We start from the raw sequence: 144,179 nt of genomic DNA on the forward strand, positions 1-144,179 counted from the left end.
TTAGCCCGGCTCATTGGCCCGTCCGTGGGTCTTATTTTCAAGCAACACTCGAGCGAGAGAGAGGAGCGAACTCGAAAAAATGAATTTTATTTGCAAACTCACGGTATTAAACATCCCGCATGCGTAAAACATTTTAAATTAAGTGGGGTATCGTTTGCGCGAACCTTGCTCTCACCGAAACTGCCACTGAAGCCGGTCTCCTTAGAGATAGAAACTGTAATTCCACAAATTTTCGCTAGCTAAGGTAATTCGCACATGCGGATCATTTCGTGTCTATCTCTCACAGTCCGTCAGTTTCTGGAAGGACACAACAGCCCACCTGTTACCTGTGACCTTTCTATCTGTATCTTTTGATCATCTTCCAACTTTTCTATCCACTTTCTATTATTAACAAGAGGGTCGTCTTCGTCTCTCTTTTAAGTTGTCAGTTTCTGGACACAGCCGCCTGCAACCTTTCTGTATCTCTTATCTTTCTGGTCATCTACCAACTTCTCCCCCCTTTCCTACGGATTTCTGGGCTTTCTGCTCCTCCTCTCCTTCCAAATTTCACTTCACTTGGAAATCTGAAGCTTCAGTCAAAGTTTATTTTTCTTCCTACTGGTTTTCAGATTTTGTTCGAACTTCATCGATGGGGTCTTTGAAGAACGAAGAGGATTTAAGCTTGGAAGAGTCCAATGAAGCTATCTTATATGTTAATGGTGTCCGGCGAGTACTGCCGGACGGATTGGCTCACCTAACGCTTCTTGAGTATCTTAAAGGTAATTTGGAAGGACTGGATTGATGCCAATGTTTAGTTCGGGTTTTCCAGTAATAGGATTTGATTGGAAACTTTGAAACTTCTCGTTTACATTTTAGAGTGCAAGTGCACTAATTAACGGACCACTTCGCGGCTGATACATGCTAAAAATATTGGAATTGGATCATTTCCAATGTTTCAAGAGATGAAATCACTTTCCAATTTCCTCCATACCAACTTGAAATGTATCCATTCTAGATGACGAAGTGTGGATTGAAGTTCTATGGAATATGTTTTCCTTTCCTTTCCTTTTCTTTTCTTTTCTTTCTTTAAGTAGAACCGATTCATTTGTGATTTTGTTGCAGCATTTGCTATCCAGATACAATGGTTCATTTAAATAGATAATCCCTGAGACTATTAATGATTGAACTCTTTTCTTTGCAGAATTTGATTGAGGTGACTCAATTGAGTCAACCATGATTATTAGGCAAGTAGGGCGTTGAGGCGGTTGTTACTTCTTTGCAACAAAAACATAAAAATATAAAAAAAAAGAAACAACACCAAAGTAGACTCGATGAATGACCCGTGAACATTGCTAATGAGTGCTGCCATTATGGGATGTCATAATTCTATCAAGTAGATGATAATTTCCTCTATTACTAAAAGATGATGCTTCAACACGCTGAACTCCTCCTTAAACGTTCAGTCTCCCCTTCAGCTTTATAATTTACAGATTTGATAACCAAATTTTGATTAATTTTCTCTGTTTTTCTTTAAATGTTCCGGACTTTATTGTTGCTCTGTTCTTCTATAAACCGTCTGATTATATTTACTTCTAAATTAGTTGCCCCTATAAATTGCATTTCATTGTCAAGCAGTATCTAATGTTGTTTCTGAATGCAGATATAGGCTTGACAGGAACAAAGTTGGGCTGTGGTGAAGGTGGTTGTGGGGCTTGTACAGTAATGGTTTCTTATTATGATCAAGTGTCAAAAAGATCAATGTGAGTCTCACAGTTTGTTGTTTTTGAATATAACATATATCAAACATTTACAGAATATCCAAGCTACTTCAATAGAATGGTTAACCTGGTGGGAGCCCTCCCTCTCTCTCATTCTTATATCAAAGAACATATATACAAAATGTGTACGAAATTACTGAATCAATGTGAGCCCTTTGTGGATTAATCTGATTGTGTTCACCATTGGAGGGGTCCAAGAATGTATGCATTCTTCAAGGGACTGGAAGATTAGTTGTTGTTTAGTTATTATACGGGACCAAGTTGTAAACCATGGAAACAAGTTGGTTCTTCCAAATTTTATTGGATTACAAGAGTTACTTGTTGTTTAGTTATTATAGGGACTTATGGTTTGTTTCAGTTGGCAAGCCAGTGAAGTTCTATAAATCCACTTTTTTGTCATTTTATGTGATGCATTTTATGTTACACACACACACAATCACTTATTGTATGATTTATTTGAAGCACGTATTCTTCTATGTCTTACTTACAATTCTGTTTCATAAGTTGTTAATATTTGTTTTGTTGGAAAGCTTAAGCCCTTACATAATCATCAACTATGGAACTCTCCGACTGTATTATGAATTTAATTATGAAAACATATTACAGGCATCATGCAGTCAATGCATGTTTGGCTCCTTTATATTCTTTAGAAGGGATGCATGTAATTACAGTGGAAGGAATTGGGAATCGTCAGAATGGTTTGCATCCAGTCCAGGTGACATATGATTATCTTGTATTTGTTCCTTGTACAATGCTTTTAAAATGATTTTCCCATTTCATTGAAGTATTTCCAGTAATTCTTGTCAATAGTTTCAGTCAAAAGACCAAAAAACTGATCTCTATTAATGTTTGAAGTTAGGCACTTATTGCTATAAGCTTCTCTTCAGTGAGATACTTTTCTTATCTTCTTGGTGTTTTAGGATTTTAAGTGCAGCCCTCATTGTATATCAAAATCTTATCGTAGCACCAAGTTTGAAGTTTTGATATTGCTAGAAGTATAGCCCATGCACAATGTATTGTGTATTTCTCAAAATGTTATAGGATATGGGAAAATGATAAAATTGCCTAGGCCATTGTTATTTTTGGAGTATTCAGACTGTTATGCATATGTGGAATGTAAGTACTTTAGGAAGGAAGTTTATATTCAAGGACTTCAATGTAACATTAGTTTTTTTTTTTTTTTTTTTTTGTAATTTTGGATAGTTCTAGTATTAATATAAATTGTGAGAGAAACATAGGCATGTGATATTATTAGACCAAGTATCATTGATAATGGAGAAAGTGCACGGAGGAAGGTGATGAGTAATCACCTGAAGAAAAAAGAGGGAAAAAAACAAAGAAAACGTACATCAACCCCCCCTTCCAATAGGGGTGTAAATGTGTAATTTCGATGAGTTGAGTTGGGTTGAAGGTCAACCTAGGCCTAACCCTAAAGGTGAAAACCTTGGGCTCAGGCCTAGCCCAACTTGAGGTTTGGCCCAAGTTTATCGACCCAGGCCCAACTTAAGCTTAACCCGACACAACTTGGGCTGGGTTGGGCTTGGGATGGGCCTAGCTTAGTTGGACTTAGGTGAGTAGGTAGGGTTTGGAAGAATTTATGAATATATTTTTATATAGCCATCTTTTATTGGGCTTTTTTGCCCAATTATGAGTAGAATTGATTGAAAATATGTACAAATTTCATCTACAAATGTACATATACATATTTTATACATATCTACATGTATATATTATTAGAAAAAAAGATAATTTTATATAAATATAATGCTTGTATGTATGTATTTGTTCCAGATGTCTTAGGTTAGGTTTTGGGCTACGGGCTACCTGAGGCCTTGACCCAACCCAACCCCACCCAAGTTTAGGTTAAACTCAAGTTTTCTAGCTGAGGCCTGGCCCACAGCTTGAAAACATAGGGCCCAACCCATGTGAAAACTTGGGTTGGGTCAGGCTCAGGTTGAGCCCACCCAAATTGGACCCCTACTTTTGAGACCCAAAAATGATCAGAATTCTGATCCAAAATACTTATCAAATTGTCAACTTGCTGAGAACTATTTCAGATTAAGAGGAAAAACTGGAATAGAAAAATTGACAAGAAAGATTAAGTAGAAGAAGGGAGCAGGATAGAATGCTCTGCCGCTCCAAGTAATTGTATTTATATATGAGAGGTTTAAAAACTGTACAAAGACCAAAATACCTTGCCACCCTAAGAGAAAAATAAAAACAAATATAAAACAATATAAACAGGCCCATAATTAATCTATTACAACTCTAGACTCCCCCTCAAGTTGGAAATAAATATTCGCTATTCCCAACACGCTGAAATCAATTCACCAAAAAAAAAAAGAAGAAATCAGTTTCCAGTTTAGTTCTAGTAACTGCTTTGGTGAAGACACCTGCAAGCTGTAGATCAGATGCGATATATGGCAAACAGGTCTCTCCTGAGATGCAATGAATGTTCAGAGAATATTCTTGAATGTGGTGGATAGATGATACGTTTCTTAATTTTTAAAGCTGTATATATATTGCAGTTGTATAAATATTATATATAATATATTATACAAAATTGTATCATTCTTGAATGTGGTGGATAGATGGCAAATTTCTTAATTTTTAAAGCAAATGACCAGGGTTCAAGTCTCTTAATTCACATTTTCTACAAAGTATGTGTGTAATAAAGTAATATATATATATATGTATATAATAAAGAGTCATTAATTAACACAAATAAAGGAATTGATCAATGGTAATTGAGCAATACACATAAATAAGAGGTTATGGGTAAGATTCAAAATTTGGATATGATGCATCGAGCATATTGAATCGTATCGGGGGCTCACTGAAATGCCTTTTCTAAGAATTTTCTATAAACTCTCTTTTTTAATTGTTAAATAATAGTTAAGCAAGCCCCTTGTAAAAATCTGAAGTTAAAATTTTTTTTTGACAAGGTCAAAACACCTGATATGCATGTTTGTGCATATAGAGAGTATTGGTACCTTAAAGTTTAAACCTTAGTCATGGGTTCAAGTCTTGTCATTGTCATTTTGAAATTTCATTTTAGTTAGTAACCCAGGTGGCTTTATGAATTGGAATCAATTCGCCAATTCTTCGGTTAAATTGGCTAGTCATCTGGTTTGGTCTAGTTTTCTATTAAGTCCGGTTTCTAGGGTATGATTGAACCAGCTAGTGTCCCAGGTTACGGTTCAACCTGTTCGATCGGTCAATTTGGTCTGGTTTTCTAAACATTGGCTGCAAATCTCTCCTCGATAAAGTGGTAACCACCTCAGTGTGTTTAGTATGGCCATGCTATATTGGTTTGTGGACAATATTGATAGCTTCTTGGTTATATATGAAAACAGAATGTTGACCCCACCCCAGAGAGTGAGAATATATATATGAAATATGTATATTTATAAAAGGCCCTTGTGGGGCAAAGAAGAGAAAATAAGAAAGAAAGAAATCCCAAGTTACCTCAGCCTACAACTGTTGGTTTCTCTCCTTGTCGGATTGACTGGATCCCCTTGTTCACCTATGTATGGTGTAAGGCTCCTCAAGCTGGACTATAGATGCCATGCGTATTGAGGTTGCTAAAATATTCCCTTTTTGGTGTTCGTAAAGGGATTGAATCTCAATTTACCTCAGCCTACAGCTGTTGGTTACTCCTTTCTGAATTGACTGGATTCCCCTGTTCACCTTTGTATAGTGTAAGACCCTCCCTTAATCTGGACCATAAATGTCATGTATATTAAGTCGTTAAAATATTCCTTTTTTGGGAATTGGCAACAAAAAATAGTAAAAGGTTGTTTTTCAGTGCATGCAAAGTGATATTAAATGAATGATTTCCATAGAAAATCCTATTTTTCAGTCTTGGGTTGACATCAAAAACAAGTGTTTTTGGAAAGTTAGAACTAGTTTTAAGAAAATAATGTTACTTCAGTTTTCCATAAGTTATTTTCCAAAGAGAGGGTTCCTCTTGATACAATTCTCTTTGATTTCCATTTATTTCTGACCACTCAGGTTTATTTCCCAAGCTAAACCATAGACCAGTAAAATTAGGAAGAATAAGGAGAAAGTCGTTATATTTAGTTTTCATCCTTCTTAGCCTAGGTGTCTTGCCTGTATAGAGTTGTATTTCTCTTTCTTTTTTTTTTTGTTTTTATTTCTTGTAGGCTACCTAGGGCTAGTGCACAAGGCTCCTGCCAATGTGGGGTCTGGTGAGAGACAGATGTACATAGCCTTACCCCCCCTACAGATACAGAGAGAAGCTGTTTCCAAGATTTGAACCCTGGTCACCCATGTAACAATGTAGCAACCCAGCCATTGTGCCATTTTATTTTTTGATCAGCAACCCAACCATTGGCTTATCTGTTCTGATCTGGGTGTTCTATCAGGGCTTGGGAGGTGTTTTTTCCTTTCAAAAAGGGAAAAAACTAACCTGTCCATGTGATGTACCGGAAATTAGCATCTAAGAATCCATTGATAAATAAGTGGCTAGCTAGACAGTTCCATAGCCCTTTATGGAGAGCATCTTTCAAATATCTTAGGATTCCTGTAAATATCATCCTGATATGGTTGGGAAGGGGAATGCTTGAGAAAATTTATAAAACCTTCTGGAAAGGCAATATCTGGGTGCCATAGTCAAAATGATTAGCTTCATGATCAATCTCTTCATCCTTGATCATCAAAGTAGTCAACTTGCTCTGCTTCAGTCCTCATACTGGGATCCATTGGAATGTAGAATGGCATAAACCTAACATATTCCTTCCCATTAAGAGACACTATACTTTTCTCAGGTTGTGCCACTTATGGCTCAGAATGTACTTCATTAGCCCATTTTTTTTCATAAAATGCTTGATCAAATGAATTTACAAATTTAATGATCCTATTGTGATGATTTCCTTTGACAATTATATCATCCAAATACATGTCAAGAATGACCACACTAGATTTTGTACGACACAAAACACAGAATACCACTTAACTGGATTTGTAAAATCAGCCTCTAGGAGATTGTTTGAACCATAGCCTTCTTAATCCAGGAGTTATGATATCATATCTGAAGCCGCCTCATCGATATGGGCTTCAAAAGGTTCTTTTCTGGTTTGAAATGATTCATGCAATGAGATCTTGTCTTTCATTTTTTTTCCTGATATACAGATTTTGCTGGTTGAGATATTGAGAAAACTCTTTTTATGCTCTGTATAATATCTGATTTCAAGATGGTTTGGTTTCTGACAAGATATGCTAATTTATAAATGAATAGGATGCAACTATTTCATGTTGTTTTGGGTCACCTTGGAAATTCATACATAGCTTAGGATGGAGCTGTGTCCCCTAGTGAATTGCAGTATATGTATAACTCCTGTTTGAATTTGTTGACTTTTATTTCATGATTTATGGTGTTTCATTTCTTGTAAATTTAACTGCTATGAGCAAACAAGAACTCATGATTTTTCTTTAAATAACAGTGACATGAATACATTCTATCTGATTTCAGCAGCATTTCAATGAATAACTTCTGTAAACAGCAGTTTGCAGTTATACAATTATCAACTATATTTTTGAACTTCTAATTGATTTGCAGGAGTCATTAGCACGTGCTCATGGCTCACAGTGTGGATATTGTACTCCTGGTTTTGTTATGTCCATGTATGCATTATTGAGGTCCAGTAAAACACCTCCAAGTGAAGAACAGATTGAAGAATGCCTTGGTGGAAATTTGTGTCGCTGCACTGGTTACAGACCAATTATTGATGCTTTTCGGGTTTTTGCCAAAACTGATAATTCCTTGTACAATAACCACTCCTCTGAAAGGCTTCTAGAAGATCAGTTTGTTTGCCCTTCAACTGGGAAACCTTGCTCCTGTGGATCTAATGTTGTAAGTGTTAATAAAGATTTTGTAAATTGTCACAACAGATATAGTCCTCTCTCTTATACTGAAATAGATGGAAGCTCATATTGTGAAAAAGAGCTTATATTTCCTCCAGAGCTTCTGTTGCGGAAGATAAAACCTTTGCATTTGAATGGATTTGGTGGACTTAAGTGGTATCGACCCTTAAAACTTAGACAAGTATTGGATTTGAAGTCTAGGTACCCAGATGCTAAATTGATCGTTGGTAATACTGAAGTAGGTATTGAGATGAAGTTGAAGAGAATCCAGTACCAGGTATTGATTTCTGTTGGTCATGTACCTGAACTTAATACTTTAAGAATGCGAGATGATGGGTTGGAGATAGGTGCAGCTGTAAGATTGACAGAACTGGTAGAATTTTTAAAAATGGCAGTAACTCAGCGTGCTGCTTATGAAACTTCATCTTGCAAAGCCTTAATTGGACAGATAAAATGGTTTGCTGGGAAACAGATACGAAATGTTGCTTCTGTTGGTGGGAATATCTGTACTGCCAGTCCAATATCAGACTTGAACCCACTCTGGATGGCTGCAGGAACAAAGTTCCAAATAATTGATAGTGAAGGTAATATCAGAACAGCCCTAGCCAAAGAATTCTTCCTGGGTTACCGTAAGGTAGATCTGAAAAGAAATGAGATTTTACTTGGTATCTTTTTACCTTGGACTCGGCCTTTTGAGTATGTTAAAGAATTCAAGCAGGCACACCGAAGGGATGATGATATTGCAATTGTAAATGCTGGAATGCGTGTTCTTCTTGAAGAGAATAGTGGCCAATGGTCTGTTGCAGATGCATCAATTGTTTATGGTGGAGTTGCTCCTCTTTCTATTTCTGCATCAAAAACCCAACTTTTTCTTTCTGGAAAAACATGGAATCAGGAACTTATGCAGGGTGCATTGGGAGTATTAGAAAATGATATTGTTCTCATGCAAGATGCACCAGGTGGAATGGTGGAGTTCCGCAAATCTTTGATGTTAAGTTTCTTCTTCAAATTTTTCCTTTGGGTTTCTTATCAGATAGATGGAGAACAGTCTTCTAGAATGGGTCTAACACATTCCCACCTATCCGCAATTCAACCCTTCTGCAGACTGCCATCTACTGGAAGACAGATTTATGAAATTAAGAAACATGGAACATCTGTTGGGTTACCTGAGGTTCATCTCTCATCCAGACTTCAGGTATGTGCAACTTCTTCTCTTATCTAAAGAAAGATTAAGAAAAGGAATGGAAGTACATCATAATGTTTATAAATTATAATCTTCTGTGAGTTGTTTGTTGGTAATTGTGGGTTTGGGTGTTGATCTATATTTGTGACAAACTGACATATTGCAAAAAGGTACTAACGGATAGGTTTCCATAATCTGTAACTTTTCATATTATAAAATATTCAGTCTTTAATTATGTTAGCATTCCCTACCATGCAACTAGAGGAATGGTGTGAAAAAGTGCTTGAATAACTATTAAACCCTAGATTTCTTAAGGGAACAATAGAAAAACTTCTCGCAAGGTGTAGTGGCAAGCAGCTTAATATTTATTGAGAACTAACATAAAAAGAATATGTCATCTTCTGGTTACATTTTGATATTGTAGATATGCCAGTATTCTTCCCTTAATAAATATGAATATCAAAACAAGAATCCTAGAATCCTGGTCAAGTGAAAGAGCCAGAACCAATCAAAGGGAACATGCTGGCTACCTACAAAATATGGAGAAGACCCTAATTTTTGTTGAAAGAACACTATCACAAGTTGCTATTTATGTCACCATTTGCAGGTCCATATGAAAGTAAAATTTAACTCAATTGAAAACCCAGTAGAGCATTTGTTGAATCCCTTCTTTGCTGAAAAGATTGTTGAAAGCCTAAGGACATTTATGTCCTTTTATGCATATTTGTATTTGGGCACCTATTCAAGGGCCACTTTGTAATTTTGCTCAGGAGGTTAAATGAAGAGTCTCTTGCTGTGAACAATAACACACCAAGCATTCTCGACACAACCCTTCTAACTTTTTCATCACTAATACTTCTAACTTGGTATCAGAGCATCTCATCGCTAAAACTTCTGACTTGGTATCAGAGCATCGTACGATCAAGGAAACCATCTGCTGCTGGTCGCGACAGACCTGCTGACGTCAACACATCGCCGACTGACGTCAGCAGTATGTACAATCGGCAACATTCTTATGGGTTTTTGATGTTCGTTGATTTGCCCTGATTTTAGGGGATTTTTGGTATAGGTTTCATGGTGGTTTGAAGCTGTTTTAGATTTTTCTTGGATTTTTCATATGAAAATTAGCAAAAAATCCAGATCTAGAGTTTAGGGTTTGCATGCTTGTATGGTGGGTTGGTTGCTGATGAAACCTCTTGTGTTTGAGTCGCGGTAAACCCCTGGGACTGTAGGAAGTAGATCTGGATTTTGCGGAGTCCTAAAACATTTTTGGGAAATTTTTATCTTCCCCTGTTGCCGCTAGTACATATTTTTCCTGGTTTTACTATTGTAGCTCATGTCTAACCTTGTGAGAAAGGTGTTTAGGAGTTCGGATGGTGTTGGGATACTGTAGTGCTGGTGAGAAGGTGTTTCTGGAGGGGTTGTGATCGATGGACTCACACAAAGATGCTCATGTACCGTCCTTATAAGAAGTAATGACAATGCCAGAGGGTAGATTACTACTGCAAAACTTGATTTTACAATTTTTCTTGAATGGTCTCAATTAGTGGAATAGGTAAGCTTGGATTTGTTACCGGTAAGGAAGCTAAGCCAAAGCCTAAGGATCCAAACCATTCCAAATCAGTGGGAACAAGATAATCTACTGGCTATGTCATGGCTTGTGTGCTCTACGCAGCCACATGTCGCCCGGAACCATATGTTCCAACCGCTAAAGATATTTGGGACAAACTAATTGCAACTTATTCTCAAGCGAAAACCACTGCTAGAATCTATTAGTTGTGAAGAGAAGCATGTAATATGCGATATGGGGAGAAATCGGTGGCCATGTATCTCTCCTCCTTACAATCAATTTGGGAAGAAATTAATCATTTAGAGGTTTTGGAGTGGAAGGATCCTATTGATGCTGAACAGTATAGGAAGTATATTGAAAAAAACCCAGCTTTTGATTTTCTTGCTGGGATGAATGTTGATTACGATTTCACCAAGCAACACATCCTTAGTGCTGATATTTTGTCACACCACAACATATTCTCTTATGTAGAGTAGAAGATCAAGACTGTAATCAGTCTTGAATCCTAATAGGTTTTAGGTTTACAAAATAGAAGAAAAGTGAGAGAAAGGAGAGAGAATAGAAGAGAAACAGGAGAACACAAGTGGTTGAGTTTAGTACATAATGGAAAGGACACATAATGGAAGAGAAACAGGAGAAACATAATAGAAGAGAATCTGTTAGAAGGGACAGATTCTAACAGATCTGCCGCCGCTACTTTCTTATTATTTATAGGTTATGTTTAGTACATAATGGAAAGGACACATCTGCCCTTAGTACTTGCATAATAAATAAAGTAAATAAAAGCTGAAATAAATAACAACTGAATTAACAAACTGACTCAAACTGACACTATAACTGAAACAAATAACTACACATGCTGTCCTACGAACACAGTGGGGACCACTGCAGTGGGGCCCACATCAGTGTTCTCTACACTCCCCCTCAAGTTGGGAGTAGATATCTATCATTCTCAACTTGGATAGGTCTGTCTCTAACTTCTTCCTTGGTACAACCTTGGTGAGGATATCCGCGAGCTGCATATTAGATGTGATGTACGGAAGACACTTCTTTTGATGTGACCCTTTCTCACACAAAATGTCGATCAACTTCGATATGTTTAGTTCTGTCATGCTGCACTGGGTTGTGGGCTATATTAATAGCTGCTTGATTATCACAATACAACATTAAGGGCTTTTCATAATCAATACCCAACTCTTCAAGTAGTGACCTCAGCCATAAGATTTCAACCACTTCATTAGCCATTGACCTGTATTCCGCTTCAGCACTGGAGCGGGAAACAACACTTTGCTTCTTACTCCTCCAAGAGACAAGGTTACCTCCCACAATGGCACAATATCCAGAGGTAGACCTTCTATCATCAACACTCCCAACCCAATTGGCATCTGTGTAGACTTCCACCCTCATGTGATTATTGTTCTTGAGCAGTATACCTCTACCCGGGCATCTCTTCAAGTATGCTAATATTCTCTCTGTCGCAAGAAGATGAGAAGTTCTAGGGGAGTGCATGTACTGGCTAACGACACTAACTGCACAGCTGATATCTGGCCGAGTGAGGTAGAGATATAGGAGCTTTCCAACCAACCGTTGGAACATAACTTTGTCTTCAAGAGGGTCCCCTCCCTCTGCACTAATCTTGTGATTTTGTTCGATGTGTGTATCAGCCGGCTTAACACCCAACTTTCCAGTTTCCGCCAACAGATCTAGAACATATTTTCTCTGAGAGATAAAAATCCCCTGCTTGGATCTAACAACCTCAATACCCAAAAAGTACCGTAGTGCACCAAGATCTTTCACTTCAAACTCTTGATGGAGTTGTTTGAGGGACTCAATTTCATGACTGTCATTTCCTGTCACCACAATATCATCAACATATACTGCAAGTAGTGTCAGAGAGGACTCCACCCTCTTGATGAATAGTGTATGATCTGACTGGGCCTGTACATAACCAAACTTTCCAAGGGCTAATCTGAACCTATCAAACCAGGCTCTAGGTGACTGCTTCAAACCATACAATGCCTTGTTCAGTTGGCAAACCTTCTTACCTGTCTCTGTATCATAGAATCCAGGAGGCAACTGCATATAAACCTCTTCCTGTAAGTCTCCATTCAAAAAGGCATTTTTAACATCCATCCGAAACAGGGGCCAAGAATGATTTGCTGCAAGGAATAACAGAACTCAGATGGTGGTCATCTTGGCTATTGGGGCAAAGGTCTCCAAGTAGTCTATACCATAAGTCTGAGTGAACCCCTTTGCAACCAGCCGGGCTTTGTACCTTTCAATAGAGCCATCAGCATTATGCTTCACAGTGAACACCCATCTACATCCCACCGGTTTCTTTCCTTTTGGTGGGTCAACCAATGCCCAAGTATTATTCTTCAACAGGGCATCCATTTCGACTTGCATTGCATCTTTCCATTTTGGAACTGATAAGGCTTCTTGCACTGTTCTTGGAATAGGGACATCGGCAATGGAAGTGAGATAGGACCGGTAAGATGGAGACAGACGATCATAGGATAAGAACTGTGAGATGCTGTGAGCTGTAGAAGTGGTGCAATGTCGTTTCCCTTTGCGAATGGCAATAGGGTGATCAAGGTCATCCATAAGAGGGGAAGTGGCAGTAGTGAGAGGTATCTCAGTAGGCTCTGGATCTGGAGCCGCAGAAGAAACTGGAGATGGCCGGGACTGCCGATGACTAGGATCAACCTGCCTGCATCGCTTGTGATAGACTCTCAACTCTGGCTCCCTCTTACCACCCTCACCACTACAACCTTCATTATCCAGTGGAATAGGTAAAGGAACAGCCCCACTCAAAACAGCCCCACTTCTACCAGCCCCACTTCCACTCTCACTGCTCTCCCCCTGAGGAGAAACCCTAGGATAATAGGGTGTCTCCTCAAAGAAGGTGACATCCATGGAGACAAACCGTTTCCCTAAAACCGGATCATAGCAGCAATAACCCTTTTGAGTTTGTGCATAACCAAGGAATGCATTTGGAGGCCTTAGGTTCAAACTTGGAATGATGAGGCCCGAGAAGCTGAACGAAACAGGTACAACCAATGGTTTTAAGGGGAACAATGAACAACTCCTCGTCTGGGTATAGAAGGGAAAAGGGGGTTCTCATATCAAGAACCCGGGAAGGAACTCGATTAATGAGATAAACTGCCGTGAGGATAGCATCACCCCAGAAGCGAATAGGTACATTGGAGGTAAACATAATGCTTCTAGCCACCTCCAAGATATGCCTATTCTTCCTTTCGGCAACGCCGTTCTGCTGTGGTGTATAAGGGCAAGTGCTCTGGTGAATAACTCCATGGCTAAGAAGGTAGGAGGTCAATGGCTAAGCAAAGTATTCCTTTGCATTATCAGATCTAAGGACTTTGGTTTTGGTCCCAAACTGAGTGAGAACCATCTGATGGAAGTTTTGGGTCAGAGCAGGAACCTCATCCCGAGAATGCATAAGATAGACCCAAGAAAAACGGGTATGGTCATCAACAAACAATAGAAAATATCTGTACCCACCCATAGAAGAGATATGATATGGCCTCCAAACATCAGTATGCACAATATCAAAAGAGGAATTACTCCTTTTATTACTTAAAGAATAAGAGGTTCTACAATGTTTGGCAAACTCACAACTCTCACACCTCAACTTTGATAACTCAACAGACTCAAATAAAGCAGGAAACATACTCTTTAAAGACTTAAAAGACAAATGACCTAATCGGTTATGCCAAAGCATAACTGAACTCACAGACCGGGAAACAAAAGACTTCTTATCCACTGACTCCTCCCGCCGAGAACTCTCTCCAAGCAGATAGATCCCGTTCGTCTCACGGCCAGTCCCAATCACCTTCCTCGTCTCCAAATCCTGAAAAACACATCGGTTAGGGAAAAAGGTTACTGAACAGTTCATGTGTTTGGTAATACTACTAACTGAAAGCAGGTTAGTATCAGGCTTAGGAACATGCAAGACAGAAGATAAAGAGATAGTATCTGATAGCTTGATGTCCCCCTTGCCCGAAATGGGAACAAGAGAGCCATCAGCAATGGATACTCTATCTTGGCCAGAGGACAAGTGATAAGAAGTGAACAAAATGGCAAGTTAGTCATATGGTCAGATGCACCTGAATCTATTACCCAGCAGTGGTCAGTATTACCTGGAACTGAAGCATGGTAAGATGAGGCTCGAGTACCTGAATGTGCAAATGCAGATGTGGCCGGAGCTGATGGTGACTGAGATGGCTGAGCTGAACTCCCAACTTCCTTTTCCAACTATATGAGGGCAGCCCGAACAGCAGCTAAACTCTCTTGGGATGTGCTTGATGAGGATGCTGAATCAGTGTTCACGACCACATGAGCATTACCCTTCTTATTTCTTAGTTTTGCTGGGACCAAGTGAGGATGTAGCTTCCAACAAGTATCTTTTGTGTGCTTGGGTTTCTTGCAATGTTCACATACCAGATCCCGTTTATCTTCCTTCTTCCGGTCCCTTTTTGAGTCACCCCCTGGCTTAGGTTTAGTAGCTGTCAAGGCTGGGAAAGAGGGCTGAGGCTGCATCATGACTTTCCTCCTGGTCTCTTTACTATGCACCAGGGAGTATGCTTGAGAAAGGGTCACACTATCTCTTGTCAATATCTGTTGTCGCACAATGTCATATTCTGAATTCAAACCTGCCAGAAACTCAAATACCCTATTCGTCTCGACTTGCTTTCTGTGAGTCTGTGCATCTTTGGGACTCTCCCACTCAAGGGTCTCTAGATGGTCAATCTCATGCTACAAGGATTTCAAGGTAGAGAAGTAGACAGAAACTGACTTCTCTCATTGTTTAAGGCTGTTCACCTCACACTTCAGTTCATAGGCTCTGGCAACATTAAGGGGTTGGGAATTGGTTTCTTTCACAACATCCCATATCTCTTTGGCTGTCTTTGCCCACAAGTAATTTCGGCTGATATGTGGCTGCATAGAATTACACAGCCATGCCATAACCAAATAGTTCTCTTGAATCCACTTGGTGTATGTTGGGTCCTCTTTGGAAGGTACTTTCACATCTCCCAAGAGGTAACCCAGTTTTCCCCTTCCTCCAATAGCCATCATGGCTGATTGAACCCACTCCAAATAATTTGACCCATCAAATCTCATAGTTGTAATCTGAAGCCTGGTTTCAGATACACTACCATAACTGTGGTTTCCAAAACTACTTTCTCCCTGACCCTTAAACTCCATCTTTGATCAAGATTCAGTGGCTACAAACAAGCAGGTCTGAAATCTGATCTGAAACCAACACAAATCTGATCTAATCCGAAATCTGATCTGAAACCAACTCAAATCTGATCTGAAATCAATCGCCTATCACAGTATATGCAAGGAATCAACTCAAATCTGATCTGAATCAATTGGCATGCATAGTACCAGGCAGCCTGTCAATCTGAGATGCTATTTTATGAAATCACTACTGTGGGGCCCACTGTTGTGAGAGCAAAATTAGGGTTTCAACTGTAGGTCTGGAATAAGTGCTCAGCTGCACTCTCCAAGCAGTCCGCACAAGTGGGACTTGTCGTAGGGCAATATGAACCCTAAAAACTAATCACCTTTGAGAGGGGGGGGGGGTTCGGCCCAACAGTCAAACCCTAGAAACAAACTTAAACACAGTTCGGCAAGTCAAAACCTAGAAACAAACTTGAACACAGTTCGGCCCCTCCTTCTAGATAGGTCCAACCTATCTCGACTGATTGCAGTCTCTGAAACTCAATAAAAAAAAACTTACTTATGTACTTCGGTTTACTGTCTTCTAGGGTTACCTGAACCCTAACCTTCGTTGCTTCTTCCTGATTACCAACTCTCTGCAAGCCGCGGCAAGTCTTCAACTGCTGCGAACCTCTCCTGGTAATTTCCAAGATTCAGCCACCGAATACTTCTTCAAAGCTTCCAGCCCTAGCTAGTCCTCATGTGGTCGGCTGGACTAGACACACATGAGAAGCCCTAGATAGGATCTGATACCAAGTAAAGATCAAGACTGATTGACTGTAATCAGTCTTGAATCCTAATAGGTTTTAGGCTTACAAAACAGAAGAAAAGTGAGAGAAAGGAGAGTGAATAGAAGAGAAACAGGAGAACACAAGTGGTTGAAAGGAGGGACAGATTCTAACAGATCTGCCGCCGCCACTTTCTTATTATTTATAGATGTTTAGTACATAATGGAAAGGACACATCTGCCCTTAGTACTTACATAATAATTAAAGTAAATAAAAGCTGAAATAAATAACAACTGAATTAACAAATTGACTCAAACTGACACTACTATAACTGAAACAAATAACTACACATGCTGTCCTACGAACACAGTGGGGACCACTGCAGTGGGGCCCACATCAGTGTTCTCTACATGCAGAATGAAGAGAGTAGGAGGAATGCTATGATGCAAGTTTCAGTAGGTGAGCACACTGCTCATGTGTCCACAAAGCCTAAGCAGAGTTTTGATAAATCTGAAGAGGTATTTTGTGAATATTGTATGAAACCAAATCACAATAAGGATAGATGCTGAAAACTAAATCCCCACTTTAAGTCTAAGAAGCTTAAAGCTGAAAAGAAAGAAAATCCTCCTGCTTTGGAATCTACGCTTGAAACCTCTAATGTGATGGAAAATTGAGAGGCATCTTACTCCATCTTGAAAAGAGCAGGTTGCCTACATCTACTGGTTCACACGCTTCTTCTAGTGCCTTTGCAAAATCAGGTATTGCACTTGTGTGTCATGCCCCACCTTCTATCTCATGGATATTTGACACAAGAGCCAATGATCATATGACTGGTATGCCTTCCTACTTTACTACTTATAGACTATTTTCAGGGAAAGATAAGATTACCGTTTCCGATGGATCTCATACCCAAATCTCGGGTTTGGGTGAAGTTAAACTTACTAATGACCTTTCTTTGAACTCTGTACTCCATGTTCCACAATTGCATAGAAACCTCTTATTTGTTAGTTCTCTTACAAAGTCTAATAATTGCTCTATAACCTTCTTTCCATCTCATTATGTCTTTCAGGACTTGAGTATGGGGAGGACGATTGGTAGTGGATATGAAGTCAATGGAGTTTATCTTCTTGATTAGTCTCCAAAGTTAGGGTTGATGTGTCGGTTTGAGTCCTGTCATGATGAGAAATTGAGTCCATTGAAATTGTGGCATCACTGTCTTGGGTATGCTTTTTTGATTCTTTGAAGTTTTAGTTTCCTAGTCTGTTTGAGTCCTTGTCTAATTCTGGTTTACAGTGTGATGTCTATCAACTATTAAAGCAAGGTAGAACCACATTTTTTGCAAGTAACAAAAGAAATAATGTTGCTTTTCATTTAATACATACTGATGTTTGAGGACCTTATTCTATTCCATGTATAGGTGGCTATAAATATTTCATTCTCTTTGTTGATGACTACTTGCGGTATACTTGGTTGTATTTGATGAAGAGTTTAGATGAAGTTCCTTCAATTGTAAAAGTCTTCTTCATTATGGTGGAGACGTGGTTTGAGAAGAAGATCAAGATTATTAGATCTGGTAATGCCAAGGCGTATTTTGGGAAGCACTTACAAACTTTCCTTGAATAGAAGGGAGTGATTCACTAGAGTTCAGTTGAAAAACAGTTCACTTGATGTATGGAACTGTTTGAGATTAGATGCAAAACAGCAAAACAGCAAACAAGAGAGGAAGAGAAGAGAGAGAGCTGCTGCAATGAGTGTTAGAGAATGAGAGGTTCGAACATTACCTCTCTCTAACACTCTAAACATCTTATTAATAAGTTAATCTTTGACAAATTACAGAGAGGCCCTTGAGTGAGCAGGAAAATACAAAAAACAGAATATTACAGAGTATGGGCCCAGAATAAGGCCCACAACAGAGAGAAACATAACATAACATAAAATGACAGTCTATGGGCCATTCGGCCCATCTTCTCTACACTCCCCCTCAAGCTGAGCATAGATGTTAATCATGCCCAGCTTGCCAGTGTCATGTTGAAGCCTTGCCTTGGAAATGCCCTTGGTGAGAAAATCTGCCAATTGTCCTTCAGAAGTAATGAATGGAAGACACACTTCACCGGAGGAGACTCTTTCACGAATAAAGTGTCTATCAACCTCAATATGTTTGGTTCTATCATGTTGTACCGGGTTGTGAGCAATGTTGATGGCAGCCTGATTATCACAGTACAACATCATGGGTTTGTCATGATCTACCCCAAGTTCTTCCATTAAGGACCTTAGCCACAACAATTCCGAGACTCCATGTGCCATGGCTCTATATTCTGCTTCTGCGGAGGATCGAGCCACAACTGTTTGTTTCTTACTCCTCCAAGAGACAACATTACCAGCCACCAGACTGCAATACCCTGAAGTAGATCTTCTATCATCAATATTTCCAGCCCAATCAGCATCAGTATAGGCTTCAAGTTTCAGATGACCATGTTTGGCAAATAGAAGTCCTTTTCCTGGAGAGCCTTTCAGATAGCACAAAATCCGTTCTGCTGCTGCCATATGGGTATCTCTAGGAGCATGCATGAACTGGCTAATGCAACTGACAGCATACGCAATATCTGGCCTAGTCATGCACAGGTACAAAAGCTTCCCAAGAAGTCTCTGGAAGACCCCTTTGTCTTCTAACAAAGTTCTATCCGAAACTGAAAGTTTGTGACTCATATCAATAGGAGTTGTATCTGGTCTTGCACCCAATTTGCCAGTTTCAGACAACAAATCAAGGACATATTTCCTCTGGGAAATAAGAATCCCATCCCTGGATCTGGCAACTTCTATGTCAAGGAAATATCTCAACTCCCCCAGATCCTTAATCTCAAATTCTGTACGGAGGAAAGACTTAAGGCCCAGAATGCCTGAGGCATCATCGCCAGTCACTATAATGTCATCAACATACACAATGAGATACACTGCTAGAGACCCACTTTTCTTCACAAAAAGAGTATGATCTGACTGTGTCTGAACATAGCCGAATTTAACAAGTGCAGCTCTAAATCTCTCAAACCAGGCTCTAGGAGATTGTTTGAGGCCATAAAGAGATTTCTTCAGTTTACATACCTTTCCTTGCATATCTTTCCCATACATTCCTGGAGGAAGACACATGTAGACCTCCTCATGTAAGTCACCATTCAGAAATGCATTCTTTACATCTAACTGATAGAGAGGCCAATCAAAGTGAGCTGCCAGAGATAAAAGAACCCTCACAGATGTCATCTTAGCAACAGGGGCAAAAGTTTCCAGATAGTCAATCCCATATGTCTGTGTGTAGCCCTTTGCAACAAGTCTGGCCTTGTATCTCTCAATAGTCCCATCTGCCCTGTATTTAATGGTAAAAACCCACTTGCATCCAACTGGATCCTTCCCTTCAGGCAAATCCACCACCTCCCAAGTACCATTTTCATGTAGAGCATCCATTTCAGCCTGCATGGCATCTCTCCATTCTGGAATCCCAAGAGCTTCTGATACAGACCTAGGAATGGGGTTAGAAGCAACTGAAGAGAGGTAGGCACAATATGAAGGGGAAAGTAGGTCGTAAGAAAGGTGTTTGGAAATGCAGTGTGCAGTACACTTCCGCTTTCCTTTCCTAACAGCAATGGGGACATCAAGATCTGGGAAGGAGGATTCCAAGGGAGCTGAAGCAATACCTGTTATCTCATCTGTGATTGGGAGGGTATGAGCCTCATCTGTTGTAAGGGAAACCACTTGCTCATTCCTGGGTCTCTGCCTTTGATACACTTTGGGATTATTGGTAGGACGAGGAGGTAAAGAGATAGGAGCACTAGGACAAGAAGAATGAAGTGGCTGATCCTCCTTTGATTCATTTTGTGAGGATACAGATTTGTCAAGAGACTGAACTGGGACAGGAAGGGGAAGAGCAAAAACTCGTGACAGACTCTCCCCCTGTTGACAATGTCCTTCCTGAGAGGAACCATAAAAAGGAGAAAGTTCATCAAAGGTAACATCCATAGAGACATGTCTGATGCCAGTCTTTGGATCAAAACAACAATAACCCTTTTGTGTGGGGGAGTAACCAAGGAAGATGCATTTGTGGGCTTTTGGTTCAAACTTGTGTCTCTGCACACTTGGAATGTGAACATAACAGGTACAACCAAACACACGAAGAGAAATTGGGAAGAGATCCTTATCTGGATGAAGAAGACTGAAGGGGGATTTAAACCCTAAAACCCTGGATGGGTACGGTTTATTAGATAGGTAGCAGTAAGTACAGCATCACCCCAAAATCTTGTGGGAACATGCGAGGCAAATAAAAGGCTCCTTGCAACCTCAACAATATGTCTATTTTTCCTCTCAGCAACTCCATTTTGTTCAGGGGTTCTAACACAGGAGCTTTGGTGAATAACCCCCATGTCAGAGAGATACAAGGATAAGCTCTTCTCAAAATACTCTTTTGCATTGTCAGATCACCTTAATTCTGGTACCAAATTGAGTTAAAACAAGCTCATGAAATTGCCTCACAAGTCTCGGGACTTCGTCACGGGATTTCATTAAGTATATCCAAGTGAATCTAGAAAAGTCATCAATAAACAGGATAAAGTATTTGTAGCCCCCCATAGAGGGTAAGTGGTAAGGCCCCCACGCATGTGTACAATATGAAAAAGAAAAGAGGATCTTTTATTGCTCACAGGGTAATTTTTTCTACAATGCTTTGACAACTGACATGACTCACAATTGAGACTGGACACACTGACTCCCTTAAACAGTTTGGGAAACAAATGACTTAAAGCAGAAAAAGGTAAATGACCCAACCGACAATGACTCAACATAATTTGACTGATAGACTCTGAAGAAGTAGAACCAAAAGCAACATTCTTGGGATGATCAAAGCATTGGCCAGGGGTGTCAAGCAAGTACATTCCATTCGCTTCATGGCCACTCCCAATCACCTTCCGAGACTTCAGGTCCTGAAACACACAGTGAGAAGGGAAAAAGGTTACACAACAATCCAATGACTTGGTCAAGCTACTTACAAATAACAAGTTGGTATTTAACTTGGGTACATGAAGAGTGGAAGATAAAAGTAAAGAGTCTGTAGGCTTGACAGTTCCCTTGCCAGAAATGGGGGCAAGAGAACCATCAGCTAAGGTGATTTTGTCACGACCAGGAAGCAAATCATATGACACAAACAAAGTGGAAAGGTTGGTCATGTGATCAGAAGCACCTGAGTCAATGATCCAAGGGGTCTTGGGATTACCTGAGGTAGATGCATGGTTAGCAGAAGCCCTTATACCTGAGTGAGCAAATGCAGTGGTGATTGGACTTCCAGAAGGGTTGGATGATGAGGTTACACCTTCAAGCTGGCTGATCATCCTTCCAAACTTCTCATATTCAGCTTTCATGGCTGCCAATTGTGCACTTGCAGATTCAAACTCTGTATCTGTACTTGTGGCAGTATGTGCACTTCCTGTCTTTCTATTGTCATTCTTCTTCTGGAATCGGATAGGAACAAGACTGGGATGCAATTTCCAGCACTTGTCCTTAGTGTGTTTCGGCTTCTTGCAATATTCACACACCACCTCCTTCTTTCCTGTGCCACTGGGAGCTCCTGTAACCCCTTTGGGTTTGATTCCCATATTTGCAAAATGATCATTGATACTGACCCCTTGAACCTGCACTTTCCTCCTACTTTCCTCACTGCTGACCAAAGCATATGCTTGAGACAATGAAACATCTTCCTTGGACAAGATGTTTTGCTTTGTAATGTCATATTCAGAATTGAGCCTTGTTAAGAACTCAAAGACCCTATTCCTTTCAACCAATTTCCTATATGTTTCAGCATCCTTAGGGGTATCCCATGTCACGGCCTCTATCAAATCAATTTCTTGCCATATAGATTTTAGGGCTGAGAAGTATGCTGCAAGTGACTTCTCCCCCTGTCTTAGAATCTTCACATCACTTCTCAATTTGTAAGCTCTGGCAACATTCAACTTCTGGGAGTAAGTTTCTGCAACACTATCCCAGATTTCTTTAGCCGAGTTCATCCACAAGTAATGTTGGCTAATCTGTGGCTGCATTGAGTTCACAAGCCACCCAATCACTGTGTAATTCTCCTGCACCCATTTCTCATAAGAGGGATCCTCCTCTGGGGGAGCTTTCTTGCTCCCAGAGATAAACCCCCACTTTCCTCTACTGCAAATATGAATTTTTACGGATTGTGACCAGGCCAAATAATTGGTTCCATCCAATTTAACTGTAGTTACAGCCAACAAAGAATCAGTTGTAGTTCCCAAATTATGTCCATATTCAGCAGTGTTCTTGTTCTCAATTTCTGAGAAGTCCATTATGTAACAGCTTCAATTTGGGTTTCGGTAGGCCTTTAAAAGTGATTTGATTTCAAAGAACTCAGATTGAGTTGAAACAGTAGCAAACACAGCAGCACACAAACTCAGTTCAGAACTGACAGCCGTGAGAACCAAGTTCGGTGGCAGCACTTTCAAAGAGAAGAAACCCTGATTCAGCCTTCAAGGAACAATCAGCAGGCCTCCAAACAATATGTATTCTTGGTTCCCAACAGTAATTTTCCAAGGAGAACAAAGAAAACAGTCCACAGTACCTAAGAGGACTTTTTACAAACAATATGTATGCAACAGTCAACACTTCACTGTTAACAAGCAGAAATCACTTCAAGAACACTTTGTCTAGGTCCAAGAAGCAGCTGAACTAAAGTAGAGGCTTGTACCACTTAATTTAGATCAGTTTTCAGCAGTTTGGAAGCCCAATAACAGCCGAACCACACTTCTAGAATAACCCAGAAATCAGTCCAGCAACAGTGGGCCGAATGGAGGTGTGCTTTGAATGCTTTAACAGTCCTCCCAAATAACAAAAATAACTCAGCAAAGAACTGAGAAAACAACTTACAGTATCTCTGGTTTGAACTTCAAACCAGGTTGAACACTTTGCTCTCTGAGCTAGCTTCGAAATCCCTTTTCTCTGATTTCAAATCAGGCTAAAAAAAACTTGCTCTCTGATTCCTCCTGGTCACCGAACCCTTCTCCAAGTGTATAGAAACTTGGGCACCCTCCAATGACCTTCAAGAACCAGGCGAATGACTGTAAACATTCAGCCCTAGAACCTCCTCATGCAGTTGGCTGAACTAGAACCACATGAGGGACACGCCAAGCAACGACCCGCTCTGATACCAAGTTGAAAAACAGTTCACTTGATGTATGGAACTGTTTGAGATTAGATGCAAAACAGCAAAACAGCAAACAAGAGAGGAAGAGAAGAGAGAGAGCTGCTGCAATGAGTGTTAGAGAATGAGAGGTTCGAACATTACCTCTCTCTAACACTCTAAACATCTTATTAATAAGTTAATCTTTGACAAATTACAGAGAGGCCCTTGAGTGAGCAGGAAAATACAAAAAACAGAATATTACAGAGTATGGGCCCAGAATAAGGCCCACAACAGAGAGAAACATAACATAACATAAAATGACAGTCTATGGGCCATTCGGCCCATCTTCTCTACGAGTTCCTGCCTTCATACTGCCCAATAAAATGGGGTATTGGAGAGGAAAAACATACATGTGATTGAAGTTGCTAGGGGCTTGTTATTCTAGATGCATGTCCCAACTTGGTTTTGGGGGGATGTTGCTCAAACAATTGTATATCTTATTAACAGACTTCCCTCGAGGACTCTTCGTCTCTAGTCTCCTCATCAACTTCTTTTCCCTAATGACGATACCTTCCATCTAATTCGTCCATGACATGAGTCCTAGGTTAAAATTTGATCCAAAGTCTATCAAGTTTGTCTTCTTGGGATATTCTTTAGTCCAAAAAGGGTATCATTGTTATAATCATTGTTTTGCAAAATGTAATTTGTCCAAAGATGTCACATTCTTTGAGTCTACTCCCTTCTTCTCCATCTCTTGTCCTTTTCTTTTGGGGGAGAATGTTAGTAAAGATCAAATTCCTTTTTTGTATGCCAATTCCTATAACTAATGCTATCAATCCTTTTTTTCCTATGCCACTTCCTTTGCCTCCTCCTATCCCTTGGTCTTGGCACCAGTGGTTCGTCAGACAGAAAAAGAGGATGACTCCAAAGATTGAATGTCCATTACAATCTGACTTCCCAGACTCGGGTAATTTGGATTTTTAACATCTTCCTATTTCTGATGCCTGTGTTAAATATGTTGTTGAGCCTCTTAGTGTAGATTCTGACCTTAACGTCCTATTGCATCGTAAAGAAAAACAGACGTATGTCAAATATCCTATCTCAAACTATGTCTCTTATGATACCTTATCACCCTCTTATTGTACATATATCTTTTCTATTGCTTTTGTTTTTATCCCTTACAATGTTATTGAGGTAGTGCAGTTCCCTCATTGGAAGGATGCATGAACCAGGAAGTGGAGGCACTTGAAGAAAACCAAACATGGAAAATTGTTTCTCTTTCAGACGGCAAAGTTCTTGTTGGTTGCAAGTGTAGTTCCCTCTTATTATGCCTATATCTCATCTATTGCTTTTGTTTTTATCCCTTACAATGTTATTGAGGCAGTGCAGTTCCCTCGTTGGAAGGATGCGATGAACTAGGAAATGGAGGCACTTGAAAAAAACTAGACATGGGAAATTGTTTCTCTTTTAGAGGGCAAAGTTCTTGTTGGATGCAAGTGGATTTACATAGTGAAGTATAAACTTGATGCATCAATTGAAAGGTATAAAGCTTGACTTGTGGTAAAAGGGTACACTTAGTCTTACAACATTGATTACTAGGAAATGTTTGCTCCAGTATCCAAGAAGAATTCAATCCGAGTTATCATGCTTCTTGCTGCCCATTATTCTTGGCCCTTGTATAAAATGGATGATAAGAATGCGTTCCCTAATAGAGAACTTCAGGAAGTTTATATGGAATTTCCTTTAGGAGTGAACATCCCTGGGAGTGAAGGAAAGGTTTGCTGTTTGAAGAAATCTTTTTATGGCTTTAAACAATCCCCTAGAGCTTGGTTTGACAGATCCAGGAAAGCTATCTTGAAAATTGGCTTTTTACAATCTTAAGCTGATCATACCTTGTTTATCAGGCGAGCAAATGAAAAAGTGACTATGTTGATGGTATATGTCGACGATATTGTTATCACAGGCAATGATATCTCTGGGATTGCTGAATTGAAGTCTTTCCTTGCTACTGAATTCGAAATCAAGGATCTTGGAAATCTCTAGTATTTCCTAGGGATTGAGGTTGCAAGGTCAAAGAGGGGCATTTATCTTCCTTAAAGGAAATATGTCCTTGATCTGCTTTAGGAGATAGGAAAATTGGATTGTAAACTAGCTGAAACTCTAATTGATCCCAACCATAAGTTGGGAATTGATGATGGAGATGTCATTCCTGACAAAGGTGTGTATCAAAGATTTGCCGATTGCGTTCTCTACTTGTGTCTGACTAGACTAGATATATCATATGCAATGAGTGTGGTCAACCAATACATGCACAAGCCCAGATCATCTCATATGCAAGTAGAGCAACAAATAAAATACTTGCCTATTTGAAGGGATGTCCAGGAAAGGGGATATTGTATTCTAGTCATGGTCATCTAAAGGTAGAGGCCTATTCTGATGCTGACTGGGCAGATTCTATTGATGATAGGCGGTCTACTTATGGCTATTGTACCTTGGTGGGTTGTAATATTGTATCTTGGAGATGTAAGAAGCAATCAGTTGTGGCTCGATCTAGTGCAGAGGCAGAGTATAGAGCTATGGCACATGGAGTCTTAGAATTGTTGTGGCTGAAGAACTTGTTGACAGAAATGGGAATGTGATACTCCAATGATATTATATTATGACAATCAAGTTGCTATAAACATAGTTCACAATCCTGTTCAACATGATCGTACAAAGCATATAGAGGTTAATTGACATTTCATTACAGAACGTTGCCAGTGGAGAGATTTGTTTACCTTTTGTGAGTGTTTGAATACACAATTCAGGGGTATTTTGGTCATTTGGGTTTATCTATTTGAGAGTGAAAGGTCTATTTTATTTATGTGTCCCATCACTTATGAGAGACAATATGGTCTTTCTTGTAACCATATTATTTGAGATAAGTACAAGTGGGTCGGCTAGAGGTGGACTGATTTTTCCTAATCTGGCCGAACCCTTCTCCTTCTTCTTCTTCTTCTTCTTTTTCTTTCTCTTATTCTTCTCTACTTTAACCTAGAATTGTATAGGGATTTTACATGGTATCAGAGCAATAAAACCTAGTTCTCTTTTCACTCTTTCTTCTTTCCTTACTATTTGTCTTCTTCCTGAGTTTGCCGCCAACCATTTCAGCCTTCTTCGATTTTCTGCTAGCCTAAGTGGAAGCTCGACAAGGGACCAAAAAGGAGTAGTTGTTTTGTGGTTTTGGAGGTGAGTATGCCTCCAGTTACTGTGGTGGTGGTCGTTGAGGTCGTGTACTAGATGCCCTCTATTCTGTGATACGAAGAGGGCTGTTTGTGGACAGGTATGAACAATTCTGTTTTTTGCCCAAATAGTGGACTGTAAATGCTGTGTTTTGGTTCAAAATATTTTTTTGTGGAGGTTTGGAGTGACTAGTATGCATATCAGCCTTGTTCTCTGTTTTTATCTCATATGTGTGCTGAAAGTAGGGTGTTTCGACTGCTGAAGTTCACGACAGCAGTGGTGTGGTGGTAGTTGTATTGTGTTGAATGGTGTGTGGATGATTCTGAATAGTTGAAAGTGAACCCTTGTATCTGGTGTGTGAATGGTTCTGCAGTGTGTAGTACAAGTGTTTGATTTAATGACTGAGTGACTTCAGCCCTTGTATTTGGTGTGTGAATGGTTTTGCAGTGTGCAGTACAGGTGTTTGATTTAATGACTGAGTGATTTCAGCTTTTGTGTTTGATGTGCAATGTGTATTTGAAGAAGTTGGTGGTGCTGAAAGTGAGATAAATTTGTGGAAGTGTGCAAGTGTGCTGAATATTTGAAGGTGAATTAGTTAAGATGACATCGTTTGGAGATGGAATGACAATAAAACAGGCGTTATGATTTCTCCAGATTACCTAAATGTTCAAATGACATCTATTAAGTTGAATGGTGAGAATTATGTGCCGTGGGCAAAATCTGTGGAAGTATTTTTAAAGGCCAAGAAAAAGGTAAAACTTGTGAGAGAGGAGAAACCTTCCTCTGATTCTCAGGGGTTTAGTGACTGGGAACAGGAAGATGCACAAATAATGACATGGCTGTGGAATAACATGGAACCAAAAATTAGTGTGAACTTTATGTTCCTAGATACAGCTAAAGAAATCTGGGATCATGCTAAGAAACTGTACTCCAGACAAGACAATACAACTAGGGTGTATCAGTTGTACCAAGAGTACTTTAATCTGAAGCAAGGCAGTTAAAGCTTGGAGGAATACTATGCAAGTCTGAGGAATATCCGAAATGAGCTCAATGTGTATCATCCTCTGACACAGGATGTACAGATTCAACAACAACAGCATGAGCAACTTGATGTGACAAGGTTTCTGGTGGGTTTGAAGGCTGAATATGAGCTTGTCCGAGCACAAATACTAGGGGGTCTGCTCTTCCCTCACTTGAAGAAGTTTTTGCCCGTCTCAGGAGGACATCTATTGAGTCTATAGAGCATTCTTCTCTTTTGTACATATCTGGTTTTGTGGTGACTAGAGGGGGAGGCTATGGAAATAGAGGTGGTGGTGGTCGTGGACTTCCAGGTAATTGTGGTGGTCCCATGTTTAACCGTGCTGGTGGTCGGAGTGGAGGTCGGGACTCAGGGGGAGGTCGTGGTAAAGGAAGAAGTAATGTCCCTAGGAAGTGTACCACTGTGGATTAGAGGGGCACATGGTTAATTTCTACTATGATTTACATGGTCCACCCAACACTTGGGCTAACCATGCTGTGACTAAGGGTAGTGGTACAATTACTGAAAGTCAGCAAACTGACACGATCCCCTCCACATCTACTGGTGCTTCTGGGAAGGAGATGGTGAGTGTACCCCGTGCAGTATATGAGTAGTTCCTTCAGACATCTCAACAGAACACCGCTACCCTTGCCCATTTAGGTATGGCTTGCTTGGCTTCCAAGCCTTCTCCTTGGATCATTGACTCTGGAGCATCGGACCATATGTCTGGGACTCCTAATGTATTCTCTTCTCTTTCTCGGTCCTCCACATCTCAAACAATTACTCTTGCTAATGGTTCTACATCTCCTATCTGTGGTGTTGGTGATGTTGATCTCTCCTCCTTGTCTTTATCATCTGTTTTATATGTTCCCAAGTTCCTTTTTAACCTTATGTTTGTTAGTAGATTAACCAAGTCACTTAATTGTTCCATAACTTTTTATCCCTCTTCTTGTGTGTTTCAGGATCTCAAGACGGGGATGAAGATTGGTGGAGGGCATGAGGTAGGTGGATTGTATTACCTTGATGGTGGTGGCCCTTCAATAGCTTTTCAGTCGTCTCTTACTCCTCTTCAATGGCACTACAGACTTGGTCATCCTTCTCTCAAGGCTCTGAATTTGCTGGTTCCTTCCTTGAGTCATCTTTCATCTTTGGATTGTGAGTCATGTCAGCTTGGGAAACATCATAGAGTCTCTTTTAGTCCAAGAGTTGAGAGTTGTGTCTCGAGTCCTTTTTCTTTAGTTCATTCTGATGTCTGGGGTCTGATCAAAGTGATGTCATACAATGGCTATAAGTATTTTGTAATTTTTGTTGATGACTTTTCAAGGATGACATGGATTTATCTTATGTAAGATCGCAGTGAATTGTTTTCTATTTTTCAAAAAATTTATGCTGAAATACGTACCCAATTTGGTGTTCATATTAAGATTCTTCGCTCCGATAATGCCAAAGAGTATACCTCAATACCATTTCAGCAATACTTAGAGCACCATGGGATAATTCATCAAACTTCTTGTGCCTACACCCCTCAATAGAACGGTGTAGCTAAACGGAAAAGTCGACATCTCCTTGAAACTGCTCGGTCCTTGATGGTTAATATGAATGTTCCAAAACATTTTTGAAGTGATGCCGTCCTCACATCCTATTTTCTCATCAATCGGATGCCCATATCCATCTTTGGAAGTCAATCCCCCTTCTCAGTGTTGTTTCCCACCTTGTCTCTGTTCCCTCTCACCCCAAGAGTCTTTGGATGTGTTTGTTTTGTTCAAAACTTGGGGCCTGGTTTAGACAAGTTAGATGCACGAGCTACTAAGTGTATCTTCCTTGGCTACTCGAGGACTCAGAAAGGGTATAAGTGCTATAACCCTAAATTCTATAAGTCGCTTGTGAGCTCCGATGTCACTTTCTTTGAATCAGTTCCTTTTTTCTCAGATTCTATGGTTTCTTCTCCTTCCTCCGTAGTTCCTCTTCCCGTCCCTGTTGCGGATCCCATTCCTGTGGCTCCCATTCCAATTGCAGATTCACTTCCCATGCCAGTTACTACTGAGAGGCCACCAATCACACAAGTGTATACTCACAAAAGAGTACCGGCCCCTCCTCCAATTCAGCCCTCGTCGACACATCCTGTCATTGCTTCTTCTCCCTAGGTCTTGATCTTTCTATTGCCCTGTGGAAGGGTAAATGCACTTGTATCTCTCATCCTATTTCACACTATGTTTCTGCTGCTCACCTTTCTGCTTCTCATCGCAACTTTATATCATTGCTATCATCTGTTTCCATTCCCAAGACTGTCTAGGAAGCCCTTACCTCCCCAGGGTGGCGGCAAGCCATGGAAGAGTAACTCTCTGCTCTACAACACAATCACACGTGGGAACTCACTGCTCTTCCTCCTGGTAAGCATGTTGTTGAGTGTAAGTGGGTCTACATAGTGAAGTATCTTCCAGATGGCAGTGTGGTGTGTTTGAAGGCCAGGTTAGTGGCCAAGGGCTATTCTCAGCTGTATGGTGTGGACTATATGGAGACATTTTCTCCTATGGCTAAAATTGGTTCAGTTCGGGTGTTGATTTCCTTAGCTGTTATGTATGATTGGCCTCTTTTGCAACTTGACATAAAAAATGTTTTCCTACATGGTGATCTCATTGAAGAAGTGTATATGGAGCAACCCCTAGGGTTTGTTGCTCAGGGGGAGGATGGTCAGGTTTGTAGACTCAAAAAGGCAACTTATGGACTGAAACAATCTCCACGTGCTTGGTTTGGCATGTTCAGTGAAGTAGTGAAAGACTTTGGGATGAAACAATGTCAGGTAGACCATTCGGTGTTCAACCATGATTCAAGAGATGGGAAAATCTTGCTAGTGGTGTATGTGGATGATATTGTCATAACTGAGAGTGACAGTAACGGGATTGACAGGTTGAAGAAATTCCTACAGGACTACTTCAATATGAAAGATTTGGGTAAGCTGAAGTACTTCTTGGGAATAGAAGTTGCAAGGTCAAGGCGTGGAATTAACTTATGTCAAAGAAAATATGTTCTTGACCTACTTAAAGAAATATGATTGTTAGCTGCTAAACCTGCAGAGACTCCTATGGAACTTAATGTCAAGTTGAGTGTTGATGCAGGTGAAGAGTTTGATGATCCTGGAAGATACAGGAGGTTGGTGGGAAAGTTGAATTATCTAACTATTACCCGACCAGATATATCGTTTGCTGTGAGTATGGTGAGTTGGTTTATGCAACATCATCGGGTTCTTCATTGGGAAGCAGTTCTAAGGATTGTTAGGTACCTAAAGGGTGCTCCAGGTCGTGGTTTGCTATACCGAAGTGGAGGGACCTTTGAAATAGTAGGGTATACAGATGCTGATTGGGCTGGTTCTATATCTAACAGGAGATCAATTATAGGGTATTGTACCTTCCTTGGTGGCAATCTTGTAACTTGGAAGAGCAAGAAACAAATAGTGGTGGCAAGGAGTAGTGCAGAAGCTGAGTACAGAGCTATGGCTCATACCACATGTGAACTAGTATGGTTGAAGAACTTGCTACAAGAGATGGGGTTCTTGGTTGACAAACCAATGAGGCTATACTGTGATAACTAGGCTGCTGTTCACATCTCTTCCAACCTAGTCTTCCATGAGAGAACCAAGCATATTGAGGTCGATTGTCACTTTGTGAGAGAGAAAATGATAAGTGGTGTGATAACCACATCTCATGTGAGCTCAGGAAATCAGTGGGTAGATCTCTTTACAAAGGGATTGTCTCGGGGCGGAGTAGATTATATTTGTGGCAAGCTGGGACTATATGAGATATACTTTCAAGCTTGAGGGGGAGTGTCAGAATACACAATTCAGGGGTATTTTGGTCATTTGGGTTTATCTATTTGAGAGTGAAAGGTCTATTTTATTTAAGTTTAAGTTATGTGTCCCATCACTTATGAGAGACAATATGGTCTTTCTTGTAACCATATTATTTGAGATAAATACAAGTGGGTCAGCTAGAGGTGGACTGATTTTTCCTAATCTGGCCGAACTCTTCTTCTCCTTCTTCTTCTTCTTCTTTCTCTTCTTCTCTACTTTAACCTAGAATCGTATAGGGATTTTACAGTGAGGTCTGAAGATTAGTTGGCTGATTGTCTTATTAAAGGTGTCACCCAATCAAAGTGTAAGGGCATTTGTCCTTACTGTTGAAAGTATTGGCTGATTGTCTTATTTGAGATTCTCTTCTTCTCCTTACTGTTGAAAGTGTAAGGGCATTTGTCCTTTTATGTATTTATTTGGGTGCCTATTCAAGGGCCCCTTTGTAATTTTGCTCAGGAGGTTAAATGAAAAGTCTCTTGGTGTGAACAGTAACACACCAAGCATTCTCGACACATCCCTTCTTCTTCTTCTTCTTCTTCTTCTTCTTCTTTCTCATCACTAAAACTTTGAACTAAGATCAAGAAAGAATTTATTACTTAAAAGTGAAAAAATGTAATGGAACAAGAATAGGAAAGAAACCACCACAAAACCCCTATGTTGTGCCAAAGAAGCCTCCTCACACATGTACATCCCATATGGACTGAAAGTTGCCTTTATTAAGGCAGGGCTGAACCCCTATACAACTCCTTCCTACTCCACTTCTAGTCAAAGAATTGCCTAGCTCATTGACTGATCTCTCAATCCAGTTGGACAAGATATTACCTGTGGCCTCTAATGATTTAGATTCTGTGGTACAATACCACTGCGACATGGCAGTCCCCCTCTACCTCTAATAGGGAATGATCTGGGGCATACATTAGATGTAATTCACTTGGAAGTGACAGCTTTTCTCATATAAAATATTACTTCCACAGTTCCACTGGTTCAAAGAGTAACTCTCAAGAACCTCCTCCATGTGGCTTCAGAGTAACCTGCAATGGTAGAGTGCCCCTGTTTTCCCACAACAATATCAAACTTCAGCTTCATTGTTCCATGGGGAAGGGATTCCAAAGCTGACAAGGAATCTCTATAGTAGAATTCTAAGAGATTTGATGAGATATATTTGTGTACTCTTTTCATCTTTCAATTTTCTCTAATATATTCTTGTTGTTGGTCACCTGTTCAAAAAAGTTAAATTGGTTGGAAATGAGTATATTATTACTTGTTGCTTCTAGCTTAGAAAGAGGAGTGACCTGATTGTCTGTTTGTGTCATACTGTTCAGGTTACAGGGGAGGCGGAATATGTTGCTGACTTGCCCTTGCCTCCAAATGGTTTATATGCTGCTTTGGTTTTGAGTAGTAAGCCTCATGCTCGTATACTCTCTATAGATGATTCAGGGACCAAATCTTTACCTGGATTTGAAGGTTTGTTTCTTTCTAAAGATGTACCTGGTGGTAATAATATTGGAGCAGTTATTGATGATGAAGAACTTTTTGCTTCAGAATTTGTAACTTGTGTAGGTCAGGTATGGGATTTCCATATAGTAGCTATGTGATTCTTACTGTTGCTTTAGTTATTTCAGTAGAAGCTTTTGTTTGTTTTGTGCAGGCTATAGGGGTGGTTGTGGCCGATACACATGAAACTGCGAAATTAGCTGCAAGAAATGTCCACATCCAGTATGAAGAACTCCCTGCAATTTTATCCATAAAGGATGCCCTCAAAGCTAATAGTTTCCATCCTAATTGTGAGAAAAACTTAGAAAAAGGGGATGTGGAAGATTGTTTCCAGTCAGGTTCTTGTTACAATATTATAGAGGGAGAGGTTCAAGTAGGAGGTCAGGAGCACTTCTACTTTGAGACACAAAGTACTCTGATTTGGACTATGGATGGTGGCAATGAAGTTCATATGATTTCATCAACACAAGTAGGGTAACATCTTCAAAATTCACATGTAGTTGTTCTCATAGTTTTTCCAATGCACAGGATTTGTTTGCATAAATCTTGAGATATCCTGTCAGTGGTTTATTCCTGTTTTATTTTTTACATAGTAAAACAAAATATTTATTAATAGAAAATAAAAATGGCTAGTACATTTGAGAGAAAGGTGTTAAGGCAACATCTTGATACAACTTGGTTTTATATACACAAAGGTGCAACATTTGAAGCTTAGTGGTCTCCAAACTCTGGTCTATATATCTGATGAAAATCTGGAAGAATGAACGTCCAATCTATAATCAAAGGTGCCAGCTAGCCTGCTGGTAAATTCTCTAGCTGGTTGTAGTGGAGACCTAGGATCGAGTCCTGCCTTCACCCAGGTTGGGGGGGTCTAGGGGTTTGGGGGAGGCTACCCCTATTGTGTAGCCCATTACCAAAAAAAAAAAAAAGAAAAAGCTCCCAATGAATAATCATTTTACCAATATTAGCCACAATTCTTTCATTTCTACAATATTTCTTTTTTAAACAATCTCCTATCTCTCCTTCCAAATTCCCCAATAAAATGCAAAAGGAAAGCAGCTCCAAAAGATTTTGGATTTCATAATTCATACTGCCTGGGATTTTTGGCCATTTGCCAAAATCTCTTCCAGAGTGTTAGGCTGAAAACACCTCAATTTGAAAAGAGATGACTAAAACCTTCATACAAAATCTGTCACCTTGCAAGAAAGAAAAAAGATGTCTTACATTCTCCTCTTCTTTAAGGCACATATAGCAAATACTGTTCATGCCAATTCCTCTATTCTTTAAATGATTTGCTGTCTCAAAATACTGTCCCTCACAACTATCCAAGCAAAAGCCTCTATCCTTGGAGGGATAAAGTTACCCCACATAGCCTTAATACTGTAAGGCTCTATCTAATTTTTAGTAGCACCCAAGGGATTTAACTGTAATCTGCCATTTTTTTTACATTCCTTCCACCAAAGCTCATCTCCTGCTTAACTAGAAACTTTTACCTTCTCTATAACCTTGTCAGCCACATGAAACCCTTTTCCACTTCCTTATCTAGTAAAGGTTACTTAAGCTTTGGACACTATATTGATTGCTCTCCATTCAACTCATAGGATTGATTAATCCAAAATTCCAAATATCATGTGGACTAAGTCTATATAGCCTTGGACAAAGATCATGAAGCTTTCCAACTTCTACCACTCATCTTCTCAAAATCTGATACTTGGTGAACCTCCACTGAAAACCTTGTAAGATTGACACGTCCCTAGGATCCCACTCAAATCTATCTACCTCCCTATATTTACCAAGAATCACCTTTCTTCTCTCTCCTTAATCCAAAGCTCAAACCGTTTTCCTAATAATGCTTTGTTGTAAATTCTCACTTAACTTCGAACCTCAACATTTCTTTGGTATACATAACCTTACCATAATTAACGAAATGAAATTTCTTCCCCTCTTTATTCTAAATAGAAAACTGAATTTATTATGTCCTGAGTCGGTTAAGCAAGCTAAGGCTGTTGTCTATAACCCTGTTCTAGTTAATGGTTTAACGCGACTTGTATTAAACCAAAGTGTAACCCTGTTCTAACATTTAGATTTGTTTTTAGACTAAATATACCTTTCTTGTATATTTCTAAGGGTGCAATTTTTGGGATGGTCCAGTTATGCAAAGATTTTTCTATATTATCTGTTAGACAGTTGTATGCCCTTAGATCCAATCAGAATGATGTACATTATGACATTTATTGTAAATGAATAAAGACTCGTGTGGTGTGTTTCTGTTTCTGTGGTGTGTTTCTGTGTAATACCCTTAAACTGGACACTTATAAGACTCGTGTTAGTTTAGAATGTTTACAGTCGTTGGATAAGCCTGGGGAGATTTATCCTGGCAAGGCTGACACTGGTGTGCTGCCAAATGTTGTGGTCGCCTGTCTCAGCCGCCAGGGTGAGACCCAAGGCGCATGCAGTGTAGGATTAGTTGAATCTTTGAACCGGACCAGATTTCCAGTATTGCCCTGGACCTTAGAGATTGATGGGCAAAACTGGAAAGTTACACCTGACCCCAAGACTCGATTACGATACTGCACTAAGTGTCGGATTGGGCTGTCTTTGATATGCCAATCAGTGAGATCCTTAGTGGGGGTCAAAACCTGGGTATGTTGGGACAGTCCGAGAATTCATCTGAGTGGGTGATCATAGTGACAGGATCAGCCCCTTTGTCGGACAAAGGTAATGATCGGGGATGCACTCTCTCTGATGGAAACCAAACTGCTGGCAGTTGATTTCAATCGTTGAAATTTTGTTTTGCAAAATATATTTATATATTGATATATATATATATATATATATGTATATATATTACAGTTTCTAAATGTTTGCAAAAGGTTTTAATTCCCAGGATCCATGTGAGTAGAGTGCAGCACTGTTCCTTGCAGCCGAGGGAGAGGTCCTCTCTTGTCGGGCAGTGTTTGATCATTATGGGCTGAGAGGTTAAGTGTAAGACCGTTGAGGGTAATACCTGATGGGCTAATCTTGCATCTGCCCACAGTCCCTGGGTGTTACAAGCTGGTTTGGCCCAGGGACCACTTAGGGTAAGTGTTGGGCCCATTAGGAGTCCATTGATGGGCTTCAGGGGGTGCACTGTCCATAACAGTGTATTCGGCCAAGCCTTGTAATTAAGGCTGGGCTGAACGCATGTGGCTGATGTGTAGATCAATGTTTGGGTCCCACGCCATACAAGGAAGCCCAACTGGGCAGCAGTTTGGAAGGCTAAGTGAGCACATACCTTTATTGGGCGTAAAGCCCATTTCGAATTGGGCTGATTTGATCAGTTTAATGAGGGGCGAAATCTGAGATTGGATTAGCATATTTAGAAATCTCCTAATGAGATTAGGAGAGGGCTGATCTAATCTGTAGATAAGGTAAGGGTTTACCCTTATCACTTAAAGGGAATTCTGATCCAAATATGATTTGGATCAGCAACTCCTAATAGGATTAGGAGCTGATCCCTTTAGGGTTATAAAAGGAGGAAGGGGGCGACAACCTTTAGAGATTAACAGAATTTCACATTCTCTTCAGCGTTGAAATCACAGAAGAAAGAATTCAGCACCTCTGCGAAAATTCTTTCTTGCCGCCTCCTTCCTGCCGCCGCCATATCTGCCAGTTCGATCTCCTATTCTTAGTAGGAGTGATCAAGATTGGATCACGATATCAGTTCTTTGTGAAAGGACTGATTGGAAGCTGTGCTCACGTGCCATCCTGCTGATTCTTGCGAAGGATCTGGTTCTTTGGAAGAACACTACTGATTCTGCTCCATCCTGCACTGCGCCATTTTCAGTGGGAGCCGTTTTTGGTTCCTTGGGCGTGAACACCTCCATTGGGAGATACTGCTTCTCCGTATCAGGTATATCCCTCTCCTACTGTTTTGTTCAGATCTGGTTCGATTCATGGTTCAAGAATGATCCTTGAAATATATGATTTTTCTAAAATAGGGAGTGCGATTCCAGTGGGAATGGGAGAAATTTTTGAAATTCGCCCATTCTATTCCGCAAGATTCGGGCGTCCATACGATGGATCTCTCATCCCTTCATTATCATAGTTCATTGCTTCTGTATTTTTTATAGACATGAACTTAGGGAGGTGCTACTGCTAGGCTCACCAGATTCTTTTGAGTACTAGAGGGGGACCTAAATAACTTCTTCATCTTATCCTTTTACATTACCAAATACGGTCAGTCAACTTTCACGACATTCACTCTCTTCGGCCTTCAATTCGACTTCGACTTTGGCTCAAGGGTTATAGCCTTGGGAAAACTGGCAGGTGTCTAGGCTGTCCGACTGGGGTTCTAGCCCAGTCATATCTTCGAAGAAGCTATAGTCTTTGGGTTCTAGCCAATGGTTCTAGGTTGCCTACTAGCAACTAGAGGTTTCGGCAAGGTATTAGCAGGTGATGGTGAAGTGGGGGGAAGCAAGTAAGGGATCGAACTAGAAAGAATGGAGAAGAACAGTTCTGGATTTGAACAAAGGGGTTAGGATCATGGCTCTGATACCAAATGGATGAGAGAGGTAATGAACAGTGTGGTGCGAGGGTGATGAATGGTGATTTGTTCTGTTAATCACTGTTTTTAAATCTGATATTAGAGGACTGATTTACATCTAATTTAAAAAAACAAAAAACTAGTGTATTGAATCAATGGTTAATCGATCGGCTTCAGTTTGGTTTCAGTTGTTGGTTTTCCAATAATTGGTAATCCCTGTTCTGTTTCAAAAGTAGGCCTACAGTTCGATTAACCGAACCATGAGAACCCCTAACATTTGGTAGCAATATATAGGGTTTTGTTAAGAGAGCAAAAAGAAGAAGAGAAGAGAGGGGAGAAGAGAAAATAATGATTGGAGGGGAGAGTGTTTTTTATTCACTCTCAAATTTGAAGTTTATATTTTGAGAGAGAAATTACATAAAATCTCTCATATGGGAACCCAAATACAAAAGGAAGGAAGTTACCAAAAAGGACCTTACCTCATACAATCTTAACAATCCTCCTCAAGTTGAGCATATATGTTAATCATGCCGAACTTGTCTAGGTTCTTAGCAAACTTTGGATGATGAAGGCCTTTAGTGAGACAGTTAGCAAGTTGGTCTTCTGACCTTACAAAAGGTAGGCAAATCTCACCACTAGCTATCCTCTCTCTAGTAAAATGTCTATCCACTTCTATATGTTTTGTATGATCATGTTGAATAGGATTGTGGACAATGCTTATGGAATGGTTCAAACTTTCGCAATGTATCAGCCATATTGGCCGGTACATATCATTTATTTAAGGGCTTGGCACAGGAAACCAGTGATTTAAAAGGCGTGCTTAGGCGCACAGGTGAGGTGCATTTTAGGGTAGGCGCCTCACCCAGGTCCTAGGTGCAGCCTGTTCAGAAGGTGCACACTTGGTGTGCCTAGGTGTGCGCTTGGTGTGCCTTGCGCCTCAGGCCAGGCACTTCGCCTTTGAGAACCCCCTATTTGGTAGTATTGTTCATTCATTCATCCTAATAAAATATATTCTTAAAAAGCAATTAAAACTATAAAATCATTATTTTTTTTTGTGTGAGAACTAAGAATTTAAGACCTAACATGGACTTGTTTGGGCTTGCCTCGAGGGGTGTGGCACAAAGGCAGCTCGTAGAATTAGGAATGTAATATGTTTTACATCACATTATGTACTTGAAGTAATGCAATTTGGAAAAAAAGAGATAGTGGGTTTTATATGCTTGAAAATGTTTTATATATATGATTTTATTCTTAAATCTCTTTTGAATATGCTTTACATGTTATATTTATGTATTTTAATTTTTTGTAATAGGTTATTGGCATTTTTTGATTTTTTGACATTTTTCTTGATTTTTTAGTTTTTTTTTTTTAATTTTTGCACCTTGCTTAAAAAGGCATGCGCCTCACCTTGCACCTTGTGCCTCAGGCACAAATCGACCCCTGCGCTTTTTTTGTGCCTTGTGCTTTTAAAACAATGCAAAATCCTCTGTGTCATGTCTTTTTGTCGTGTTGGTTCCATATTGTGACTGTATCAAGGCGTATTGAGACCGTAGTGGGGTGTATTAATGCCATATTGGGGTGTATCATGCCTGAATTGGGGTAAGTTGGCCAATACAATATGACTTTCTCATAGGCGAAAAACAAATTAAAAATCTTTGAGAAAAAAGGCTTGAACTCCAAAAGCCTTTTTTTCCTCCCAAACTCGCCTAATCATCCCTGCACATTCATGGGTTGCAAGATCTTTATAAAACCCCCCAAAACAATCTCTAGAACTTATGATTTTTGAAGTTTTTTCAACATTTTTCAAAAATTACAAAAATAGGTATTTTTTTTTTCAATTTATTTGATAATATGCCATAATATTGTGTCTTTTTTGTTTTGATGCTTGGAAATGCTTCTATGTACATTGATATATTCTCCTTGTGTTGAAAATCCTATAATGTTTTGTGTTTCAAATAGATTTATGTAATTTTTTGAAGAAAATGCAGAAAAATATAAAATAACAAAGAAAAGAAAATTTTATATTTTTGTGTAAGATGATCATGAAGAATAATTGTGTCATAGATCCATGGATGATCTACCATATCCATAGATCTATTGAAATTTCTTGTAAAATATTCTTTTTTATTTTTTTGTAATTTTTGGAACAAGCATTTATTTTTTTTTTCAATTTTAGTATGAAAAAGGTATTTATTTTTTTGTGAAATATTTTTTAAATATTTTTATAATTTTATAATAGAAAATATTTATTTGTTTTCTAATTTTTAATTCATAGATCTATTGATTTTTCTTGTGAATTATTTATTTTTAATTCTTTGCAATTTTGAGAATAAAAATATTGATTTATATTTCTAATTTTTGATGTGGTCTAACCATAATGTTTACCATGTTGTAAAATTCTATGGATGATTTATCACATCCATAGAGTTAGTTTTTTTACATTTTAATTTTTTTAATTTTTGTTAGAATTTTTTGGAATAAAAAATAAAATAATTGTTTGTATAAGAAGTAAACAATTGTTAAAATTACAGAAAATGTTTTATTGTATAATTATTAGGCTTGTATTTTGTAGTTATAACCTTATTAGGGAATACCCTTATGTTCTCGTATGTTGATTATAATATATTTTTTTCATAAAAATCACAAAGGATGTGACTTTTATGTATATATTAGCTCATTTAGGACTTATATTTAATGTTATTGATGTATTTTTATGATTTATTGATGTATCTATAATGATTCCATGCATATCTTACTTTTTTTGTCTGTATCTATGCGTATCCAAGGTGTATCGTAACATGTCTCTTAAGTTGTCTTTTTGATAAACTTACTGTTTTCAGTAGTTTGGACCTTGGTTTATGGGTGCTTGGTTGTCACAATAGAGTCTCATTGCTTTGTATTGTATCTTTGCATTAGATTGAGCAACAAATGATTGTTTCTTGCTTCTCCATGAAACCATGTTGCCTTCAACTAAGACACAATAAGCTAATCGATTTTCTATCATCAACAAATCCTACCCAGTCTTTATCCGTGTAGGTCTCAAATTTTAGATATCTGTGGTTGGAGTACAACATTTTTAGCATGGTATCCCTTCAAATAGGCCAGGATCCTACTAATAGCTTGCATATGAGAGGTTTTAGGCTCATGCATATATTGGCTAACAACTCCAACTGCATATGATATATCAGGTTTAGTTAAACAGAGATAAAGAAGGCGACCAATCACTCTCTAAAACAACCCCTTTGTCCAGAAGAACATCCCCTTCAGTACTCATGACTCAACTTGTGGTTGGGATCAATTGGAGTTTTTGCAGGCTTGCATCCCAATTTCCTAACTTCATGGAGCAAATCAAGAACATATTTTTTTTTGAGAGATGAAGATTCCCTTCTTGGATCTTGCAACTTCAATTCCAAGAAAGTATGTGAGATCACTGAGATCCTTAATCTCAAATTCAAAAGCAGGAAGGATTTTAATTGAGATTCTTGTGATGTCATCCCTAGTCACATAAATGCCATCAGCATATACTATCAACACAACCGACCATCAAATTTCCTTATGAACAAGGTGCGATCAACCTGAGACTGAGAGAATTTAATCTTAAAAACAACAGTTCTAAACCTATCAAACAAGCTCTAGGAGACTAGTTTGGCCCATAAAAAGACTTCTTCGGACAACAAACTTTCCCTTCATTGTTAGGAAAGCTTACTCCAGGAGGTAAGTCCATATACACTTTATTTATTTATTTATTATTTGGTAAATCTCCATTAAGAAAGACATTCTTCACATCCATATGATATAAAGGCCAAGAAAAGTGGGCAGCAAGAGACAAAATCACACGAGTAGAATTCATCTTAGCAGCTAGAGCATAGGTTTCCAGATGGCCAATGCCATAGGTTTGGGTATATCCTTTGGCTACAAGCTGAGCCTTATACCTCTCAATTGAACTATTGGCCTTGAGTTTAATAGTGTATACCAATTTATACCCAATAGGAACCTTATCCTTGGGACAAGGCACATTCTCCCAGGTTTGGTTCTTTACCAAGGCCTCCATTTCTTGGTTAATAGCTTCCTTCCAATGAGGAGACTACATTGTTTCTGTTACACTGCAAGGAATAGAAATAGAGGAAATGGCAGGAATGTAGACACAATAAAAGAGTGAGAGAGCATTATATGACACATAATAAGTAATGGGATACTTGGTCCATGTTCTCTTTCCCTTTTGGATAGAAATAAGAAGATCTTGGTTAGAATCAATAATAGAAGTACTGGGGAGTTTGGGATTACTTGAGTCTAGAGGATAAGATTGTGTTGGGCATTCAGCTTTAGGAGCCACTCTCTCACTACGCTGAATGGAAACCTCCTCCGGAAGGAATGGTTAAACTGAACTTTGACGGGAGTAGTCAAGGTAATCCAGGGCCTTCAGGCATAGGAGGGGTTTTGAGAAATAATGATAGCAACATATTATCCCTATACTCTGGATCATTGGGTGTTGGTGACTCTACAAGGGCTGAGATATTTGCTACAGTACAAGGAATACAAGTTGCAAACCAACTTGGAGTGGAACACCTTATAGTTGAGGGGGACTCTAAGGTGGTAGTAGGTTGGTTGTCAGATCCAGACACTGTTTTTTGGGGTTATAGGGACCTTCTCAAGAAAGTTAAGTGGCTGACAAGAAACATGACTGTAAGCTTTCAGTGGGTTAGCAGATCAGCAAATGCTATGGCTGATTCCTTGGCTAAACAAGAGGCTTTGAGGGGTGGTTTGTTCTGGTCTACTCTATAAGTGTATTTCTGTTAGGAATGTGTTTATATTCTTTTTCCTAAGGGGAAAACGTCTCGTGCCTTCTCCTAGGATGTCGGTACACCTTTTTCATCTAATTAATAAAATCATCTTTCATTTATCAAAAAAATGTTTTAATAACTTGTCGATGATGACACAAAGCTTAAGGTAAACAAAAAAGCTGTATGGAAAAAAAAGCAAAAGAATCACTTAAATAATATATTTAATAGTCATTAATGTATAACTGCATGTTATGCATATTTGTTGACAATTTTGTGTATTACCATGTATTTTCTTTCAAGTATATGAATTTTCTTCAAATTATCTATGATATTCAGAAAATTCTATATTTTATTGAAATATTCTGCATTTTTCAACAAATTCTATACAAATGTTTATCATAACTATCATTTATCTTAAGTAATTATTAGTAATTTTCATTAATTATTAACTCAAAATTATTTCTATAAGCATTGACTAATAATCATTTCTGTAATTATCACTAATGATAAATAAATAATTAATGATAATTATTTTAGTAATAATTTTCAATGATAATCTCAGTAAATAAATAAATTTATTTTAATAAACTAATTTTTAGAAGTTTGTGTATTTAAAAATTAAGTATAATATTACTGCAGTTAATTTTAAAAATTATTATTGTTAAAATTAAAAAACAACAAATTATTTTGAATTTTCTATTATTGTCTTATTTATTTTTTTCTCTTATTAGTATTTTAGATATTTTTACACATGTTATTTCAGTATTTGAGTTTTAACTGAAACTGTTCTTTTAAATAAGGTTTGGCTTAAAGGGAGGAAGAGAGAGAGAGAGAGAGAGAAAGAGAGAGTTAGGTTCTAGTTGGATCCCTAGATTGGGGAGAATTCCCTTAATTTGTTATTTCCCACCCTATTTAATTTGGCAGAAAATAAAGAGGCAATGATAGCTGATACCTTTGTGATGAGGGACAATGCTATCTATTGGGTTCCATCCTTTAGAAGGGATTTCAATGACTGGGAGATTCAACAGGTAGGAAATATCCTAGCAATGCTTCATTCTTAGGTGTTGAATTTGCAATTCGAGGATTCTTTAGTGTGGAAATGGAAAGTTCTCAGTAAAATCCTTCTACATCTCCATAGTGGGAGGATTTGAAGCCCTCTTCCCTAGCTGAGCCATTTGGGGGATAGTGGCACCCTAAAACGTTAAATTTTTAGTATGGGACCTATGGGTGGCAGCATTAGAGAAGTGCCTTTTCTAAGAGCTATTGGTGAAAAAGGTTACAATTGTAGTGACCTTAGGTGTGAAACTTAAACCACATGGCTACCTCTTCCTTTGAGCAATCCCACTTTGTTGTTTGGAGTATGAATGCATTAGCTTTGGAGAATAATTCTCCGTTCTTCAAGAAACATAAAAGACTCTTTAGCATTGTCAGATCTTATTATCTTATCTCTTATCTCAAATTATGTTTCCACCATATTCATGAAATTTTGAACAACCATAGGAACTTCATCCCAAATTTTCATCAAGTAGAGCCAATGAGCCATGTATGCCGAGTATATTCATCAATGAAAAGAATGAAGTATTTATACCTACTCATGCAAGGAATGGTATATGGTCCCCAAACATCAGCATGGATCAAATGAAAAGTAACGTTGCTTCTTCAATTACTTGCAAAATATGTGGTTTTACATTGTTTGGATAAATGCCAAACTTCACATTGAGGATCCAAGTTAGATGCTAAACAAAACAAATTTGGAAACAAAAATTTTACAGAATTAAAGGACATATGACCAAGATGACAGTGCCACAATTGCAAAGACTCAATTTCTCATTGGAAAATAACTCATCCTGGCTTAGCAATTCATATTTTAAAGATTGATAAAAAAGTTAGATTTCATTGACTTCATGCTTAGTTCCAATCATCTTCCATGTGTTCAAATCTTGAAAAACATAATGTGTAGGAGAAAATGCTATAGAGCAATTGGACTTGGTAAGAGAACTAATAAACAAGTTTTTGTGTAATTGAGGTATATGAAGAACATATCCAAGGGAAAGGTTGTGGGTAAGTTTGACTTCTCCTTGACCCGAGATAGGAGTCTGAGATCCATCTGCAATAGTAATCTTACCCTTCCATCTGGAGTAAAATATGAAGGCATACCTAGTCATATGGGCGTTAGCCCCAGAGTCGACAATTACGTGTAACACTTGTTTTAGCTAATGTACTGGATGGATTACTAGAACTAGATGAGGAGGATGCCCCATTCTTTTCCAAGTGAAATAGGAGACCGCTAAAGTTTATCCGTCATATTGGAGGAGTCACGAGAGGGGTGGACACACCAGAAGATTGATCATTACCAATTGTAACCAAATGAGCATTTCCTTTCTTTCAGTTTTAAACTTTTCAAGTTTCAAGTGAGGATTGAGTTTCCAACATCTTTCTTTTGTATTCCTTGGCTTCTTGCAGTATTCACAGATGACATCTTCAGTCTTCTTAGTAATAAGCAATGTTTTAAAACACAGAAGCGTGAGCATTCCACTACCTATAGGTGTGAGGCGTAGTTCAGAATGTAAGAGGCATAAGCCTCCGGAATACAAAGTGGCGTAATCCTCCTTAAGAGGATAGGGATGAGGAGGGAGGAGGAGGAAGGGGAGGGGGAAGAAGAGGAAGGAGGATTTCCTTTAAGATTATTTTAATAAAAATCTTTTATATTAAGAAGAATTAAGATGTGTAGAACTAGTTGAAAGGGGGTGTCTTGTCGAAGGAGGCTGTATCATTGCTGCCCTTGTACTTTCTTCCCATTGCACAAGAGAGTAAGCAGCAGCTACAGAGACAATACCGACACTAAGAATATGCTGCCTAGTGAAATCAAAACTCTAGATTCGGGATCCTTCCATTCTAGAGCCTTCAAGTGGTCTATCTCTTCCAAAGAGAATGTAGAGAGGAGAAATACATGGTCATTGTTCTTTCCCCCTAATGGATGCTACAAACTTCCGTCCGAAGTTGATATACTTTAACAATATTGTTAATCTGTGAGTAAGTGGTGACAACCCTATCACAAATATCTTTGGCAGTTGAGAGGAAAATGTTGTTACGATCAATGTGAGGTTGCATTGAATAGACCACCAAAACATTACTAGTTACCACTTTGCAAACTTAGGATCATCAATTTTCGGCTTCACATCCTTGCCTATAATGAATTCCAACTTATCTCCCTATGATGGCAAGATTAGCCAATTGGGACCATTCCAAAAAGTTGGTCCCATCAAGTTTTACAATGGTTATCACCACTGGGAGCATTAACATTTCCTAGAAACACATTGGAACTCATCTATACATCGTTTGATGATTCCATACTTTAACTTTCTTGATAGCCAAGGGGAACCCCAACACCCAACCGAAACACAAACAACCCCAAAAAGTGGGTCAAACTTAGTTGGAGGCCAAAATAGGGGCCAAAAAGCTAGCTGGCAACAAAATAGAGGGATAAAAAGCTCTCAAAAATATTTTAGGGTTCAAAATACGGGATTACTTCTCGTCATTCCCAAGATATAAAACGACCTAAGAGAATCAGGTTTTGTAGAATAAGAACCTATCAAACAAGAGAAACAAGCCTAAACCAGATCTAGAATTTCTGCAATTTTCCACTTGGAAAATCCACAATAAATCATAGAGGCATCCAATAGAAATGAGACATATACCAAAAATTCATATAAAATCAGAAAAAATCGAACCATATAAATTTTAGGGATTGCTGCCATCACCTGTATGGACTGCTAATGTCATCCGATGGTGGTCTGACATCAGCAGTTCATCCTTCGAGCAAAGATCAACATAAGATGGTTTTCCCAATAACTTTTTGTTTTTTTGATACCAAGTTGCAATATCTAGGATTTTGTTGGGAGAGCAGAAAGAAGAGAAGATAAGAGAAGATAAGAGAAGAAGAGAAAGCAACGAATGGAGGAGAGTGTTTTTTGTTCACTCTCTCAAACATGAAATTTATATTATGACAGAGAAATTACATGAAAGCCCTGATATGGGTGCCCAAATACAAAAGGCATGAAATGACCAAAAAGGACCTTGCCTCATACAAGCTCAACACATTTGTACAGTGATGTGCAGTATTTAAATTCTTACTGCATGCTTGCTAAATTTTCTGCATATGAATTCCTCTTATTGCTGATGATACGAGTGATGAATCCTTGCATTCATGGGATTTCTGTTCAGGTGATTGACTATGTTCATAGAAGTCTTCGTGTTTATTAGTCATGATCATCTGTTTGTTAACTATACCATCTCAATTTTCCTTGAATTTACTGTTCTTTCCTGAACTTTTCTTTTCATGTTTTTTATCTTTTTACATGCAGGCCCCTCAAAAGCATCAGAAATATGTGTCTCATGTTCTTGGTCTTCCACAGTCAAAAGTTGTTTGCAAGACAAAGCGAATAGGTGGTGGATTTGGAGGAAAGGAAACAAGGTCAGCCTTTATTGCTGCTGCAGCTTCTGTGCCGTCATATCTTCTAAATCGACCTGTAAAGATCACATTAGACAGAGATGTAGACATGATGATAACTGGGCAACGGCATAGCTTTCTTGGAAAGTACAAGGTACTATTTGTCTTGATGTATCCAAATTGTGGTACAGGATTTATTTGTAATATTTCCGATAAATATGGCGTGGAATTTCCAGCTCCTATTTTTGTGCTATCTTATCCCTGCAACTACTTAATGTTTAATATATTTTAAATGTCTTTTTTCCCAACTTATCAAAAGAAAGTCTTTCTTTCCCATCCTGAGAAATAGATGGCTAACTTACCAATCTATTTCCTTTTCAGCTTTCATATACTGGTAAATGTGGCAACTGGCATGGAAACTAGAGAAGTACATGAGGGATTTCTTATAGGAATTGGGGGAGAAGAAGGACCATTTGGTGAAGTGGGACTTGGTTTGTATGTCTAGGGAACAAGGCAATTTGAGGATTAGAAATTTTATTCTTAGGAATATAACTTTGCTTGGTAAGAGGTTGTGGTACCTACCACTAAAAAGGGATAGATTATGGCACAAAGTTATTCTGAGTATTCATAGTGGACAAAGTTAGGATATAAAGGTGGCTTCTCACTCTCCTTGAAATTCTCACTGGAAATCTATACAAGGTGCTGTCTTCTTTCATGAGCTTTGTCAGGTATATTGTGGGTTTGTAAATAGAGTTCTTTTTAGGGAAAATCTTTTTTAGGTTAATTCCCTCCCCTCTCAAGGAACAATTCTCATTGCTTTATTCTCTTTCTACTTACAGGAACGATTCCTTTTCTAAATTCTGGTCTGCTTTTTTCTTTGTTTTTTTTTTCTAGGTTGGATTGGGATTTTGGGTTTAGAAGCGGTCTAAGAGAAAGGAAATGTGAATTTGACCTCTTGACCAAACTTGGTACTGTATTCTTGGACACACACACTAATGACAATAGAATTTGGTTAGTCTCTCTAACAAGGTTCTTCTATTGTGCTTCCTTCTTTAGCATCTTAATTCAACCAAATGTTTTGGGGGATGATTTCTGAATGAAAGAAATTTGTAGTAGACCTATTGTAGGATTAAGGCCTTTCGTTGGGAGGTAGACTTTGGCAAGATTAACAACTGTGATGTTCTCCAAAGGAGAAGGCCTGACAAGTGCCTTTCTCCTCATATTTGCTTTTTTTGTACAGCAAGCAATGAGATTATTCCCAACTTGCTTGGATGTGATTTTGTTATATTTTTGGTTACAAGTGGGATGCACCTCAAGATGTGGCTAGCTTTTTTAGTCCAAGCTTCCTAAGATTGCCTAAAAAGAGAGGTAGAATCATATGGATGGCAACTAGAATAGTAGTTATTTGGGCTATATGGAGTACAGAAGAAAGGATAAGGAAATGATCAAATCTATAAAGGAGATGGTACACAATATAAAAGTAAAGGTTGCACATTGGGTAAAAATTATGGAGGCCTTTAGAAGTTTCTCGGTGGATGATATAGCAAGAGCATGGAGATAAGTGGTAAATTGTTCTTCTGTGAATGGTAAGGCTGTCATGGAGCGGAAACCACTAGTAAATAATAGAGGAAGTTGAATTTTGATGGGAGTTAGGCAATCCAGGCTTGACAGGAATTGGGAGATTATTTAGGGACGCATAAGGTATCATTGTGGCAATATATCCAGGTCCCATAGTGTTGGAGATTCCTTAAAATCTGAAGTAATGGTGTTGCTACATGGGCCAAAGACCCAGAGATAGGTAAGAAACTTGGGTTTCAACAGGGGCACAGGGCATTCTAAATTAGTCATTTGTTGGCTAAGTAGCAATATTTTGGATGCTTACATTTACAAGCAAACACTAATGGAAATTGATAAATTAGCTAAGGAAGTGGGAGCTGTATTTAGATGGATTAGGAAGATTGCAATGGAATGACATATTCTTTAGCCAAGCAAGGAATTCATATGGATTTTTTTGGATTGAGTTGTAATCGAGATGTGTCTATGATTTTTCATTTTTCTAAATTATTGAAAATTTATGTTATTGATAAAAAAGAAAAAAAGAAAGTAGATCTTATATACTAAGTGCACACCATATATTTAGCACTACTTTTCTAGTACCAACAGTTTCTCTACTTTGTTAAAATGCTAACAATAGTATATAACTTGTACATGAATAATAGATTTAATCTTCATGTGCTGGTAAGCCATTGTTGGTCATGCCACAGATCCTATACTGTACAGGTGCCCTTGTTGTATACTTGTATTGTGCTTTGTTAGTATTTTCACCCTTGATTGTAGTTGAAAAACAGTCCTAGAAGTATGGGACTGTGCAAGAAAACCAGAAAAACTAACAAGAGAAGATTAGAGAAGAAGAAAGAGAGAGAGAGAGCTGTGGCAAGAAGAGTTAGAGGATGAGGAGTTTGAACTAATCCTCCCTCTAACACTCTAATACTCTTTTATTAAGTTAATCTTTGAGTAATTACAAGAGAGGTCCTTAGTTGGACAAGAAATTACAAAAAAAGGAACATAGAAGAGTATGGGCCCAGAATAAGGCCCATTACAGAGAAGAACATAAAGATAATATAAGGTAATAGCCTATGGGCCATTCGGCCCATCTTCTCTACACTCCCCCTCAAGCTGAGCATAGATGTTAATCATGCCCAGCTTGCCAGTGTCATGCTGAAGCCTTGCCTTGGGAAGACCTTTGGTGAGGAAATCTGCCAATTGTCCTTCAGAGTTAATGAATGGAAGACACACTTCACTTGAAGAGACTCTTTCTCGAATAAAGTGTCTATCAACCTCAATATGTTTAGTTCTATCATGTTGTACGGGGTTGTGGGCAATGTTGATGGCAGCCTGATTATCACAGTACAACATCATTGGCTTGTCATAATCAATCCCGAGTTCTTCCATCAATGACCTTAGCCACAACAGTTCAGAGACTCCATGTGCCATGGCCTTGTATTCTGCTTCTGTTGAGGATCGGGCCACAACTGATTGTTTCTTTCTCCTCCAAGAGACAACATTACCAGCCACCAAACTACAATACCCTGAAGTGGATCTTCTGTCATCAATATTTCCAGCCCAGTCAGCATCAGTATAGGCTTCGAGTTTCAGATGTCCATGCTTGGTAAACAGAATCCCTTTTCCCGGAGAGCCTTTCAAATAACACAGAACTCGTTTTGCAGCTGCCATATGAGTATCTCTAGGTGCATGCATCTACTGGCTAATACAACTAACAGCATATGCAATATCTGGTCGAGTCATGCACAAGTACAAAAGCTTCCCAAGAAGTCTCTGAAAAACCCCTTTGTCTTCTAGCAATGTCCCATCTGAAGCAGACAGTTTGTGACTCGTATCAATAGGAGTTGCAGCTGGTCTAGCACCCATCTTCCCAGTTTCAGAGAGCAAGTCAAGGACATACTTCCTTTGGGAGATAAGAATCCCATTCTTGGATCTAGCAACTTCTATGCCAAGGAAGTATCTCAATTCCCCTAGATCCTTAATCTCAAATTCTGTACGAAGGAAAGACTTAAGAGCATGAATTCCTGAGGCATCATTACTAGTCACAACAATGTCATCAACATACACAATGAGATAGACTGCCAGGGATTCACTTCTCTTCACAAAAAGAGTATGATCTGACTGTGTCTGAGTGTAGCCAAATTTAACAAGTGCTGTTCTAAATTTCTCAAACCATGCTCTAGGAGACTGTTTGAGGGCATAAAGAGATTTCTTCAATTTGCATACCTTTCCTTGCATCTCATTTCCATACATTCCTGGAGGGAGAGACATATAGACTTCCTCATGTAAGTCACCATTCAGAAATGCATTCTTTACATCCAACTGATAAAGGGGCCAATCAAAGTGAGCTGCTAAAGATAAGAGAACTCTCATAGATGTCATCTTCGCAACAGGAGCAAAGGTCTCCAAGTAATCAATCCCATACGTTTGTGTGTACCCTTTGGCAACCAGTCTGGCCTTATACCTCTCAATAGTCCCATCAACCCAGTATTTAATGGTAAAGACCCACTTGCAACCAACGTGATCCTTCCCTTCAGGCAAATCCACCACTTCCCAAGTATCATTTTTGTGTAGGGCATCCATCTCAGATTGCATGGCATCTCTCCATTCTGGAATCTCAAGAGCTTCTGACACAGATCTAGGAATAGGGTTAGAAGCAACTGAAGAGAGATAGGCAAAGTATGAAGGAGAAAGTAGGTCATAAGAAAGGTGTTTGGAAATGCAGTGTGCAGTGCACTTCCGTTTTCCTTTCCTGACAGCAATAGGAACATCAAGATCCAGGAAAGATGGTTCCAAAGAGGTTAAACCAACACCTGTTGTCTCATCTGCGATTGGAAGTGTATGAGGCTCATTTGCTGTAAGAGAAACAACCTGCTCATTCCTGGACCTTTGCCTTTGATACACCTTGGGATTGTGGGTAAGATGAGGAGGTAAAGAGATAGGAGTACTAGGACAAGAAGAATGAAGTGACTGGTCCTCCCTTGATTCATTTTGTGAGGACACAGGCCCATCAAGAGACTCAACTGGGACAGGGAGAGGAAGAGCAAACACTTGTGACAAACTCTCCCCCTGTTGACAATGTCCTTCCTGAGAGGACCCATAAAAAGGGGAAAGTTCATCAAAGGTAACATCCATGGAGACATATCGAGTGCCAGTCTTTGGATCAAAACAACAGTAACCCTTTTGTGTGGGGGAATAACCAAGGAAGATGCATTTGTGGGCTTTTGGTTCAAACTTATGTCTTTGGACACTTGGAATGTGAACATAACAGGTGCAGCCAAACACACGGAGAGGAATCAGGAAGAGATCCTTGTCTGGATGAAGAAGACTGAAGGGGGATTTAAACCCTAGAACCCTGGATGGCATACGGTTTATGAGATAGGTAGCAGTGAGAACAACATCACCCCAAAATCTTGTGGGAACATGTGAGGCAAACAAAAGGCTCCTTGCAACTTCAACAATATGCCTATTTTTTCTTTCAGCAACTCCATTCTATTCAGGGGTTCTAACACAGGAACTTTGATGAACAACTCCCATATCAGAGAGATACAAGGATAAACTCTTCTCAAAATACTCTTTTGCATTGTCAGAAATTGCCTGACAAGTCTTGGAACTTCTTCACGAGATTTCATTAGGTATATCCAAGTGAATCTAGAAAAGTCATCAATAAACATGATGAAATATCTGTAGCCCCCCATAGAAGATAAGTGGTAAGGCCCTCACACATCAGAGTGCACAATATTAAAAAGAGAAAAGGATCTTTTATTGCCCAAAGGGTAACTGTTTCTACAATGCTTTGATAACTGACAAGACTCACAATTAAGACTGGACACACTGACTCCCTTAAACAGTTCAGGAAATAGATGACTTAAAGCAGAAAAAGACAAATGACCCAAACGACAATGACTCAACATGATTCGACTGACAGACTCTGACAAGGTAGATCCAAAAGCAACATTCTTAGGATGATCAATGCATTGTCCAGGAGTGTCAAGCAGGTATATTCCATTCGCTTCATGGCCACTCCCAATCACCTTCCGAGACTCCAGGTCCTGAAAAACACAATGAGAAGGAAAAAATGTTACACAACAATTCAATGATTTGGTTAAGCTACTTACAGATAACAAATTAGTATTCAATCTAGGCACATGAAGGGTGGAGGATAGGAGTAAGGAGTCCGTAGCCTTGACAGTTCCCTTGCCAGAAATAGAGGCAGGAGAGCCATTAGCTAAGGTGATTTTGTCACGACCAGGAAGCAAATCATATGAAACAAACAAAGTGGAAAGATTGGTCATGTGATCAGAAGCACCTGAGTCTATGATCCAAGGGATCTTAGGATTACCTGAGGTGGTTGCATGGTTAGCAAAAGCCCTTATACTTGAGTGAGCAAATGCAGTGGTGCCTGAATTTTCTGAAGGGTTGGATGATGAGGTCACTCCTTCAAGATGGCTGATCATCTTTCCAAACTTTTCATACTCAGCCTTCATGGCTGCCAATTGTGCACAGGCAGACTCAATTTCAGCATCTGTACCCGCGGCTGCATTTGCACCCCCTGTCTTCCTACCATCATTTTTCTTCTGAAATCGAGCAGGAACAAGTCCAGGATGTAATTTCCAGCACTTGTCCTTGGTGTGCTTTGGCTTCTTGCAATATTCACAGACAACCTCTTTCTTTCCAGTGCCACAGGGAGCACCTATAACTCCTTTGGGTTTAACCCCCATATTTGCAAATGCATTAGTGCCAACTCCTTGTACCTGTACCTGTCTTCTGCTTTCTTCACTACTGACTAAAGCATATGCTTGTGATAGTGAGACACTTTCCTTGGATAGAATATTTTGTTTTGTGATGTCATATTCAGGGTTTAGCCTAGTTAGGAATTCAAAAACCCTGTTCCTTTCAACTAATTTCCGGTAGGTCTCTGCATCATTGGGAGTATCCCATGTCACTGCCTCTATTAGATCAATTTCTTGCCACAGAGACTTCAAGGTGGAGAAATATGCTGCAAGGGATTTCTCCCCCTGTCTCAGATTCTTCACATCACTCCTTAGTTTATAGGCTCAAGCAACATTCAATTTCTGGGAGTACGTTTCTGCAACACTATCCCAGATTTCCTTAGCCGAATTCATCCAGAGATAATGCTGACTAATTTGTGGCTGCATTGAATTCACAAGCCACCCAATCACTGTGTAATTCTCTTGCACCCATTTCTCATAAGAGGGATCATCCACTGGGGGAGCTTTCTTGCTCCCAGAGATAGACCTCCACTTTCCTCTACTGCAAATATGAATTTTTACGGATTGTGACCAGGCCAATTAATTGGTTCCATCCAGTTTAACTGTAGTTACAGCCAACAAGGAATCGGTTGTAGTTCCCAAAGTATGTCCATATTCAGCAGTACTCTTGTTCTCAATTTCTGATAAGTCCATTATGTAACAACTTCAATTAGGGTTTCGGCAAGCCACCAATAGTATACTGATTTTAAAGAACTCAGATTGAGTTGAATCAACAACGAACACAACAACTCACAAACTCAGTTTAGGCCTTACAGCCGTGAGAACCAAGTTCGGTGGCAACACTTTCAAGAAGAAGAAGGCCTGATTCAGCCTTCAAGGAACAATCAGCCGACCTCCAAACACTTTGTATTCTTAGTTCCCAACTGTAGAGAAGATGGGCCGAATGGCCCATAGGTTGTTTAGTCTTTCTTGTTATTTATGTTTATTTTCTGTAATGGGCCTTATTCTGGGCCCATCCTGTCTATATTAAGTTCTATGTAAATTCTTGCCCAACTAGGGGTCTCCTTGTAATTATTCAAATATATCTTAATAAAAGAGTGTTAGGGTGCTGAGAGAGGAAATTTTCGAAACTCTCATTCTCAGACCCTCATTGCTGAACTCTCAAGCTGTCCTCTCTTCAGTTTTCTTCACCAACAATATTTTCCCAAAGAGAACAAAAAATATAATCGACAGTACTTAAGAGGCCTTTTTACAAACACTATGTATGCAGCAGTCAACACTTCACTGTTAACTAGCAGGAATCACTTCAAGAACACTCCGTATAGGTCCAAGAAGTAGCTGAACAAAAGTAGAGACTCGTACCACTGAGCCCAAACAAGTGTCGGCCACTTGGCAGACCAATAAGATAAGAAAATAACCCAGAAATCTCTGAGTAAAAATAGTCCAGCAACAGCCGAACAGTAGAGCAGATATAGAGGAGTTTCGAGTACTTTAATAGCTCCCCAAATCAGAAAAATAACCCAGCAACAACTCAGCAATAACTGAAGCAACTTACAGTCGTATGAATCTCTGATTTGAGCTTCAAATCAGGCCGAACAATCTATCTCTCTGATTCTTCCTTGTCACCGAACTAGTCTCCAAGCGAATAGAGTCTTGGGCACCCTTCAATGACCTCAAAGAGTCAGGCAAGTGAGTCTAAACTTCCAGCCCTAAAACACCCTCATGCAGTCGGCTGGACTACAACCACATGAGAGCCACGCCAAGCTCAGTCCCGCTTTGATACCAAGTTGAAAAACAGTCCTAGAAGTATGGGACTGTGCAAGAAAACCAGAAAAACTAACAAGAGAAGATTAGAGAAGAAGAGAGAGAGAGAGAGCTGCGGCAAGGAGAGTTAGAGGATGAGGAGTTCGAACTAATCCTCCCTCTAACACTCTAATACTCTTTTATTAAGTTAATCTTTGAGTAATTTACAAGAGAGGTCCTTAGTTGGACAAGAAATTACAAAAAAAGGAACATAGAAGAGTATGGGCCCAGAATAAGGCCCATTACAAAGAAGAACATAAAGATAATATAAAGTAACAGCCTATGGGCCATTCGGCCCATCTTCTCTACAATTGTTTTTTGAAGATTCCAGGCAATATATGAACCTACAAATATAGATTTGATACATGGACCTACAAATATGTATATTCATAACGTAGGGTGCAAACTCTCATGGGTTTTCTATCATAAACCTGATAAGGTTACCACTCTATTTCAAGAATCAAGAATAGGCTGATATCCGATCTTTTGATATTTGTTTGACCTTTTTAAGGAACCCACATCATTCTTAAGGGTGCAAGCCTGATTTTTTAGCATTTAGGGTGTTGGAAGTTATGAACACGATATGTGTACATTCTGAATGAGTGAGTGCCCTACAGGTGTTGATTAAGAGAATTTATAAATTTTACCATATTGTCTTATGCGTAAAGTTGAAGTTGAATTGCTGCTTCTAATGTCTTTGATTATATAATGTTTGTCTTTTGGGGTGAAATTTATATTTAGTGTCTCAACTTGTTGGATCAGAAATGTTCTCGATGCTTCTTTACTGAAGGATGTTAAATTCAGTAAGTTATAGATGAAACTCTAATTACTTGTTTCAGGTTGGATTCACAACTGAAGGCAAGATTTTGGCATTGGATCTTGAAATTTATAACAATGCTGGAAACTCATTGGACCTATCTCTGGCAGTTCTTGAGCGTGCCATGTTCCATTCAGATAATGTATATGACATACCAAATGTCAGGATTAAGGGAAATGTCTGTTTTACTAATTTCCCAAGCCATACAGCTTTTAGGGGATTTGGTGGTCCACAAGGTATGCTTATTGCAGAAAATTGGATCCAACGAATAGCCATGAAACTTAAGAAGAGTGCTGAAGAGATAAGGGTAACTGTCCTCTAATTGCAATTCTTTATGATGTGCCAACTTTTTTTCTTGTTCTCATCATCTTTTCTTAATTCATTCAAAAATGAATATTTCAGGAAATTAATTTTCAACATGAAGGATATATATTGCATTATGGTCAAAAACTTCAGCATTGTACCCTAACCTCACTTTGGAATGAATTGAATTCATCTTGTAACATTTCAAAGGCTTGTAAGGAAGTTGACCTCTTTAATTTGCACAACCGTTGGAAGAAGCGTGGAATTTCTATGGTTCCAACTAAATTTGGGATCTCCTTTACAACGAAGTTCATGAATCAGGTAATGCTTAGATGAAGCTATGTAGCAAATCATCTTATCATGGTGGTTTTTGCTGCATTATTGGACAGTAATTGTCAAACTAGCTATTTGCCTTCTGAGATTATCATGTACTAATTTGTAAGCTTTCCTTAAATTTGTTTTTCTCAACAAGTGTAGGCTGGTGCTCTTGTGCAAGTCTATACTGATGGAACCATTTTAGTGACACATGGGGGTGTTGAGATGGGTCAAGGTTTACACACCAAGGTTGCACAGGTTGCTGCTTCATCATTTGGTGTTCCTCTCAATTCTGTATTTATCTCAGAGACAAGCACTGACAAGGTAAATATCTGATCTCAGTCTGTTCCTTTATATGATTGAACTTATGGTTGATGTCATGATCTTAATACTGAATACCATAAATTGCTGTTTATGCCACAAAATTGGCTGGTAAGGTTATATTTCTATGAGTATTTGCACTTTGTTGAAGATCTAAAGTTGAAATTCACATTGTGTTGTTTTTTGACCAGCAAAGAAAGATTTATTTTATTAACGAGTCAGGAATAAGTACCGAATTACAATACAACCAATATATCAACAAAACCACAAAAGTTACAATAGTCCCCAAAACAACTACTGCCTATGGATCCCCTGCTTGTATAGTGAGTTGGCCATCCATTTGCAGTCCTGATCCAAGTGAAAGAAGTATTGAGTTCCCTTGCCAGGCTTTCTAATTTCTCTCAGGGTATTTCTATAAATCCAGGGAACATTACACCTTGTGGTAATGCAAGAGATAACCCGTTTTCACTCCCCTTCAACCTCCAAATTTTGAAGGTTTTCTTGCTCAGCTTGTTTTAGACCTTGTAACAGCACTAGCAGCTCAGCCTTTATTAAGTCTCCTACCCCTAAAGGTCCTGAGTACATTGCCAACACTTTATTAAGTCTCCTACCCCTTGTAACAGCACTTTTGTCCTTATAGATTCCACAATTTCTTCCTTTGACCTATGCTTCTCATTGAAGATCCTTGCATTTCTTCCTCCCAAACAGTCCACACCACTGCCACCATAATTGTTTTCCACATAACTCTTCTTTGCATTGACTGCCTTAGGAAGTTTGGGTTGAAGAGATTCACTACATCCTAAGGAGCAATCCACTTGCAACCAAAGAGAGAACAAAAAGATTCCTAAAAGAGCACAACAGGACAATAAAGCAGTAAACGTGGTAGGGATTCACCATTTGCAAAGCAAAGAAACACACACACACACACACACACACACACACACACACACACACAAGGGAGAGGCATTTATTTGGCCTCCTCTTTTGAAGCATCTCATAGGTATTCACCTTTCCAAGAAAAACTTCCCAACACAATGCTTGAACTTTTGGTGGAATGAACGAAATGCAAATAGTTAAAATAATATGGTCATAGATCTTAGGTTGTAACCAGTGTTTTAAAAGGCATGGGAGGCGAGGTGCTCCCAAAATGCCTGAGGCGTATGCTAGAGGCACTGACACCTTTGAGGCGTACGCCTCATGCACTTTTTTCATGAGGCGTGCTAGAGGGGTACGCCTCATGTGCCTCATGCACACCTCATATAAAAAGACTGAAAAAAAGAAAAAAAGGAAAAAAGAAAAGGAAAGGAAAAGAAAAGAAAGGGAAGGGGCAAGAAAAAGAAAAAAAGAAAAGAAAAAAAAAGGGAAAAGGAAATGGTGTCTAGATGACCTTTCTGAAGCTCAATGGTGTGAATTACATACCCTTTCCAAAATTTGTGGAAATGAACTCAACTGGCATTGGAGAAATTAAAGTATATTAAGGATGGTAAACCAGATTCAGGCTATACTAGATATTGTAATCTGAAGTGCTATACTCGAAGTAGCAAGAAAGAAAAGAGAATGACAGAAAAGAATAGAATGTCGAACTGTACTAGCCAGTCGACCAGTTCTTTATTTATAGATGAATATAGTACAAGGTACAAGAAATTACTGGGATGCCCCTGATTAGTGATGGGACACCCAAATGACTTAAATCATTAAACAGGATTAGGCCCATTAACACAAGCCCAGTTACAAGATAAGTTAAACATAAGAATGGGCTAATAAGAACACTTATCAGCCGAACATAACTCTAACATTCTAACACTCCCCCTCAAGCTAAGCATAGATATCAATCATGTTTAGCTTGCCAAGTATGTCCCAGAACTTCGTTGATGCCAGCCCTTTAGTTAATACATCTGCAATCTGCATCTCTGATGGAGTATAAGGCACACAGAGTTCTCCTGAAATAATTCTCTCTTTGACAAAGTGTCGATCAATTTCAATATGTTTTGTCCTATCATGCTGCACAGGATTGTTGGCAATGTTGATAGCAGCTTTATTATCACAGTACAGCTTGAGAGGACTATCTGTCTTGATACCAAGCTCATTAAGGAGAGTCCTGAGCCATAAGAGTTCAGCAACCCCGTGTGCCATAGTTCGGTATTCTGCTTCTGCACTTGATCTAGCCACAACATTCTGCTTCTTACTGCGCCATGTGACTAGGTTTCCTCCCAAGAATGTACAGTAACCTAAGGTTGATTTTCTGTCTCCAACAGACCCAGCCCAATCAGCATCAGTGTAGGCTTCAATTTCAAGTCTGCTGTTTTTTCTGAATAAAATTCCTTTCCCTGGGCAAGTCTTCAAGTATCTGAGGATTCTTTCCACTGCTCTCATATGAGGGGTCTTTGGTGAGTGCATGAATTGACTGACAACATGTACTGCATAGGCAATGTCTGGCCGAGTAAGGGATAAGTATATCAGTTTTCCTACCAATTTTTGGTACCTTTCCTTATCACAGTATTCCTCACCCATTGATTCTTGTAATCCATGGCTTGGTTCTATTGGAGTGTCTGCTGGCCTGCACCCCATCATGCCTGTTTCCTCTAGGAGATCTAGCACATACTTTCTTTGACATATGTAGATTCCTTCTCTTGATCTAGCAACTTCAATTCCAAGAAAGTATCTCAGATTTCCCAGGTCTTTGATCTCAAATTCTGAAGCTAAGAACTCCTTCAGCCTCTTCATCTCTCTCACATCATTTCTAGTAATCACCATATCATCCACATACACAATGAGTGCTGTAAGTTTGTCATCTTGTCTCCTTGTAAACAATGTATGATCTGCACTGCTCTGAGTGTACCCTACTTTCTTCATGGCCAAACAAAGTCTCTCAAACCATGCCCGGGGAGATTGCTTCAAACCATATAATACTTTCCTTAGTTTACATACCTTCTTTCCAACATCATATCCAGGTGGGGGTTCCATGAACACCTCTTCATGAAGATCACCATTTAGGAAGGCATTCTTCACATCCAGCTGATGAAGTTCCCAAGAGAATTTTGCTGCTAGTGACAGTAGAACCCTGATTGTGTTGAGCTTTGCTACTGGGGCAAAGGTTTCCTTGTAGTCAATTCCTTCCTTTTGTGTAAACCCCTTTGCCACGAGTCTGGCCTTGTACCTCTCAACTGACCCATCTTCCCTGTGCTTTACTGTGAATACCCACTTGCACCCAACAGTGCCTTTCCCTTCTGGCAGGTCCACCAATTCCCATGTCCTTGCTTTCATTAGGGCTTTCATCTCCTCATTCATGGCTTCGTTCCACCTTGGATCAGATGCCGCCTCTGAATACCTGGAAGGGACACATACAGAGGAAAGAGCAGACACAAAGGAATGATAGGCAGGGGATAAGTGTGAGTAAAAAACATAATCGGCTATGGGATGCCGAGTGGTACAAGAACGAACAGGCTTACGGAGAGCAATAGGAAGATCCAAATCTGAATTGAGTGAATCAGAATTACTTTGGATTGCAGAGACAGATTGATCTGAGTTCAACTGGTTGCAATCATGAGGTTGAGGGGCCTTCTTTCTTCTACTGTATGTAAGTATCTCTTTCTCTTGTTTACTGGAACCTTCAGAAGTATCAGCCGAATCTGGAGAAGCAACTGGCACAGTGGAAGTCTCACTAGGTTGACCCGGAATGTTATAGCTAGTAGTAGTGGAAGGTGCTGAAATGGGAACAAAAAAGAAGGGAGAATGAGAATCCTCTTCCAACCCACTACTCTCCCCCTGAAGAGGATTTTGAGAAGACCCGAAATAGGATTGAGACTCAAAAAAGGCTACATCCCTGGTGACATATTTTTTCTTGGAGACAGGATCATAACACTTATACCCCTTCTGCGTAGGAGAGTACCCCAAAAATATTCCCTTTGTAGCCTTAGGATCCAGCTTGGTCTTCTTTGGATCTTTCACATGTATGAAGCATGTACAACCAAAAACCCGCGGGGGAAGAGGAAATTCTGGAAGAGTGGGACACAAAACAGAGAAAGGGGTCTTCATACCCAGTACCTTAGATGGCATCCGATTTATCAGGTATGATGCAGTGAGAACAGCTTGAGACCAATATTGCTTGGGCACATTGTGCTGGAAAAGAAGGGCTCGAGCTGTCTCCAATAGATGTCTGTTCTTGCGCTCAGCGACCCCATTTTGCTGAGGGGTGTAAGCACACGATGATTGATGTAACATGCCTGCATCTTCCATGAATGAGTTCAGGGATCTTTCAAAGTATTCAGCTGCATTGTCTGAACGGAATTGCTTGATCTTTTTATCAAATTGTGTTTCAACCATCTTGCAAAACATCATAGTTATCCGGGGAACTTCTTCACGTCCTTTCAACAGATAAATCCAAGTGCACCGAGAATAATGGTCAATAAAACTGATGAAGTAACGGAAGCCATCAATGGAAACAATGGGTGAAGGACCCCAAACATCAGAATGAATCAAGTCAAAAGGGACTTGAATTTCATTACTAGAAATTGGATACATTGATCTACATTGTTTTGACATTTGACACACATCACAAATTAAACTTTGACTCGAAATGCCCTTACATAATTCGGGAAACAACATTGCTAAGGAAGAAAAGGACAAATGACCTAGCCTAGCATGCCACAAGTGCAGCCTAGCTATTGACTCCACACTCTCCGGACTAGTAGTAGAAGCTTGCATGGCTGAGCTGACATCTTCATCAAAGTAGTAGAGGCCCCCATACTCATGACCACTCCCAATCGTTTTCCTCGTCAATCTGTCCTGGAAGACACAATGAGAAGGAAAGAAGGTTATACTGCAGTTCAAGTTTTTTGTAAGCTTTGAAACAGACAACAGATTTGAGGTAAGACTAGGAACATGTAGGACTGATTTAAGAGAGAGATCCTTGCTTAGGTCAACCACCCCCTTTCCAGAGATGGTGGAGAGGGACCCATCAGCTACTCTCATCTTATCCTGGCCAGACAACAAATGATATGTGGAGAATAAAGAGGACATATGTGTCATATGGTCAGTGGCTCCGGAATCAATCACCCAAGAGGTAGAATTAATGGAACTAGATGCACTAAATGCAGAGGCTGTACCTGATTTGGCAAGAGAGGTGGAAGCTAAAGAATTGTTCTTCAGACGGGCTAATGCCCGACTGAGAACCTCTACCTCACTAGCTGTGAAGCCCAAAGTACTTGGTCCAGAGGAGTCGGCAGCCTGCTTTGCGGTGGAAGATGACACTGTCTGAATACTCTGTGAGTTGTCACTACTGTTGTTGGTGGCAAGATTCCCACTTGCTGTGTGGCCCTTCTGTTGCCTTTTGTCCTTTCTCAGAGCAGCTGGCTTCAGATGAGGGTACAGGACCCAACATTTCTCCTTTGTGTGTTTCTCACCACCACAATGTGTACACTTGAGGGACTTCTTGTCTGAAAATCTATTCCCCTTAGTGGAGACTAAGGCTGAATGTTCTCTAGGTTGTTCTGTTGACTGTGTCTGGGAGTCAACTTGCATCTCCTTTCTCCTTACTTCTTCATTCCTCACCAGGTAGTAGACATGGTGAAGCTCAGGTAATTCATCTCTCCCTAGAATCTGTGACCTTATACCTTCATATACAGGGTCAAGACCCGCCAGAAACTTGAAGGCTCTGCCCTCCTCAATCTGCTTATCATGCCTCTCCTTATCATTAGCATTTTCCCAATCCAAAATCAAATGGTGGTCAAGCTCTTCCCAGAGGCCTTCCAATGTTGCAAAGTAGGTTGCCACGGACATGTCTCCTTGCCTTAGGGCTGCAATGTCTTGGTTCAGCCTGTAAATTCTAGCATTGTTCTTTTTCTGGCCATATGTCTTAGATACTTTCTCCCAAATTTTAGCAGCTGTGGGGAAGTGATGAACAGTTCTGGCCACCCTAGGAGTCATAGAGGCCAGCAACCAAGACATGACTGTGGCATTTTCCTTACGCCACACGGTGTATTCAGGACTGCCAATTTCTGGTTGTTTCTTGTCTCCATCCAAATAGCCTGTGAGGTCACGAGAGGTAATGAACAGCATTGCTGAGACAGACCACTCTCTGAAGTTATACTCATCTAGCAGCACACTTGTAATCTGCAAGCTGTGCAGATTAGGGTTTTCCAGGTTTGAGGACCTTGTAACAGGTCTGTTATCTCTAGAGGAAACTTCACCGGATAGTGAGGACATCTTGACTTCAGTCCAGGAGTTGTTCACAGTGCTGTAGTTGATTCTGTTTAGGACTGGCCGAAGTGGTTACAGTGTTCACCGTGCTGGTAGAAGTGTTCACAGTTCGGGTACTGAACCAGTTCAGTACTGATAACCGAAGTAGCAAGTACAGGACTGCTAACTGAACCAGTTTACAGTGCTGTTTAGGACTGGCCGAAGTAGCAAGTACAGGGCTGTAACTGAACCAGTTCACAATGCTAGTAACTGAAGTTACTTCAGTTAGGGCTTGTTGTGCAACTTGAAGTAACTGTGCAGTGCAGTAACTGAAGTTCACAAAGTAGGACTGATAACCAACCTGAAGAGAATCTGTAACTGAAGTTACCACAGTTCTGCCCAAGTCTTGCTGGGGCACGAAGCTGCAACTGTAGAGAAGGCTAAGTCTTTACCACTTGTTCTGCGCAAGTCTTGCTGGAGCACGAAGCTGCAACTGTAGAGGAAGCTCTCCCTTTTTCGGCTAGTGCTAGGACTGCTGAAATCAGTCCTCAACTAGGTCTGTCCTATACAGACCTCTCTTAGTAGCCCAATAGCTACTCTTTGCTGGAGATAATCTAGTAGGACATCTACTTCTGGGTCTTACTTCTCTTGAGTCCTACAACCAAGAGAAACCCTAGGTTCGAACTTGCTTTACTCTCTTACACTCCTAGGTCTTCACTGCAACAACCCAGAAAAGGAAGAGAGAAGATGAAAAGACAGCAAGAGAAGAGAGTGCGCCTGCTGAAACCAGGAAGGAGCTAATGCTCTGATACCATGTAATCTGAAGTGCTATACTCGAAGTAGCAAGAAAGAAAAGAGAATGACAGAAAAGAATAGAATGTCGAACTGTACTAGCCAGTCGACCAGTTCTTTATTTATAGATGAATAAAGTACAAGGTACAAGAAATTACTGGGATGCCCCTGATTAGTGATGGGACACCCAGATGACTTAAATCATTAAACAGGATTAGGCCCATTAACACAAGCCCAGTTACAAGATAAGTTAAACATAAGAATGGGCTAATAAGAACACTTATCAGCCGAACATAACTCTAACATTCTAACAGATATAATGAGTGGGTGCAAGAAAATGCACCAATTATGACATATTTGTGGAATAGCATGAAACCCCAAGTGTGAATTTGATGTTCCTAGATACTGCAAAGGAAATTTAGGACCTTGTAAAACAACTATATTTCTAGACATGATAATGTTACAAGAATTCATCAACTTTATTAGAAATACTTTTAGTGGCAATAGGGTGATAAAACTATAGGAGAGTATTTTCTGGTCTCAAAGAGTCTACATAATGAGTTGAGTTCCTATAAACCATTGTCTAATGACTTGAAGGTACAACAACAACAAAGGGATTGGTTGGATGTTGCCTGGTTTCTTTTAGGATTAAGAACATATTATGGACTAGCTCAGACACAAATTTGGTAGCAGTAAGATCCCCACTTTGTGAGATGTCTTTTCTAGGATGAGAAGGGTTTCCAACCCATAAATGGATAGTTCACCTATCTTGGAGAAACCTGCTTTAACAGTTTAACCACAGCCAAGGGTGGTAGAGGTGGCATATGTGGTGGTCATGGAGTGAGAGGAGGTTGTAGAGGTGGCAGAGATGAAGATAATGCTAGAAGTCATGGTATAGTAAGAGTGTAGCCATTGTGGTTGGGAAAGATGTATGGTAAGTTTCTGTTATGATTTGCTTGGCCTTCCATCTACTTGGGCTAATCATGCTGTGGTAGGAGGGGATGGTGGTACTATTGGTGATGACCACTGTTTTAAGTTTTGGGAAGGAGGAGATGGTATCCATTACCTTTGTCGAGTATGAAAAGCTTGTTTATCCTCTCTTTTTTTTTTTTTATAAATAAAATCATTTCGATTAATTCAAAGATTGGTTACATGAAAATCCCCTTAGAGGTGCGGGGTGCCGCCTCTCCAAACAGCAAATACATGACTGCAACAAAGAATACGTGAATGTTGATGTTAAACAAGAGTTATAGTTGTGTCTAGAACAATGTTTCCCTACTTATCCCTTGTTTTGCCAAGACATCGGCAAATGCATTAGCTGATCTCCCAACCCACTGTACTATTATAGACTTATTTCTTGTCAGCCATTTGAATTTCTTTAACTCATTTTTGTAGCCCCAAGTGACACCCTCCGATTTAACCAACCCACCACTGTCTTAGAATCCCCTTCAATCAGAAGCTGCTTCACGCCCACTTCTTTTGCAAGAAGTACTCCTTGTATTGCCACTAATAGCTCTGCCCAGATAGAGTTCCCAACACCTAGAGGGCCAGAGTAGAGTAAGACAACCTCTCTGAGGAATGACCTCTCCAACCTCATTCCTCAGTACACCTCCCATCCCAGAGGGACCTGGGTTACCCTGGCTACTCCCATCAAAATTCAGCTTCAAAGAACCAAGAGGAGGGGGGCCCAGCTAGTCAATATCCTTACCTTGGAGGAGGAACAACTTGCTACCAACCTCCAATCCTTCCACCAATCAGTAAAAGAGAAATGGTTAAATAATTCTAGAGTCTTTAACCAATGTATTGACCAGTTCATAATGCAGCCTTTTAAGGCTTGATTGCTCCTTCCTTTTTCTTGGAAGATCTTGGCATTCCTTTCTTCCCATACTGTCCATAACAATGCTACTTGCATGCACCTCTACATTTTCCTTCCTCTTTTATGGGGTCAAGAGAAAAAAGAAGGGTTAAAGATTGTACTAACTTCTGTTGGCATATCCCAACTACACCCAAACAAAGATAAAAGCCAAACCCAAAGCTCTGCAGTTACACTACAAGATAAAAATAGATGATTACAATCTTCACCATGAGATCTGCAAAAAATACATCAGTTTGGTGAAATACAAAGGTCGGGTCTTCTCTTTTGTAGGTTATCCATCGTGTTCACTTTACCATGCCACACTTCCTAACACAAAGCCATAACCTTGGGGGGGGGGACCGTCCTACACCAGACTTCTTTGGAAGGGAAACTTTGTTGAGAGGATGTTTGGCAGAGGAAATTGAAAGTGGAGCCTCAAGAAAAAGACCCATTGGGGTGAATGGCCCAAATCCTTTTATCGGGTTTCGAGGAATCCATCCAAACCTTATCAAGGAGACAAGAAGAGTAGACAAGCACTCAATTTCCTCATCCCTTAACCCTATACGGAAACCAAAATCCCAAGACAGTGCTGGCAAATTTAAGATCGACGGAAGGAATTTTGAGATAACCTCTTTTTTATATAAAGAAAGAGTACAAAGAAGCTTGTTTATCCTCTTCTTCCTCTAGTAATACTGTTACCCTTGCAAAACTAGGTACAACTTACATTGCTTCATCTTCTAAGTCTTCGGTCATTAACTATGGAGCTTTAGATCATATGACCAGGTTTCTAGATTTGTTTATTTCTTTATCCCTCTCTCGACCTCCCAAACTATTACCCTAGCCGATGGTACTACCTATGCTATTTTAGGTACTAATAATGTTGCCTTACACTCTGATTAGACACTACCCATTGTCCTTTATGTTCCTAAATCTCTCTTTAGTCTTGTGCCTATTGGTAAGTTGACAAAAACACTTAATTTCTCTGCCTCCTTTAATCCCTCTTATTGTGTGTTTCAAGATATCAAGATGGGAAAGACGATTGGTGGCGGGCATGTGATTGGAGGATTGTAGATGGTGGTTCGTAGAGAGCCCTTCATACCACTACTACTACACCTTAATAGTGGCATTGTTGGTTTGCACATCTGTTTCATCTTGCTCTCCAAAAGCTTGTTCCCAATTTAGCATCTTTTCTTGAGTTACAATGTGAAGTTTGTTAGCTTAGTAAACATTACCATGTGTTTTTTTTTTTTTTTTGTTCCAAGGGTTAATAGAAGTGTTTCGAATCTTTTTGAACTTGTTTATCCAGATGTTTGGGGTTAATGTCCAATTGAGTCTTATAATGGTTTTAAATATTGTCTCATTTATTGATGATTATTCAAGGATGACTTAGTCTTATTTAATGAAATATATTCATAATTGTTTAATATTTTTGTTTCCTTTTATGTTAAAATTAAGAATTATTTTGGTATATCCATTAAGTTTTTTTTTTCACCCAAACAATGCAAAACAATATTTTCAACACCGTTTTTAGATATTTTTTGACTCCCATAGCATTATAGATAAGCTTTCCAGCCAACGTTCAAAGAATCAGACTGGACATAGTATTGGTAAAAGGAAAGGCTTAACTGAGGTCAAACCGTGATATAATGGACTCTTTGGGGTGGGGGTCAATTCATTCTTCTGCCACCCCTGACTTCTGGTGTTCTCTCTTTTATGAAGTGGCAAAGTGAAAATCTTGATATCCTTACAATAAGATTTTTTTATTAAGCAACAATAAAAATTTATTAAAAAGAAAAATTGGACACAATCTTAAAGGCAGGTGTTAAGACAACACCCCCCCAAGCCCAACATCTCCTACTACTCTCCTACATTAACACAACAAAATAAAACACAGAAAGAGAAGCCACAAATACACAACCACCGCAACATCACGCAACAAATACCAAGGATCAAAGTATCGGTATCATATCGTATTGAACAACTTGGATACGGATACCGATATGGATACGCTTAGGAAACACATGGATATGGATGAAAAATATAGAAACATTTGGATACACTAGGGAAATGCACAAAAATTCCATAAACATATTAAAAATATCAAGTTTAATGTCAAAATAATTATAAATAATATATAAATACATAGGATCTTTAGTTTTAATGGTATATATGATGAAATATATTACAACTAATATAGTGAGATGCATAGATATTATGCAACTTTATTGATAGTGCATCAATCAAGAATCTAAGACATATTATATAGATTCCTAGAAATTAATACATGCACAAAGCCATTATTATTTTATTTTCTATTAAAGTTCAAGGCACAAAACATATGCAACTATTCTATTTGAATTACTATATCAATATTTCTATTTTACTATTGAGAATAAATATGTTATTATAAAATGTAAAGTAAAGTATTAATTAATAATTTATAAAAAATATATAATCTTAACTGAAAATATATCAAATCTATTAAAACTTTGAAGATATATTATCATATGAAAATTCATAAATTTTAATTACTAAAATAATTATTCCATTAATAATATTTTATTTTTTAAAATTTCTAAAATACAAAATTATTTTATTTTCATATAAATGTTGGTTAGTGGAATTGACCAATTCAGTTTATATTATATTCTCAAATATTTTGTAAATAATATTTTTATTTATTATATAGTAAAGACATTACTATATAATGCAAATTAAAATATTATTTAATAATTTATAAAAATTTGAATATACATATAATGTGCAAATTTATAAATTTTAAGTATTAAAATAATTATTCTATTAATAATAATTTTATTTCTATAAATTTCTTGAAATTAAAAATCAATTTTTGGTATATATGTAGATTTGATAAACTATTTATTCCATTGTTCATAAAATATTAATTTTATAAATTATTCTTTTTAATTTATTGTTGGAGTTGTTGAATATTAGTATATATTATTTATTTGGGTTGTATGTAGACCATTAGACTTTAATGTTGATAAAGGTTAATATGTTTCTTTTATAATCAAAAAGTGGTAAGTGCCTTGTTTGTTGAAGAGGCATATGCTCTTGGTCGTTGGGTGAGACGTGGTTCGAGTGGCGCTATCCTCAATTTTTTAAAGTGAGACATAGTTTATAGTTGTTAGATGAAGGCATGGACGTGCAGTACGCTGTTGTATCAATGCGTATCGGATCGCGTTGCTCGATACTATATGATATGTGCCGGTACAGTAGCGTATTGGACTGATATGTGAGACTGGAAGGTTAAGTATCCAGTTGTGACGTGTCCTGTGCCAGTGAGGTCCGATACCGATACGATAAGCCCTGTATCAGGCGTATCATATCAATTTTTTAATCCTTGACAAATACTACTAAACATAGATCAATCTTCCTCCCCACCAAATTCTTCTCCGTCTCCACCCTCATCCCAAATTTCTCCCCCCTAAGGCTTCAAAAGTCTTTCTCATATTCTCCTCCTTTCTTTTTCTTTTGAGTTGTCCAAAAGCTCTCCTGGCAAAGCTTTCTCCTCCTAGGAAAAACAGTCCCAAAGCCTTGTCGACTTCCACCTCCTTATCAACTAGAGTCTTCACATCCACACTTCTTATCTTCATTTCCTTTTGCTCCAGCAACAATTTACCAGAGGTCTCATCTACATCAGTTCCCTCCCTACATGTAGGCCCCGAATAGTCAGTCTTTTTTGACTTCTCCCATTGAGGAGCCACAACCATCGGAATAATCATCTTACCAGTCCCTGTAGAAGACAGAGTACATTCCAGACTAGGAATCACAAGATTTTGGGTTTTAAATTTTATTCCCCTCCTATAAATTCTTTTATACTTGTTGGTTGGCCCTACTCCCACCAGACCATCTTTAAACCTAGAAAAAGCCTTTGTGACATGAACTACACCGAGCTTGCTTGAAACTCTGGGCTTCCTACGAATCCCCAAGACATCACCACTTCTAGCCAAATTAGACTCTTTGCTCTTTTTGCCTAGATCAACTCCCAATCTTCCAACAATCACTTCGGTAACCATGTCATTAGAACCATTCACCTTCTCGCCCTCACCTTCTTTGTTTGCCTCCTTTTTCCCACCCTAAGCTCACCCTCATTCCCTTCTCTTGACTCTCTCTCTCTCTAAGAGTTTGTCCGGGTACTTGGCAACGAGACCACTACTCTCATGTCCCAACTCAGAGAAAGAAGCAACATGATTCTGACCTTGCGAATCTTCAGCAAGATCGGGGAGAAGGACGCCTGTTGTTTCCTCGCCCTGCTTGCCATTGAAGAGCTCCCTTGAAGTCACATCACCTGCCCTAGTCTCCGAGCACGACCCTTTTACTCAAGCTTTAAGATTAGCAAACTTCAAGTTGCCAGTAGTTGCACCACTCTTGCCAGTAGTTCTCTTAAAATTCCCCTTTCAAATTCCGAAGGGGCTTTTATCTCTCAGCACATTTTTACTCTTGCCGCGGGCCCCACACTTCGTAAGATCTTTTATAAATAATTGACTCCTGAAACCTAACCTTTAAGAAATGATGGCCCCTTTAATGTATATTCGACACTCCATAGACAATAACGATCTACAGAGATTGTACTCAAAAGAGAAGGAGGTTCATCCATTGTGCCCATTTCAGCCTCCCTTAAGCCTCTCTACAAACCCAAGTCCCAAATGTCCCCAAAGAAATGAACAAAAGCAATTACTTTCCTCTTATTCAAAGAAAGGGACTATAAGGAAGGGAATAAATCCATGTGAGGGACTTCCCCTAACTACACATATTCTCAGAAAAGCACTTTATTTCCAAAACAAGCATCATAGTTGAGAAATGAACAAAGGGAAGGGATAGTTCCATGTATGGCTTTGCAAGGGGATAAATAGGAAGCCCTAGGGTCAAGACGAGCTTCCCATCCATTAGCTTCCCTACCATGAAGACATTGGTATCACTCAAGTCATCCACAAATTGCAAATGAGTAACCACTACCTCTTCCCTCCTAGCTGTCCAATCATTTATCAAATTACTAGCATTTACTCTTAAGATCAAGCCACTCAGTACATCTGCAACTAATCTGAACAGAAAAGGAGATATAGGGTCTCCTTGTCTAAGGCATCGTTTTACCAGTAAAAATTCTTTAGCCACAACATAGAAAAGGAGATACACCCTTTACCAATTTACACCATCTCTCTCCAAATCCCCTACACCTCAAAAATTCTAGAAGAATATTCCAATCAACCATATCAAAAGTCTTTTCATTATCAAGTTTGCAGATTAGCCCTTTTAGTAGTGTGTTACAACATTTTGGCTTGAAACAATGTAGTGTTGACCATTCTGTGTTTAGCAGGGACTCTTCATTTGGGAAAATCATTTTGGCAATGTATGCTCATAATACCATTCTCACTGGTGATGATGCACATGGAATTAATGAGTTGAAATAGCTCCTACAATAACGCTTTCAAACTATAGGTGTAGGAACCTTGGAGTACTTCCTTGGAATTGATATAACTTGATCGAAATGGGGAATCTTTGTCCCATTAAAGTTTGTGTTGGGTATGTTGGATGAAGCTAGGTGGTTGGGATCCAAGCCGGTTGAAACTCCTATGGATCCCAATGTGAAGATGATTGATAGTTAGGGGGAGCGATTAGAAGATCCTACAAGTTATCAAAGACTGGTAGGCATGCTGATCTTTCTTACCATCACTAGGCCTGACATCTCCTTTAGTGTTGGAGTCCTCAATCAATTCATACAGAATCAAAATACTGCTTATTCCGATGGTGTTATGAGGATGTTGAAGTATCTAAAGGGTGGTCCTGGTCGAGGGCTTTTGTATAATAGAGGAGATGTCTTTGGTAAGGTATTGAAATACAGATTAAGCAGGGTCTCCAATGGACAGCAAGTTCTACGATGGGTTGTTGTACCTTCTTGTGTGGAAATTTCGTTACCTGGAAGAGAATGAAGCAGAGTGTGGTTGCTAGGGGTAGTGCTGAAGCTAAATACAGGGCAATGGCCCATGCTACCTATGAGCTAGTTTGGTTGAAGCATCTTCTTTAGGAGATGAATATCACAATTTGTCAACCCATTAAATTGTTTTGTGGCAACCGAACAATTTTGTGAGAGAGATAGTAACAGGTGGAGATATTGTTACTCCCTATGTTAAATCTAAAGATCAAGCATCTGATATTTTTACTAAAAGTGTGGGTCGCTTAAGGATGGATTATATTTGTAACAAGCTGGTACTTTATGATATATATGCTCCAGCTTGAGGGGGAGTGTTAGAATTGGTTGACAGGGCATTATTGTCTTTTCCTTGTTTTTTTTTCTTATATCTGCTGTATCTTATCTAAGGGCATTGTTGTCATTTCAGCTTAGTAAAATGTTAATAAAAGCTGGATTGACAGTAAGGAGAGTAGAGAGAGATTTCTCCTTGCTTGTCTTCACTCTTTTCTTCTCCTTCTCTTTTACTTCTTTTTCTCTCCCTACCTTCTTCCTTTTCTTCTTTCTCTCTTTTTCTTCCACTTTACTTTTCTTTATTGAAGTTTGAACACCAATTAGTCAATACTTTGAGAGGAGGGGAAGTGCAGTTTGGATCTAGACAACAGCAGCCAGTTGTTTAGAAAGTAGCGAAGAATATCTTTTAATTCCTAAAATATTTGTAATCCAAGGTGTGACTTCTTATAATCGCAGAGTTATTGGTTATAGATGAAAACAGAAACAATAGTTTTGGCAATAATGTCCTGGACTTAATTAGCTCCAACTGAAAAGATTTTGTATTTCCTCTTTGCCCATAAACTCTATTCTGCTGATGCCAGAACATATATCCATGGTCTTCCCCTTTGTTTTTAGGAGGTGGAAAGGAATTATACTTCTTTCCTTTCACTTTGTGCAGGGCCAAATGCACTTTTATCTCATCTAATGTATTTGGCTCTTGTATTTTGCATTTCATGCTAACAACTAGCTCTGTTTTTGTTTAGATTTTCTATGAACAACCAGGAAGACTGAAATGTTCTTAGACCGTTGTCAAGCATGAAAAATATTGTTCATCCACTGGAATGATTATGGAGAAGATTGCATGGTATGGTTTCTTATTACTCTTTTCAGTCTTAACTTCTATATTCTTTTCTTCAATTCAGGTACCTAATGCATCACCAACAGCTGCTTCTGCAAGCTCAGACATGTATGGAGCTGCAGTTTTAGATGCTTGTGAGCAAATAAAAGCGCGCATGGAGCCTATTGCTTCAAGAAATAAGTATAGTTCTTTTGCTGAGGTAATCATTCTTGACTGCTACTTTGCTTTCTGACTTTTTTTCTTCTTTTTTCTGCATCTACCTTGATTATTGGGAATGATGGAAGACATAAGTATCATTTTCTCATGAAACAGTCTTATATTCATGTTATGCATATTATTTTTCTTTTTTCCTTCTTCTTTCCTTTTGCTCTAAACGTAATTAGTGACCTCACAACTTCATGTGGCCTTACTCCCTGCTGTTTCGGGTCAGATGAATCCTGTAATACCATTTCTGCTCTACAAAGAACTGCCATGTTTTCTGTCAAATGAATTTTACCAGTTCAAACCATGTTTTCAATGGTCTTTCCCTTGTTCTTTCAGAACCTTCTACTTGCATCAAACCACTTCTTGTTGGTGTAGTCATTAGTAGCCCATACAGATGACCAAACCATCTCAGTTAGTGTTCCCTAATTTTGGCACTAATTGGATTTATTGGTATTTCCTCTCCAACATGCTCATTTCTAATTCTATCCATTCTATTTTTTCCACTCATCCATCCATCTCAATATCCTTAGCTTAGATACACTTGTTTCCATAATATATTGTTTCTTCATTGGTTTTTGTTTGTGACACAACACATTGGATGCACTTTCAACTTTACCTATCCTGCTCTATCTATCGCAACACCCATTTTTATTTCTCCTTCATTATGGATGATTGATACAAAGTTGGGAGTGGTTTATTATGGGCATTTGTGATCATCCATCTTAATTACATCACCTTTATTACTAATAATTCCACTAAACTTGTAACTTATGTTTCCTGCCTTAATCTGCTTTATCTTGAATCCTTTTGATTATAAAGCATATTATTTATTCATAAAGCAACATACACCATGGGAGCTCTTTATAGTGGATCCTGTCCAAGAAGCTACAGAATCTCTCATTTGACCATTGCAGTTCCCGAAGTGTCAGATGTAGTCAGTTAGAAATGGAGAAGGAAGACTACTCCAAGGAGGAGCATTTTTCTTTAGAGTCTAACACAGACGACACAGTCAGCCTTGGTAGTGTCGATCTACAGCTGTCAAGGTCAATCTTAGAGGATAAAAGATTTCACACAGACTTGCTTTTCTTAGAAGATGATGCCTTGGGTCCATCAGAAGATGTCCAGGAGGAAGTTTTGCAAACTCTCAGGTCTCCAAAATTGGCGGTAAATCCAGCAGAGCCTACAAAGGAAACACAAGGGACGCTTAACCCGGAGCCTATTCCCTTTTCCACAGAGCAACATTCTTCATCGAATCAGAGGAACATGAATCCTTCTGTTCACAGAACATAGATTCAGCGGTTGGGGGCAAAATGCTAAGGTGGATTTGGATGTTACAATTAACACAACTTTAATAGAACCAAATACACTTCCACTTTCTCCTCAGACACAAGGTTTGGTGGCAGCCCCTGATTACCTTTCTGGGACTTTAGAACCTTCGTCCTCGCCTCGTATTGGTATAAGTATGTATGTTCATTTGGTTTTTGTTACTGATGTGGGTTCTGTGCTTGAAATAGGTATCTCAGCTTCTCAATTGGAAAGAATAACTTTTAGAGGGGAAGGTGTAGGCATAACTAATGGTTGTGTTGAAAAGGAGAGAGAGCTTCAGTTGAGAAAAAAGCAAGAGGAGTAGTTAGAGAGAATCTGGAATCTAATATGTGCTCTTCTTGAGGAATACACGCAAAGGGAGGGGTTGGGTGTGGTTTCTGAGAATGTTGACAAAAATTATGAAAAGGAGGGGGGAGAGCTACTCTGGAAAAAATCGTAGGAGGAAGAATTAGAGAGGATATGGGGGCAAATTTGTGAACTATTGGAGGAGTATAAGATCATAGAGGATTATTCGGAGGAAAACACAAATGAGAGTGGGAACCCAAAAAATTGTCCAAGCACCCGGGGAGTGGGAAATAACAGAAAGAAAAAGAAAAGAACTGAAGTAGAGAGGCTGATTTCAGATATAAAAGGGGACATTGTGTTTAGTGGCAGAAGGGGAAGAAGAAAGACTCCCAAGTAGGAACCTTTAACCTTAGTTGGGCTCTAAAATTTTGTTTCCCATGAAAATCATCAGTTGGAATGTGAGGGGCTTAGGGAGCGCAAGGAAAAGGAGGTTAATTAAAGATATGCTTAGAAGGAATAGGCCTGATATAGTGATGCTACAAGAGACCAAATTAGTCGATTTTGACAAAAGATGGGCCAGAAGTGTGTGGAAGTCAAGAGGAATAAGTTGGGCCTTTGCACCCTCTTGGGGGGCTTCAGGGGGTATTGTCACATTGTGGAGAGAGGATGTTGTAGAGGCAGAGGAGGAGTTAATAGGAAACTCTTCGGTGTCTGTAAAGTTCAAGTCGGTGAACGATGGTTTCGTTTGGGTGTTGACCAATGTCTATGGCCCTAATTTCTATAGAGAGAGGAATGGATTTTGAGAAGAGTTATATGGAATCCAAGGGCTATGGGTGGGTCCTTGGTGTTTGGGTGGCGATTTTAATGTATTGCGCTTTGTTAATGAGACAAATAACCCCCAACAACTCACTACAAATAGTATGAGAAAATTTAATGATTTTATTAGTTGTAGTGAGCTTAAGGAGCTTCCTCTTGTGCGTGGCCTTTTTACTTGGTCCAACTTCCAAGAAAGCCTAACTTGCTTGAAGCTTGATAGGTTCCTTTTTAACGAAAGTTGGGAAAATCATTGGAGAGACTTGCTATCCAAAGCTCTATCTAGAGTTACCTCCAACCATTGTCCCATTGAGCTAGGACAAGAGCCTTTTAGGAGTGGACCCAAACCCTTTAGATTCAAAAATATGTGGATGACACACCTTGATTTTGTAAAAAAGATTGAGGAATGGTGGAATCAAGATATGAGGGAGGGGGTGAAGTGGAAAGGGGTAAGGTTTCATAAGAAGTTGAAAAGCCTGAGGGGGAATTTAAGAGAATGGAATAGGGACCTTTTTGGGAGAATAGAGAAACAAAAATCCAATCTGATGACCCAAATAGAGGACCTGGATGAGAAGGAATCTCAACGAACCATGAATACTCAAGAAAGAGAATTAAGGTGGAGGTTGGAAAAGGAATTATAGGAGGTTCTTTTGCGAGAAGAGATATATTGGAGGCAGAAATCTTGGCATAAATGGATAAAGGAAGGGGACAGGAATACCAATTTTTTTCATGAGATGGCCAATGGAAGAAGAAGGAAAAACTTGGTTACCAAACTTGAAGTGGCTGGTGTGGAGTTGGACTCCCAAGAGGAAATAGCCAATTGTTTTATAACGCGCTTCAAATCTATATTAAGGAAACCTCTAGCTAGTCGAGTGGAGTTGGCTGGGTTGGATTGGCCTACACTGTCTGAAGAGATGAAATTATGGTTGGAAAGGAGTTTTGAGGAGGAGGAAATATGACAACTAGTTTTTTCAATGGATAGATCTAAGGCACGAAGGCCAGATGGCTTTACTATGGCTTTCTTTCAAGATTGTTGGAACATAATTAAAGGAGACTTGTTAGAAGTTTTCAAAGAATTTGAGGAATAGTCTATTATTAGCCGTGGAGTAAATGCCACTTTCCTAGCCCTGGTCCCAAAGAAGAAAGAGGCCAAACATCCCAAAGATTTTAGGCCAATTAGCTTGATAACAAGCATCTATAAGATACTGGCAAAGGCCTTATCTTTGAGGATCAAAAAGGCTCTTCCCCGCATCATAAGTCAAGCTCAAGGTGCTTTTGTTCATGGTAGACAAATAGTTGACCAAATTTTAATAGCAAATGAAAGTGTGGAAGAGATGAGAAGATTGGGTAGGCAAGGTTTTGTTTGCAAATTGGATCTTGAAAAGGCCTATGATTTAGTGGATTGGAGTTTTCCGTTAGAGGTGCTCAGAAAGTGTGGTTTTGGGGATAGATGTGCAAGTGGATAGGTGGTTTTCTGACGTCTTGCCATTACTCAATTTTAGTAAATGGAGTAGTAAATGATTTTTTCTCTACATGTAGGGGCTTGAGATGAGGTGATCCATTATCCCCTTTCCTTTTCACATCGGTTGTTGATGTTTTTAGTAGACTTTTGTCAAAAGCAGACATAATTGGATTGATAAGAGGATGGAGATTAGGAATAAATCAAGTCCCAGTTACCCACCTTCAGTTTGCAAATGATATCATAATCTTTTGTGAGGGATGTGATTTGTTGAGGCCAAGAAATTTGAGAAATCTAATAACCCTCTTTGAGAATGTCTCAAACCTGAAAATAAATCTTGAGAAGAGTTGTGTGGTGGGGCTAAATGTGGAAGGAAGGAGTTGGAGTCTATTGCTGCTTGCATAGAATGCCCTATTTCTGCTTGGCCCTTGACCTATCTAGGACTTCCCCTATGTGCAAATCCAAAGGAAAGTAGGTTTTGGATCCTAGTGGTAGAGAAGTTTGAAAAAAGGCTAGTGACCTGGAAAAAGAACTATATCTCTTTGGGTGTAGAATAACTTTGATTAGGGCCACACTCGCAAACTTACCCTTCTACTTTTTATCTGTTTTTAGGATACCTGTTAGGGAAGCCAAGAAGATAGAAAAGTTGACGAGCGATTTTTTGTGGGAACCAAGTGCAGAAAAAAAGGATCATTTGATTAGATGGGAGGTGGTGAGTCAAAGCAAGGAACAAGGGGGCTTAGGGTTAGGAAACCTAGTAAATAAGAATGAAGCTCTTTTGGGCAAGTGGTTATGGAGGTGGTCTCTAGAAAGAGAGAGATTGTGGCATGAGGTGGTGGCTAGTATCCATGGCTGTTCTGAATCTGGTTGGGATGTCGGGATATCTCAACGGGCCACACTCACTACACCTTGGAAGGTGATTTTTGGCATCCTCCCAAAATTTCTCAAGTTCGTAAGATATGATGTCTCACTGTGCTTTTTTGGGAAGATGTTTGGGTGGGCAACCAACCTTTAAAAGACCTCTATCCTTCCCTTTTTTGTATTTCCCTCTATAAAAAGGAGCCTGTTTCGAGGTTTCTTTCTCCCCCCATTCTCCCATTGTCTCTTAATTAGGACTTTGGGTTCCGTAGAGGGTTGAGAGATGAGGAACCGGTTTCTATCTCTGAGCTCCTACTTTTACTTGATTCTGTTTGTTTGGACCCTCCTAAACCAGATAGAAGAATTTGGTCTTTGACCTTAAGTGTCTCCTTCTCTTGTTCTTCCTTCTTTAAGTCCCTTTGCTCTACTCCTTTCCCTTTGTTGTTCCCAGTTAAAGATGTTTGGTCAAGGCCAATTCCACCTAAAATTGCTGGTTTTTGTTGGGAAGTGTATCATGGTAAAATTAATACTGTGGACAATGTACAAAAAAAGAGACCTTTTTTCATGCTTGTCCCCCAATTGGTGCATTTTATGTAAAGTGCAGTATGAGGACTGTTATCACCTACTGATTTCTTGCTCTTTTACAATAAATATTTGAATTGGGTTTTTATGCTGTTTGGGTACAGGTGGAACCTGCCTCCTGAGGTAAATCTTCTTTTTGATCCATCTTTTTTTGGTTGGCCAACAAAGAGAGGGAAAGAAATGTGGAAATGTATTAGGGCAGCCATCATATGGACCATTTGGGAGGAAAGAAATGCCAGAATTTTCCAAGAGAAGGAAAGAAGCATTGCTGAAATAAAGGATTGTATACTGACAAGGGAAATCCTTTGGCTAAAAACTACTGATCTCTTTGTGGATTACTCTAGTGATGACCTTCGAAGGAGTTGGGCAGCGATGGCCTCCACATCATCTAAGAAAAATAGAACACAAGCAGTTTGGTTACCCCCTTTAGAAGGAGTTGTGAAGTTGAACTGTGATGGGAGTAGTCAAGGCAATCCAGGACCTTCGGGTATAGGAGGGATCTTGAAGAATAAGGATGGCAACATTCTATCTTTATTCTCAGGTCCAGTGGGTTATGGAGACTCTACAAGGGCTGAGATATTAGCTGTGGTACAAGGACTGCAGATTTCCAACCAACTTGGAGTGACTAATTTGATAGTTGAAGGAGACTCTAAGGTGATAGTGGGATGGATGTCGGACCCAAAAGCTGTTGTTTGGGGATATAGGGACATCATCAAAAAAACCAAATGGCTTACGAGCACCATGTCAGTTAGCTTTCAATGGGTTAGTAGATCGGCAAATGCTTTGGCTGATTCTTTAGCTAAACAAGGGGCTTCAAGGGATTCTCTATTTTTGACTAATTTGTAACTGCAATCTGAAAAGAGTTGGGTTTGGAACCACCTTTAAGTGGAGGTAACACCTCATGCCTCCTCTTAGGGTGCTTCATGCTTGTACTATTTCTATCTCTATTTAATAAAGTACCATTCGTTCATCAAAAAAAAAAAAAAAAGTCTGGTTGTTCATCTCTAGCTAATGCAAAAGATATGGACTTAGTGCTGGCCCCTGTAGTAAGCCCACTATGATTAGAAATTATTTCGTTTCTCTTCTGATTTCTTACAGTAGTTACTACCTTGTCATACGAGGATACCAATATACCTACTTGAAATTCTCTTCTTTCCTAAAACATACCAAATGACTTCTTTGGGGACTCTATCATCTATATCTATCTATCTATCTATCTATCTATCTATCTATCTATCTATCTATCTATATCTATCTATTTATCTATCTATCTATCTATCTATCTATATATATTATACTAAATGTAAATCTCTTATTTGTCTCCTAAAATTTTCTTAACTTTCTAAGTGTTTCTTCCAAGCATGAACCTGAATTGGTTTTTTGATAAACCAGTTTCTTGTCTTAGGTGTTCCCAAAGGTTCAAAGTATCAATACACCTTTATGCATTTGACAGAAGTGTATTGGTGCTTTACACTATTCAAAATTTATTTTTTATTAATATTTTTATATTATTTACAAACAAAATGAATAGTTTCCTCAAAACAACTTAGTAGGTGTATCGTTCCGATACGATACGATACACCTGATACGGGGTATATCGTATCAAAATTTTGAACCTTGCATGTTTTGTAATTTCTTATCAAATATATAAAAGAGACTGTTAGGGTGTGAATAGTAAAAGAACCCATTGTTTCAAAGAATCTTCTCTTCTCCCCTTTCTCTTCTTATTCTTCCTCTTTCTTCTCTTCCCTCTTTCTTTTTCCTTTTCTTCATTTATTTCTCATTCAACCAACTTGGAATCAGAACAGAGAGGTCCAACGACTTCTTACTATGGTCATCTCTCACATTTAAGGTTGCATCAAATTGAATAATTAGGACATGATTGCAATGTTTTCCGGCCCCCACTTAGTTTTTGATTGGAAATGTTAAATTTGATGCCTGTGTTACAAAGTGTTGTTTTAAGATGTTTGGGTTGGACAGAGTCCCCTTTGTGATAGGTTCCCTACTATTTTTTTCATTGTCAGAAAACATAAGGAGAGTGATCTCTTTTGTTTTTTTTGATAATTCTTGGGACTTGGGTTTGAGGAGAGGTCTAAGGGAGTTGGAAGTGACAATGGTGGATGAATTAGTTAATCTTCTAGGATCAACCTATCTAGATCAGTCTTTTTTGGACAATAGAATTTGGAAACCTTCCCCATCTGGTGTGTTCACTTGCTCCTCTTCTTTGATGTATTCAGTCAACAAATCCTACAAGAAATTTTCCTTTAAGGGAGGTCTGGTGTCGGCTTGTACCTCCAAAAATTCGTGACATTTTGTTGGGAGGTGGTTCTCCAAAAAAATCAATACTCTAGATATGTTGCAAAGAAAAAACCAAATTTTTGCTTGTCACCTCATGTTTGTAGCCTCGGCTTGGGTTCTAGTGAGACAATCACACACCTATTAATTTCTTGTCCATTTGTGTGGTTTCTTTGAACCAGGTTCTCTTCCATCTTTGGTTGCAGGTGGGCACCTCCCTCGGACGTGGTAAACCTCTTTGAGCCAAGGTTTTTCAAGCAACCAAAGAGGTGTGGAGGACCACAAGAGTAGCTTTTCTATGGTTGGTCTAGGAAGAAAAGAAACAATAGGATCTTCGAAGGAGTGAAGAAATCCAAGGAGGAAACTGTAGAAAGAATAACCATTATGACTACTCAGTGGTTGAAAACTTTGGATTTATTTAATGACTTCTCAGCTAAGGACAATTACAGGAATTGGGGAGTGGTGGTATCTATAACCTCCATAAAACCTACTGTGCAGGAGTTGTGATCCCCACCAACACAATAAAGAACGAAACTGAAGTTTGATGGGAGCTCTAGAGGTAACTCGGGCCCTTGAGGTATAGGGCGAGTATTCAGAGATGAAAATGGTAAAATTGTGGCTATGTTTTCGGGGCCAATAGGAGTGAGGGACTCATTGAGAGCAGAGGTGATTGCCTTGCTTCAAGGTGTAAGATATGCCAAACAATTGGGGTTACACCAAGTTGAGATAGAGGGAGACTCTAAATTGTTAATTGATTGGCTGCAATGAGGTAAGTTGGGAGCCTGGATTTATAGACAGCCCACAAGGGAAATCCTCAATATAACAAGGGAGATTGGTGCTTGCTCCAAATGGACAAGGAGATCAACTAATGGCTTAGCTGATGTGTTAGCTAAACAAGGGACTGTGAGGGAAACTATGTCCTGGGAAGTTTTATAAAGATTACTGGGGACTACCTGTTTTAGGGGTTGAAAGTTGTACTTAATTTTGTATTAATGAAGTTATTGTTTCCAATAAAAAAGCCCCACTTTCCACATACTCCAATATATCCTAACTGATTTGGGTTGGCAAAAGGCAGTAGATAGGTAGATCCACTAGTAGAAAATCTTATTGTGTCCTTAGTGTCATTAGATTACATTAGATTAGTTACCTATAGTCATGATTACATTAGTTCTTCACACAAACAAGAATAAGCCAAAGTCTGTATATTGTTCATGACATATCAACCACCTAGTCAAGTAATCAATCAAGATTTCAAGAGAAGTAACAAATTGCACCACCAATATATCCCAACTGATTTGGTTTGCCAAAAAGCAGTAGTTAGGTAGATCCACCTCATTCTTCTATTTACAGTTTCAACTTTACAATATGGAGAGTTGGATATCTCTTTTTTAATAAAACCATTTTCACTGATCAAATATATATATATATATATATATATATATATATATATATATATGGAGAGTTGAATGCTGCAAGAAAGAAGCATGCCCAGCTATACTGGGAGAAAGAATAGATGATGCATTTATTCCTTCATGCATGCTCCACTTGGCTATAGGGATATAGCTTAGTTGGTAGAGCGTCACTCTTGCAACTGGCTTACTGCAATAATAGGTTGGACATTTAATTGCCCAAGTAATAATGGATATAGCTTAGCCAACTGAACTGGTGGCTCACTTTTTCTAAGTAATAGGGAAGAGGACCGGAATATGCAATTGGACTCTACTGAGACATCAACAGTTTGTAATTAGTTTCTGAGTGTCTGGTATTAGAGTGTTTAGGACAGGGAAGTGTTTTGAGCGAATTCCAATCAATTTGATTAAGTACTATAAATGGTGAAAGAACTGATAAGCTGCAAATGTTTTTTCTCCCAAGTGAAATTAGGGTTTTCTCCAATTTGTGATGACTGATATATTTGTCTTTCACATCTTTTTTTTTATTGTTTTTTTCATATATCTTGGTTGATTCATAAATGCTCTAAAGACTGAAGATTTGGCCGATCTACATTGTGAAATCAGGTTTAAAATAAATATGTAAGTTGGGCATGATTGATATCTTTCTCTACTCAATGTGCAGCTATAAGAATATTATATAAAAAAATGTAATGGATTCTACAAAGATAATTTGGCCTTTTCTGTGTGGGATTTTCTTCCACTTCCATCCATAATGGTAGATTAATTGATGTGGTTTTCAGAGTTGGGCAGTAATTGACTTACCTTTGTAGACTGTAAAATATGCTGAAAAAGAATAACACTTCTTAACTCTTAAAATTTACTGCAAATTGTACATGTCTGAGAAATGAAAACGAAAAAGAATTGCCATCATAAATTTCCATGCTGTTTGAATGAGGGTTTTTATAGAATGGCTCGTTTAAACGAGTACTATCATGTTTAATATCTGTATGAAAGAGATCAATTACATTGGGTTTTCACTTCTTCTCAGCTGGCAAAAGCTTGCCACATGATGCGAATAGATCTTTCTGCTCATGGATTTTATATTACACCGGATATTGGCTTTGATTGGAAAAGTGGCAAAGGAAGTCCATTCAACTACTTCACCTATGGAGCTGCATTTGCTGAGGTTGAAATTGACACATTGACTGGAGATTTCCACACTAGAAGAGCAGATGTTATTTTGGATCTTGGATATTCTATTAATCCAGCTATTGATGTTGGGCAGGTATTCTCTTTCATATCATCTTCAACTATCTACTCTGTGTTTCTCTTTGAATTTAAGTCAGGATAATTGCCATGATACAATTCTGTTAGCTAGCTCTGGCTTTTGGAAGTGTTGTCACTGTAATAGAGTTGTCAAAATAAGTGCCAAATGAGATGTTAAAATCACCCCAAAGTTGTAGAGCTTGACTCCAGAAACTAGGAGATAAGATTTACCCAATGCCACAGTGAAGACAGTTTTACTTGCAGCAAATTTGAACCCCTAGCTACTGAGTGGTTTGATCAGCCTAAAATCTAATTTTGAGTGCTCTACTTAGTATCCAGGGCTTCAGCCCCAGTTATTTCATTCAATCTTTACCTCGTTGCTTACAGTGCCCAAAGTAGATTTCACTGAGAACTCAATTACTTTCTAAGTACAGTCAATTTGACTGATCTCAGAAGTCATACTTTTGGGTAAGGAGTGTTTCCTGTCTATAAAAGCATTCGTGTGCATGTATAAACATCTGCCATGGTATAATTGTAATTCAAATTCTACAGAGGTTGTAAGTATTCACTTTTATATACTCACCTATTTCTACCACATCAAGGGATCCTCTTGATCAAGCCAAATCATCTATGAGATTGGGAATCTCTGGGTTAGTTGCCTGTTCAGTCAGTCTGTGTCGGCCAGGTACCCTCCTTGGATTGGTGGTTTTCACAACTAAAATTAGTCATTCAAAGTTTTTGTTGTTTGATAGGAGAGGTAGCAGCTCGTGCTTGTAATGATTTAACTTCTTGATCTGTTCATTGATAAAATCATTTTCATTTATCCAAAAAAAATGTTATTGTTGTTTGATATAAAATGTATCCATGAATTTTGTCTAGAGACAAAGAGAGCTAAAGTGTTACTTTTTTTGTCCTTTTTTTATGCTTTTGTACATTAGATTTTTTCTTATTCTTTTGTACACTATTTGTATATTGAGGACAGAATGGTTCTTTCACCAATATAAATACTTTTTCTTATTCTGATCTGCTTGAAGAAGATTCTTGACCTTCGGTCCTACTGGTATTTAGGATTCTTACTAATAGTGTTTGGAGAATCCTTTTGTGCATTTGATTCTTCTGCCTTAGGCTGTTTCGATCATACCTTAACCCTGTTCCTGGAGTTCTGTGCCACCAGCTTCAATCTTTTCTCTAGATTTCTTTCAAGAAGCATCAGATCTGCATGAAACTTTAGATTTGGTGTTGCCCAGAGGAGTACTTTCAATCTCTCTTTGCCTGGTTTGGATTCGATCTGCTTAAGAAGGGTTTTGATATCTCTTTTGGATAAGTTGGTATTTTTTTACTGTATATTGTTTCTAGTTAGCTTTTGAAACTCTTCTAGAGATTTCTTTTAATTGGCTGTGTTGAACGCATGCCCATTGTTGTGAGAAGGCTGATTTGATGTTTTTCCTGTTTGGGAGTACCCTTTTATTGTGTATCTTATGTACCATATCGTTGTATAGTTGTTCTATTCTTTCTTAAGCTAGAGAAGGGCACGGTGGTCCTTTCTCACCTATTGTATCTCATTAGTATGTAATACACTTTTGTTTGGCCATGTCACGTGTGAGACATTAGAGACACCCCTCATATGCATACAGTTGATATTCTTTCATCTCGAGTAAAATGATCAAAACACTTTTTGATTGTTGAAGGAATCTGAAGTGCAAAGAGATTTGTGTTCGCTGAGAGGAGTGAGTCATTGTATTGTAATTTTTTTTTTTTTTTGAAAGATAAGGTAAAGCTTTATTAGAACATCACATAGATATTACATCAGCTCCCAAGCCAACATGAGACTTGGCCGAAGAAGCTGAGTAGATTACAGATTACAACTTCCAAATGGAGTGTATTCTTAACAACTCTGATACATTCATATTCTTAAACTAAGCATTCACAGAGACCCAGGAGACCAATTTGCAAACAGCAAAGTGAATAAGGTCCTCTGAACTCTTCACTTTGTTACTGGAAATCCTATTGTTTCTTTCATCCCAGATGGACCACAGAACAGCAGCAGGAACAACCTTCCATACAATCATTTATTTTTTCTTCAGACCTTGAGCATTCCAGCTGCACAGCAACTCCTTGACTGAATTCAGCATTACCCAGCTCAGCCCAGTAGCCTTGATAAAATGGTCCCAAACCTTAGAGGTGACAGTACAGTGGAGACTAAGGTGGTCAGTGGTTTCAGGTACTAGACCACAAAGGCCACAAGACTGATCCAGGACCTGCAAACCCCTTCTCACCAGATTTGACCTTGTGGGGCATTTGTCCAAAGTCATTGTCCAAACTAGAAAGTTCACTTTTGAAGGGGGAATGGGATTCCAAATATGCTTCCAGGGAAAGTCTGAAACTCCATATCTGCTTAACTTAGAGGCCAAAGTTTTAACCGTGAAACAACCATCAGCATTCGACTTCAAACCACTCATCCTCCTTGCTGCAGATAATTTCCCGTCTCTGCAATAGATTCAGCAGCTCCACTACTTCACCTAATTCCCAATCAAACAGATCTCTTCTGAAAAGAGGACCCTAAAGTATAGAGTTTTCAGATAAAGAATAAGAGCCAGCCACAGACACCTCTTGATTAGATGCACATTGAAAGAGAAGAGGGAAGACCTCTGCCAAGGAGCAGGCCAAAATCCAGGGATCTTTCTAGAATTTAATACTGCCCCCTCTCCAAATATTAAGGATCACCCCTCATAGAGATAGTGAAGGCACTTCATAATTCCTTTCCAGACAGAGCAACCCCAACTTGGGAAGGAATCATGAGAGTACCAATCCCCCCAGTTCACACCAAAGCAGCTATAAGGCTTCTCCACCAAGCATTCCTTTCAGTACCAAATCTCCAAATCCACTTGCTAAGGAGGGCTGTATTAAACACTTTTAATTTCCTGATTCCCAGTCCCCTTTCTTCAATAGGAGACAAACTTGTTCCCACTTAATGAGGTGGATTTTCTTTTTCATCTTCCCAACCTCTCCATTTAGCAGTCTTAGCTGGGAGTGGGAAGAGGGAAAGAAAATAAATGGGCAGGTTAGATAAAGTACTTTTAATGAGAGTCACTCTGCTCCCTCTGAAAGATATTTAGCTTTCCATGAGAAAGCTTCCTCTCTAACCTCTCAACCACAGGGTCCCATACTGCAGCCGAATTACATTACACCCCCAAAGGGAGACCCAAATACTTAACAGGACGGGGTTCTCCAAGTTAGCAACTTGACCCATTGGACTAATCATGCTTTTACTCAGGTTGACCTATAGACCTGAAATCACTTCAAACCAACACAGAATTCCAAGTAACACCTCTAACTGTTCAGGAGCAGCATCAAGAAAACAAAGTGTGTCATCTGCAAACTGAAGAATATTAACTTTTTATTCACCCGGAGCAATTGCAAAGCCCTCCCAAAGCCCAGCCTCAGCAGACCTTCTGGAAAATTGGGTAAGGATTTCCATTAGACAAGTGAAGAGGAGAGGGGAAAAGGGGTCACCCTGTCTCAGGCCTCTACTGCTTTCAAAAAAGCCTGCAGTCTGACCATTTACCAGAATAGAGAACTTAGGAGAAGAAATGCAAACTTTGGTCCAATTTCTCCACTTTTGACCAAAGCTCATCTTTTCCAGCACCAAGTCCAGACACCTCCAGTTCACATGATCATAAGCTTTTTCAATATCTAATTTGCAAATCAGGCCAGGGGAGTCTTTTCTTCTTGAGTCAATAAGTTCACTGGCAATAAGGACTGAATCAAGCATCTGCCTTCCAGGAACAAAGGCACTCTGATTACTTGAGATCACACTACTCATAACTCCTTCCATTCTCTCCGCCAACACATTTGCTAGGATTTTGTAGAAACTATTCAAGGGGCTTATAGGTTTAAATTTGTAGCTCCTCTACCTTTGGGATTAGAGTAACAAGGGTGGCATTTAGGCTCCTTTGCAGAGAAGCGTTCTCACAAAAAGCCTGAAAAACATTAATTACATCTTGCTTAATAAACTACCAGCAACTAGTATAAAAGAGATTTGTCAGCCCATCAGGACCTGGAGTTTTCTCATTTTCCAACATACTAACTGCAGCCTTCACTTCCTCCTCTATGAAGGGTCTCTCAAGCAACTACTTTTGATCATCACTCAGGTGCTTGAAGGGAATGTCTGATGGAAAGGGTCTTCTAGACCAATTCTCTTTGTACAGCCTCTTGTATTGTAAATAGGAACTTATGTTTGATATTGGGTGGTAAGTAAACTGTTTGGAACCATACTTGTAACTTCCTGTATATCATGTTGTCTTTGTCAATGCTTTCATAATCCTTGGTAGGTATTTACACATGAAGACCAAATTATTTCTTTGAAATAGTTATTTGATCTATAAAATCAGTGCATTGATGAATCAAAGTACTTCAAGGCTCAAGTAAGCTGGAACCATTTTTCTTGCTTTGATGCACTTGGTATTACTACTGATAGCTCAAATAACATGAATAACTATTTTCACCCTAATGTCATATGACTACTTTTTTTCCTTTTTTTTATCATAGATTGAAGGAGCCTTCATACAAGGTCTAGGCTGGGTTGCTTTGGAAGAGCTAAAATGGGGTGATGCAGATCACAAGTGGATTAAACCAGGTTATCTCTATACGTGTGGACCTGGAAGCTACAAACTTCCTTCTGTGAATGATATCCCTCTTGAATTTAATGTTTCACTTCTAAAGGTAAATACACTTCAACTTTGTATTGATTTCTTTTGTTTGGAATTAAGTTATTTCTGTGTTTGTCTGAAATTCAGCCTTTTTTCCCCGAGTTGGATTGGTTTTCTAGTATTATAAATGTCTTTAGAAAGTATGCCATAAGATATTAACAAACTGTTGTTTGTGGAACCAATGGCCACAAATCCCCATATTCACTTCGAAATTTTTTTGTAAATATATTCACTTTGAATTGAATATCTAGAAAATGTAATAATAATGACTGAAACATCAGTAGCATAAATCACTTGAGAGGTTTCTGTCTTTCTCAAGTTCTAAATTCAGTTATGTACTATGAAAACCTCAAACATAGCCTATATACACTTTTCATCACTATATGCAACTTGTATTGTGCATTTTGCACATGTCCCTTCAATTTGAATGGGTATTACTCAAATGGACACATCTAATGGTGTTTGTATAATGTCCAGAATATATTATTCGGTTTTCCTAATAGCCTTAAAAATTTGAATGCATGTCCTTTCAATTTCATGTCTAGGCTTAACATTTAAATATATGTCCCCTCAACTTGAGAATGTATGTTTACATGCATTCAATTTCATGTACAATAATTCCATCATATATATCTATTTGACTAGTTTTGTTTTGAGTTGTTTATATATTTGTTTTTATAATAGTGTAAGGGCATGTTCTATGCACATGTGCAAGTACAGCAGGTACAATCATTGAAATAACTAATAGAATAACAATGTTTGAAGACAGAACTAGTTAAGATAGGACATCAAAGAACTGTATTAGTACTCAAGGATAGGGAAATGTTTAGAAAATTCAGACTCTATATTTAGTATCCAAAGAAGATGATTCAACCAAAGGAGGTAATAACTTCTCTAAATAAGAAAAGAGACATGACAAATCCTGAAGTGCCTATATATCAGTTGGCCTTGCTTTATTACTTTTATCATGCTACCAAGTCCGGTGGACAGAATAGATGATATGGATGAAGCTTTGGTCCCAAAATATACAAGACCAGTATTGCATTCTTCTTCAAATCCAGGTTCTCAAGTATACAACAATGAGAAAAATAACTATAGTTCAATAATTTTTTTATTTTTTTCATAGATATCAGTTTAGTAGTCAAATTAAGAACATGCAACATTGTTAGGAACACAGGTGGAGCTGTGACCAAGCCAGCTATACAAAATGTGTATTCAAGAAAGAAGAAAGAAAGCCACATGATAAGTTGAAACAGATTACCTGAAAATTGTAACTACCAATCTTGATTCTTGATCTTGATTAAAGTCTATAAAAGGCCATGTAATAAAGAGAAGAACAGAATCAAATTCCCATCATTCCTTCTCAAATATCTCTCTCTCTCTCTCTCTGAATATTAGGAGGTTCATCCCCACAAAGTGGTGGCTTTAACAAAGACTAACATAATTGGCATCGGAGCTAGCAAAGAACTTGGAGAAATGCCCAGCACTCGGTCAGAAACAATGGAAGACAGGATCGATAAGATGAAAGTGGGATTGCACAAGGTATCTGGTGACTTACAGGAGTTAAAAAATAACAATTACAGCAGTGATGGTGCAGCTGGAAAAGGAGCCACCAACAGCAACCAAGAAGGCAAACAAGAACAACAGGAGGTGACAGCGGTAGGGGTGGTGGCAATGATCAAGGAAGACCTTTCCTACTCAAACTGGACTTTCCAATCTTCACCAGAGAAGACCAGTGTTGTGGATTTATAAGGCCGAAAGGTTTTTCTAATTCCTTGAAATCCCAAGTAACCAACGGGTCTTGTTTGCCTCATTCCATTTAAATGAAATAATCCATTCTCTGGTTCCAATGGCTTTGTCAATCACACCCCAAATATCTTGGGCTGATTTTAGAGAAGCATTATGTGTGCATTTCGGACTGACGGCATAGTTGTCAAGGCGACGCCTAGGCGACTAGGTGGCTTTCAAACTTCACCTCGCCCAGATGCCATGCAAAGTTTGTATAAGGCGCACACCTAGTCAACTAGGTGGGTGCTTAACTCCAAGGCGCATGGCTAGACTAGATGCAAGACACATTAATACATGATATACATCATTGCATCCCTTAATACATTGATCCTTCAATATTTTTATATTGTTTTTTACTTTTCTTTTGCTGCAAATAGTTTTTATTGGTTAGATTTTGTTATTACAATAGAACCTATCACACATTGTCACTCTTTTTATTAGAAGAAGAGTGCTGTCTTCTTAGGGTTTTATTTTCATGGCAGAACTGAACAGAACAGGGAGAGCTGTCCAGTCAGGTATGTTTCACACACAGTCCAACTCCAACTCTTGCTGCAAAGCTGCATAACCAACTAGAAGTCTAAACAACCTCGAATATGCCAGGTAGTCTAAAAATGAATCATCTTCTTCTTCTCAGTTTTCAGTCCACCTATTCTTCCTCCTACCCTCTTCGTTTTCAGCCTTTCTTTTCTTTTTGTTGGTTCTTCCTGTTTATTTTGTCCTTTCCATACGTTTTTGGTATCAAACAGGGGCTCCGTTATCATTTTCCTGCAAACTTTTCACCCTTTTACCTGCACTTTTGTGATATCTGCTCTTTTGTGATATCAAACAGGGGTTCATCTTTATTGAGATCGACCTTATAGGGAACAGTTTTTTAACCTTCTGGAAGCAGTGGTTAACAGAATTCTGTCTCCCTTGCCATTTCTTTAGGGTTTCTTGACAGAGATCGACCTTAAAAGGCGTAGTTTTGACAGTTTTTTGACATTTCTGATTTAAGTCAATTATTTCTGTTAGTTTTCTGATATATCTGCTCATTTCTCTGAGTTTTTTGTGAAATCTCACGGTCAACTATTGCTCCCACTTTTTCTTTGACCTGTGACTGGTTCTTGGGCAGCTACAGTAATCTGATTTTTAATTTCTGGGTGTTCTTGTTGACTGAGGAGTGTTTCTTGGAAGTTACCAATAATCTGAAGTCGATTTCTGGGTAATTCTTCCTGACTGAGGAGTGTTTCTTTGTGGTGATTCTCAGCTGTGAGTTTCCTTTTTTTTTCCGATTCAGCAGAGACCATTTTTTACAAAAGAGGTTTTTTTTGATCAAAGTAGTGACTGTTAACATCCTCTTTAAAATGGAAAAAGTTGGAAGTGAATTCAAGACTCCAGGGGAAGGTATTTTAGGGGCTGGAAGTATGACTGAAAGTTCTTTTCAAATTACAACTGTTAGGTTCAATGGAACAGATTACTTGGAGTGGGAACAATCAGCCATGATGGCTATTGGGGGTAGAGGTAAATTAGGCTATGTAACGGGGGATATAAAGTAACCAGCCAACGAAGACACATCACTTGCCAAATGGGTTCAAGAGAACTATTTGGTGATGACATGGCTGCAGCCCCACATTAGTCGAAATTATTTATGGGCCAAAATAGCTAAGGAAATCTGGGATAATATGAAAGAGACCCACTCCCAAACCCTTAATGTTGCTAGGGCTTATGAACTGAAGTGTGAAGTGAAAAATCTCAAGCAGGGGGAGAAGCCAGTCTCCATTTACTTTGCTACTTTGAAATCTGTGGCATGAAATTGACCATTTGGAAACCATTGAGTGGGAGAGTCAGAGAGATGCAACTACATATAGCAAGTTGGTTGAAACAAACAGAGTTTTTGAATTCCTAGCAGGTCTGAATTCAGAATTTGACATAATAAGGCAGCAACTTATTACTAGGGATAGGTGTGACCTTGTCTTAGGCTTATTCACTAGTGCACAGTAAAGAGAGTAGAAGAAAAGTGATGTTACAAGTTCAGCCCATGGAATCAGCCGTAGCAGCAACAAAACAGAAATTTGGGAAAGATTAGGAAAAGGAAATAAAGAAGGAGATGTTTTGTGATCATTGTAAGAAGCCCAAGCATACTAGGGATAGTTGTTGGAAGTTGCATCCCCATCTTGTTCCAGCTAGATTCAGAAATAAGAAAGGAAGTGCTAATATGGCAGTCAACATTGACAATGCATCATCTTCCAATACAAGAACCACATCTCTAGATGCCTTAGCTGCTATCTAGGCTGCCTTGACACAATTAGAGAATGAATCTGGTATTTCCGGGTCATCATCACAGTCTTCAACTGCCACTCCTGCCATTCCTACTTCAGCTTTTGCTTCCTTAGGTACAAGAGTTACAACATATCACACTTCAGCCCCAGGTAACACTAGACCCTTCTGGGTAATAGATTTAGGTGCTTTTGACCATATGACTAGTTTGTCCACCTTGTTTACCACCTATTATTTATCCTCAGGCAGAGACAAAGTGTCTATTGCTGATGGCTCTCTTGTTCCTATTTCTGGAAAGGGAGACATCAAACTATCAGATGCCATCTCCTTGTCCTCAGTTTTGCATGTCACTAAGCTTAGTGCTAACTTGCTTTCAGTTAGTAGTATTACTAAGAATCAAAACTGTTCAGTTGCTTTTTTTCCCGATCGTTGTGTTTTTCAGGATTTGGAAATGAGGAAGGTGATTGGGATTGGCCGTGAGACGAATGGAGTCTACCTGCTTAAGCATTCACAGGGGAAGGAAAATGAAGTTGGGAGATTGTTTGTTTCTCAACCTTTGGGTCAGATTATTCTTTGGCATAACAAATTAGGTCATTTGTCTTTTGGGTCTTTGAAGAGTTTATTTTCAAGTTTATTTGAGTCAGCCAAGTGTCTAGTTTGAGGGATGAAAGCTGTGAACTTGCAAAACATTGTAGGTGAACTTATTCTTTGAGCAATAAAAGAAGCAATATTCCCTTTGAAATTGTGCATACTGATGTTTGGGGGCCATATCATACTCTTGCCATGGTGGGGAGGGTACAGATACTTCTTGTTATTTGCTGATGATTATACCCGTTTCTCGTGGATTTACCTTATGCACTCTCGAGATGAGGTTCCTTCATTGACCCAAGCTTTCCATCAGATGGTATTAACTCAATTTGAAATCAAGATCAAAATTCTCAAATCTGATAATGCCAACGAGTATTTTGCAAAACCCCTGACATCATATCTTCTTGACCATGGAGTTAATTATCAGAGCACTTGTCCCCGTACACCTCAACAGAATGGGGTTGCTGAGAGAATAAGCAGACATATTTTGGAAGTTGCCAGAAGTGTGATCTGATTGTGTCCTACACAAGTGTGAATTGGGAGTGGTTGTAGCAGTCCTGCTGGAGACTGGGTATCCACCTTATTTTTCTAGCAAATGACGCATTTGGCTATGAATTTTTGGACCGAATTTCGCATGCCTTTCCAGTGGAACACTTCCAGAAGCTGCTGAATATGAGCTGAATCCTGTGGTATCACCATTCGGCGTTTATATAGCAGCAAGTTATTCTCCACTGTGTACCCTGGGTGGCTAGTAGGGTCCTCTTGGACCTGTGAACGCAGCTTGCTCAGTTGTTGGTGCCTTTCAGCTTCTTCCCTTAGCTGATCCATGATGGAACATGTTGGGCCCGTGAGAAGTAATGGAAATAGTTGTGGCTGGCGTGACAGTGCATCCGCCACCTTGTTAGTGTGCCCTGCCTTGTATTTATTGACATAATTGTAGCCGAGTAATTTGGCTATCTATTGCTGCTGTTCCAGGGATAGTATGGGCTGCTCCAGCAGAAATTTCAGGCTCTGGTGGTCAGTTCGTATGATGAACCTCCTTCCTAGAAAGTAGGGCTGCCACCTCTGAACTGCGAGAACAATTGCTACAAGTTCGCATTCGTATACTAACTTGGCTCATTTCTGTGTTGTCATTGCTTTGATGAAAAATGCTAGTGGCCTTTCATCTTGCATGAGGACTGCACCAACTCCTTGGCTTGACGCATCACATTCAATGATGATGCCCTTTGAGAAGTCTGGAAGTGCGAGTGTCGGTGGGGATGAGACAATTGTTTTGAGTGTCTCGAAGGCCTGTTGGGCCTCCCTAGTCCAGCAAAACCCATTCTTCTTAAGTAAACTTGTCACGGGGACAGCAATCAGTCCATACCCTCTGATGAATCAACCTAAATAGTATACTTGTGTCTGTCCAAATGCACACTTTGACTCCTTTGCGAGAAGTTTATGAGTCCTTAGCAGTTCCAAGGTGATTTGTAGATGTACTAGGTGTTCGTCCCATGTAGCGCTATATACAATTTATCATAAAAAAAAGCGAGTATAAATTTGCGCAAATGGGGTCGAAATATGTCATTCATAAGGGCTTGGAATGTAGCTAGCGCATTGGTCAACCCAAATGGAATGACTAGAAATTCATAATGCCCTTTGTGTTTACGAAAGGCAGTCTTGTGGATGTCTCCCTCGTGGACCCGTATTTGATGATATCCCGATCTCAGGTCTAGTCTAAAGAATATGGTGACCCTGTCGAGTTCATTTAGTAGTTCATTGATTACTGGTATGGGAAATCGATCCTTCATAGTATTGTTGTTTAGAGCCCTATAGTCTATACAAAACCGCCATGTCCCATCCTTCTTTTTCACAAGTAATACTGGCAAAGAGAATGGGCTTTGGCTAGGTTGTATAATTTTTGTCAAGCATATCTTGCACTTGCCTCTCAATCTCTAGTTTCTGAAAATAAGGGTAACGATAGGGCCTTACATTTGTGGGTGCAGTTCTGGGTAGCAATGGAATGCAATGATCATGGGCACATTCCGGTGGTAGTTCCTTAGGTTCTTGGAAGATCACCTAGAACTTCTGAAGTAGCTGCTGTAGTTGTGTGCGGCCTTCTTTGGATCTGCTTCCTTGGGCTAGAATGGGGCCGTTTCTGTGGGAGTCTATTTGCATTAATATGATGTGGGCTGGGTTTGCTGCCTGTTTCCTTGGGGAGGCGAGACTAATGGGTCCTAGACCCTTGGACAACTGCCCTTGAATATGCACCTGTGAGCTGCCCACTTGAAAATCCATGGTGAGACGGGCCCAATCACATATCACCGGCTCTAGTTGCCTTAACCATTGGACTCCGAGAACTACATTTGCTCCACTGATTTCCAAGGGGTGCAGATCTACCTCGAACTCATGTCCTTGTATCTTCATCTTTAATTTTGTGCACGTACTGTCGCACACCAGGTTGCTCCCATTAGCTACATGCACCCGGAAGGCTGTATATGGTTGGATTGGAATCCCTAGTTGTTTGACCAATGTTTGGGTAATGAAATTGAGAGTGCTGCCACTGTTTATCAGAACCGACACATGGCGCCCTTGTACCAGTCCAGCTACTCTCATAGTTTGAGAAGAAGCAAGACCGGTCAAGGCTTGTAGGGATACTTCCGGGTATTCCTTTGTCCATTTCCCCCATTCTTGGTTGTTCATTGGCTCTTCAATGTCTGTTGATTGCTCGACATATTCGGTTTCAGGTTGAGGGAAGAAAACTTGAGGGATCTTACAGCGATGGCCCGGCCCGAATTTGTCTCCACATGCATAACAAAGGCCCTTTTCCCATCGGGCTTGCATCTCAGCCTAGGTTAACCTCTTTGCTGAGCCGGGGCCTGAACCAGAGTTGGCGTCCTTGCCTGTGATTCCTACTCCTGATCTGGGCTCCAGTTTACTCAAGATACCTTGTTCTGGGTTCGGTTACCTGGTCTGATCGCAGCTCCCAGAGGTTGATTAATCCTTCTTGCCCGATTCAGTTTGTCTTCATGTAGTCGAGCTAATGCTACTGCTTTAAGAATGGTGGTGGGTTGCATGGCTTTTACCTCCAGCCACAATTCTTCCCTGAGTCCACCAACAAAACTGCTGACAAGCGCGTTTTCTGGCCAGCCTTGTATGCGCACAGCTAATCTTTCGAATGCCATCTGATAATCTTGGGACAGAGACGGTCTGTCGTAGCTTAGCAAGGCTTTCATCATAGTTCTCAAAGGCCGAGACTCCAAATCACATGGTTAAGGCGTCGGTGAAGTCTACCCATGTGGCTCTTGGGTGCCGTCGCCGGTACCACTGGTACCAGACGGTCGCCTCTCCTTTCAGGTGTGCAGAAGCTAATGGAACACGATCAGGTCCCTGTGTGCCGTGGTAATCGAAGTATCTTTCTGTTTGTAGAAGCCAGGATGTGGAATCTACCCCTGGGAAGATGGGAAACTCGATTTTTGCTATTCTTGATCCGCTTTGATGACTGGTGTCACTGTGTTCTTACTGATTCAGCGTGGGTGGTGCTTGTGCCAGTCGTTCAAGCAAGGATGCAAAACTTTCTTTGATTTCCTTGACGTCAACCGATATTCTTCGCATTTTCTCCTTCCATGTTGTTGACTCTGTTCTCCATTGCCGACGACCTTGTGCTGGCATCCTAGCTCTGATACCAACTTGATTGGAATTGCCTAACTCAGGGACTCTTTCGAGGGAGCCTGCCTCCTGAATGAGAGAGAGAGAGAGGGAGAGAAATGGTGATTCTCACAAAAGAAATAGTATATGAACAGTGATTTTACAGAAAATAAAGCATAATAAAATAGTGGTTTTATAGAAAATAAAACATAATAAAACAATTTAAAGAGAGCTTGAAATCAGTACCTACAAAGGTATACACATCACACTGATAAATGCCTTGGATCGGCAATCTCTGACAAACACTCAACACTCGCAAAGTGATTCTCACAAAAGAAACTTACAATAAAAGAAACTCACAAACGCTCAAACTTACAAAGAAGAGTATTGTACAAAACTAGAGGACTCTCCCAATTTTTTGCACACCTCTTAAATGAGAGGAGGTCGGGATTTATAGAGGGCGGGGAGCCCTTGAAAGACTTCCAAATGCTGGCGGAAACCCTAAGATAAATTGTTCTTTCCAAAAGTCTTGTCTAGAATTAGTTAGTCTATGTACTTTAGACAAAAATACATCTTTGTACCATCTAAAATCAGATAGAATTTTTCATCTAAGATTTATCAATTTCTCTCTTAATCTTTCCCACATATCTGATGAATTTCCTATAAACTGGGTTAGGATATTCAATATTAGGGTCATGACGGCATCCGATACTGGAGATCCTTGAATTAGGATTCTCTCTCCATCTTCATCTCTTTTTACAGCATTCAGGACGTAGCCTCTTTCTCCTTCTGTAAGGTAGTTATTCTACCATCCTTTCAATTGTCCTATGAAGGACGCAGTGATAATAGTGGCTATCACCTTCTCATCATTACCAACTAACTTACCAGCGCAAGCATACATAGTCATATGCGCGGTCATATCATGAATCTGGTATTTAGATATTCCATCAAGGTTTCATTCATAGAGCATGCTCCAGTTATATCCAACTTGAGGTTTTGGTGGCTCTTCAAATAAGAGGTCCACTGGGGTATGCCTAGAGTAATAAGGCTTTTTGCTTTGATAGGAGAGTTTGCTTATTTCCAAATTTTCCATGGATTCATTTGATATTATGGATTCGTCATATGAATCCTCTCCTAAGAGGTTTATTGATTTAGAGTTCGATACATCATCTTTCTTGGTTTTATTTGATCTAGAAGTTTCTCCTTTTCCCAGATTGAAGGAGATATTAATTTGGCTGTTAACTCTTGGTAACTTACCTTTGATAGGTCTAGTGGATTTGTTTTGATTTTCATATTCCTAGGAAGACTTGGCATGATTTCCATTGGTCTCTCTTTGATTATTGTTTTGGATTTAGAGATTTCTAATGAACTTAATAGAGACTCTATTCTATTGGTTTGTTTGCCTAATACATTTAAACAAATATTTGTATAACTATTTTGTTCTATTATTTGAGAACAATGTTCTGGATCTATTTTTTCAGATTCTTTTATTATTGTTGAATTTTTTATAGGGCTCGCTATGAGCTCATCTTTCTCTATTTTTACCGCTTCCAGTGGTGGATGTATTGACTCTACAATTTTCCCTGTGGCTGTTGTCTTTTAGGCTTTAGATAGCTTTTCCTTGACACATAATTCTAATTCCTCAATGGGAGGTTGTATGAATTGGTTCTGTTTCGTAAACCAATCCCAGAAAGGAATATTTTCCTTTGCTTGCATCATGTCATTATACTATGTTTCCCTGATGCAATCCCTTTCTTCCTTTGTGAATCTCTTGAAAAACCATCTTTTCTTTAAAGGTTGTGAATTAAAACCTTACCTAATAATGTCTTTATCTATTTGGAAGTCTTCTTCTATTTTTAAGACATTAATTTCATAATCTACCTCTGTGGGTTCATAAGATTTTGTCGAGGGACTTTCTCTTCGGGTTGAAAGGTAGTTTGATGGTGAGTTATTGGTTGACGGCCTACCGATCTTCTGGAACTAGCTTCCATTAAATCGGCATCTCTTCTTGACCTTGTTTCCATTGATTCGGCGTACGACATCCGTGAGGATGTCGAAGCTCTTCTAAACCTAAGTTCTATAGTTCCATCTTGTTCACTGATAATTGAGGCTTGTTTAGTAGATTCAATAGGACTTGGGGGCTCTGTTTTAGCCCGTGACCAACTTTCTGGCATCTTCACTTCACTCCAAGTGATCTGCCTAGGAATTGTAACATTATACCAAGCGTTGGTCAAGAAGAGGGTAGTCATTCCCCTGCTTTCTGTAATCCTGGTATTAGGACAGATTGTATTCATAGTCTTAAAGTATACTCAGTATAGTGGCGTTATGTTCTCGGATCTTGGTTTCATGTTGAAACCTTGGGTTTGAATCCTAAGAGTTAACGCTTCATGGATCCCTGGATCTGTTAGTGAGACTGAGAAATTTGGATAGGCATTAAAATAAATTGGCCCTTGGTGGAGGCTTCCTTCGATTACTCCTAATAAGGAGTCACTGAATTTATTATGTCTTGAGTCGGTTAAGCAGGCTAAGGCTGTTGTCTGTAACCCTGTTCTGGTTAATGGTTTAACGCGACTTGTATTAAACCATAGTGTATAAAATGCAGTCACTCTTTCTTCTTTAGGTCTCTATTACCTTCTTATCTACTAGGGAAAAGCTCTCTGCTTCGTTACCTAGGGCAATGGTTCTTTCTGCAGTTCTAACATTTAGATCTGTTTTTAGACTAAATATACCTTTCTTGTATATTTCTGAGGGTGCAATTTTTGGGATGGTCCAGTTATGCAAAGATTTTTCTATATTATCATAGTTCATTGCTTCCATATTTTTTATAGACATGGACTTAGGGAGGTGCTACTACTAGGCTCACCAGATTCTTCTGAGGTACTAGAGGTGGACCTAAATAACTTCTTCATCTTATCCTTTTACTTTACCAAATACGGTCAGTCAACTTTCACGGCCTTCAACGCGACTTCGACCTTGGCTCAAGGGTTCTAGCCTTGGTAAAACCAGCAGGTGTCTAGGCTGTCTGACTGGGGTTTTTGCCTAGTGATATGTCCGAAGAAGCTACAGTCTTTTGGGTTCTAGCCATAGGTTCTAGGTTGCCTAATAGCAAATAGAGGTTCCGGCAAGGTATCAGCATGTGATGGTGAAGTGGGGTGTAGCAAGTAAGGGATCGGACTAGAAAGAACAGAGAAGAACAGTTCTAGATTTGAATAAAGGGGTTAGGATCATGGCTCTGATACCAATTGGATAGGATGATGAACAATGATGAACAGTGCTAGAACCCTTCATACACTATTTCTGTAAACAATGTTCATACACTATTTTTGTAAAATCACTCTTCATACACTATTTCTCTGCATACTCCGCCATCCTCTTACACTGTTCATTGCCAATCTAAGGCATTTAACTCTGTTCGTTACTATTCATCACCCTCGCACCACACTGTTCATTACCTCTCTCATCCATTTGGTATCAGAGCCATGATCCTAACCCCTTTGTTCAAATCCATATCTGTTCTTCTCCATTCTTTCTAGTCCGATCCCTTACTTGCTTCCCCCCACTTCACCATCACCTGCTGAGCCGGGATCTCTAGTTGCTAGTAGGCAACCTAGAACCTTTGGCTAGAACCCAAAGACTATAGCTTCTTCGGAGATATGACTGGGCTAGAACTCCAGTCGGACAGCCTAGACACCTGCCGGTTTTACCAAGGCTAGAACCCTTGAGCCAAGGTTGAAGTCGCATTGAAGGCCGAAGAGAGTGAAGGTCGTGAAAGTTGACTGGCCGTATTTGGTAATGTAAAAGGATAAGATGAAGAAGTTATTTAGGTCCCCCTCTAGTACTCAAAAGAATCTGGTGAGCCTAGCAGTAGCACCTCCCTAAGTCCATGTCTATAAAAAATACGGAAGCAATAAACTATGATAATGAAGGGATGAGAGATCCATCGTATGGACACCCGAATCTTGCGGAATAGAATGGGTGAATTTCAAAAATTTCTCCCATTCCCACTGGGAATCACATTCCCTATTTTAGAAAAATCATATTTTTCAAGGATCATTCTTGAACCATGAATCGAACCAGATCTGAACAAAACAGTAGGAGAGGGATATACCTGATACGGAGAAGCAGTATCTCCCAATGGAGGTGTTCACGCCCAAGGAACCAAAAACTGCTCCCACTGAAGATGGCGCAGTGCAGGATGGAGCAGAATCAACAGTGTTCTTCCAAAGAACCAGATCCTTCGCAAGAATCAGCAGGATGGCACGTGAGCACAACTTCCAATCAGTCCTTTCACAAAGAACTGATATCATGATCCAATCTTGATCACTCCTACTAAGAATAGGAGATCGAACTGGCAGATATGGCGGCGGCAGGAAGGAGGCGGCAAGAAAGAATTTTCGCAGAGGTGCTGAATTCTTTCTTCTGTGATTTCAGCTCTGAAGAGAATGTGAAATTCTGTTAATCTCTGAAGGCTGCCGCCCCCTTCCTCCTTTTATAACCCTAAAGGGATCAGCTCCTAATCCTATTACGAGTTGCTGATCCAAATCATATTTGGATCAGAATTCCCTTTAAGTGATAAGGGTAAACCCTTATCTTATCTACAGATTAGATCAGCCCTCTCGTAATCTCATTAGGAGGTTTCTAAATCTGCTAATGCAATCTCAGATTTCGCCCCTCATTTAACTGATCAAATCAGCCCAATTCAAAATGGGCTTTAGGCCCAATAAGGGTATGTTCTCACTTAGCCTTCCAAACTGCTGCCCAGTTGGGCTTCCTTGTATGGTGTGGGACCCAAACATTGATCTACACATCAGCCACATGGGTTCAGCCCAGCCTTAGTTACAAGGCCTGGCCGAATACACTGTTATGGACAGTGCACCCCCTAAAGCCCATCAAATGGACTCCTAATGGGCCCAACACTTACCCTAAGTGGTCCTTGGGCCAAGCCACCTTGTAACACCCAGGGACTGTGGGCAGATGCAAGATTAGCCCATCAGGTATTACCCTCAATGGTCTTACACTTAACCTCTCAGCCCATAATGATCAAACATTGCCCGACAAGAGAGGACCTCTCCCTCGGCTGTAAGGAACAGTGTTGCACTCTCTGCTCACATGGATCCCGGGAATTAAAACCTTTTGCAAACATTTAGAAACTGTAATATATATATATATATATATTAATATATAAATATATTTTACAAAACAAAATTTCAACGATTGAAATCAACTGCCGGCAGTTTGGTTTCCATCAGAGAGAGTGCATCCCCGATCATTACCTTTGTCCGACAAAGGGGCTGATCCTGTCACTATGATCACCCACTCAGATGAATTCTCGGACTGTCCCAACATACCCAGGTTTTGACCCCCACTAATGATCTCACTGATTGGCATATCAAAGATAGCCCAATCCGACACCTAGTGCAGTATCATAATCGAGTCTTGGGGTCTGGTGTAACTTTCCAGTTTTGCCCATCAATCTCCAAGGTCCAGGGCAATACTGGAAATCTGGTCCGGTTCAAAGATTCAATTAGTCCTACACTGCATGCGCCTTGGGTCTCACCCTGGCGGTTGAGACAGGCGACCCCAACATTTGGCAGCACACCAGTGTCAGCCTTGTCAGGATAAATCTCCCCAGACTTATCCAACGGCTGTGAACATTCTAAACTAACACGAGTCTCATAAGTGTCCAGTTTAAGGGTATTTCACAGAAACACACCACGGGAACACAAATCAAATATGTACTTTATTCATTTACAATAAATGTCATAATGTACATCATTCTGATTGGAGCTAAGGGCATACAACTGTCTAACAGACAATATAGAAAAATCTTTGCCTAACTGGACCATCCCAAAAATTGCACCCTCAGAAATATACAAGAAAGGTATATTTAGTCTAAAAACAAATCTAAATGTTAGAACAGGGTTACACTTTGTTTTAATACAAGTCGCGTTAAACCATTAACTAGAACAGGGTTACAGACAACAGCCTTAGCTTGCTTAACCGACTCAGGACATAATAAATTCAGTTTTCTCTTTAGAATAGAGGGGGGAAGAAATTTCATTTGGTTAATTATGGTAAGGTTATGTATACCAAAGAAATGTTGAGGTTTGGAGTTAAGTGAGAATTTACATCAAAGCATTATTAGGAAAACGGTTTGAGCTTTGGATTAAGGGGAGAGAAGAAAGGTGATTCTTGGTAAATATAGGGAGGTAGATAGATTTGAGTGGGATCCTAGGGAGGTGTCAATCTTACAAGGATTTCAGTGGAGGTGCACCAAGTATCAGATTTTGAGAAGATGAGTGGTTGAAGTTGGAAAGCTTCATGATCTTTGTCCAAGGCTATATAGACTTGGTCCACATGATATTTGGAATTTTGGATTAATCAATCCTATGAGATGAATGGAGAGCATTCAATATAGTGTCCAAAGTTTAGGTAACCTTTACTAGATAAGGAAGTGGAAAAGGGTTTCATGCGGCTGACCAGGTTATAGAGAAGGTAAAAGTTTCTAGTTCAGCAGGAGATGAGCTTTGGTGGAAGGAATGTAAAAAAAATGGCAGATTACAGTTAAATCCCTTGGATGCTACTAAAAATTAGATAGAGCCTTACAGTATTATGGCTATGTGGGGTAACTTTATCCCTCCAAGGATAGAGGCTTTTGCTTGGATAGTTGTGAGGGACAGTATTTTGAGACAGCAAATCATTTAAAGAATAGAGGAATTGGCATGAACAGTATTTGCTATATGTGCCTTAAAGAAGAGGAGAATGTAAGATATTTTTTTTCTTTCTTGCAAGGTGTCAGATTTTGTATGAAGGTTTTAGTCATCTCTTTTCAAATTGAGGTGTTTTCAGCTTATCACTCTGGAAGAGATTTTTGCAAATGGCCAAAAATCCCAGGCAGTATGAATTATGAAATCCAAAATCTTTTGGAGCTGCTTTCCTTTTGCATTTTATTGGGGAATTTGGAAGGAGAGATAGGAAATTGTTTAAAAAAGAAATATTGTAGAAATGAAAGAATTGTGGCTAATATTGGTAAAATGGTTATTCATTGGGAGCTTTTTCTTTTTTTTTTTTGGTAATGGGCTACACAATAGGGGTAGCCCTCCCCCAAACCCCTAGACCCCCCCAACCTGGGTGAAGGCAGGACTCGATCCCAGGTCTCCACTACAACCAGCTAGAGAATTTACCAGCAGGCTAGTTGGCACCTTTGATTATAGATTGGCCGTTCGTTCTTCCAGATTTTCGTCAGATATATAGACCAGAGTTTGGAGACCACTAAACTTCAAATGTTGCACCTTTGTGTATATAAAACCAAGATGTATCAAGATGTTGCCTTAACACCTTTCTCTCAAATGTACTAGCCATTTTTATTTTCTTTTAATAAATATTTTGTTTTACTATGTAAAAAATAAAACAGGAATAAACCACTGACAGGATATCTCAAGATTTATGCAAACAAATCCTGTGCATTGGAAAAACTATGAGAACAACTACATGTGAATTTTGAAGATGTTACCCTACTTGTGTTGATGAAATCATATGAACTTCATTGCCACCATCCATAGTCCAAATCAGAGTACTTTGTGTCTCAAAGTAGAAGTGGTCCTGACCTCCTACTTGAACATCTCCCTCTATAATATTGTAACAAGAACCTGACTGGAAACAAGCTTCCACATCCCCTTTTTCTATGTTTTTCTCACAATTAGGATGGAAACTATTAGCTTTGAGGGCGTCCTTTATGGTTAAAATTGCAGGGTGTTCTTCATACTGGATGTGGACATTCCTTGCAGCTAATTTCGCAGTTTCATGTGTATCGGCCACAACCACCCCTATAACCTGCACAAAACAAACAAAAGCTTCTACTGAAATAACTAAAGCAACAGTAAGAATCACATAGCTACTATATGGAAATCCCATACCTGACCTAGACAAGTTACAAACTCTGAAGCAAAAAGCTCTTCATCATCAATAACTGCTCCAATATTATTACCACCAGGTACATCTTTAGAAAGAAACAAACCTTCAAATCCAGGTAAAGATTTGGTCCCTGAATCATCTATAGAGAGTATACGAGCATGAGGCTTACTACTCAAAACCAAAGCAGCATATAAACCATTTGGAGGCAAGGGCAAGTCAGCAGCATATTCCGCCTCCCCTGTAACCTGAACAGTATGACACAAACAGACAATCAGGTCACTCCTCTTTCTAAGCTAGAAGCAACAAGTAATAATATACTCATTTCCAACCAATTTAACTTTTACAAAGGCATAATCATTAAGCTAGATCCAAGAGAAGTCTACTGATAATGGATAGATGAAGTGACCTAGAGAGGTCTTTATATCTCCTTTACCAAAGATAGGAGCAAGTGACCCATCGGCAAGGGATATTTTCTCTTTCCCAGAGAGGAGATGATATGAACAAAAAAGGTTAGATAGGCTGGTCATATGGTTTGATGCACCGGAATCTATAATCCAAGGGATTTTATGATTACTTGAGACTGAAGCATGATTTGCTGAGGCATATGTACCTGAGTGAGCAAAAGCCGATGAAGAGGATGCACTGTTGGAAGAGTGGGCTGAAGAAACTGTAGCTTCCAAGTGATTTAGGAGCTTCCCATACTTCTCAAAGTCTAATTTCATTGTGGCCAACTGCTCAATGGTTGATTTTTCCTCACTCTCCTTACTTCCCTTTTCAGGTACTGTAGCAGCATTAGCAGTCTTGGGTTTTCCCACTTGACTGCCCTTCTTAGGGTTGTTCTTAAACCTCTCAGGGAGTAGTCCAGGATGAAGTTTCTAGCAGGTATCCTTGGTATGCCGTGGTTTCTTGCAATATTCACACACCTGCTCCCTTTTTTCAGTAGGCCCCTTAGATTTCATTCCCGCATGTGCAAGGTGTTCAGTAGGTGGACTCTGCAACTGAACCTGTCGTCTACTATCCTCACTACTTATCATGGCATATGCCTGTGATAGAGTAACCTCATCTCTGGCCAAAATATTCTGTCTGATAATATCAAACTCAGGGTTGAGTCCAATGAGAAACTCGAACACCCTATTTCTCTCCACCAGCTTTCTGTACATTTTAGCATCCTTTTTACTCTCCCATACCACTGTTTCCATAACATCAATTTCCTGCCATAGGGACTTTAGTATGGAGTAGTAGATTGCCACACTCTTCTCCCCTGTCTCAGGTTCTTCACATCACTTTTCAATTTGTATGCTCTGGCTACATTCAGTTTCTGTGAATAGGTCTCAGTTACACTATCCCATATCTCCTTAGCCGAAGACATCTAGAGATAGTGTTGGCTTATATGAGGTTGCATAGAGTTGACTAACGATCCTGTAACAGTATAGTTCTCTTGCATCCATCTTTCAAATTCAGGGTCTGTCTCTTTGGGTTTCACCTTGCTGCCTGTGAGATACCCGAGTTTTCCTCTACTACAAACGTAGATTTTTATAGACTGTGCCCAAGCAAGATAATTCGTCCCATCTAGCTTAATTGTGGTAACACCCATCAAAACGGAATCTACTGGAGCAGGTCCAGAAGCTGGCACCTGCTTGAACTCACTTCCGTATGTCTCCATTAATCAAACGAAAATCAAAGAACAGAAAATTTTGACTATGTAAACTTACTTGAAGTCAAACTAGAACTTGGGTGCTTGAAAAACTAGGGTTTTGCTCCGTCCAGCAGATGAGCGGGAGAGAGGACACTGCCGCACCAACCAGAGTAACCCAAACTCTTCCAAACCTGAACCGCCCTCCTTTAGCAGTCACAAGACACCTTCCAAGCACAGAGCGCCACACCCAAGCTTCACCTTTCCTGGTAACTCGAAAATCTCCAGTCGGCTAGGGTTTTGGGCAGCAGCAAAACAACATCACTTCTTGGCATAATCTGGCCAGAACTAAACTCTCCAAACCCTTCTACCAACTAGGCAAGTGATTCTCTATACTATAGAGAACCTATCTCTCCATACACTCTTGATTTTAGAGTGTATAGGAACAAAGAAAAAGAAGAAAGAGGAACGGAACCCGCTCTGATACCAAGATGTAAATCAGTCCTCTAATATCAGATTTAAAAATAGTGATTAACAGAACAAATCAGAGCTGAATAATAGTGCAAGAGCTGTGTATGTCGAAGAGAAGAGGTAAGAGAAGGAGTCGAATAATCCACCCTTCTACCCTAACCCTATTTATTAATCTCCAAAAATTAATGATGACAAGTATGCCCTTAAGTGGGTGGCCAGTTTGGCAATTACATAAAGAAAATAAGACAAGAATAAATAACAGGCCCATTAAGTGAGGCCCATCAACATAAAATAAAAGATAAAAAAGGATATCACACAAGAGGCTGTTAGGGCCCATTCGGCCCAGTCTCTTTACAATATGATCGCACATATGACTATGTATGCTTGCGCTAGTAAGTTAGCTGGTAATGATGAGAAGGTGATAGCCACTATTATCATTGAGTCCTTCACAGGACAACTAAAAGGATGGTGGAATAACTACCTTACAGAAGGAGAAAGAGACTACATCCTGAATGCTGTAAAAAGAGGTGTAGATGGAGAGAGAATCCTAATTCAAGGATCTCTAGTATCGGATGCCGTCATGATCCTAATATTGAATATCCTAACCCAGCTTATAGGAAATTGATCAGATATGTGGGAAAGATTAAGAGAGCAATTGATAAATCTTAGATGTAAAACTCTCTGATTTTAGATGGTACAAAGATGTATTTCTGTCTAAGGTACATAGACTAACTAATTCCAGACAAGACTTATAGAAAGAACAATTTATCTCAGGGCTTCCGCCAGTGTTTGTGAAAAAGGTTAGAAACTACCTCAAGCAAATAGGAGGTGGTGGAATCTTGTATTCCAATTACTCCTATGGATATTTAATCCAGATAGTAAATCAAATGGGATTAGAAGTATGCAATGATATGAAACTAAAAAGACAAGTTAAAAGAGAAAAACTTAATTCCAAGAGAGAAAGAGGAGACTTTTGTTATCAATTTGGAATGGCTCTGGATCCTCCGGCTCTACGAATAATTCACAAGAAAAAGAAAAGGCAAATAAATTTTTACAAAAAAGAGAAGAAGCCCCATAAGAATCCTAAAAGGTTTTCTAAAGTCAGGAAGCCAGCACCCCCAACCTGTTTTAAATGTGGAAAAACATGACATTATGCTAACAATGTTTTAAAAATAAAACCACCACTAAAAAACTAAACGAGTTGGAAGAAGAAGGTGAGACCGAAGTCTCAATAAGAGAATCTTCCACCTCTTCTGAAGAAGGTTGCACCAAAGAAATTTGCACCTGCAAAAGCGAATCAGATACTTCAGAAGAAGAATCAGAAAAAGAAATCAATGTACTAACCCTAGATGAAGAATATCTGCTAGAAATACTCAACGAAATTCCTAATGAGGAATTAAGAAGAAATATTTGCTAACAACCTTACAAAGTCGAGCTGAAAAACACAATAAAGAAAACCAAAGATTGACGATAAGAAATCAATCAGAGGCCTCTCGACCTCCTACAGTCCAGGATTTGCGAGAAGAATTTAATTTGTTAAAAAAGGAGCTAAAAACCCTCAAATTAAGGGTAGATCAACTAGAAGCTGAAAAATTTTGGGAAAATCAATTAGATAAATCCTCAAAACAGGTTTGTACAGACTTTATAGGAAATGATGAAGAATTCATATACTCTATAGAAGAAGTTAGATACCAAAAATGGTACTCTAAGATCACCAGTAGAATTAAAGATTTTAAACTCTCTGTAATAGCCTTAATAGACTCAGGCGCAGACATTAATTGCATTAGAGAAGGAATCGTGCCTTCTAGATATTTTGAAAAAACAACCCAACAAGTTAATGTCGTAGATGGAAGAAAGCTAGAGATAAGGTATTAGATCCCTGTAGGTCATATCTGCACTCGAGGAACCTGTCTAAAGTCTACTTTCCTCATGGTAAAAGACTTAAGACAAGGGGTCATCTTGGGAACACCATTCCTATTATCCATCCTTCCCTGTCAAATTGACCATGCAGGAATTACAACTACGATAGGTGAAATCCCAGTAACTTATAAGTTTTGCCAAAAACCCAGAACTTCTACCATCAATACTCTCAAAGAGAAAGCAAAAGGTAAAGTGAAGTTTATAGCAGAGCTACAATATGAAATAAAAGAAAAGCAGCTAATCAAGCAGCTTGAAGAACCCAAAATGCAATTAGAAATTGAAAATTTTCAGAAAAGGCTGACCAAGGAAATTTGTGCTGAGATACCCAGCGCATTCTGGTACAGGAAAAAGCATACGGTAAAACTACCGTATGAAGAAGATTTTAGGGAATCAAACATCCCCACAAAGCCAGGCCAATCCAAATGAATAAAAGACTATTAGAAATTTGTTAAAAAGAAATCCAAGATTTATTGAAAAAAGGTCTAATTAGAGCAAGTAAATCTCCATGGAACTGTCCTGCGTTCTATGTAGAAAACGTGGCAGAAATAGAAAGAGGGGTTCCCAGGCTTGTTATAAATTACAAACCTCTTAATAAGGCACTCAGATGGATTAGATACCCCATTCCTAATAAGCAGGACTTGATAAACCGACTATATGATGCAGAGATATTTTCCAAATTTGACCTAAAATCAGGTTATTGGCAAATTATAATAGAAGAAAAGGATAGGTATAAAACTGCTTTCATAGTACCCTTTGGTCATTACGAATGGAATATAATGCCTTTTGGGCTAAAAAACACTCCATCTAAATTCTAGAGAATCATGAATGAAATATTCATACCCTATACTCAATTCATAATAGTAGATATTGACGATGTATTAATCTTCTCTTCTTCATTACAAGTTCACTAAAGTCCACTGGAAACACATAAACATATTCTTTAGAGTGATAAAAGAAAACGGGTTAGCAGCGTCTGCTAAAAAAAATGAAATTCTTTCAAACTGAAATTAAATTTCTGGGATTCCACATATCCAAAGGAACAATAGCACCTATTCAGAGAGTTATAGAATTTGTTGATAAATTCCCTAATGAAATTAAAGATAAAACTCAGCTTCAAAGATTTCTAGGTAGTCTAAATTACGTAGCAGACTACTATAAGGAAATAGTCCATGATCAACAATTGCTGGAAAAAAGATTAAGGAAAAATCCTCTAGAGTGGGCTAAACAATTTACCCAAATAGTTATGAAGATCAAACAAAGGGTAAATACTCTCTCCTGCCTCAACATCCCTCATCCAGGGTACCCTAAAATAGTAAAAACTGATGCTAGTGAAATAGGATAAGGAGGAATCTTGAAACAAAGGAGAGATGGGAAGAATGAAATAATCCGGTTTGCCTCGGGAGCTTGGAATGACACCTAGAAAAAATACTCTACGGTTGAAAAAGAAATGTTTAGTATTGTCCTCTACCGATAAAATACTCTAGATGGCAAGCTATTTTATCAGTATTTGATTTCGATATTAAACATATTAAAGGATCTGATAATGCTTTGCCAGATTTCTTAACCAAGGAATTTCTACAAGGTTATCTAATTAAAGATGGCTGACAGAAGACTCCGTCTTCCCTTAAGTCCTAATTCAAGGCGCCCAAAAAGGACAAATAAGTCCATTCCCAGGTCTAATTATGAGACTGGAACAAGCTCAAGGACTAATCAGTCCCAATAATGTCTCCCTTAATTAGGGAACAACTCCTACCAGTATCTACTCAACTCATCAGAATTTGTAACTACAATCTCAAGAGAAGAAGCCTCCTCCGGCTCCAACCATGTCAACCCAGAAGGAGCCCTCAACCATCTTGCCCTTTCCATTCTAGACGGGCATCATTTCACAGTTTGCGGACAAAACAAAGACTAGAAGTACTATGAAGAAATTCTCCTCCACACCGGGTTTGCCAGAATTCAGCATTATTTCAGGGACCCAAACAAGACTGAAATAGATTATTCCAAGCTAGTAATTGTTAAATTTTTATCCCTATCTTCATGGGGTCTAGCTAGCAAGCCGAAGTTCATCTCCAAACCCATGGACAAGAGGCTCAAAATATTTAACTATTGGGGTTATCAAGATGCTTGGTACAAAGTCTTCTTATTTCAGAATTCCGTCTTCAGACATTCTTGGTTCATCGGGTTCTTAGAAGACTTTCAAGGTCCATACCCTAACTGGGCATATATTTGGTGAACTTCTTGGGGAGCTTCCGATGATATCTTTCCACAACAAGAGCTCTAAGACAAATATAGGGCTTTTGGTAAAGGAAGATCTTATCTGGAATACGAGCATATAAAGCAGTTTGAGTTTTTCAAGACCTTTCGCCTCCCTTGGATTCTGAAATGGAGCTATCATCTGGACATATCTTGGATGTCCCCAACCATTGAACGCAAGATAGAAATTAAGTGGTGGGATAAATTTGACGTTTCGGCCATTCTCAAGCCCTCAGCTGAAGAAGACGATATCTTTCAATCCATATTCGACTCGTATATGGATAAGCTCCATAACAAGTTTCCGGACCTAGACCCTCTAGAGCTTGAAGAGATGTCTCTTCGCATGACTGAAAGGATAAAGGAAAAAAGTAAAGGAATCTCTAAAGACATCGAGACAGAGAGCATCCGTTCTCTTAGTCCATGCCAAGACTTGATGTAAAGATTCTTGCCTAGCCAAAACAGTGAAAAGCGTCGACAGACAAGATGAAAAGATTCCTTCTTAGCTAAAACAGTGAAATGCATTGACACTTGTCCGTATCAAGACAAATTAGCATCTCAATAATTAAGATGCGCTGTCAAAAGGCATCTTAATCATAGACGCCTCCAAGATAAGACCGAATATTGGAAGTCTCTCAAGGGCTCCCCGACCTCCTCTCATTTCAAAGGTGTGCAAAAAATTGGGAGAGTCCTCTAGTCTTGTACAATACTCTTCTTTGTAAGTCCGAGCGTTTTTGAGTTTCTTTTATTGTAAGTTTCTTTTGTGAGAATCACTTTAAGAGTGTTGAGTGTTTGTAAGAGATTGCTGATCCAAGGCATTTATCAGTGTTGTGTTTACCTTTGTAGGTACTGATTTCAAGCTCTCTTTAAATTGTGTTATTATATTTTATTTTCTATAAAACCACTATTTTATTATGGTAAGGGCCTGGGAATAGGATCTCGTCATGGGTCGGTCCACGGGGAAAACCTCCTGTTTTCCCTTGTCCCTTCCTTTTCTTGAGGTACCTATCTTGGCGCCTTAGTGGTGATTTGTTCAAGAGATCACCAACTCTCCTTACTCTTTTCTTGACTGAATTTCGATACCTTTATTGAATAATATCAGCTCCTTAAATAGGAGATTACAAAAGGTAAGAGTCCTGATTTTAGGGAGATTCCTTGCTAATTAGGAAGACTCCCTACTACTCTATCCTGAGAAGATAAGACTGAACTGATAAGATAAGATAAGTCTCCCTTACTTCTAATCTACTGACTAATAAGATAAGATAATCTAATCTACTAATAAGATAAGAATAATAAGATAAGATAAGAGCATTGCTGCTACCGAATTGATAAGAATACTGCTGCTGCCGAATTGGATAGGATGAGAACCCCAGATCAATGTTGCTACCGGTGGTGATATTTCCTTCCGATAAACGCGTCCATATCATATTATGCTTTATTTTTTGTAAGAGATTGCCGATTTAAGGCATCTGTTCATCATCCTTTCACACTATTCATCACTGTTCATATCCTCTCACGCCACACACTGTTCATCACCCTCGCACCACATTGTTCATTACCTCTCTCATCCATTTAGTATCAGAGCCATGATCCTAACCCCTTTGTTCAAATCCAGAACTGTTCTTCTCCATTCTTTCTAGTCCATCCCTTACTTGCTACACCCCACTTTACCATCACCTACTGATACCTTGTCGGAACCTCTAGTTGCTAGTAGGAAACCTAGAACCTTTGGCTAGAACCCAAAGACTGTAGCTTCTTCGGAGATATGACTGGGCTAGAACCCCAATCAGACAGCTTAGACACCTGTCGGTTTTATCGAGGGTAGAACCCTTGAGCCAAGGTCGAAGTCTCGTTGAAGGCCAAGAGAGTGAAGGCTGTGAAAGTTGACTGACCGTATTTGGTAAAGTGAAAGGAAATGATGAATCTAGTACCTCAGAAGATTCTGGTGAGCCTAGCAGTAGCACCTCCCTAACTAAGTCTATGTCTATAAAAAATATGGAAGCAGTGAACTATGATAATATAGAAAAATCTTTGCATAATTGGACCATCCCAAAAATTGCACACTCAGAAATATACAAGAAAGATATATTTAGTCTAAAAATAGATCTAAATGTTAGAAGTGTAGAAAGAACCATTGCCCTAGGTTACGAAGCAGAAAGCTTTTCCCTAGTAGATAAGAAGGTAATAGAGAGAGAGAGAGAGAGAGATTGTATTCCCCAAATCGATAATCCCTTCCTAGCTTCCTTTCCTTATTTATATATTGTTGTTACGATTCTGTTATACCAGCCTCTCCACTTGTCCAGTTTGTTAGTTAGTTTGTTCTAATGGCTGTTAGTTAGATTCTTTAAAGGCTGGCGTGGCCTTTTCTTGTACACTTGTATTCCCTTTATTTGTGTCTGAACAACAGATTCCTCTTTGACCTTACTTGTTGTCTATGTGGATGATATTGTGGTGACCGGAAGTGATATTAGTGAGATAGATGCTCTTAAGCGGAATCATCATGAAGAATTTGAAGTAAAGGACTTGGGAGAACCACACTACTTCCTGGGAATTGAGGCGGCTCGATCTAAGCATAGCATCTTCATCTCTCAAAGAAAGTATGTCCTTGACTTATTGGAAGGAACTGGAAAGTTAGGAGTAAAGCTTGCTGACACACCCATTGAATTGAACCATAAAATAAGTGTAGCAGGTGGAGAACCTCTCGAGGACAGGGCTATGTATCAAAGGTTGGTTGGGAGACTTCTTTATCTCTTCCTAACATGACCGGACATTTCATATGTTGTCTGTGTTGTCAGTTAGTACATGCATTATCCTAGGACCACTCACCTTCTGGCGGTGGAAAGGATACTTGCTTACTTGAAGAGATGCCCAGGGAGAGGCATACTTTTCAGGAACAGTGGACACATGAAGATAGAGGTGTATACAGATGCTGATTGGGTTGGATCCATTGATGGTAGAAGATCTACTTCAGGGTATTGTGCATTTGTAGGGGGGAACCTTGTTTCTTGGAGAAGCAAGAAACAAAATGTTGTTGCTCGCTCCAGCTATGAAGCTGAATACAGGTCCATGGCCAATGGTGTTGCAGAAGTGTTATGGCTGAAATCTTTGCTGGATGAACTTGGAATTGACTATGAAAAACCTCTAATGTTGTATTGTGATAATCAAGGAGCAATTAACATTGCCCATAACCCAATACAACATGATAGGACTAAACATATTGAGGTGGACAGACATTTTATCTGAGAGCGAGTTGCATCTCAAGAAGTGTGTCTTCCCTATGTTACCTCCAACATGCAGCTAGCTGATCCTTTTACTAAAGCAGTCACAAAATTCAGGTTGGTGACAGATTTATGCAAGTTGGGTATGACAAATATCTACTCCCAACTTGAGGGGGTGTGTAGAGATAGCTGATAAGCTGTTAGTGTGTGTGGGGTTCCAACTCCACATTTTATACCTGCTGTTTATTTTATTTTTATTTAGAATAATTGGGCCGGCTGGGCCTTGTTTGTCTTTCTTTTATTTGTTTTAAGTAAGGTTATTATGGTAATTAGTCATTGTAGTAGTTTTCAATATAAATACAACTTAGTGGAGGCTAGAAACATAATTTTCTGCCGAACCCTTCATTTCCTTCTCCTCCTCTTCCTCTCTCCCTTTCCTCTTATATTCGTCCCCTTCTTTTTTATTTTCTACTGTTTTAAATCAGAAAACAACTATTTGCTGGTTTAATTTATTCAAGTGTATAAAACCAAGTAACTAGCTCATGAAGGGTAGAAACACGTAGGCTTACTATTTTCTGATTTCATCGCCTAGGCGAGGCCTAGGCACCTTGGCGCCCCTTGGTCGCCTAGCCTTGCCTTGGCACCTTGAAAACTATGACTGACAGTTTAGAAGACTTTGGAAAATTCTTGTCAAAACTCCGGCAGGTGGGATCGGTATGAGATTATCAACTTGAGTTTGAGAAGTTGGAAACCAGAGTGCAAGTATGGCTGGAAAAGGCACTGTTGGGTTGCTTTATTGGAGGATGTAAAGAAGAAATCCGAGAAGAGGTCAAGGCATTACAGCCAACCTGTCTCAGCAGGTGTGGGTATTACAAGACTGCAAGACTTAACAGATCAAGGAGAATAGGTAGGACCAACTGGGATCAACCCATTCGAGTTGAACCAATCCAATATCGACCAGAACCTGGACCAATTCAAAACTGAAAAACCCACCAGTTCTACCAAAAGGTGAGATGGGCCAGCCCAAGAATCAGAACTCAATACAGGCTTTAATTTCCTACAAATGATTGACATGGGCCGAAATGCAATCTCGTCATGATTGTGGTCTTTGCTATAATTGCGATGGGAAATTCAGGCTGGGTCATCGATGCAAAGCCCAGCAAAACTATGTGCTAGAAACTGAGGAAGGTGATGATGGAGGACCAAAGGATTGGGAAAACCCGATGAACTTCGAGATACTAACACCAGAAATATCATTACAGGTCCTAAATGGACATCCCAACCCCCAAACCATGAGGGTAGTTAGAAGAATAATGGGCCAAGTCTCAATACTAGTGGCGGCAGCACCTTAAGCTTCATAACAATAGGCCTATTGGCCTCACCCATAAATTGGGCCTACAGCCACATTATATACCAACCATTGATGTGTGTATAGCTGATGGTAACCACATTAAGTTTGACAAGAGTTTGCTCAGTAGTCCCCATAAAATCCAAGACTACTTGGTCCATGCCGATTTGCACCCGTTACATTTCAGTGGAGCAGATGTTGTACTGGGCGTCCATTGGTTAAAACAATTGGGTCCAGTGTCGTGTTATTGGCAGCGAATGACAATGGATTTTTCATTGGATGATAGAGTGCATCACATTGAAGGGATACAACAAGCCACTCTACAGGTTGAAGGCTTGGTAGCCCTCTTAAGGGACTGCCAAACACAGAATTAGAATCCGGTGTTGCTACCAATGTTCAGAGAACCAGACCAAGCATAGAACTGGAGAAGGGAGAGGTTCACGGGTCAGAGGTTCGACCGGGATCGAACCATGATGATGTGGTATATACATATATATAGTTATATACTATGGATCATATAAATACTATATTAATATATTTTATAACTTTTAATATACTTAAATATGGGGATGGATGGTAAGCTTCTTAATTTTTAAAACAAATGATAGGGTTCAAGCCTTTTAATATACATTTACTTTAAAATATGTGCATAATAATGTAATATATACAATAAAGAGATTAATTAGCATAAGTAAAGAGGTGGATTAGTGGTAATTAGGTAATCTTTGAAAATAAGAGGTCTTGGGTTCAAATCTTTTTCTAAAATTTATCAGAACAATCATAACGAGTAACATAAGATGTCCAAAAGGACAAGAACAAGCAGTCAAAAACGGGAACTCCCTTTGAAGAACCTAGAACATTAAGAGCTCTAAAAGCATCTATGGAAACCCATGAACCCACAACCACCCAAACTCAGACCTAAACATCTTCGGCACATCAATTCCTCCAGTTTATGTCAGAAGCCCCATCACCCCTCCAGTTTGTCTTAGGTTCAAATCCTGTTAACAACATTTTTGTATGGACCCGGGTGGTTTCATGAAACCAGGGCCAGTTCACCGGTTTTCTGGTTAAACCAGCCAGTCATCCAGTTTTCACCAAGTTCTGAGCAATTCCGGTTAGTGGGGTGTAACCAAACTGGTCGGTCCCCCAGGTCACAGTTCAAATGGTTTGATCAGCCAGTCTGGTCCAGTTTTCTATACACTGGTTGCTACACATGGGTATGGAGCCTAGCCCAGCATCACAATCAGCCCAGCCAGGCCAGTTTCCAGAAGGTCAGAACCAACTCAAGCAAGTGTTGGTCGATTTTGGAGATGTTTTTCAAGAGCCACAACAGCTACCACGACATTGTTTCCATGATCATCATATTCAGATTGTTCCAGGAGCACCATCAGTGAATGTGAAAGCATCTTGTTATCCATAAGTCTAGAAAGAAGAAATTGGAAAACAGGTTAAACAATTGCTCCAAAAACAATTTGTTCAGCCCATTCTCCTCATCAGTGCTTCTTGTCAAAAAGAAAGATGGCATGTGGCAATTTTGCATTAAGTGTCGAGCACTCAACAAAATAACCATGATGGGAAGTTTTCCAATCCCCATCATTGAAGAGCTCTTGGATGAACTAAGGTCAGCAACAATGTTCTCTGAATTGAATCTTAGGTCCGGATACCATCAAGTAAGGATGAATTTTTAGTGATGCCATTTGGACTCACCAATGTGCCATCTACCTTCCAAGCACTAATGAACAAGGTATTTTACCCCTTTCTCCGCCAATTCATCTTAGTATTTTTTGATGATATCCCAATATATATTCTTGATTAGCGCTTTCGTCTTCATCATCTCACCATTGCTTTCTATCTTTTGTGAGACCACAATCTCTATGCTAAGGCCTCAAAATGTGAGTTTGGTGAAACCCAAATCCATTACTCGGGCCATGTAATTATCAATGGTACAGTAATGGTAGATCCAACAAAACTGGAGTGCATACAGCAATGGCCACAACCTACTTCAGCAAAATGTTTGAGGGCATTCTTGGGCCTCACAAGATGCTATAGACAGTTTATTAAAAATTATGGGATGTTAGCAGCCCCATTGGCCCAACTCTTAAAGGACTCCTTTTCATGGTCAATAAAATCCCAAGAAGACTTTGATAACCTGAAAACTGCTGTACACCCCCTGGAACTAGCTCTAACAAACTTTTGCAAGTCCTTTGTACGAGAATGTGATGCATCAGGGGGAGGTATAGGAGTGGTGCTAATGCAGGAAAACAGGTCCATTGCCTACTTCAGCAAGGCCCTCTCAGGACGGGCCTGTGCAAAATTAGTTTATGAGAAGGAGATTATGGCATTTTGACAGCTGTACATTCTTATGTATAGAAACAATACCATTTTCAGCAATGGAAGAGAATGATCAGCCAATAATTCTTTTTCTTTCCTACCAAAACATTAGAACAAGTAGGGAAATAAAAGAAAAAAAAAAGCTGAGAAAATATTGATCATGTGGTTTGAATCAGATCACACTCCCTAGGTGCACACGTGAGGCGCATTTTAGGGTATGCACCTTGCCTAGGTCCCAGGTGTAGGATGCAAACGGATCGGATCGGATTCGAATCAGGTTTTATCCGAATCCGATCCAACATTGTTCATATTGGATCCGATCCGTTCAGATCTGATATGCCACGATTTGAACTCGAATCCTATCGGTAAGTTGGACCTTCAGATCTGATCCGATCCGACTTGTTTTCTTTAAAAATTTAATAAATTATTAAAATGAAAATAAAATATACCAATTTAAATAAATAAAAAACAAAAAATATAAGTTTTTTTTTAATTATTTTCATCATATATATACATGTTTTTTATAAATAAATAAATAAATAATATAACAAATTTATAAAATACAATATAAATAATATATTTATAAATAAATAAATAACATATATATATATACGTATTATATATATATATATATGTATATATTTATATTTATAAATATATAACATATATCGGATTGGATAGGGGGGTGATTCGAATTTGATCAAATAGGATCAGATCTCGGATCAAATTGGATCATGATCTGATTCATTTGCACCCCTAGGTGTAGTACTATCAAAAGGTGTGTATCTAGTGTGCCTAGTTAGCCTTATGCTTCAGCCCTTGGCTTATGGTTAGAAGATAAGCCAAGGGCTATGCCCTCTGGCCCCCGACCAGGCTCCTCAAGGCAAGCCCAAACATGTCCATATTAAGATCTTAAATTCTTAATTCCTAGAAAAAAGTCTTTATAACTTTAAGTATCTTTTAAAATTATCTTTTATTCTGATGAATGAATGAGCAACATTAACAAATATGGAGTTTTTGGAGCTTTGGTGAGCGAGCAAAGGGGCTTGGTACAAAGGTGGCTTGCAGAATTAGGAATTCATAATGTTTAAGTTTTCCTTTTAAGTATCTTTTAAAGTTACATGCTTGAATGTTGTATTTAATATTTTTAAGTTTTCATTTTAAATATGTTTTATATGTTGTATTTAATATTTTTAATACTTCGCATTTTTTTAAATTTTTTGCCTTTTTTGAACATTTTACTATCTTTTGCTTTTTTGCATCTTGCTTCAAAATGGCACACGCCTCGCCTTGCGCCTTACACCTTGGGTGCAAAATGGCCCTTTCACTTTTTTTGCACCTTGCACTTTTAAAACACTGGATACACAAATACTTGAGTGGGCAAATTCTAATGTGGTGGAGCTCTCCTGTCAGAACTCTTTCTATCATGGAATTTCCAGCTTCCCCTTCAAAATAGTATCTATCCTGTTCTAACCTCTGGGTATAAATACTTTACGAGGAACACCTTGAGATGATGGAGTAGGACCAAATGTAGTGGAAAATTATGTGGTTGATCCATTATTGATTGTAGTGTTCTTTACATTCTAATTAAATCTGGTACAGATGTCCACGAAGCCTCCAACAATGATCCCTATTGTGTCCCTCAAACAATTTACTTTTCTTATCCACCTTGTCTCCTTTGTCTCTGGTATATCTTTATAGGGAATTGAGTTCTCTTAAACCATAATCTGGAACTGTCGAGGTAAATATGATTAGGAAAATATCGGACCTTCGAAATTTAACCAAATCAGGTGGTTGAATAATCTCTGGATCCGGGAAAAGAAAATGAACAAATGCCTTCCATTCTTTTATCACAAAAAATTGTCCATGTTATCCTCCAAATGAACATGGAAGTGCACAAGGGCAGCAGTGATATGGACACTATGGAAGAAAGGAATCTAAGGATCTTTGAGGAAAAGAGAACTAAAGAATCGTTGATAGAAGGTATTATGGTGAAGGTGATTCATTGGGTAAAATCACTAAAATTATTCTTAGATTTAAGGTTTGATGATATAAGAAGGGAGTGGGCATAATTGCAGCTTCTTCATCTTCAAAAAGGAAGGTTTCTAGTACCTGGGACCCACCTGAGAATGGCAGTAGCTTTGGCAATCCAGGTCCCTCTGGAAAGGAGTTATAAGGAAAGATAGTCGAGCTATTTTAGGCCTGTTTTCAGGGCCTATTGGGGAAGGGCACTCTACAACAGCAGAGTTAAAGGCAGTAAGGCAGTGTTGTATGGACTACAAAAAGCTGGGGAACTGGGGGTAAGGAAGTTGATAGTAGAAGGAGATGCAAAAGTAATCCTGAGTTGGTTGAACCAGACTGAAAAGACTCCCTGGTACTTCAGAAATGGATTCAAAAAGCTGAGGAGAATTGCAAGGGATATGCAGCTAGTATTCCATTGGACCCCAAGGTCAGTCAACAGTCTGGCAGATCAACTAGCAAAGCAAGGGCCAAGGGGTTAGCAGAGAACAGTTCTTCTGGGCAACTTTTTAAAGCTGAAAAGAGAAAACTTTTTATGTTTTCTGTTAAGTTGTTTGGGGTAGCTGAGGCTACCTATAATCTGTATTACTCTTCTATTATTAATAAAATTTCGTGTTGCTGATTAAAAAAAAAAAGAAGAAACTTTATGAGGAACACCTTGAGATGATGGAGTGGGACCAAATGTAGTGGAAACTTATGTGGTTGATCCATTAATGATTGTAGTGTTCTTTACATTTTAGTTAAATCTGGTACAGATGTCCACGAAGCCTCCAACAATGATCCCTATCGTGTCCCCCAAACAATTTAGTGCACTAACTTTTCTTATCCACCTTGTCTCCTTTGCCTCTGGTATCTTTATAGGGAATTGAGTCCTCTCTTAAACCATAATCTGGAACTGTCAAGGTAGAAAAAAAGCAACCCAACCTTCAGAAACAGACCTTAAAGAGGGTGGGGCAGTAAATATGATTAGGAAAATATTAGACCTTCGAAATTTAACCAAATCAGGTGATTGAATAATCTATGAATTCAGGAAAAGAAAACGAACCAAATGCCTTCCATTTTTTGTCCATGTTATCCTCCAAATGAACAAAAAAGAAAAAAAATGGCAGACTACAATAAATGCTTTCGGAAGAAATTCTTCAAGAATCAGTAGATTTTCTCCGACCTGATCAAAATCACTTCCAAAAAACCCGAACTTCTTGTTCTCTTGGCTCCCATACAGTCCAAACCAATTTTTCTAAAAGGAATTTCAGTTGCTACCATTGTCTGTGAAGTTCTTGAGCATTTGAATCCTAAGGTGGACTCCTAGATCCCGTGTTGATAAAGTTTTGCTGCCACAACAGAGCACTGGTTTTGTCATTCAGTGCTCGGTGAGTTTCCAATTAAATTGGAATGATATCTCAATGGAATGGGAACATGGGATGGTTGGGATCATCAAGACATCAAGTTCACATGATTCTTGCCAAGATGTAACATTAATTGAATTGATTTCAAATTAGTGCTTGGTGGAAGTTACTTTAATATCAAATGTACCGAATACTTAAATACGATGGTTGTATTTATGCTGGAGTTTTTGGTATTGCTTTTAAAAATATTGCAATTAAATAACTAAATGCTGACCTTTATCCTGTTTTGGGTTCTATGCTAATGGACAGGGTGTTCCAAATGTTAAAGCCATACACTCATCTAAGGCCGTAGGGGAGCCACCATTCTTTCTTGCTTCATCAGTTTTTTTCGCCATAAAAGACGCAATAATAGCTGCAAGAAGAGAGGTTGGATGTAATGACTGGTTTCCACTTGATAATCCGGCAACCCCTGAAAGGATTCGGATGGCTTGTACAGATGAATTCACCAAACCATTTGTTGGTTCAGAATTCCGCCCTAAGCTTAGCGTGTGACTCATTCTTAATTCTTTTCTTTGTCTCTATCCCGTTTCTATGTGAAACTCGAACATGTGCTTCAAAGTTCAAACATGTACATTCTTTAACTATAGAATTCCACCTTGTAACTTATTCTGTATAAAAATTAAAATGATATCAATATAATTGCAATCTTGATTTATATACGAAACTCTGTCATTATTGAATAAATGCGAATGCCTTTATGTAATGCTGTGCTAAACTGCTAATTGTTCGTGCAACTATTGATTTATATACAAAATTCAGCTCTGCTTTAATCTGGAACTATTGATTTATATACAAAACTCAGCTCTGCTTTAATCCAAATCATTTGGTGTTGTCTACACCCTACATGAATCCTGCCTTGCCATTGTGCTCTAATATGTAAATGTTCGATGAGGGGGATGTCTAGTAGTTTGTGAGTTTACACGTAAGAGAGAATAGTTTGTTCTCTACATTGGTTAGGCAATACCTTCATAACACTTGGGCGATGTAAGACGTATAACATTCACTATCGTGTGTATTGAGTGCGTGCTGTCCCATGTCCCATGTTGCTTAGGAGTTGGAATGAAGGTTTTGCTTTTTAAGTATCAGACATGTATGAGCATATCCAAAATATTGCAATGTACTATGAATATCAGACATGTATCAGTTTTGTAACCCAAACCCAATGATACACTAAGGCCCTGTTCGTTTTTCAGCGGGTAAATGCAGTTATTTGGGCAAGTTTTTTCTGAGAAATATTTATCCGGTTTAGTGTATTTCTTTATGTTTTTTTATTTTTCATGTAAATAAGCAATGACCATTTTAACCATAAAAATCCATTATTAAAAGGGGTAAGTGCTACCCAAGAAAATAAACTTTTCTTGGTCCTCACATAAATCTGAAAAAAGAACATGGGATTCTTGGTCAATGAGAACCAAAATCTCATAGACCAACTTTCTCCCCTCTCAAAACCGGGAAAAAGAACACCCCCTAAAACTGACAGTTCACTTCTTTTATTTGTAAACAAGAGAATCAGAGTTTCGATTGTTTGAACTGGATACTTTGAAGTTGTAAACTTGTAATTTATTCCATGGGCCCAATGCCATTCCAAACCCTGCCCACCCTGGGCCTAACAATATTTTTTTCATCTATTATTTATTATATATCATGCCCAGCCCGACCCAGTCTGGGCCCATATGAGTCGTGGGCCTGGGCTATAACTCTTATCATAGGTGCTAGGCCCGGTCCATGATCACTCCTAGTTACATGTCCCACATTGCCAAAGTAGTAGCCCTGAGTGCCATGTACAATGGTAGTCAGTAGTCTGACCTTCAGATTCCGTTGCTCCCTTTTATGAATCTTGTTCATATTAGCCATTGGTATGGCATTTTTTTTTTTCTGGCTAAGCGGGACAGTATCAATTCCTTAGCCTCTGTTGTTTACACATGTTCCTTTGGATGATGCTATGGTGATAATAAAAAGACCATTTTATCTGTAAGACACCAATATCATTTAGGAGGAGAATAAGGGCTTAAATTTCATAGTGGGAGTTTTGTAGACCAAACATTTTCATTCTCTCGGTCGGCATCAATGGTAATGGATTAAATTGTTAATTTGTCTATCATTATTTATTTGTGGAAAATCTATAATGCCAGAAAGACTGGAAGGGCTTTGACGAATTGAAACCCGCATGAATTTTGATAAATACCACCTGATTGGTTACCATTTTGATGATATTGATTCATTGATTATAAGCTTTTCCGGTATGATAGTCAAAGTTTGACTTGATTAAGGAGATATTTGGCCCACCAATGAAAAAAGGTGGTCATTGACCCATCAGTTCAACTGGCTGGCTAGCTAAATAAAGATCAGCACATCGTATGATATGCATGTTCCTAGAGCAATAGTTTCAGCTGGCTGCAAATACAGGGCGGATGATTGGTTACATGGGCTGTTATCACATGTTATGGAACACTGGCATGTTCATTCAAGTATCTAAACTAGCAATGAGTATGGAAGAAAGAGAAAAGAAAAAAAAAAAAAGAGATTCAATGACTTAGTGCGTATTCTACATCATAAATGTTTTTTGTATTCATTTGTTTTTAAAACAACTGTCATAGAAAAAAAATAAAATATATTCTAAAACTGTGTTTTTATATCCCACGCAAAGATTTAGTTTTACTTCAAGAAAATTATGTTTTTGAGACCATCAAAATAATAATTTTAAAAACAAAACAAAATTTTCTGTCCAGATATTATATGCTTTTTGAAACATGATATTAAATTGTCAGATGAAAGCATTGTTTTTAAAGCAGAATATCAGAAACATATATTCTTTTTTTTTTCAAATGTAGAAATAAAAAGCATAAATATATATATATATATATATATATATATATATATATAACCAAAAAAGTGTGATTTATTTTAACTCAATTTGTTTTCAAACAACATGGCTATCATTTGTTTTTAAAACTCATAACATGGGTTGTGTTTAGAATGCCCTCTTCTTTTCTCTTGTTTTGTTAATCCTAAACTCTAAATTTTACTCCAGGGTGAAGGGGCAGTCACCTTAAAATTTTATTAATCATTGTCAAAAAAGGAGATGCAAAGGTACAGAGGATGAGATAGCTAGCCTTGCTTCATGCCTTCTTGAGTTCTTGGTGAATCCATAGGCTAGGTTTGGCATAAAGCTTCGTTTGAAACGATGTGGTAGAAAGCAACGTGCGACTTGAAGGACATAATCGGCTGTGGATTCTTACATCCACCATTTTATATAGGAATGAAGGTGCTCTTGGCTCGACATAGTTTGTTCTGTTCCACTAGAATCCCGATTTTGGGGGGTTGTAAATAGTACATGATGGAGCTCGAGCAGAAAGTAAGTATTGATTCATTTCTCAGGGGCAAGGATCTATGGTTAGTGCCAATCAATAAGTTGGAACAACTTCGTAAGTATATCTTCGATATAGAAACCGAAAGGATCCAATCCGAACAAGTTTCAAATTCAAAAGGAAAATTTGTTGGAATTGGTAAAACCATTTCGATCAAAAGTGTATCACGCGGGAATCAATTATTCGTATGATTCTTCGATAGAAAGAAATCACAAAAGGTATGTTGCTGCCATTTTGAAACGATTAAAGATCACCGAAGTAATGTCTAAACCCAATGATTCAAAGCAAAGATAAAGGATCCCGGAACAAGGAAACACCATTTTAATTGTCTTAACAACTGGATTAGAATGAAGAATAAAAATGGATTCTAAACGAGACAAACAAAAGGGGTTAGAGACAGCTCAAAAAATGAAGTGCCTAAGGATTTTCCTTTGAGCTTTTTGAGAATTATCCAACTTGAGTTATGAGTACGAATGGTTTTCTTTTTTTATTTTTCGCGAAGGAAGAACAGAACAAAAAAACGACTCAAATCATAATAGTCTAATTGATTTGATGATTTTATGAATCTGTTTGCCAATACAATACATAAATTCGAATCATTCTTTCTCGAGCCGTACGAGGGGAAAACCTCCTATACGTTTCTAGGGGGGGCATTGTTCATCTACATCTATCCCAATGAGCCATCTATCGAATCGTTGCAATTGATGTTCGATCCCGAAGCAAATCCTCCCTAGATACATACGTCGTGATATTATATTTTATTTCATTTCATGGTTGAATCAATTTAAAAAAGACCTAAAGTTAGAGATTTATCAATAGGTAATGTTGCTCCAATACCCAACCAAAGGGCTACCGTGATACCGATCAAAAAGACGGTTGTAGCTACTGGACGACGAAATGGGTTTTGGAATTTATTAACATTCTCCAAAAAAGGTACTGTCAATAATCCCGCAGGTACTGAAACCATTAAAAGAACACCCAATAACTTATTGGGTACTGTACGGAGTATTTGAAATACGGGAAAGAAGTACCATTCGGGTAATAGAGTTCATCCCAACTTAAAATCGACCTGACCCAATGCCTGATCAAGGCCAACAAAAACCTAATTCGCTTGAAAGTGGTTTTCACTATTTTAATATTGTATCACTAAATTTCTTTTTCATGATTTTAACTTTTATTGGTGGAATTTTCATGATTATAATTATAAAAGACCTTTCTTTCTCTGTTTTTCTTCTCTAATCTGAAAATTTTAACTTCAAACAACCCTATGCTCAAAAGCCTCTTTATTATCTTTTTTCTTCTATTTTTATTTCTCAGCTACGCCATATGAGTTTTACACCAATACTCAATTCCTAAAGGTGTTTTTTGTTAATTTATTATGATTTTGTCATGAGAAAATCTATGATGTGGAAAAGATATGATATAAAAAGAGTTTTGACCAATTAAAACCCATCCATAAATTTTGGTAAATAACATCTTATTTACTACCACATTTATGATTCCAGTTATTGGTCAATTATTTTTCGGATATCATAGCTTTTCTATTTCATAATCGAATGTAATTCTATTTATCATTTTGATAAATTATGTGATTATATATTGATAGCAGATGGCACTTTAAACTCACGAAAAGAAGATATTATAAATATATGATATATGTGATATATCATAAAAAGGACCCAAAATAATTGGATTAGCAGAAAGTCAAATTTAACGAGGCAGACCAGATTTCAAGTTTCTTATATCATTATGTTATTGGGTTCAACCCAAATCTTGTACATCGACACCCATACTCTTCTATCAATGGATCCGATATTAATCAATATAAATCTTTTACAGATGGATCAGGGCCAATCCAATCCAAAAGGGGCAGAGCCAAGTTATTGGGTGGGGGATAGCCCATCACATATACCAACAACCAGGTTGGGCTAATGTTTGGACACCTAAAGCATTTTAGAGAAAATGTTATTGGGTAGGCGGAGTCGCATTAATACTGATTTATCTCAACCATGACCCAATTTGATTTCTTGATATCTTAATTTTAACTTTAACAAAATTCATTATTTTTTTCCTATGTCAATCCAATTTATTTGAATTGGATTTTTCAGGTTTGGACTTGAACTAGAATGATCTTATTACTTATATGTTATAGGGTCGGATTGAACAATGTCTCAATCTTAACATAGCCTGAAATTTAATAGGGTTCAACTTTAAAGTTAACAGTTTAAACCAAACTTTTTGGTTGGATTTAGTTGTAGAATACATCTCATAGGTGCACTTTTAGAAATTTTCACCTAGTCTCCATTCTCTATTCTTGTTCATCTCTCATTCTCTTGGCCCCCCTAAGAGAAAACTCCTGACTCCGTGACTGCAATCCAATAAATGTTTTGAACCATTAAGTCTGGAATGGTCTAGTTTAATATGTTTCATCGGTCTGTCCAACCCGTTCAAATTGATTTTGATTTGGAAGGAATCCAATCCAAACCAGGTCCATTACATCCCTACAAGCAAATGGGCTGAGGGTAAATTTTGGTTTACTTTTATTTCAGATCTGAATTTCATTTGGGTTGATGTAATATATGGGAGTGCAAATGGGTTGAGAGTAATTCTGGTTTATTTTTATGATGATCAGATTTGACTTTCATTTGCACTGATACAAATGCATGAGTGTACAAACAGGTTTAAAGTAAATTTTGGTTTACTTCTAATTTAGGTTTGACTCTATTTTTGTTTGTTATAGCGTGGTCTCCGCTTATATATTGAAAGTTGGCTGGCTGGGCGTGGGAGGAATGTTTTTTGTTTTGGAAAAGTAAAACAAAAGGAAAAATTATATAATATTATGAGAATGAATTAATATATGAAAGTGGGATGCAAAATTTATAATGTCAATGAGTGCAAATTTGACATAAAATGCAGTTTGCATTAGGTAAGACTACAAATCATGATTAGAAGCAAACATATGTTAATCTGAACCCAGTACAAAATTTGCTTTGAATTTGCACTGTAGCCTTGGATTATTCATACACACCTGCCACCAAAAAGTTGGTAGCACTATGACGATCATCAGCGTCCAACTGATGGGCTCTAAAGAAATTGCAAAATTGGGCTCTAACCTTTCAAATTCTTTTTTGAAAGGCGGGATATATTTGGAAATAGTCTAAAGCATAAGGTATTCATTGGAAGGTTTATGGCCTTAAAAATAATGCATATACATGCTTATTATTTCACGATTTTCTTCTTCCACTTGGCAGATCTATATCTTGACCACCACTAAACCTTTATTTTTTGGAGGATTACGCAATAAGATAATATAGATCATTTACTAAAACTTATTCTATAGTTTGTTTTTTACTAAAACATCCCCTAGATGAAAGTGAGAATGACAGTTTTAACCTTAACATCCATTCAAATAAATTTAATCAAAAGAAAATGAAAGTCTAAGTGCCATTTTTACCTTTAATAAAACAAAGACAACCACTCTATTTTTCTCCATTTGGTCAATTTTATTCTGTACAAAAAAAAGTGGGATAGTACTTTTGGAATAAACAACCATGGATCCATATCCTTGAACATCTTCCACTGAGTTTCAGTGATTATGTTACTATTTTCACATGGCTAAACAAATAATTCTTAATGAAAGGTTGATTAAATAAATAACTAGGTTGCAAACTATAAGAGGTGTATTAGTAAAATGCAAACTATAGGATACATAGTTTTAAGTAAATCTGTGAAACTATAGGGAGTGCTCTAGTAAATGGCCCAAAAGGTAATTATCTTAAAGGGGGCGTCCTTTTTCTGGATTTTGAGAGGGGGGGAAGTTGGTCAATGAGATTTTGAGTCCATCGACAAAAAATCACATGCTCTTTTTTTAGATTTATGTGGGGACCAGAGAAATTTTATTTTCTTGGGTATCACTTTCCTAGGTAAATAGTACCAATCTCCTAGGTAGGCAAATAACTTTCCCACCTTGGGTGATAGTTTCCAACACTTGAAAAGGGACAAAAATGCCATTTGTAATAATGGATTTTTGTGAATAAAATGGTCATTGTCTTATTTACATGGGAAATAAAAGAATATGAGTAAATGAACTTACCCGGGTAAATTTTTCCTGGGAAACAAATACCTGGGTAAGTGCATTTACCCGAACAAGTAGATTACCAAAATGGAAACAAGGCCAAAATGACAGAGTTGGTTGAATACTTTTTTACCATAAGAAGTTACTATATTCCTTATTAAGCTGGACTAATTTTTGTACTATGGATCCACCAGTAGTTTGATGAGATATTTAAGTTCAGTTTTGTTTCATTTTCTTGTTGTTGAATGTGGTTGTTATTAAATATTTTCTGATAGAGTTCTAAAGGTTTTCTGTGGAGGATCCACTACTTTTCTTATCCCCAAAGACATGTTATTCGTTGTGTATGCATTTTTTGTTTTCAACACTGAAACAAAAAACATGTCCTTAAATTTTTAGTTTCAAAAACATGTTTTCACCTCGTTATTTAATATTGTGTTCCATAAATCATAATTTGTTTTTGTTTTAAAAACCATTATTTTGATAGTTTATTTTTGTTTCAAAAACATGTATTGTTTGAAACTGAACCAATTTATTTTTTCCTTTGAAAGAAAAAACATAACTCAAGAACATGTTTTTATTTTTCTGTTGATGTGGTGATTCTGAAAACAATGAAAACAAAAGCATTCAAGTTGCAGAACACCACCTTAATCTTTAGCTATAAGTCTACAAAAGAGGATTTATCTTGACCATGCAGCAAAGTCTTTTGGCCAAAATTTTCTCAATGAATGATTGTGGGGAGTAGACCTGTTCACGGGCCAGGCTTCGCACCCAACTTTATACTATTACAGGCTTGGGCTTAAGGTTAGGCCCATTCAAATTTTGACAAAAGCCAAGCCCAAGCCCGACCCATGAACAGGTCTAGTGGGGAGAGGAATACAGACATTTCTTTTGAGTTCTAGAATAATTTTTCAATGTGATTCAGAAGTTACAATCTCTCGTATTCATAACATGCTTCTCATGCAACAAAAGATTGGATCCATTTGGATATCCATCCCCAGCAATATAATCATAAGAAATGATAAGCAGCATTTTTTCTCGTTTTCATTTTTATGGTGGAAGAATCATTAATCTATATATATGATGGAAAGAAGAAAGAAGGGAGGTGAGGGTCCTCTCACCACAAAGCTCATGCATACTCCTCTTCCTCCTCTCCTTTCTAATACGTGAGTATTTATTTTTATATTAAATCATGGGCCTTTATTGACTCTCATTAAATCCATATATATATATATATATATCCCACACACACACATGCAGACTCCTTAATAGTCAATGTTTGTAGCATCTATCCTCCCCGATAATTATTTTCCACTCAAATATCTCTTAATCCCTTTTGACTCTCTCTAATAAAGTAGGGTGTAAATTAGATGGGTTGGGTTAGATTAAGGGCCAACCTAAATATGAACCTTAGATTGGATCCAAATTAATTTCTAAAAACCCAAATTTGGCCACCAATACATGGGGTGAACCAATTTAAACAAATCAATACTACTTTCCTTGGATTATCAGCTTTTTCCCTCTATTTTCCTTCTTTTCATTGGGTTCATGTTTTTCTCTTTGTTTTTATTAGTTTAATTTAATGTAGATTTGTTTAATGGATTGTTCGGTTCAATAATAAAATATCTACACTATTTTAAAAATCAAGAATAGCCTTTAGAATATTTTTGGACTTCTTGATGACAAAATTTACCCTTTCATATTTAAATCTATTGATAAAAAATGAGGGCAAGAGAGTAATCAATTATTGATATTAAATGAGTTGAGAAGAGACAATTATAAGATATTCAATGCATTCAATTTCCTCTCATAAAATCCAACAATTAAGGTATTAATTTGTATTCACCTTCATTGAATCATATATTTAAGGAATTTTGTTTTTTCTCATCATTAAATTCTATTAATTAAATCCATGCATAATAAACTAATAATTCCAATAACATGCTTTGAAAATCTACTTGAAAAAATAGTATTTTCATCTACATGGTGGTAAGAAATTAAACCTTTTTAGGTCAAATGGGTCAATCCATTTTGCCACAATTAAATAGTAAAATTCGAGATAGATAAAATGCAAAAAAATATAGAAACTAAAAAAATGGAAATGGAATGTAAAATTTGACATATTAAGTAATAATAAGTATGATAAATAAGAAATATTTTTATTAATGATGGAAATGGAATGTAAAATTTAAAATCAATTAGAAATAAAACTATTTCCCACTCTCTCTCATTTAATAGTATAAAAATAAATATTTTGAAAAATAATTTGAAAACAAAACTATTTTCTTCCCTTCCAGTGGTGGGTAAGCAATTCAATAATTTGGGGTCAAATAGGTTAACAAATAATGTCATAATTAAATAATAAAATATATAATACAAAAATAAAAAGAATTTTACATATCTCTAATATTGTATATTCATTATACTAAATAAAAATACATATGAAATGTAAGAAGTACTTTATTAACGGAAAAGTACGGATAGGCCCAATGCAGATTTATTAATACCACTGCAGATCTATAACCATTCAAAATGTCAAAAACCCCCACTCTATACACCAATGCCCAACCTTGAATTGGCATTAATTCTGAGCTGGCATCCACCCCAACTGTACTTGCCTAAAGATTTTGACCCTGGGCTGAACCATCGTTCTCCCTTTTATTAATGATGAAAATGGAAAGCCAAATTTAAATTCAACTTAGAAATGAAAGGAAGTCATAGACAAATAATAAAGTTTTAAAAAATAGAAAATTTAAAGAATAACAAAAATAAAAAATACAAAAAATTTGGGCACATATCTAATGTTATATATTCATAAAAATAAATATTAATTGGGTACATCTCTAATATTATGCATTCATTATACATAAAAAATAATTTTATCAATGATAGAAATGTTACAAAATTTAGTGTCAACATAGAAATCAAATTATTTTCCTTTTTGGGTTGTGAGTTAGTGGTTTGGGTCAAATGGATTTATCGATCATATGATAGTTAAATAATAAATATTTAAAAATAAAAAGTACATGTAATCAAAATAATATATAAAAGTTTATATATTAATTATATAAAAAATGAAGTGTGATAATTAAAAATAATTTATATAATATAGATGATATATAATTTAAAATTGATCCAAAAACAAAGCTATTTTCTTATCTAGATGGTGGGTCAATGATCCACCTTTTCAAAAAAATTCATGATGTCATAATTGAATAATAAATATTTAAAAAATACAGAACACAAACAATTAAAAAGTATAGAATTTTGTTGCATTTGAGAACTTTTATAATGTTATATATTCATCATACTAAATAAAAATAATTGTTAAAATAAAAATCATTTTTGTTTATAACAAAAATGAAATACAAAAATTTAATAATAATAATAATAATAATAATAATAATAATAATAATAATAATAATAACAAAATTAATAGTAGTAGTAGTAATTGTTATTGTAATTTAAAATTTCCACATGCAATGCACATTCACATTTACTACAAGAATTTGAGTTTATTTCTGATCATATTATTACTTTTGTTAATTTTCAATTTTGTCTTAATTATGATATATCTAAAATTCAAGTAATTGATATAAAACAATTTCTCACATGCTTAATTACTAGTAGTAAGAAAGAACTTAATGCGAGTTTTTGGTTATCTTCATCAGTTCAATTTTGAAATTGTTTTTTTTACTTGATTATTAATCTCATGCTAAACATATTTTTTGGCTTTATATGAATACACAATGAGAGGTAACCCATTTTCCCAACTCAGGTCTATGCTACAACAAAATAGATAAGATATAAAATGAACCACCATCAGATGATTTATGTGCTTCTCATAATATATAACTTATATATGAATACTTGCTTGCCAGCTGAACGACCTGATCGTCAAGGAAACCCTAATATAATAAACAATTGGTTTAGTTATTAAAAAGAGATCATCGATCTCCAAGTGTTATTGTTAAACATATCTTTTTAATTAATTATTATTATTGGACAATCTCTCCAATCATGTTCAAGGTCCTGTGGAATTATCTAACCTATATTTGAGAGAAGTTAATGATATAACTACACTCAAAGAAAAATAAATCTCTTTAATTTTCTATTGTTGATGAACTATAGTCAACTAATAAAATTAAGCATGGTTATCCCAACCCCATCAATAAAAAATAAATAAAATTTCCTTTTTTTTTCCCAAAATCATTTGGAAAGACTTGGCGTAATCAACTTCCACCCCCACCCGTCCACCCCAGAAACAAAAACAATTGACATAATTAAAATTTATTGCGACCGAGATTACTCATTTAGTAAGTAGGTGGAAGAATTAATTGTCAACATTAGGCTGCTATTATAAAATGGTACCCATTCAATGAAAGATCCTACTTACCATTAGATTGATTTCGGAAATAACTCATGAAAATTTAAAAACTATTCACCATTTCTAATTTGCCCTAATCTTTATTGGATCTTAAATTCTGTGGTAATTCTTGCATTAAAATTTTAAATTGAAGAAAGATGCACAATATATAAACGAGCTCAACCATTGGGCAAGTTCACTAATTAAGAAATATATTACTCAGTATAACAATAAAGAATATAATTGTTGAAATAAAGAGAAGAAAACAATCCATATTGTTGGATTCAAGCTTCAATTTTTGACTCACTATTCTGATATATCTTCAGAATACGGACATACAATCCTTTTTACCCCTTAAAACATCATTGACCTCACGTCTATTATCTTCAATGGATGTTAGTTGTGTATGAGATAAACATAACCCACCAAAATTATATCTCCCTCGCACCAATTCAACTCTTCCAGCTGCTCCATATCCTTAATTAAACATGATTATCAGTAGTTGCAATTGGGTTTCATGCATTCTCTAGTAATGATCATCAAAGAGTAGAGATGCATTAATTCGTTGAAAAGTCAATACTTTCAGGATCTCAGATCAAACGGCTTAGGAAAGTGGTGGTAGTTTGTGAAGGGATGTCGCGTCAGTGCCCTTAATATTTCCCGGAGAAACTTCTGACGGCCAGCCAAATAAAAGTTGACATGGAGGTAAGACTCAATTGTGTTAGAGAACTGTTCCACCCGAGGAAGAAGAATTGACTACTCCACTCACACCCATCTACTCCCACGCTCAGACCCAGTAGTTTGAGGCATAATCAGAAGTTAGAAACTTAGAGTTTGACTAGTTATGGCTGATATGCATATGGAATTTCAAATCTTTTAGGCAAAATGAGATTTTATATATAAATTATATCAATTGTATAAGATTGGGTTCAGGTTGGAAAAATTCTCACTTCATTAAAACAAGAAAAAAATGATTCAGAGGATCACTATATAAAGGGGTTGGATCCCATTTCAATTCATCAAGAAGTACGTAGTATTTCGATCCCCATATGAGATAGTTGTAGCATTAGCTTAGTCGAGAGAGTTGTGGAGGCTATTGGCCCACCGGCGGCCATTTCAAGTTGCCTGAAATGGCAAGGCTTTTGCCGTGCCTAGTGTATACTTTGGCTTTTTGCTTGTTAGCCATCAATGTAGCGGCAGACGATGACAAGCCTTATGTTTATGCTTCTCCACCTCCACAACAGGTGTATCGATATCATTATAAGTCACCACCACCGCCCCCGCCTGCATATTACTACAAGTCACCACCACCGCCACCATCCCCATCTCCACCTCCTCCATATTACTACAAGTCCCCACCTCCCCCATCCCCATCCCCACCCCCATCATATCATTACAAATCCCCTCCACCACCTTCTCCATCTCCTCCTCTTCCTCCTCCATACTATTATAAATCACCACCACCACCATCATTATCTCCACCGCCCCCTTAGTACTATAAATCACCACCCCCACCGTCACCATCACCTCCTCTACCTTACTATTATAAGTCCCTAACTCCACCTTCTCCTTCACCTCTCCCTTCATACCATTACAAATCACCTCCACCACCTACACCATCTCCTCCACCATACTATTACAAGTCGCCTCCACCTCCTTCACCATCTCCTCCACCTCCCTACTACTACAAGTCACCACCTCCACCCTCACTGTCACCTCCTCCTCCATACTACTATAAATCACCACCACCACCATATCCTTCACTCCCTCCTCCATACTACTACAAGTCACCACCACCACCATCACCGTCTCCACCTCCTCCCTACCACTACAAGTCCCCACCTCCACCATCACCTTCACCACCCCCTCCATACTACTACAAGTTACCATCACCACCCTCTCCATCTCCTCCTCCTTCCTATTATTACAAATCACCACCCCCACCCTCACCATCACCTCCTCCTCCATACTACTACAAGTCCCCACCTCCACCCTCTCCATCATCTCCCCCTCCGTACTACTACAAGTCACCTCCACCACCTTCATCTTCTCCTCCTCCTCCCTACCACTATAAATCGCCACCACCACCTTCACTCTCACCCCTTCCTCCTTAGCACTACAAGTCCCCACTCCCACCATCACCATCACCACCCCCTCTATATTGCTATAAATCGCCACCACCACCTTCACTCTCACCCCTTCCTCCTTAGCACTACAAGTCCCCACTCCCACCATCACCATCACCACCCCCTCTATATTACTATAAATCACCACCACCTCCACCTCATGCATACTAGTACAAGCCCCCTTCCCTCCATATGCTATTAGAATTATTATACCTAAATTTAATTCATGTAAGTATATTGTTTATATATATGCAATTTTTTCTTTTATTTTTTTCCTTTCTCTTATTTATTTCCTCACTTGTCTTTCTTTCCTACAGTACCTATAAGGATTATAAGAATAATGGATAGTGGACTTTGGAGCATGCGTTGATTTGGTTTACAACAAGTCTTGGATATGGGAATAAAGATGTTACATGGAGAAGTCATAAATTTCCTTTTTTTTTTTCTTTTTCTTCTCTCTTTGTTTTATGTAGCATACAAGGTACAATCCTTGTCAAGAAGAGGAACAGAGCTAAAATCCCTACAATCAAACCCAACCATTGGGAACATGGTGGTGTCCTAAGCTTTCCATGATTTACCAAATAGGCCATTAACGAGACCTCTTCAATCATTAAATATCATTCATTTTAAATTTCTTCTAGTGTCAAATCTCCGAAATAAAATACTGATCACTTGTTTACTATGCTTTCCTTTTGTTTTCTTTGTACTATTCTGAAATACTACAAGTCAATGTGCCTGAAAAATATACTTTGAATTGAACACAGATTCAAACACAAAAAAGTTAACCAACAAATGCAGAAAACAACAGAACCTAGACATAACTACTAGAAGGAAAGACTCTAAAACTTAGCATTTCACTAACTAAGACACCCGACAACCATAAAGGAAGAGTTTCATTGTCAAAGAAGATATTTGCATCCAATGGTGACTCTTGGAATTCAATGAAACCAATAGATCTTCCTACACATAAGCTTTGATATCTTTGCACAAGAAAAAGATTCTTGGAGACACCCACTTTAATTTCATCACCATTAATTAAGGTTGTTCACAAGCTGCGAGTTATTTATCAGATTCAAAAATAGCCTTGTTCATGGACGACTTACTAACAAAAATCATAGCTTTGCCACAAGAGGAGAGGTTGTAAGACATGGACCACACTTCAACCCCCAACAGATTCCTTATTGGTGCCTTACCAAAAAAGTTGCACCAGAAAACCAAACGTAGTTTTATTTAGTATTTACACTAAAAGCCCACTATCAATATTAATCTCAAAAGCTCCAAGTTCAGGTTACATGGATGCCAAAAGAAACCAAGTTATCTTCTAACTTAGCCTTTGAATGTCTTCTAATATCATCTACAAGGTCTAATGTATTAATATCTTCTTGATCAAAGTAGAATGAATTTCTGTCCTTCCACATTTTCCATATGCATATCACTTTATTAGCAACAATGTCCATGTTTGGTTTTCCAAGATCTTTTAACCGATTATTGATCCATCTATTAATTAAATATCACACCCTGACTTAGTAACAATGCCTGAACCCAATTGGATAAAGTTTACATCAAGTTATTGTAAAGTTTTAACCATTGAATGAATGAAGTAATCCAAAAAATAGTTTATGTTATTAAGAGCGTATAAAAACAAAAAAAAAAGTGGTAATAAAATAAGCAAAGATGATTGATGGGTCTATTTTTTTTTTTAGATATGCAAGTGTTTGAAGAAGAAAAGATGATTGATGGATCTATTTTTGGCTCTAGTTCATTTTGTTAAGATTAAAAAGTATATAAAAGTACAATTATACCCTCTTTTAGTGATCCTAGATGGTTAATAACTTAAAAAGAGTATTGGGCCCAAAAACAAAGGCCTGATAACTTAACTAACAACAATAAAGATAATATGACAAAACACGACGTCCCAATAAAATAAGAACAACTTAATGTCCCAAGTAGGCTCATACGCCAATTATTCATCACAACCAATGTTTTTGAACTGTCGTTGACCCGGACGGTTGGACCATTTGGCTTGGAAATTGTCCAGACAACTGATTCTGTTTCACCTCTAATTCGTTATTAGGTCAAAACCCGTTAACTTTGTCAGAAAACCGCTGACCCAAGCAGTCAAACCATCGACTCGTTCGACCCGGTCAGCGGTTCGCAATATAAAGTTACAGAGAGAACTTGATGATTCAGATTTGAGATCATACACGAATTCAGATCTGGGATCTAGCACGAAGAAGAAGAAGAAGAAGAAGAAGAAGGAGAAGAAGAAGAAGAAGAAGACACGAACTCAGATCTTCCCAGATCTTAGATCTGAGATCTAAGAAGAAGAAGAAGACACGAACTCAGATCTTTCCAGATCTTAGATTTGAGATCCAAGAAGAAGAAGAAGAAGAAGAAGAAGAAGAAGACATGAACTCAGATCTCAGATATGGGAACTCAGATTTGAGATTTGAGATCCAAGAACTCAGATCTCATATTTGTATTTGTTGTTGCCGGTGAGCATCCAATCATCCTCATCCTCTTCCTTCTTCTTCCCTCCTTCTCTCCTTCCATCTTCTTCTTTCTTTTTTTCTATCTCAGACAATAGTTCTCTTTCTGCTCTTAGCCGACATGTCTTATGAGATATGTATATTAGGGCAAATCTCAAATAAACATTTGCCCTAATATGCAAACCGTCTGAACCGTTCGACCTGGACGGCTTAATCGCTGAGCTAGAAATTGGTAGCTAGAATGGTTCGGTTTCCAGGTCGGTTTTTAAAACCTTGATCATAACACTCACCCTTAACTGAGTATAGGTGTCTATCATGCCTAGCTTCCAAAGAAGCCTATGAAACTTCACTAAAGTAAGCCCCTTTGTTAAGTCATCAGCTAACTGCAACTCTGAAGGAATATAAGGAATGCACAATTCACTAGAGACAACTCCATCTTAAATAAAGTGTCTATCAATTTTGATGTGTTTTGTCCAATCGTGTTGCATTGGATTATGGGCAATATTAATAGCAACTTTGTTATCCTATAATAGCTTGAGAGGACCAGAAATTTTCATCCCCAATTTAGTCATTAGAATTTGTGGCTACAACAACTTTGCTACACCATGAGTTATAGCTTCGTACTTGACTTCTGCATTAGATTTGAAAATCACATTTTGCTTCTTTTTTCCGATTATTTATTTTAGTAAACTGCAAATAAAGGACCTGCAAGAAAATACTATATATGCATTCCTTGATCTCAAGTCAAGGCTTTGATCCAAATGAAACCACTAGAATCTTGCTTGAGACATGGCTGCTTCTTCAAATATCTATATTAACGTTATCGGATATATGTATCTTAGAGGTAAGTAGTGGTGGGGATTACTTTATGGTCATACAGAGAGGAGGAGAAGATTGTGGTGGTGACGGGTGAAAGAGTTGATTTATGTAAGGAGCCGGCGGCAACCATGAGTAGAAGCCAACTAATTATAATGAGGCAGACGCAAACAGATGGATTACATTTTGGCTCTTTTAGTAGTGGGGTGGAGGTGGTGAATGATGGTAGTATGGAGGCTGAGATGGTGAGGGTAGTGGGGGAGACTTGTAGTAGTATGGAGGTGTCTTAGATGGTGAGGGTGGTGGTGGGGACTTGTAGTATGGTGGTGGTTTAGATGGTAGAGGTGGTGAGGGTGGTGGGGGAGACTTGTAGTAGTATGGAGGTGATTTAGATGGTGAAGATGGCGGGGGGGACTTGTAGTATGGTGGTGTTTTAGATGGCTGAGGCGATGAGGGTGGAGGGGGAGACGTGTAAATGTATGGAGGTGTTTTAGATGGTGGATGTGGTGAGGGTGGTGAGGGAAACATGTAGTACGGTGGTGTTTTAGGTGGTGGACGGGGAGGGCTGTAATTGTTTGGAGGTGGTGAGGACGGTGGGGGAGACTTGTAGTATGGTGGTGAAGGTGATGAGGGTGGTGGGGGAGACTTGTAGTAGTATGGAGGTGATTTAGATGGTGAGGGTGGTGGGGGAGATTGGTAGTAGTATGGAGGTGTGCGAGGAGGAAGGGATGGGTATGGTGGTGGAGGGGACTTGTAATAGTATGGGGGAGGTGGTGACAGATGAGGAGGTGGAGGGTGTGGAGATGGGGATGGAGGTGGTGGTGGAGAAGACTTGTTGTAGTATGGATGAGAGGGTGGTGGTGGTGGAGGGGATTTGTAGTACTGGTATGGAGGAGGTGGGGATGGAGATGGAGGGGGCGGAGGTGGTGATTTAAAGTAGTATGAATGAGGAGGTGATGTTGGTGGTGGAGGGTTATAGTTGTATGGTGGCGGTGGGTATGGTGACGGAGGTGGCGGTGGTTTGTGAAATAAGGGAGGGAGTCGGATATCAAAAGCCGCAACCCTGTCAGCTGCCAGGCAAAATGCCATGGCATAGAAAAGGCTCTGCCAAAGGCTGAGTGCCATGTCTGGCAACTCAAAATGGTTATCCAGCCAGAAGTCGATCTCCTCTTGTTCAAGATAAGTAGAATGATGAAGAGTAGATCAAAAGACTACTTAATTAATGACGAATACTTTGAAATGAGGCTAGCCCTTTATATAGCCATTCTTTTAACCATTGTAGAAAATTGTACAGGATTCTTTCATTTTCATATAGATATTATCAACCTGGTAAAATCTTATTGCTATATATACATATACATGCATCATCTTAGACTTCTGTATAATGTTCAAAATTCATCCAATGGGTGTGGCCCAACCATGGAGTTTTCAGAACTCAAAGTTTATGCATAAGGCGTTGCCTATTAGCATCTCTACCTTTGGAATCTAAACAACTCACAAGTTCTATTAAAACTTTGTCTATCTACACCGACCCAGAAGACATTTGAAACAATCCTTTCTGAAGAGATTTGAAACATCTGTTGCTCATGTGGTGATGTTCCCGATGTACGAGTATGATATCGTGTGGGGAGAATCTTGGAATTGGGAACACCTTCCCATGAATATAAAGTCTGTTTTTTTATTTTTTTTATTTCTTATGAGGACCAATTTGTTAAGAGGATCTTGGAATTCCAACCAATCACACACACATTAAAGTCTATTTATTTTTTTATTGATTTATGTTTTATAAAATGTAATTTCACATTTAATAAATTGTACTTACCATTATATTCAACAAATTACATATTTACAGATTCAATAAACTTATCTGCAAATTTCTTCTTTAATCTAATCATGCATAAACCCTACATTATCATTAATTTTTTAGGGAAATTAATAAATTTCTTCTTTGATCTTGTACCACTGTTATCATAATAACTTTGAAGTCATAAATTCAAAGAATGCGTGCATCGAATAATGATACTTTGATTCACTAGCCAACTTATGTACCAGCTATATCCGTAAATTCACTGTTCATTAGGCATTTGGGCCAAGTAGAAAGGTTAGGAGACTTTTCAAGTTTCAATTAGGGCCAAATCAAATGTCAACTAAACGACATGGTATCACCAGCGATGAGTAGGTTTGCATGGCCCACCAACATACAATGTAGACCATTAATCAACTTGTGTCAATATACTCTTATGACTTTCTTACCAGATATCACAAAACCCAATAATCAAGGCAAATTTGGGTCTTCATACAGGAACCATAATTCTAAATCAGAATCCAAAGTCCTGTAATGACAGTGAATCCAAATGTATTCTTATATTTGTTTAGCCTGGGCTATTTCATCTTGGGCTTGATCTCAGGTTAGTATGAGTTATAGGCCTGGGATTCTGCTCTTCAAGTTGGGTCCAATGTTTCTCTGGGCCCTGTTCAGACCACTCAAGTGGGCTCATAGGATCGTATTAGGCCCTGTTTGGTTTATAGGAATAGGGGCTTGGAGTAGGAATTGAAATGGGTTCAACTGTTTGGAATGATAGAATTGGAATCCTCTTTTCATTCCTGGTGGAATGGCCACTCCCTCCACTCCCTTGGAAATGAAATCCCATTCCCGTTAATTTCAATTATCATTTCAATTCTTGTTTGAACCAAACTGTGGGAATGGGCCATTTTAATTCTGATTCAAATAGATTTTGGTTCTGATTCCGATTTCAACTGTGAATCAAACCCTTAAAGAATGGATTGCTTTCACAGATTTTAATTAACTATAACCTAACATTTAATTTATTTTTCAAATGTACAAGTATAGATAAGGACCCTCCACCACTCCAACCTAAACCTGACCCTACCCAGCTTAAAAATACATGACTCCCGAATCCAACCCAACCCTATAGGGTCTAACCTGATTCTAATCCAATTTGATCTGTATAGTTTTAAATGTATTTTTTAATATATTTTGAAGACTTAAAGTGCATTAGTTTAAATAAAAAAATTATTTTATAGATTCTAAGGTGTTATTTTTTCCATTTAAATTAAGAAAAAATTTAAAATCAACCTATAAATATATTATAAATTTTAAGCTATAAAGTTAGAAATCAAAAAATTACAAAAATACTTAATATATATATATAAGGCATCATGACCCGACAGACTAGATCAGTTAAAACCCGAATCCAATTCAAATAAAAAAAATCAAAACCAAACCTGACTCTATACAAACCGGATTTACCGTTTAACCCGACCATTGACATCCCTAAGTGTGGAGACGCAGCTTGTAAAATCATTTTTTAAGATTTTTATTCACCACCTATGATCCATGTATCTCAAGTGCTTTCTAGCCAGCCCAGTTGATCTTCAGGTAACACAATGGTGGGTCCCCACCATTTGACTGTATTACCAATTGGTTTAATCAGCCCAACAGATCAGAACCAATTCGACCTCATTAATTACATTAGTTTCAAGCCAGCATTAATTGAGTTCTGATTAAAATAGGGTTTGGACTGGCTTTACCTGTTCTAACTTGATTACATCCAAATTAAATATATGAAATAGACACCTATCCCTTATGGTTAATCCATCTATAACAATTTCATTGAACATAATTGACTCTTTCCAGTCAGATCGACCTGGGTTTAGTTCTGGGTCTCTTAGGCTCAATTTGAAAGGAGTAAAAATGCAAATATATAGTGTGTAAAATTTTACTTTTTTGCATTATTTTGTATATATTTGCATGGCACATATTTGCATTTTTACTCTTTTCAAATTCAGCCTTAAGGTCAGTTAGAAAGAATACAAATACAAATATATACAAAATAATATAAATTACAGATTTTACATTCTACATATTTATAATTTTTTTGGTAGAAACTACATATTTACATTTATATTCCTTCCAAATCGAGTCTTACTTTCAAACCGTATAATGTTTAGCTCGGAAATGGGTCCGCACCCGACCCATTGATAGCCCAAACGACATGGCAAATTGCAAAACCAGAGTACTGACTTTTTTGGCCCACGGTCCTGTTGCCGGCCCATACCCAAGTACTTACCTACTGATGGATTGGATGGTCAACTCCAAGCAGATCGACTGCAAGTTGAAGCATTAATGTCATGGAGACAAGGACAAACCTACAAGAACGCTTATTCTCCTTTTCAATCTTAAAGTTTAAACAAATGGAATGATGGGTTAAATCCCTGACGAGCAACCAACAGGCCAAACCTTTCTACCATAACAACTCTCTCTCTCTCTCTCTCTTAACAAAACAGTATAATAAGTTATTTCCTATCAACTTGCTATCCAGACCGATGTAACGGCACCGCTTTGGCCTCTGGTTTTTGGATCAATAGTTCGGAGACCTGCTTCACCATCACAAATTTCCACCATTACTTCCACCTCCACCCTCTCCATTTCCTCAACTGTCTCAACCACCTTCTTTCTACATCTAAAAGTCACCACTTCCACCATCTCCATCACCTCCTCCACAGTTCTGCTACAATTACAAGCCACCTCCACCCTCAACATCACATCCTCCTCTATACAATTTCCTACCTCTGCCACTGCCGTTCTATCGCTACAAGTCCCTATTGGATTTTAGTCTCATAAGAGATTAAATCCAATGGGTTTGATTGGTCAAGTATATGAAAAATTGCATCTATACACTTTATTGAAAAGTTAGTTTTTCTCTTACAAAACCCAATTTTGAACTTATCCCACATTGGAAAATTATAATCTTTGTTTTCAGTATTTTAATAGGAGTTGATTTACACTCCTTAAAAATAGTAGAGGAGAATATGGGATTTGATACAGCGCAACGCGTGCGCATGCGTGTGTGTGGCACAATGAAACGCTTTAGAAGCACACTTTGCTCGCCTGTAATGGTAACCAAAGAAATGGTATTAAAACCTTTTACTTAGTCACTTGTAATGGTAACCCAACCTGAACCGAAAAACCATCAGTATTGAGTTTAATGAGTAACAACAAGTTACAACAATATGACTGTTAGCACTAACATTGAGAAATTTCCCATCACAACATAAACAGTGCTGTCCGTTATGATGAGAGGTTGAGTTAACTCTTAATTAAGTTCTGAAATGTGTTAAATAATTCCCATGAGAGTTTGGATTTGCTCTCGGAATTGTTCATGAAATTAGAAAAGAAGCACATGGTCATAACAGTGCTAAGTAAAACTTGAAACTTTTGCAGAGACTAGACATTTTTGTGTGTATAGGTGTCTCCGGTCTGTCTTGAGAGTAATTGGTTTAAGGTCTTACCACCAATAACTTTGACAAAGCTCTGAGATATCTATACTAACAAAAGGTTTAAATTGATAAACACCTTTTGTATACACAATTGTGTCATAATAGTTTGGATTGAGAGAATTATGTAATTGATCAATCAATATATGGGATTGTTGGATTTTAATCTCATAAGAGATTAAATCCAACGGGTTTCATTGGTAAATTACATGAGAAATTGCACCTACAAACTTGATTGAAAAGTAAGTTTTTCTCCAACAAAACCCAATTTCGAACTTGTCCCACATTGAAAAATTATAAGCTTTCTTTTCAGTATTTTAACAGGAGCTGATTTATACTCCTAAGAAATAGTTTTGGAGAGTATTGGGGTTAGATACCATGCAACACGCGTGTACACGTGTGCGCGCGTGCGTGCGGCGCAATGAGGCGCTTTAGAAGCACACTTTGCTCGCTTGTAATGGTAACCAAAGAGATGGGATTAAAACCCTTTACATAGTCACCTGTAATGGTAACAACATTAACCGAAAAACCATCAATATTGGGTTTAATGGGTAATAACAAGTTACAACAATGTAACTGTTAACACTGACATTGAGAAATTTCCCATCACAAGATAAACAGTGCTGTCCGTTATGATGAAAGGTTGGGTTAACTCTTAATTAAGTTTCTGAAATGTGTCAAAAAACGAAACACATAGTGAAACATAGAAGTGGTGCCGCTTCTCATGAGAGTTTGGGTGTTCTTTCGGGATTGTACATGAAACTAGGAAAGAAGTACATGGCCATAATAGTGTTGAGTAAAACTTGAAACTCTTGCAGAGACTAGACATTTTTGTGTGTACAGGTGTCTCCGATTTGTCTTAAGAGTAATTGGTTTAAAGTCTTACCACTAATAACTTTGACAAGGCTCTGAGATATCTATACTAACAAAATGTTTAAGTTAATAAACACCTTTTGTATGCATAATTGTGTCATAGTAGTTTGGATTGAGAGATAACTATAAAATTGATCAATCAATGTGAGGGATTGTTGGATTTGAAATCCAATGGGTTTGATTGGTCAATTA

The 144,179-nt window shown here is 38.5% G+C and overlaps 1 protein-coding gene across 3 annotated transcripts; it reads left to right on the forward strand.

Moving 5' to 3' along the window:
* The first annotated feature begins 305 nt into the window (after positions 1-305).
* Positions 306-121,236, forward strand: LOC104603426 (xanthine dehydrogenase 1). 3 transcript variants are annotated; one of them, XM_010267447.3, is made up of 15 exons: positions 318-476; positions 609-758; positions 1,640-1,739; positions 2,364-2,472; positions 7,339-8,838; positions 32,955-33,197; positions 33,281-33,595; positions 46,797-47,036; positions 55,821-56,105; positions 56,201-56,422; positions 56,579-56,740; positions 72,687-72,821; positions 82,884-83,120; positions 87,650-87,823; positions 120,829-121,236. In XM_010267447.3, exons 2-15 carry the CDS (start codon positions 629-631, stop codon positions 121,069-121,071), a joined length of 4,095 nt encoding a protein of 1,364 aa, XP_010265749.2. In that variant the 5' UTR covers positions 318-476; positions 609-628; the 3' UTR covers positions 121,072-121,236. The 3 variants fall into 3 exon arrangements, with proteins under 3 accessions (XP_010265750.2, XP_010265748.2, XP_010265749.2); XM_010267446.3 differs by having other exon boundaries at positions 315-758; XM_010267448.3 differs by lacking the exons at positions 72,687-72,821; positions 82,884-83,120; positions 87,650-87,823; positions 120,829-121,236 and adding an exon at positions 72,528-72,676 and having other exon boundaries at positions 306-758.
* The last annotated feature ends 22,943 nt before the right edge of the window (positions 121,237-144,179 follow it).

This window comes from Nelumbo nucifera, chromosome 2 (genome assembly GCF_055504915.1).
Source record: "Nelumbo nucifera cultivar China Antique chromosome 2, China Antique-T2T, whole genome shotgun sequence".
NCBI classification, from domain to species: domain Eukaryota; kingdom Viridiplantae; phylum Streptophyta; class Magnoliopsida; order Proteales; family Nelumbonaceae; genus Nelumbo; species Nelumbo nucifera.

Excerpts from the sequence above, each read along its gene's own strand:
- LOC104603426 (XM_010267446.3), top strand. The coding sequence starts at position 629 with ATGGGGTCTTTGAAGAACGAAGAGGATTTAAGCTTGGAAGAGTCCAAT. Across the intron at positions 2,473-7,338 it reads ATGGTTTGCATCCAGTCCAG|GAGTCATTAGCACGTGCTCA; the intron begins GTGACATATGAT and ends ATTGATTTGCAG. Across the intron at positions 8,839-32,954 it reads ATCTCTCATCCAGACTTCAG|GTTACAGGGGAGGCGGAATA; the intron begins GTATGTGCAACT and ends CATACTGTTCAG.